This window comes from Haemaphysalis longicornis, unplaced genomic scaffold, assembly GCF_048455015.1.
Source record: "Haemaphysalis longicornis isolate Haplotype H1 unplaced genomic scaffold, Haemaphysalis longicornis Haplotype H1 scaffold_5, whole genome shotgun sequence".
Classification (NCBI taxonomy): domain Eukaryota; kingdom Metazoa; phylum Arthropoda; class Arachnida; order Ixodida; family Ixodidae; genus Haemaphysalis; species Haemaphysalis longicornis.
In genome coordinates, this window is record NW_027526385.1 from 50,062,434 (window position 1) to 50,206,612 (window position 144,179).

A 144,179-nucleotide genomic window follows, 5' to 3' on the forward strand; every position below is an offset into this window, starting at 1 on the left:
ATAAAATCAGAAACTCAAGCATGGATGGATGAAACTGACATACTTGGGGAACTGCAGAATGAATTTAGACAAGACAGGGGATAGAATGACAATTTGTTCGTGATAACGCAATACAGTAAAATTGCAAAAGCACAGAAGAGACCATAATGGATTACGTTCTCGGACATTAAAGGGGCGTATGACAACGTAAACATAGAATGGCTGTAGAGAATGCTGAATCTCCAGGGATTAGATGACTAGTAAAAACAGTTCCTTATAGCAATCTATAAAGACAATAGAGTGCACCTAACATGGGAGCGACAGAAATGCATCCAGCACGTCAACCTCCATCGGGGACTGAAACAGGGTTGCCCTTTGAGCCCAATACTGTTCATGATTTACATGGCATGGTTAGAAAAGAAACTGGGAAAAAGTCAAGTAGGGTTTAGCCTAACCCATATTCTGCAAGGCGAAGTGGTACAACAGCGTATTCCGGGAATGTCATACGCAGACGACATTGTTCTTTTAGCTGATCACCAAGCCGATATGCAACAGCTGATAAACACTAGCGACCAGGAAGCCACCGACCTCGGGTTCAATTTTAGTGCAGAAAAATTAAGAATAATGGTTTTCAATTAAGCTACCATTGACGCAGTGTCTATCCAGCAAAGCGAATTACCCAGAGTGAAGGAATATAAATATTTGGGAGTGCTGATAAGCGAAGGGGATAACTACTTAAGAACTCACGAGGAGCAACTTATGGTTAAGGGAAAGCGAAACGCAGCTATAATGAAGCATAGAGCTCTGTGGGGGTATAACAAATATGAAGTAGGGAGAGGAATGTGGAAAGGAGCAATGGTTCGTGATCTCACGTTTGCGAATGTTGTACTCTGCTTAAAATCAGACGTTCTATCAGGTGTTGAAGTGAACCAGAGAACGGTAGCACGTTTGGCCTTAGGCGCGCATGTAAAACCAACTAACAAAGCAGTATAGGGAGATATGGGCTGGGCGTCGTTTGAAGTTAGAGAAGCACAGAGTAAAATATGTTTTGAGATGAGGTTGAGAGCAATGGATCAACGAAGATGGGCAGCTCAGGTTTTTAGGTACCTATACTTGAAAAGCGTGGACACGCAGTGGTTAAGAAATACTAGAAGGCTAGCGATAAAATACGGAAAGACTGGTGGAGAATCCAAAACAGCCAAGGTAACCAAAGAAGAGGCAAAGCAGATTGAAACGAATAAATGGAGAGAAAAAATGTAAGCTAGAAAACGTCGTTAGAGATGTATAGGGCTGAGAAATTGAAGAAAGGAAAATTTCTACGATAATTACGAAGGAAGTGGTTTGCTTTTTGATGCTAGAGCAAGTTTCTTGCAAACTAAGAGATTTGTGGGGAAGTATTCACAAAACGATGGGGTATGCGGGGTCTGCGGAAAAAAACAGAAACTATGCGGCACATAGTGTTAGAATGGGAGGGTATCCACCCAACTCTACATGAGGGAAATATTCAGCTTCCAGAAGCCCTATGATTTAAGGGTAGCAGCGAGAAAGTTAAATTCAAGGCTGTCGAGGGGACGAAAAGAAGATTAGAATGCTGGGAGACGAAAAGCAGAGAGGGGAATATTGCCTAGGACAGTTACCACCTGTAACCGAAAAAAAAGTACTTTATGCCTAATAAGGTTTTTGTGCCAGCCCTAAGCAGTGCTAGTATTAAATCAAGAGTATAAAACATAGGTATATTGGTCCTTTTGGTAAGATGACATCTCATCACCCCGCTACAAAGGAGAAACCAATAGCAATTATCATCATCTTCTTCAGGTGGCTTTGGCGGCTGTGGCCGCAATGGCAGTGCGTTGGGTCGTGATGTTGTGTGGTGTTTGTCGCGAGATATATCTTTATTCACTCATCGCAAAGGGAAAACCTTGTAAACTACGATGCCTCAGATGGGCTGCGCGCCTGGTTGTCGCTCTGGCTATCGAAGGACAGAGGAAAAAATCCCGGCCACCGTCCGTACTAAGCCTGGCCAGGCATAAAACGTGTCTCTCTCTCTCTCTCTCTCTCTCTCTCTCTCTCTCTCTCTCTCTCTCTCTCTCTCTCTCTCTCTCTCTCTCTCTCTCTCCACTAACATGGAAACTGGGAGGGGCGAAGCATGCAGCGTATGCAGCGCTATGGCGTAGTTGCCAACGGAGATGAAACCATTGGGAGGTAGAGGTATACAGCTTCGCCGTACGTCGCTTGTATTTTAAGCACAAAGCTCTCTAGCGCGATGTGTAAACGAGTGTCCCAGTGTTTGTTTTAGTACGCGTTATGAAGGGCCCCAGCGTGAGGCATAAACGAGTGTCCTAGTGTTTTTTAGGTGCGGAGCACTTTAGGACCTCACAATGTCCGTCCGCGTCCGTGCGCATAGCATTTAAAATCGCGAAAAATCGCACAGGCACCGGCAGGATTCGAGCCTGTGTCTGGTAGACCAGACAGAGTTATTGCCAGTCGTCTTACCCATAGGGCTACGACCGTGAGTTAGTACCCGAGAGTCAAACTTCTTACTCCCTCGCCTGTAATTGGACGGAGTACATTAGGACCTCCCAATGTCACTCCGAATGTCACTCGGGGCGCAACTTGGATGTCCTTTTGATTCCCGATATTCCGCACCCTCGCAATCATCCATGGAGTGGTCATGTTGCCATTTTTTTAGTATACATTACGTTCTAGGTCGAGGCGTAAGCTGGTTTCCGGTTGCTTTAGTCCCGCAGCTACATGAGACGAACGACGATTACGACGATGACGATGATGACGACAGGAGACGCCAACAGCCCCAGCCTTTAAGGGGCTTCGCCCTACAACGCTTCGCTGTTTTGCTTCTCTAGCGATCGCGAACAGCATGACAGGTGGAAACGAGATCGACGCTTTCAGTTTCGAGCCGAAGCACGTGCGTGTGTGCGAGAAACCGTTCCACTCCAGTGTTGTTATTCAAGCCGATGGACTCATAATACGCGGCCAATTTGTGTATCTCCAGCGCCAGAAGGCCATGGTCTGCGTCGCCGTCATTCCCCGGATATTCGAAAACCTGCCGGCGTATCTGAAGAAGCCGAAGATACGGTCGCAGTCACAAAGACTAAGCCCACCCGCTCAGCGACATCCGTTGTCGTCGCCCAACAACGAAGAAACAGAAGCTACTGTATGGATAGTGCCTTCTAATGTATTTGTATGATGTCTTGTCTCCACAAACAGCGCTTGTAGAGTACAGCCGGTGTGAGCTTGTGTCGCCTCTTGTGCACGCGCTTGGAAGCTGCCTGCTACGGCCAGCTAGCGGTCAAAACTTCCGGTCATCTGTGTTGCGCGCAAAAAATCTGTTGTGCGCACATTTTGATAATTCAACCAGTTAATAAAGACGATAGTCTTTTTTGCGCTACTTGAACGGGATAACTTTGGTCTGTCTGCCTGTCATTCGATTCAGCCAGCCAATCAAAGCAAAAAAGCTGCTGCGCACTAGTCTTATATACTCGCAGCCAAATCTAAACGTCTAAGTCCGGTGTTAATGTTCCTGCCTGTCAACATTGTTGAACAAGAACAAGACGTTAGGCAAATATAAGGCAGAAAATCAATACCTGAGTAATATTTGCAGGGTTCCTTTATTTAAAAAAAAATGATGGATGCCTGCTTTTTGCAATACAAAATAAAATACTACATCAACTGAAAGAAAGCTTCCCCTGCCATTGCCCGCGCTACCTGGCGGAATTAAAAAAATGACATGGCAACAGCGACGAAAGGTTCCACTAGCTAGGTTTCGCGTTCCGCTTGGAACGTTGTAGTCGCGTACCCATGGCCTCCGCGATCACCCCGCGCGCGTTTTGCTCCGGCCGTCCCAATTGGCCGGAGAGAGCGTAAGTTGACAAGGGGGCGTGGCCGCGTCTTTCGCCGCACCGCGGCGCTCGCCACCTATGCATCAACTATTCGGCGACAGCTTGGCGCAAGCGAGGAAACGCGCGTTTTCGCCGCTCGCGGTGAAACTGAGTCGAGCAACCAGCTTTACAATGACAGGTACAAAACAATAACCAACAAATTTATTCTGGTTAAGTTAATAATATGAGGCGCGCAAGCACAAAGATTAAGCAGCAATAACCCGAATGAAGCACAGTCGGTTATGGCGCTCTATTCTGGGGTTTCGCGTCCTTATTTTTATTTTTTTAGATTTGTCGATGTTTAGTTACACGAGGGGCCCTTGAAAAACCCATCACGTTCTTACCCAACATTATTTACAAGAGTGGCGACTGGCATGAGCATCTGTTGCATAAATGCAATATTTTCTTATTCGTATGCATGTCACAATAGATTTGTTGCCGCGACCTTTTAAGGCAGGCTTAAAAAATCGTAAGCATGCTAGTCCGACACAAACCAACCGTGATACATTCAGACACCACCGTCCACTGCAACTGATCAGTGCCAGTGAGTATTTGAGAGGTTTTAGTAAGCGCTGTGAACTAATATAGCGCATTTGCTGTCTGTAAAAACTACACGATACACCGTAGCATACAAAAATGCATAATTATCGCGGTATGTGCGGCTTATAATTTGTCTGTGTTTGCAATTGAGTGTTTTTTGCTGTATAACTGTGCGCACAGACGGCTCAGCTAGATTGGTGGTTCCACATAAATTCAACGATTAAATGTGCTAACTTCGCTATTTTTTATTTTGCAAGATCACTTTTGACATTTTTAGGGGCGAAGCTCCTTAGGGCATGGGTCTGTCCATCCTCGACGTATGTATGTAGCCACCTCTAGTTTAGTTCTTGGATTGTTTACTAGATGGCGGTACTTGTATATGATGAAAAGATGCGCTTGGATTGTTTACTAGATGTCGTGGCTACCTCTAGTTTAGTTCTTGGATTGTTTACTAGATGGCGGGGAGCGTTGTAATAAAATCCGTTCGCTGTTGGCGCGCGCTCGGAGTCGCCCGATGGATAAGGCTGCAGATGTGCGAGCCCGCGAGGCAGAAGCGCTCCGTGAAGCTGCGCGACGCCGCCGCCAAGATCCTGCCGTACGAGAGCGGGAGGCCGAAGCGTGTCGTCTGGCTGCGCGACGACGCCGCCAAGATCCCAGCGTTCGAGAAGGAGAGGCCCAAGCGTCACGGCAACGGCGCGAGGACCCTGCCGTACGCGAAGCGGCACGGCTGCGGCGCGAAGAGGATCTCCAAAACGTCAGAGAACGGGAAGCGGCGAGAAAGCGCGCGTATCGGCAGGCAGACCCCGATTCAGTGAGAGCTCGTGAGGCGTCTGCAAAACGCATCAGGCGAGCTCAGCCCCAAGGTGCCGACGCGCGGTTTAAGCGAGACTTTCTAGACGTTACGTTCGGGCACAGATGTAGTGGGCGAACTTTCAGTGAAGAGTCACGGTTTTACCGATGATTTCCCCTCAGGAGCTTCGCCCACTCATCATCATTCACCCCGTGGATATGCTGTGAATTTTTTTTTATTTTTGTTGTCTTTTCTGTTTTCAAGTTCCATTGAATTATTTGAAACTTCGCCATTTTTTATTTTGCAAAATAACTTTTGAAATTTCTTTGTTTATTTTTGTTTTATTTTCTGTTTTGAAGTTCCATTCGATTAATTAACGCCATTTAAGCTATTTTGAAGACATTAAACATCCTATCGTGCCAATTATGCACTTCTATGCAAAGGAAGGGGTCGACATGGTTGGTCGTTTTCACGATATTTTTGTACGTTTTTGCGTAGTTCTTTTCAGCAGCAGACCCGCCGCGGTGGCTCAGTGGCTAAGGCGTTGCGCTGCTGAGTACGAGGTCGCGGGTTCGATTCCCGGCCGCGGCGGCCGCTTTTCTGATGGAGGCGAAAAGCAAAAACGCCCGTGTGCACGAGATTTCGGCGCACGTTAAAGATCCCCAGGTGGTCAAAATTAATCCGGAGCCCTCCACTACGGCGCGCCTCATCGCCTGCGTTGCGTCGGCGCGTTAAACCCTACAATCAATCAATCAATCGTTCTTTTCAGCACCTTTTTTTGTCTTCCTTTTTTAGAGGAGGCGTATGAATGCGCATTTTTGTATTTTGTAAGCTAGTTTTTATGATTTATTTTCTGCTTTTGGTTCTTTTAAGATTACATACGACCAATCGTCTCCGTTCACAATATTATAACAATACAATACACATTTTAACTTTGCCAATTATACATTTTTCCGCAAATGCAGGGCGTTACCCTTTGGTTTGTTTTCATGATTTTTTTTATTCCTGTTTCCGTCATTAATTTTGGTCAGAGCGTTTTATTATTTTCTTCGCTTTGCGCGGAAGATGTATAGAACTCATATTTTTTAATTCGTAAGTTCACTCTTATATTTTTCTTTCTAGGTTTTCTTTTTTTGTGTTTAAGATTCCGTTCCATCAATTATCTCTTTTTGGGCTATTATGCATTTCTGTGCAAATACAGGGCGTTACAAGGTTTGTGCGTTCGCGCGATTTTTTTATTCATGTTTTTGTCATTAGTTTCCCTACTCTTTTATTTTTGTCTGGTTCGTAGTATATGATTTACAATTTTGAATTTATTGTTACCATATTTTTATTTTCCTTTCTGTATTTTTTTTTGTTTTTTCTAAACTACGTTCGACTAATTATCTTTATCCGTGCCTTCTAGCGATCAATTATATTAAATCCGCCAATTTTCATTTCTGTGGAAACGCAGGGCTGCACATTTGGTGCCCTACGTGCGGTACTCGACCGTTGAGTATACGTTCGCCCTAAAATTAGCAAAATACGATAGGCTGCTCTTTTTCTAAATAGGATTGTATGCCTCAAGGCATAAAACGTATATTATAGTTATATGTTGGCTTTCGCTTCGCGGAAGGGCGCGAGGGAGCAGAGGTGGGGTCCCTTTATAAATAAATGAAGATCGGGGGGCTCGACCTGCAAGGGCGGAGGCCCGTGCTTCGAAGGTGTCGAGTTCTCGCCTGTTCCAAGGAAGGACATATTCATTACAGGTATTCTGTGTCATAATGTTCGGCAGGAGCTGAGCAGAAATGCGGCCAACAAACTCGCAAGTACACTCGTGCCAGGAGGAGAAAAACAGCAGCGTTGACATGCCGCGAAATGCCGCATCAACAGCGGCCCAACGGGCTGAGCGGTGCATTCGATGCATAGGTACGCACTGCCGCCTGGCGGAGCGTGGGGTAACCAGCCCGCTTACAAAATTTGGCTGGGGTGCGCGGTGATTGGGACAGCCGGAGCAAAACGCGCGCGGGGGAATCTCGGAGGCCATAGCGTACCTCGATTCACGCGCGTCTCCGCCGTACGGCAGCGCTGGCATCGAGGCACCCGACTTGGGGCAGTTGAACGCGGTGAATTTGAATTGACTTGAGCAAACCTGTAGCGTGTTATCTCGAAAGGAACGAGACTGGAGGGGAACAGCATGAGAGCTGAGCGGGAAAGAGAAGGGATGCATTTACTTGCCAGAGGCGCCAGTCGACTATCGTCTTGCGTCAACATTTGCGACGGAAAAGGCAGATACGCGGCCAATTGTTTAGAGTTCTGAAAAGCGGGGGTAACTTGCCCTTTGGGTGGGTGGGTGGCGGGTGCTCTGCGAGTGAGCTTTTATCTGTTAGACAGCCTACTCTGTGCTAAGCCTATCAGCCACCCAAGACTCAAATATCTACTCCTCCCCCCACCCCCCACCCCCAACGCGCACCCAGCATGCTGCTTCCATTTCATTAGCGGTTCTTTTTTTGCCTGCTGTTCATGCCCACTCTCCAACTGTACATTTGGGATATTATTACATTTTCTCACTATAGCTCACGCAGACGGAGCGCTAAATGAACATGCTAAGAGCCCGACGGGTTTGTATGTACACCTGTTCGCTCGGTGCATCATATCACCCATGGCTGTATACAGCTTTAATTCTGGGCGATAACAGAAAAGCAAATACGGGTCACACACCAAGCCAATAAAAAAATTAAGTTTTCTTCTTTTTTTAATAAAAAAATTACTTGGTTTTACTCGAGTTCGCGGCTTCAACTGACTGCTCTTACTGTGAACATGGGAGCCGTAGCGCTACCGAAGCGTAATTTTTTTTTATTGACTTGGTCAGTGACCTGTATTTCATTTTCTGTTAAAGGAGCACTGACACCGATTTTCGGCGTTAATATTATTGCACAGTTCGCTTCCTTCACTCAACAGAATACCCTGGCTGAAATATGAGCGGCCTGCGACGCGAAGAACATAGTTCAATTGGATCGCATTTATCGCGCCGACGGAGCAGCGCGCGGAGCGGCACTCAGCAAATGGACATCAGCGTGACATCACTCCAGGAGAGGAAAAAGAAGTGACGCGCAGCGCTCGCCGAAAATCCGTGACGTCACTTCACGCGCGCGGCCCCACGAGCGGCGAGCGGGCGCAACACCCTCTCAAGCGGGCGCTGGTGACGTCCGCACAAAGCGGTGAGGTCAAACCGGGAGGCTGTCATATGCGCCGTTCGGGATGAAAGCGCGGGAATTTGAAACAAACGATTTTCAGGCCGTTCAATGTAGTGAACTATCGCACGCTGAAGTATTTGAAGTGCTGTTTCAGGTTCGCCAGACCATTAAGCATCGATAAAAGCAATAAAAGTGTAACATAAAACTTTCGCGTCAGTGCTCCTTTAAGTACGAAACTTGTGTATGCTGCGGCAGGGATCAAGAAACCGTAGAGCATATTGTTGTAGACAGCACAGAGATACGACCGCGGCGCCACGGTGGGGAGGCGACGTTGACGGAGGCTTTGGGATTTGGTGTGAGGGGGAGCCTCAACTGTTGGGCCATAGAGGGGATGAACAGGCGGCTCGAGTAGTGGTGGAAGAAAAGAAGGGAAGAGGGTGGGACGTAGCAAGAGAAATTTACCGAATTAGGCTTTAGAACAGAAAGGGGGGGGGGGAGGTAGACAGGTGTGAAAGGGAAGAAAGGGGTGGAAGCGATGGGACTTTAAAACCAGGGGGGGGGAGGGGGGGGCTAACTTGCTAGGTTAGTTAAAGGTAGGGCAAACAGGTAGAATAACACAGGCAAGTCGCTTGGGGACAACCGCGGTCTCGATACAAAGGGAGGGCTCTAATCCTCATCGTCATCTCCTTCTTCTTCTTCTTCTTCTTTTCATACATGGCGCCAACTTGAGCTGATGATGATAATTCGCCGCGCCCGGTTTCAAATTTCCCGTGCACGTCCCAGCATGCATCGCAAAAAAAATTATAAGCGCGTACGAGGGATACAGGACAAGGCATAAGAAATGCGTGGCGTGCGAAATAAACTTTTAAAGAAGGGCGATGACCCCGCGCCGGCGCCGGTGCCCGCGGAGGCCGCAGACGCGGCCGCGGAGACGCCAGCGCCATCTCTCGCCCCCGCCGCGGATCCTCCCGCGGCGAAATACGAGGAGGTGGCGCTGCTCGTCGGCACCCCAGCAAAGAAAGAACTGAAACTAAAGCGTGGCAAACTGTTCGCATGGCGACGCAGTGAAACATCCCCCTCGCGAGGGGCACGATCAAATGCAGAGCATTTCCGGGGGCGCACGACATTAAGTAGTTTGCGTTACGTTAATGTTGTTGCACTTGTGGCAACTGCTGACGAGAGAGCGCTCGTCAGCAGTAATTTGAATGAGTCAACGATATAAGGCGCGTTCGTAGCGTCCCATTCTGTGTCGGCTTTGTGGCGCAGTGGGTAGAGCACCATGTACACTGCGTTCCGCCCGCAGGGTCGGGGGATCGAAACCTGGCGCCGGATAGTATTTTCTTTTATATAGTGTAGGGGGAGGGGTGCGGACAACGACGGTGCGGACTACGAGGGGACAACGCGGGTGACATCGTGAGTTACTGACATGCTCTGCATTTAAAAGGTCAATGTGAGGACTGCTGTTACGTAGAAGGTAACGCGTGGCTTCCCTTCACCACTACTGCAGAAGCATCTTAAAATCGCTCCACTCGCAAACCACCGCCCGGAGCGTCCTATTCGCCCCCGTCCCCACCTTCCCCACCCAAGGCGGCTCGTAATGCACGTGCTGCAGCGGCCTGCCCTCTTTCGGCGCCGCTGTTTCCCTTTCCTGGTGCGTGATCTCCGCCCGACGCTCCCAGCTCACGCAACAGCAACTTTTTTGGACGATTCTGTGAAACTCCCAACCATTATTAAAGACGATATCGTCTTTCTTGGGCTACTTAAACCCAAAACTTTTGGTATGTCTGTCTGTCTGTCTGTAACTCGATTCAGCCACCCGGCCAAAGTAAAATGCTTACTGCGCAATAGTTCTATACACTCACAGCCAAATGTAAACGTCTAAGCCCGGTTTTTATGTTCGTAGTTGTCAACTTTGTTGAACAAGAACAAGACATTACGCAAATATAAGACAGGAAATCAGTACACAAGGGGCATTTACAGTGTTCCTTTATTAAAAAATTCATGAATGCTTGGTTTTTCGATATCAAATGATATTCTACATCTACTGCAGAAAAACACCGCCTCCTGGCGGCATATAAAAAATCACGCGGCAACAGCAACGAAAGGTTCCACTAGCTAGGTTTCACGTTCTGCTTGGAACGCACGTAGAGCACGGCCAAGCGGCTCAATAAACCTTCAAGTCCGCCGCCCCGATTCACGCGCGTCTCCGCCGTACTGCAGCGCTGGCATCGAGGAACCCCGCCTGTAGCAGTGAAACGCGGTATATTCAAATCACCTTGAGCAAACCTTTAGTCTGTTTACCTTGGGATGAGCGCGACGGAAGAGGGACAGCATGAGAGGTGAGCGGGAAAGCAAAGGGGGGCATTTCGTTGGTAAATGTCTACAAAGACTATTGCCTTTTCACGACATTTGCAACGAAAGGAGCAGATACGCGGCCACATGTTTTGTACCTCATGCGATCAATGAAACTTACTGATCTAAGGATTTTGCCTTCATCAGGTGTCTCAGTTTCCACTCTAACAACATCGGCCGTGGTTGGCCAATAGGGGTTTGTCACTACAACTGAACAACCGACACATGTTCACCCAGAAAGACGCGCACACACCGCGCCAACTTCCGAATAAATTTTTTTCACCACACCAGGAGAATATATTAAAATAAAGTAGAGCGCAGGAGGATGGGGACAGAGAGAGCATAACACACCGATCAGACAAACGCTTGTTTCGTCGTTGTGTTTTTTTTTTCTATTCCTGCTCTAGTGCGCTTTATTTTATTTTAGATCATAAGCCGACTCGCTCAGCGATGCACTTTATTAAGGCAAATATATTCTTGCGTATTCTAACATCCACGTAAATAATAAAAACAACCTGAAAGATGATCTCGTAGCACATGTGCGATGTGTCAGCAAGACTTCAATTCCCCCGCATGACAAAGACATTGATTTTCTCGGCTTGACACGTTGTTTGAGTGTCAAGCATGCTGCATACGGTGGAGATTTTTATGTGCTATTTTTTATCGTTCATTTTTTTGTTCATCACGCAAGTAGAAATATACCTGTTGCGAGGAGCAAATTTTCCTCCAAGCCATCGCTGTGAGTGTGTGTTCTCAATGTCTGGCCTCTCCATGGTTACGCTGCTTTGAAGTTTTCAAGTATGTACCCACTCGTCCAAACTACTTAAAAGCTTAAAGAAAAATTCCGGGTCATCTCCACAAACGTGACACCTGGGGAGGGAAGAAGCATGCAGTGTACAAGTGTATTCTTGGTGCCTTGGGTCTTTTGCCAACGGAAGTCAAAGCGTTGGGGGTAGAGGTATACAGCTTTGCTGTAAAAGTGTCTTTGAAGGAGGAAGCTCTCTAACGCGAGGCGTAAACAAGTGTCCCGGTGTTTTTTTAGTACCCGTTACGAAGCGCTCCAGAAAGAGGCGTAAATGAGTGTCCCGGTGTTCTTTAGTACGCGTTATGTTCTAGCGCGAGGCGTAAACGATTTTCCTCGTGTTTTAGTACCGTGACTACATCACACGACGATTACGACGACGATAGATTTGATTGATTGTAGGGTTTAACGCACTGACGCAACGCAGGCGATGAGGCGTGCCGCAGTGGAGGGCTCCGGATTAATTTTGACCACCTGGGGATCTTAAAAGTGCGCCAAAATCTCGTACACACGAGCGTTTCTGCTTTTCGCCTCCATTAGAAAAGCGGCCGCCGCGGCCGGGAATCGAGCCCGCGACCTCGTGCTCAGCAGCACAACGCCTTAGCCACTGAGCCACCGCAGCGGAAGCGACGATGATGAACGAAGACAGGAGACGCCTACAGCCCCAGCCACTAAGGAGCTTCGCTCCTATCACTTCTGAATGAATAATAAGGAGCTACGTTGGTAGCAAACTAAGTATTTCCTGATTATAACCGAACGTGTGCCGCTAATGAGTATTTTGGCTGTAACCAAGCATTATTTATTTGCTGACGACCTAGATATAGGAAAACTTGTTTTCACGGGAGCCGTAAACAACATAGTTACAGATTTTTGATGGCCGATTTTGCGTGCCGTAGCGAAAGCCAGCAGCAGGTACACCATTGCATTTTTTAAAGAGATATTGAGCGGATCTCAGTCGTACCAATACTAAGCGCTTTCAAAGAAAACTGTCTCCAAGCCGATGCCCACAGCTGTCTTTGAGCTAACAATTAAACAGACACGAACTCCGTTAGGCGAGTGCGAAAAGTAAGATGGCAAGTTGGGCTAGTTGGTGCAGATTCAGATTCATGGTGAAAACCAGCGCAAGAAACACAGGGACAAAAAGGAGAGGGTACGACGCTGTTTTTCACCATCAATCTGAGTGCGGAAAATTGTTTTTTGTGCAGCCGCCATTTTGCGAACATTCTTAGGTTCCTGTATAGGGTCCCGATTGTTGCCGCAGTTTATGAAGCCGAAATCCTTAATTCTCTACCTTTCATGATCGCGTTGTGAGGAACAGACCATGAGTATGCGCAACGGAGTCCACGACACCCTCCCCAACACCAACGAGTTCGCTCACGCTCGCGCGCGAGAAACAGTCCGCAGCAGCGATCGAACAGGCCGAGCTCCCTAGGCCCCCAGAGAATTACGAGACGCGTTACTCACTTTCAACGAGGTAGTCACTCACTGCTAACTTACGCGAAGAACACTCCCGCCGGCCCACCCTGCTTCCAGACACCCACAGTCAGCAGTCTTTAGAATGCTTCAGACCGGTTCCTTCCCAACCAGGAACCGGTTTAGCTTATTTCACCCGGACATTGACCCTCACTGTCTCCTCTGTGACGCAGCTTACTGTAACTTAGACCATTAGCTATAGCAGTGCTCGGTATTACAAGAGGACGCCGAACTCATCACAAAGGACGAATGTACCATGGCGCTCCACAGCGAAGACTACTACACTCAACTCTGGGCTGTCCAGAAAGCCTGCGTTAGGGCGGAGGTCCTGAACCTCCCGCCACCCGCGCAGGTGCGGCCCGCGTCTACTCAGGACCGTCTTCTGGGCCGCTAGGTTAGAACTTCCGGACTTAATAAAGTTCAATGTCTCTCTGTCTGTCTGTTACAAAACGCAGAAGCGAAGCTGGGGCGCGCGCTCCGGGAAAGGGAAACAGCAGCTCTGTAGGACGGTAGGCCGCTGCCGCTCGTGCAATACCAACCACCTTGAGTAGTGAAAGTCGCGAGGGGGGTGAACAGAGGTCTCCTGGTGATGGTGAGCGAGCGGAACGAGCTCCGGAGGGTGCTGTCGAGGTATACCTGTTCAAGTGGTGACGGGCATGGCATAAAGTTCAACAGAAAGTTCAACAGGAGCTCTAACTAGCCTTTCGCATTCACATTCTTAGAAGGTACTAAGCATACCCCGATTTCTTTTCTTGTGTGTTCAAGTCGATTAAGCCAAAACCGACACTTTCGAAATATCAGAGTTTCGAAATATATATATATATATATATATATATATATATTTGGGTGGTGAACCGGAACTGAACCCGAAGTTTGGCCGCAGGAGCTGCTCAGTGGCTAAGCCGTTTGCTGCTGACCAAATGTGGCCTCTATCTCCCTTCCCCACTACCGTTTTTCTGCAGTAGATGGAAATCGAGAACGTCCGTGTATCGAGATTTTGATCCACGTTTTATATCACCAGCGGGTTAAAATAAGTCTGCCGGCCTGCAACATAAGCCGCGCCTCGGAGCAAAGATATAGCACGGGGCATCAAATGCGCCAGTTTTTTTTTAATTTGCTTACACGGCAAACAATAAAAAGAAAAGGCGAATCACGTTGTTTTAAAATGTTACGAAAAAAGTAAGTAAAACCGAATAAGTAAAAAAAGCTTCAATACGTGGATACTTTTCTTTGCCCTGCCTTTCACAACCAAACGTGTCATCAATTCGAAGGAAATGTGTTCCGTGATCAGTTTTTGAGAACAGTACAGTCGACAAGTTCCGTTTTTTTACATATACAAACAACAACAGATACGTCAGGGAAAACTGTTAAGGTGCGCACTTAATCCCTTAGCAAAAAACTGCAGCCCTCGATCTTGTCTTGTAAGCAGAAACAGTAATAAAGCAGGTGACACTTGCCGAAAGGCAGGCTGGTACCTCACTCACACTGTCCATTCAACCAGCGATCATCTTTTCTGGTTGTTCTGCAGTTTAGTCTCTTTCTGATCTGCTTTTTTTCGAAGGTGCACTTGTACTGAATGCCCAACTCGCTACATTACTTCTACTGTTCGTCAGTTCGGGAGGGGAATGCTGCTGTGGACGAATTGAAGAGCGTCTACCCAAAAATGCATGCTCCGCGCGTCAAATTTCCCTTTCATTTTGTAACAGCATAATCTGTTATAAGATTCCGCAATGTAGCACAGGGAACGATGGCAGGGGGTCATGCGGTACGATGATATGCTGATTGTAATGGACACGTCCGGTATAGCTATCCCAAAAGGAATTGCAGTGGTCAGAGTAAGAATGCAGTAAGTGAGAGTTAACTAAAGCTTACTTTTAACAAAAGTGTGGCTAACACATTCGATAAGGTGACAGCTAAAAAATTATTCAGGCTGACCAAATAATCTAGTCCATTGGTAATATTTATGTACCTGTGTTGGGATTTTTCTGTTTTGTTACAAATATAAAAAATGTGCGCCATTGGTATTAAGCGCTGGTATTTGAACGCGCCAGTACGCAAGCCTAAATTTAAGGCTGCAAGGTTAGCGTGATGGGCGATTCCATAGGGACGATTGCGATTTCAATAAAAAGGAAAGGGCAGAAAATACATCCCACCGTCATATTGCTTGGCGGTGGCTTTATGAATAGTCGCTAGGACAACATAAAGTGTGGGCGAGAACGTAGGTGGTAAATCGTCGCCATTTCATCTGTTTTTCTAATATATTATAATTGTTTGAAGTTTGCTTTGCAATGGCGCCACTACCCTTGGGAAACAGCAGCAGTTTGAATTTTTTGTTTGTATTGTGATTTGACTGTCGTTTTAAACTACTAAATGCTTTTTTTCCTAATTTCACTAATATATATATATATATATATATATATATATATAATAATAATAACCGGAAACTAAAGTCTGCAGCTGTGTTTACTGCCCGCTTAAGAGTTTCCTCCAGGTTACTGCTTTCACCCATACCGAATTTTTCCCAATACCGTCCCCAACCCTATCCGGCTTAAACATGGCCACTTCACATACTTGATGCAAACTAATTTTTCCGCGAAAAATTATTGACCAGAAAAGTTAGACTAAATACACCTATAAAGCTTGCCATTATGGTATTCAATTGCATTTTGTTTTGCGAAATCAAAAAAGTTCGTCTAAAAACATTGAATACATTAAAAAGAAGCAAACAAATACAGATACTGCCAACTGCATATCTCCCGCTTAATGGTATTTTGTTGGCAAGCGCCCTTACTTTCTATTTTATATGGCAAACACGTCCCTTTTGGTGACGTCGCACACATTCTCCCGAATATGTTTGAAGGAAAACGTACTACATCTGCATCAATTACTTAAAAGGAGTTACAAGAAACTCTGCACAGTCGAGGTAGATATTTTTGTACTTGCGTTTAGTATTTGTTTTGAAGCAGTAGAATGTATCTTGCGCTAGAATTTAAAACTCACTTCAGACAATCCCGTGAATTGCTGAGGTGAGTCTGAATCGAGTAATTAAAATCATGCGTAAAATAAAAAAGATTTTAAAACAGTCGTATTTGGTACGAGATCTCGTCATGTTTCTTACGAGGTAATTTACGAAGTACTATCCTTACAAACGTCTTTCTCGTGCAGCGATAGTCTCCGCTTTCGAAATTCCTGTTTGGTGATACAGTTTTTCCAAATGTTATCACCTTGCACGTGAAGCTAGCTCGATCGTACACGATGCTGCATTGTTACAATTTTTCAACGGTTACTAATATTGCGGGGATGCAAAGACAGACCGCCCTCACGGTTGCAATTGTATCCTGCCCCTCACTCCCAGGTCGTTCGAATAGAAGTAACTGTGTATGCCCTGGTATCTTTCATACCCTTTCAGAAGTTTAGAGGCATCCCCACAGATTGTAACTACCCCTGGGCCCTTGCGGAAGTGAAGAAACTCTGCGTGACCGCATGTGCCCGGCCGGTTTCCCAGGTGATTCGAAACAAAACCAAGAATAAAGAAACAATCACTAACCCAAGGGAGCTCCCCGAGATCAGCTGCAGTGGCTCCCCAAGACCACTGATAGCTGTCATTTTTCTAGCGCCACTGTACTGAAGCACCTGAACCATGCAACGCCAGTTCGTCACCCTGTTCGTCGCCGCCTCTGTGTCAATATGTGAGTTCGTTAATCCTTACGCATCTCCTTTTTTTGCATAAAATTTTATTGCTCTGAAAGGGACCCTGTAGCAGGACCCTGTAGCAGGTGAGCTTCTTTCAGCTGCTTTGCCTAACGAATCCAGGTGAGCGGCAGTTAAGTTTCTGAAAGAAGCTCACCTGGATTCGTTAGGCAAAGCAGCTGAAAAAGCTGAGCTAGGAGTTTTAGAAATCTTTTTTAAGGCGAAAACTCACAAACCAGAATGCCCCCTACGGGCCGTCGTAAGTGAACAGGGAAGCTGGCAGCGTGTAGTGGGGTGGTTTCTACAGATGCACCTGAAGAAGGTAAAGCCAGGTGACCCTTTCGTGGTTCGCAGTTCTAATGAGGTAACTAAAGTATTGCATCAAAGCATTCCGGAATCTACTACTGCAGCCTTTTCAATTGATATTGAAGATCTTTACTACAACTTACCGCAAGAAGGAATTTTTGAAGCTGTTCGAGAACTTATTGAAGAACGTGGCGAAGTTAACTTTCAAAAGCAGACTGGAATCAATACCGAACAGTTTATCGGGCTTCTTCAGTTTTACCTGCAGTCTACAGTTCTCATGCATCAGGATCATTTTTATGTTCAAAAATCAGGCGTCTGCATAGGGTCATCAATAGCTCCTGCTCTTTCTGATATTTACTTAGCATCATTTGATAAACGTCTCGAAGGACAGCTTAAAGATTTGGGGGTGGTGAAGGTTCTGAGATATGTAGATGATTATCTCGTGCTTGTAACAACTGCTGACACTGACCTTCCAAAACGGGCCAGCGAAATTGTCAAGCATTTTATTTCAGCCTCTGATGGACTTAATCTTACCTCTGAAATTCCCCAACACTACCGTCTACAATTTTTAGATTTAAACCCCAGCATTTCAAGTAATCACATCTGCTGGCAATATGAGCGCAGGTCAAAAGAAGGCCTTCTGCGATTCGACAGCGCACATTCAAAGCTTGTGAAAAGGGGCATTGTTATGAATTGTTGTCGTGCTGCGGTTACTAAGTCATGCCAGCACACACAGTTCGAAAGCTTCGAAGTTCAAGCGTCACGCCTTCAGTTAGCAGGTTACCCTTCATTCTTCATCAGTAGCGTCTGTGAATCAGTTTTTCAAAAAACCAACGGAGCATCTAACATAAACGAAACGCAAAAAGATAGAAGTAACAATCTGCATGTCATGCCTTACATCCACAGAGTGTCGCACAACATTAAAAAAGTAGCCAGCCGGTACAATGTAAAAATGTTTTTTTTCAGCCCCGTGTAAATTAGAAAAACTGTGTTCCTTAATGTCTAAAAGGAAAACTAGAGGGTGTGAAAAAAGACACGAGAAACGCTACACGAAATGCGTTTCAAACGTAATCTACAAAATTCCATCGGGGGGGAATCTGGCTATGCATTGTAAAACCTGCGGGTGCGTTCCCAAGCTTGAAGATACCGAATTTCTTGCACGAGCTAAGGACAAAACAGAAAGAGAAATAATAGAAGCCTACAAAATTAGAGAATTTGGGAAAGATTCCGTTAGCACGCCCTCGGTAAGCCTCCAACCCACTGAGTTAGCTTTCTTAGAAGGTCATGTTTGAAAGATTTCTATATTTCTAGTCACTTTTAGGCTTTGTTAAATGTTGCTACGCGCACTCTGTGTCGGTCACCACTTCCTTTTCTTATCCCACCCATGTTGTTATTCTATTTTTAGCGTTTTTATGCCTTTTGGGTGCGATTTTGTGCTTTTATTCGGTCATGCTTGATTTAGGGTGGATACGTTGTTAATACTAAAAAGCGTGTGTAAGCTCGAAGTTTGATTTGTTTTAACTGCTCATAAGTCTCGCAAACGCGAGCTGTGTTTCTTCTTAACTTCCATTCTTATACCCGTGTTATCATGTCGTCTTATTCTTAGCGGTTTTATGCCCTTTTGGCTCTGATTTTATTAGTTCATCTTTGTTTTAAAGTGCGTCACGGGTTTTTTTTTTTTTTTTTGAAGACGTACACAGTCTAATTCGTATTTGTTATCTGGTACTGTTATGATACGCCCTTTAGAGAATTGTTTTGTTTTGTTTGTTGTATTTGATTTGTGATTTCGTTACGCCTTATCGGGTGGTGCAAATGGTGATGGGAAAGAGGGGGACACTGGTGGGGCTATAAATGTGTCTTGTTATTTCATGTAAAATAAAGTTGGAAGTTGCGCTCGTTCTGTCCTCTCGTCCCTTCGTCCTCGTCTTCTGCGCAAACTTATTATTTCGTACTCTCATTGGCCTCTGACTAGTCTACCGTGCGTGTGTTACAAGTCTTGGCGCGAAACTAAATGCGGACAACAAACGGAAAGCCGTAAATGAACAGTGCTTCCAGCTAGGGTTCCTACATTCCTTTGTGGCTTCTGCACTGTTTATTCTTTCGGGGTGATATAAATGAATGTAAACACAGGAAACGCGTGGCCTACGCTCTGCTGCCCTTTGTAGTAGTAACGCCTAAGTGCACACAAAATTATAGCGATGGCTCGCAAATTATGTTTGAGGAGCGAACGGATATAAATACTAGTGATTCCTTTCATTCACTTCTGACCTCCCCTATAGCGGTTGTCCTAAGGTGAACCGTCGTGCCCACTGATGTCGCCTGTAGCAATTCACGCGTAGTGCATTTCAAAATGTTGACATCTTTTCCTATTCGAAACCCTCGCAGAGTTCTTTAACTAAAGCTAACTCCTTAACAATCGACATGACTGGCAGCCCTGCTTGTGACGTATGCGCCACGGACGAGACAATAGAACAGCTCTTGTGTCACTGTGCCCGGTTTGCAACGCAGAGACTGCACCTGTCAACCGCACTCCGGAAACCTGACAACCAGCCATTAACTGCGGTGACTGTTTTGTGTCACAGGCGTTCCCCATCACAGTCCCAAAAGGCCACAAAAGCATTACTTCGTTTTTCAAAGCACACACGCTTGTCTGAACGATTGTAGGGACACTGTGTACCATTGTGCATTCGTCATTTGGTTGGTTTACCTGTTCAGTTTAGGCTTTATTATCGCCCATTGTTTTGTTTTTGTATATTCCCCGTCTCTTCAATACACTTTCTTTCTCTTTAAATCCTTCCTTCCCCACTTCCCATGTGTAGGGTAGCCAACCGGACTGTAACCGGGTTAGCCTCCCTTCCTTTCATGCACTGTATTATCCTTCCTTCCGTATACTGCAATTCAGAATCTATTTACCATCAGGGAATTCTTTGTGAGTGGAAGATGTCCCATTTCGGTTGCGAAAGGGACAACAGTTGTTTCTACATGTGTTTCTGCGTTTTCGTGTATTTGAGCCCCCCACAGGAGCTAACCTCGTAAACTTATCCTGATTTTAGAGGTTTTTCTGCGTCCCAAAAGCGCTGACAATGAGAGAATTCGTATACGTTTTCTAGGTTCTGGAGTGACCGCCAACAATTTATTTCAACAACGAGAGCCCTCTCGCCATTTCAAATCTACTGACACTCCCTATGGCGTTGGAATACAGCACAAAGAAGGAAGGCGAGCTGTGCACACCTCAGCCAATGACGCAACTTTCTTCAGGAATACCTCTCGTGTAGAGGGCCCTCCTGACAGTGGCCTTCTGGGCAGCATTGTCAGTTCGTATCTCCTATCGACGGACTTAGCTTTAATGACGCTGGAGGACATCAAGCGAGTGGCAAAGGTCAAGTTGGAGCCGCAGGCCCGGAGATACTTCTTTACCGGAGCGGAGAAGGAGCAGACACTCAAAGAAAACACTGCCGCGTTCCAAAGGTGAGTCTGGATACCCGAAAGGCGTCATCCCCAGTCCGCTGCACCTTACTATTTCAAACGGTAGCGAACAGGTTACAACAATACACAAATAAAATGCCCACGTGAATTTTGAGCGCCTTGATACAGCTGAAGTCACAAAATGACCCCCTTTTCGCAGGCCATGAACGGTCAGCCCCCCTTTGTCTATACAATGATCCTCTTCCGCAATGGGCTCCAATATTGCTCCTCCCTCCTCTGGTGCCCTTTTCTTTCTCTCCCGCTCTACGTCTTTTCCCTGCATATTTCACTTTCATTGTCTTGCTATCTTCCTCTCCCTTTTTCAACCCTCTCTTCCCGTACTATCATCCTCTTACACTTGCCTTCCCCTCTCCCTCATATTCTCGTACTCCTCCTTGATTCCTCGTTCATTAGGCAGTTTTAGAATAGGGGAAGCCGGCGTTGGGGGCCCCCAAGAAGTTAGGGGAACCGAAACGCAAGGCGCTCGCGCGCGGAGAGTTTTAGAAGAGTGGCGCCCCCGACAGCCCGCAACCGGCCTGCTTTGCTCAGGTCGGCTCGGGTGATGGGAACTTTAGGCTTAGCGTCGTGACGGCAATTTGATCGCCGCTATCTGTGCAACTGCGAATGACAATCCGTAACACAACTTTTCACCAAACTATCATCCCCTTTCTCGCATGTGGAAGTGTATTTAAGCAATAACTGCCGTTTGAGCGATCGGTGACCAAGACATCTGCATTGCCTGTTTCGATGCTTCCGCGCAGGTAGCGCCATCTCTCGGCCGCTCCGCGCCCCGCGCGCCGCGGCGATCGGTCGGATCGCCGAATGTCCGCGGCCGGTCAGCGTAGGCTTAGCATCGCGGCAGGTATCTGATCGCCGCTTTTAAAATAAGCCCTGACAACAAGCCCTAGCACAATTTTTTATCACACTAACACCTACTTTCTCGCATGTGGAACTTCTTTTTAGCGATCAGATTGATTCGGCAGAGCAGCGACAAGCGGCTGCTACCGTGGTCGGCGCCGGTTCGAGCCGCTGAGCGTGCCGAGCTGACAGGCGCGGCCGGCGTGTGCGTGGACTGTTTCCGAAGGTAGAAAACGCTTCACGACTATCTGCTTTATCCATTTCTAGCGAACGACGCGCGGAATCAACAAATTCAGCTCAGCGATCGTCGTAGTTGATCGGGTGAGTCGAGGAACGAGCCGCAGGTTTCGCTTCAGCCATGGTCACGCGCAGTCTCGCTGGCTGCGAGAGCGACGCAAGAACGCAAACTCCAGATTTGGGGCGCCCGCTATTTCAGCAAAATAGCGCGCGCGCTAAACGCAAACCCGAAACCCCAAGGGCGGCTTGGGTTCTGCGCATGCGCAGTAAGACGCCCCAAGACGCTTGGGGCCCCCAGAGCGTTGGGGCCCCCTATTCTAAAACTCCATATTCTCTTTTCTACTTCCTCTCACCCTATTTCTCTCTCTCTCTCGTCATCATCATCAGAAGCAGCAGCAGCAGCCTATCTACGCCCACTGCAGGGCAAAGACTTCTCCCATTAATCTCCAATTATCCCGCGGTCCTGTGCTACCTGCGACCAATTTATCCCCGCAAACTTCTTCATCTCATCTGCCCATCTAACTTTCTGCCGCCCCCTGCCACGCTTGCCTTCCCTAAAGATCCACTCAGTTACCCTTAATGACCAATGGTTATTTTGCCCTCATATTACATGCCCTGCCCACGTCCATTTCTTCTTCTTAATTTCTACTAATATGTCCTGAACATGCGTTTGTTCCCCGACCCACTCCACTCTATTCTTGTCCCTCAATGTTACACCTATCATCTCCCGTTAGATTCCTCGCTGAGTCGTCCTCAATTTAAGTTGAACCCTCTTAGTGAGCCTCCAAGTTTCTGCCCCGTAGGTGAGTACCGGTAAGATGCAGCTCTCATACACTTTCTCTTCAAGGACAATGGTAGGTAGGTGCAGCGTTAGGGTAGAGGTAGAGCATCCGTCTCGCGTGCAGAAGGACCGTAGTTTGAATCCCAGTGCCGGACAATTCCCACCATATTAAAGAAATCCGCGTGTTGATGGAATTGCAGAATGAGGCTTGGGGCGCGGCCTGACCCCGGCGACCACGGCCCGTAACGCACTCCCTCACCAGGGCAGGATTGGCCACCATGGTGAAGTAATGGCCACAACCTCCCATGAATACACCAGTTAACTCTCTCTCTTTCAACGCTTTATAAATCCGGTAAGGCTTGTTATCGCAACAAGTTACTGATAACATTCTGAAGAAAAATGGCGCACGGATGGCTACAAAAAAGTACTTGCAACAATTCAAGCTTTGTGTAGCAGCTGAAGACCTTTATTGTACCGGGCTGTATCAACTTTAAAAAAAAACGGGATTACGTAACTCGCAAAAAATTGCCCGCGTATCTGCTCATTTGGCTGCAAATGTTGTCGGGAGACGATGACCTTTTGCCGCTCCTGCCACGTAAGTGCCCCTCTTCTTTTTCGCGGCCACCTCTCACACTCTTCCCCTCCCGTTTCCATCCTCGCACGATAAATTCAGTGGAGGTTCGCTCAAGTCGATTCAATTTTGCAGCGTTCCACGGCCCGCACGTAATTTATTCTACTGTTTACTTACTGTTGGTCTTGGAATGCTGCTACGAAAAGCAGGCTTTGGCGCGAGCTCTTTTTGTATTATTAGGTCAAGATATTGTTTTCTATCAAAAATATCAAGCTCGCATCTATTTTCAAATAAAAGAAAAGCGCCTAGCGCCAGTTCTATATTGATGTTTTTCCTTGAATATTTTTGTTTTGGTGTTCTATTTCTGCTCATTAATGTTCACACGCGCGAAGTGTGGCCCCACATCTAGTGGTTTGTTAAAGTTTTGCCTCTATCTTGTTTTCGTGTCAAAATTACTTTATGTCTTGGCCGGGAGAGTAAATCGATGGTCAGACCAACAGACATACAAACAGCCCAAAAGGTTTGTGTTATATAGGCCGAGAAATACGACACTCTTTAAAAACAACGGAAACTAAGCAGGGGCTGATAAGGCGACGGGGAGCAGCATCAGTTCCAGGACCTGCTGCACCCCTGCTCCGAAATAACTGTTTCCCCGTATTTCAACACAGGCTCCGCTTTCGCCCCCGTTATCTGGTCGACGTTTCTAAGGTGACCATGTCTACAACTATCTTGGGCCACCGTATTTCCTTCCCTGTCGGCTTCTCGCCATTCGCATTGCACAAGATGGCTCACCCAGATGGAGAAGGAGGAACTGCCAGAGGTAAGATTTATTTGGTTATGTTGGTTCCACACTGATTAAAATAATGTTGACAAGTATGAATGCTGCCAATGATTTAGCACTTTGGAAATGTTTTATCTATATAAACGCCTCGTTCAAGAATTATTTTAACTTTTGGCCAGGCGGATGAATAGACAGACAGACAGACAGACAGACAGACAGACAGACAGACAGACAGACAGACAGACAGACAGACAGACAGACAGACAGACAGACAGACAGACAGACAGACAGACAGACAGACCAAATTTTCGCCCATAAGTATCCCCAGCAAGACTACCGTCTTTAAAAATGCTCTCCGCGGTCGGAAACGAACGTGGGATTCTCGCGGCATTAAGCTGACGTCTATCCGATTATGCCATTCAGTCATAGATTGATTTCGGCGGCGTGGGGGTTGAGTTGGGGTTGATTGAGCATGGTATTGGGTTGACTGGGGATGGCTTTGGGCTTGATTAATTTTTTTAGTTTGGGGTTTTGAGTTTTTGTTTTGTTTATACCGACATGGTGACAAGTGTCGTGCCACCCCTGCATTCTTTAAAGGATCCAGGGGCTAGTTTTGACTGTGGTGGTCCTCTGAACGTACCCCGCCCTCGGCATTCAGACGAACGCTTAAAGTTTCCTTATCGGCGAGAAAGAAACAGCCGTAATCGTCGCCATTATTTTCGTCTTCCTCCGACAAAATTTGCCTGCAATTCAATCTGTGAAGGTGGTTGAAAAGCAAAGCTTTAAGCGAGGCCCACAACAATTGTCCATGCAACGTCACTTGAATTCACACATGTGGCTCTACAAAGAGTGAAACCAGAGATTCTGCCAGCCGTTGCCTGGAATTAGCGGGGGCAGCGTCCCGAACGCCGCAGCAGCGTCGGCCAGGCCGGGCTAGAGCAGCGGCCGACGCCGCTGTAGCCCGCCGTGAGTCGGGAGAAAGCAAAGAGAGAGGAGCATCTTTCGGAGGGTGAGACAGCGAAACCTAACCATCCTTATGTGCTAGCTTGGGGCTACACCACCACGCGACACAAGCGCAGATTTCAAAACGATTCGGCATGCGAGCTTAGTGATTCTCATTTATACTTGTTTAAACTAGTTAGTTTAGTAAGTTTGAGAATTGAGAGAACGCTTGAGGGAACGTTTATAATCGCTGTTCATCAGAAAAAGTTGCTGCTTTCGCATTTTATAATACCTCTTAAAACACAACAGAATTGGTATCCCCAATTTAGAAAACTGAGTCCCATTCGTGGCAAGCAGTGCGCAATAGGTACCGTTTCTCTAGCGGCCAGATGTCTGTATGTGGTTTTTACCTTTTGTTTTCCCGCCCTGCAAACGAATCCTTAAAGTGTGTTTGCCGTACGACCACTTAATTCTGTCAGGGGTGGGTTACCCTGGAGGTGCTGTGGAAAAAGTTAATCAAGCCGTGCAAAAGAAGCGTGCACTGGACGTGAATCTGCACTAAAACAGGCCCAAAACAACCGTCGCTAAAGCAGACGACAAAGCCGTACCGCCGACTCCGCCGCCGGAGAGCAGGCACTTCCGCGCGGGGAATGAGTGGTAAATGCGCTGCGCCGTCCTCAGTGGGTTGCATGAGTGAAACCCTCCGTTCCCCCCCCCCCCCCAATCCTCCTCTCCGCCGCCGCCTCTGCCGCGTTGGGAGTTTGTTGTCCCGCTCACCAATAAAGAACCGTTGTCTGGCAGAGCTAGAAAGCTTTGATTTAAAAATGGCTGGCACTGTAATAAATAAATAAATAAATAAATAAATAAATAAATAAATAAATAAATAAATAAATAAATAAATAAATAAATAAATAAATAAAAATGCGCGATTCTGCAGAGTTTCAATATGAGTCTAGAGTAGCAACCCGACGCGATGCCACGGCACTCTCTCCGCACTTTTTTGATTAAATGGAAGCAAATACCAATCGAATGACCCCAGAAAAAAGGGAGGTGAAGTACAGTCGCATATTAAAATCGCCAAGCAACCAAGCAAGCATATTACAACAAAACCCCAGCTGCAACAACCGTCATAACACAACAACACGACACGTTAAAAGTTAGGCATTGGCAAGCAGCGATCGAAATACTGAAAACAATCAAGATCATTGCTTAAATGTTCATCAACACTGGGCACTTGGGAACTCTCCTATAAAATAGGCTTTTTCATAGTGCGCGCTGGCTCACTACTCACGATGACGGTCTGTCATCCAAGCTTGGCATACACTGAAGGCCAGTTAACAGGAACATATCATTGGGAACACTGGTGCCACTTGCCGCTGTGAGAAATCGAATGGTAGCAGGGTGAAGGTCCCAATCTTTTCCTTAAATACGCTGCAACGCATCCCAGAAAAACACAGCTCCCAGCAGTCAATAAAACAATGCTCTATTATTCAATGCTTCTTGTATATCCTGGAGTTTATGTCCCAAAGTACAAAGACGGCACTTTTAACACGAAAGTGTTGTAGTCCCGGGTGTACCAAGATTTCGATGACGTCATATCCGTCACGGAAATGACGCCAGCAAACGAACACAGAAGCAACTCCAGAAAAAGTTTAAATGATGCGGATGGTGCTGCCGTCTAGGAGAGGTGAAGCGAAGTAGTGCATGATGATGCTAACAAGCGCCGCCAGTTGGCGTAAGCTGCGACGTAGCGATGCCGATGGGCGAATGGCGCGAACGCCGACAGATTTGATGCGAAGAGAAACGCCAGCGGGCAGCGCAACGCATTCGCATGTGCACGGTTCAAGCTACAAATTCTACCTCTCGCGTTCCACAAGCTCAGCTCCTCGCAACGCAAACGTCTACCATATACGCCATTGGGCAGGACCGAAGTGGCCGCGCGTTTCCTGAAGCGACCCGCTAGCAAGACATCGCTGCAGATTTCGCTACACATTTCGCTGAACATTTCACTTTCGTGCTTTACCGATTCCCATGACAAAAAAATCAACCATAGTTTTTTTTTTCATGTTTTCAATTAAAGAGGTGAAGTATATAGTTGTGAAAATGTTTTTGTGACCGGGAACACACACATGCGCTTCACGCGCCTGAAAACATCAGAAGACTCTGCTTTGTTGAACACTGAGCGATAAACTGGAATAGGGAAGCAGACATCGCTTATATCCTTCATTAGACTTCTTCGGGCGACGTTAAATAAATGCTCAATAGAACGACGTGCTCGCAGGAATAATGTAGCATCCGAGAGCCCCGCTGTTTGGAACAAATGATGAGAAATTACAGGCGACCGGATATGGGACGCTGTACCATTGCGCGAAAAAACGCGTCAGTAATATCCCGCAAGTAGTCGAAACCAGAGACAATCTGTGAAATAAACAAATGGATGAGTCCATCCCCACCCCTAATCAGTGGCAAAAATAGATTGTCTCGTCGAATGGGCTCCCGTTTTTAACGCCAAAGGAGCCGCGCGAAAATCCCACGAAATTGCTGATGCTCGTACATGCACAAATAAGAACGTACAATGTACAACAATTTCGCCGCTAAAAAATACCTAACAAATTGTAGACCCAGCAAAAATTAAAGGCTTCCGTCCTCCCAAACTGCCAGCCTTGCGACGAACACTATGTGCTGACTCTGGCCAGAATTGGTCAATAGTAAGCAATTCTAGACAACTATGTTATCAATATCTAAAAATTGGCGCATCTTTCACTAGTGGTGCAAGGCTTGAGAAACGGCGGAGCTGGGGGTCGACGTAGCTTCTCCCCACACTGACAGCGTATACCCCAGCAGTGCAAAAGTCGTTTTAGACGGCACTGTAAAACAAAGACCATTAAAGTATGCACACTGTTTTATACAGTAGTGATCGTCATAATCTCTTTCGTCGTCGCCTTCCGATGGCATAGCCGTGAAGGGCAAATCCTCTTGTAGCGAGTCCTCGCCTCCACAGACCTCCACTTCTTCGTCAGCTGGTCCGGTGGCCGTGTCCACGTGTGGATTGTGTAAAGATGGCTTGACAGATTTGTGGTTAGCGTCTTCGGCGTGGCGGATCCGTGCCGCGCCGGTCGCTAAACGGTGGCGACGACGAATGCGGGAGCTCCTCAAGTGGAGTAAGCCAAGGAGCAAGCCTGGACGACCCCGGGCAGCCGCCGCGAGGCACGAGCTTGCGTGCGCTCGGGGTTTTCTGTCTACGCCGGACCGATTTGTTTCCGCCTAATATCTCTGCTGTCCATAACAGTAACTATGGAGCGAGCCCCCCGCCCCAGGGAGCGCACGTTAACAGTAACTCGGCGGATACCTACGAACTGTCACTGAACCAGATTTAAGGGAAATTCCCGAGGGGGAGCAAGTATCTGCGAACTGTGATGAAGTAGTTCTGCACTGCCCAAACCAAAAACGACAGGAATTTTCAAAAAATAGTTTATACTCCGGTCACTAAGCAAAGACTGCGTAAGTTCCGTGACATTATTTGCACTTGACTTGTCAGCGCATCAGTAAGCAACATTATCCGCGTATTCTTGCTCCTTGACACAAGCATTTTCAGAACTTATTCTTCGAACATTAGGGCTGCGGAGTACGCTTCGGCACAGAGCTTCAAAATGAACTGAGAAAACCCAGGGAGAGAGAATGCACCCTTGCCGAACCGACGATCTCATTTACGACCAGCCGGTTTGTACTTCTGGCATAGCACATATATGTTTGAAATGTGACATGAAGGCAATGTCGACGATGTTCTATCTTTGCGAGTTGGCAGCGGTAGAACAAAATTTTTGATCGTTCCTCCTTTCTTTTTTTTTTGCACGTACCCACTCCGGGGATTGGCCAGCAATCGGGATATTTAAGGGGTTAATGCGCCCGCTTCACAAAAGAGAGAGAGGAATGTTATTGAAATAAAAAAAAAACACCGAAAAGTCGGCCTAATGGTAGTAGATGTGGCCAGCTATTGCGTTTGTGGATAGGGGAAGAGGAAGAAATAGCGTGGATAGAGGATGAGAGAGATGACGATGGCGGAGATATGAATTAATTGGTTTATACGAAAGATACCTATACTCATACAGTGCACGTGTTAAAGTTCAGACGGACGGCCCTCAACTAGCCAGATCATTGGCACGTTTGGACTGTCGTGTGGTGTTGGACGAAGTACTGTTGGGCCCTTGGCCAGACGCGCAGCGTTCCCACAATCCATTCAAAGCAGCTCTGACATTTCTGCGCAGCTGCGGCCGGGTTCAGAAAATTCACAGAACTATGAATAAGAATCATAAATGCTGTTGAACAGCGCCCGCCGCGTGAAACCTGAACGTGACGCCACATGAGTAGATGAGGATAAGCTGGTCGAAGTAACTTGTGCCAAAACACAGAATTAAACTCAGGGAAAATGACACAAACACGATGTGGCAGTAAAGTAGTTCATAATAAGCATCGTTAGGCTTTCGCCTTCAGTTCACGAACCCGCCGCGGTGGCTCAGTGGCTAAGGCGTTGCGCTGCTGAGCACGAAGTCGCGGCTTCGATTCCCGGCCGCGGCGGCCGCTTTTTTGATGGAGGCGAAAAGCAAAAACGCCCGTGTGTACGAAATTTCGGCGCACGTTAAAGATCCCCAGGTGGTCAAAATTAATCCGGAGCCCTCCACTACGGCGCGCCTCATCGCCTGCGTTGCGTCGGCGCGTTAAACCCCATAATCAATCAAATCAATCAGTTCACGTAACCAGACCTAAGTGCCCCGAGCGGTTTTGTTACCACTTGGCTTAACAACTCTCCCCTGTTCTTTGCAGCCGTCCGGGACGCCGGCACAGTGATGATCCTGAGTTCGTTCAGCTCGACGGCCATGGAAGAAGTCCGGCGGCAGGCTCCTGATGCACTCCTCTTCTTCCAGACGTACATGTTTCGAAAACGGTCGGTGACGAAGTGGCTGGTTCAGAGAGCCGCCAAGGCTGGATACTCTGCAATAGTGCTCACAGCGGACTCGCCCGTGGTGGGGCATAAAATAAGCCCAGCCAGGAACCGCTTCACCCTGCCGCGAAACGTCACGTAAGCCGAGCGCCGCACCTCTACCTTGTGAAACTCGCCTCCAAAGGTTTAAAAAAACTCCCCGAAGTTTTTCTGAAACCCTACAAAAAAATGCTCCCTTTGAACCTCCTGAAAATGCCTTAAAAATAACATAAATACTCCCAGAGAGGCCAAAATAGACTCCGACTCAACCACGTGAAACCTCCATGAACATTTTCCAAAAACATGCTGGAGGGAATAAAAAAATACACTATTTTAACCACCTTAAATTCCCCACAATAGTATACCTTCATAAATACTCCATTCTATTTCCATTATAACTCCGAAAATACTTTATTTCCATTTCCTAGAAACACCCCATTTTGAGGGAGTAAACAAACCCTCCTTACTCTCCCCATGGAGTAAGAAACTCATAGAAGGGACACCGCTAGAGGACAGGCACTTTACGCAATTTAGAGTGTATTTTTTAGTGTAAGCTAACGGGTTAAAGCCCACACTTGTAGCAGCAGAAGCTCCTGAACTTTCGATAACGCACCTGCATTTATTGGACCTGGCACACTTTTTCAACTTTTTTATTCATCGGAATTGCTCTCAGAGCGTAGCCAACAAGCGCATTCATCACTTAATATAGGGGGTCACAAAGTATTTTAGACGAAATTCTTTAGACAAATTGCTGTTCTCTTCCCTGTAGATTTTTCTGTCTTTCTCAGTCTCGGCATTGTTTGTTTGCTCGAGGGACGTCGCTCTGGCTATATCGCAGCTATTGGCCGGATTCCTTTTTGTTGAACAATAAACGCACTCGACAGTCACTTTAAAAACCTGCAACAGAAGCAAACCAGAAACTGAAAGGCATATCGGCTGCGGCGTGCAAATCACGCAGTGCAGCTATGTGGTAGGCATGACTGCAGCGACCCGCCGCGGTGGCTCAGTGGCTAAGGCGTTGCGCTGCTGAGCACGAGGTCGCGGGTTCGATTCCCGGCCGCGGCGGCCGCTTTTCTGATGGAGGCGAAAAGCAAAAACGCCCGTGTGTACGAGATTTCGGCGCACGATAAAGATCCCCAGGTGGTCAAAGTTAATCCGGAGCCCTCCACTACGGCGCGCCTCATCGCCTGCGTTGCGTCGGCGCGTTAAACCCCACAATCAATCAATCATGACTGCAGCGTTCACAGCGCTTCCACGCACCAAGTAAAGAAAAAACGTTCATCGGTTGTGTAGCTTTCATTAACTGGTGTGGCACGCATGCGGGCGACCATGGGTGTCACCCTGACAACGGGGACGCGCACGCTCCAGCATGGCGGCGGCATATGAGGCTCAAAAGCATTACCTCAACTTTAACTACTGTTTCTCGCAGCGTCCTACAGCCTACCTGTCGCACAGCGAGAGTGACGTCATCGACCCAGATCAGCTAATTACCAGCTGCCGTGTTTTGGTATCAGCAACAGATTGCTCACCAGCCGGTAGCGCCTTTCCTTTCGACCGCTTGCCGAAAGATGTCGCTATTCTCCCAGCTGACAACGCGCGCACTTCTACCGCTGCCATTGCATCTCAATCGGCGTGCGCGTGAACGTTCAAAATTTCTTCGGAAACATTATGATGTGGCTTTTCTACTCAACGACGCTGCTGTGTGCAAGGTGCGGGCGCACATGTCTTGCGCCCCATTCGCAGGCAACTGCGATGCAGCCTCGGCACTTCGAGCGTCGTGCCACTTCCTTTTGCAACCACGACTCCATTCTCCAGTGGGTGTTGCGGAGATCTCTAGGGCAAGTAGAGCATCACCGTGCAACTTCACTGCTATTATTCACATTAGTTGACGCCACGGCCTTGTATCCGGTGGTAACGGCGCAGACGATGGACGCCGGGGCCTGTTTTTTTTTTTTTTGTCGTCTGCGAGATGCGGATGCAGACGCAGACACGGTGAGCACTGTCATGGCGGTTTTTAGTATTTCCAAGAGAAGAAATAGCCCGCCAAACGTTTATGTGAATACCACATAAGCAAGGTCTCTTTAAACTGATTACACAAGACCCTAACTGCGTGACAAAACTAGTTGGCTACGAAAAATATTGTCGGCTGAGCACGTGTATATTCAGCCGTTAAAGGGACTCTGCAACACTTCCGGTAAGCTCTTTCACTCCTTCCTTCGCGTCTAAAAGTACTGTTAAAGGTATAGTCATTCCAGACACTCAGGAGCCTCCTTGATTTGCTCGTAGCAGAAGGTCTACCTTCGGTTTCTGCTTTGCTATTCGTTTTCCTCTTTTTTTTTTTGAAAAATGGCTCTCGAATGGAGTGTTTGCTGTAACTGAAAAAAGCCAGCCAATAGCCGCTACACTGCTGTAGTGAAATAATTTGGGTGCTCGAAGAATGCCAAGACCGGGATAGAGGGAAAACTATTTAAGCGATTTCTTAAGTTATGTGATGGACATTGAGCGAAACTTTGTGGCTGAGGTTATTTATGACCCCCTACACTAAGAGCAGCTTATGTTTCTTGACTGCGCTTTCTAAAAGCATTAAGGATTTAGAAAAAAGTTGAAAAAAGCGTTGCATGGTCCCTTCAACCTGCAAGGTGCAAGATAACCGAACAAGATGTATTGGAACAAATCTCGAACAGTTTTTTTAAGAGGGCTTTATACAACAAGGGAACAGAGCAAAAATGATCATCCAACCTATACTAGCCGTAGCGGATCCAAATTATTATGCACTTGGAATTTCTGGGCAGCATTCTTCCACACCGGCGGACAACTTTTTTTAATGAAAGCAAGCTGTTTTATGGCGGTTTTCCTTAAATACTCTGGAAAAACCTAGATATTAACTCAAAATTACAAACAATATATTCAATAAAAATTCAGCCGTTGCACTTTTAACGTATTGACCTCTGGGCCAAGCTTTCAAGAAACTCAAAGGCCTGGGAAACACTTTTTCTACTTTATTGGACAGATGAAACGCCCTCAGAATGGGGTCTATAACCACTTAAGGTTCTTAAATTATATGCATGCAAAGTAAACATGAGTGTGTTAGTACTGCGCTAATCACAACAGATGAATGAATGAATGAATGAATGAATGAATGAATGAATGAATGAATGAAGGAAGGAAGGAAGGAAGGAAGGAAGGAAGGAAGGAAGGAAGGAAGGAAGGAAGGAAGGAAGGAATCAATCAATCAATCAATCAATCAATCAATCAATCAATCAATCAATCAATCAATCAATCAATCAGTTTATTTATTACAACAGATAACTCAAAAGCTTTCATAAATTACTTTTTTTGTGTTCTTCAAAGCCCGGGAATTTCTTGAGGGCTTAACTGATGCAACTCAAGCAATATTGTTGTTACTACCCGGCTTCTTTCTAGATGCACCAAGTAAACCACTACCTAACAGCCTTTATCAACGTGCAACAAAAAGAGAGCATAAACTAAAAAGGGCATCTACTCCGTGTCATTCTGTATTGGCAACTATTATAGCATTCGTAGCACTGCACGTACACAGTAAACAGCCATAGCATTCATAAGCAAAGCCCTTCTAAAGCATTCCTAAATGTAAAGGTAACTCACGCCATATTGGCCAAACCTTAGTTAATCTTTAGAGAAAAGCACTGTCAGACATTACTGTCTTCTACTCAAGTGTAGTTGTTTGATCGCTCGTGCTTTGGAATAGGTGGATGCGTGAGTTCATATACTATAGCGTTTCATACAGGTGTAAGTGCATAGGCTGGGGAGCTACACGCATAATTCGGAACGCGCAGTGCGTACTTTGGCTGCAAATGCGTGCGGAATTAGTTTGAAATTTGTTTTTGTGTGTTCAAAATGTGACAATTTGAAGTTATTTGGTAAATCCCAACAAGGCAATTAAAATGTGCCCAGTGCCATTGAGCGCAACAACAACGCTGCTGCTCCTGTGTATTTAACATAGCAAACCTAATAATTTCGCTATCTGTTCAAGCTTGATTTTCAACACAACTCTTCAAGTGTGTTGCATTGTAGTGCCAACAGTTTATTTCGAACATGGCAACTTTCAATCCGGAGTGTGTGCGTTAACAGATAATGGCACTACCACCAGTGCTGGCCGTGCCTAAGTTGGGATACAATTAGCAAGGTATTTTTTTACGTTCCGTGATTTTCGCTCAACCATTGGAAAGAAGGAAGGAATAGTACAGGAAAGGCAGGGAGGTTAACCAGAATACCGTCCGGTTGGCTACCCTACTCAGGGGGGAGGGGATACGGGAAATGAAAGGGAAAGAAAGGACTGCGGTACATATTAAAGGAGAAAATGAGAGAAAGAAAAGTAGAAAAAACACAAGGCGTGACCAGGCAACTAGAAAGGCGGTACAAACAACGCACAGAACCACAAAATGCACAAAACTAATACGGTCCACCGATAAAATTGGCGAACTAAGGGCGCTGCACTATAGTAATGTCCCTACAATCGTTCAGATAGGCCCGTGTCCTTCAAAAAGAGCAGTAAGGCTTTTATAGCCTTTTCGGCCTGTGACGGACAACGCCTACGACAGAAAATTGTCTGCGCTGTAAAGGGGTGGTCGTCGAGTCGGCGAAGCGTGGTGGAGAGCTGTTGCCTCGTCGTTATGAAGCGGTCACAATGGCACAGAATTTGTCCTGGACGCAAAAAAAAAACTGATTCCTAGCGTGCTAACGCTGGGTCAAGGACACAGTCATTTTTTTCATCCTAGGGGATTAGTATGCCCCCTGTCACTTGCACCTGCACATAAACGTGCACTTGAATTATTGACCTAGCTTTGGAAGCACGCTAACAGTAGAGAAACAATTACAGTTTGTGCACTGCAGTTTGTAACGTGTTTGTTTGCACATCGATGCACAAGACTTATCGACGATGCAAGGACCGGTTCGTTATTCTTAGTGTTACATTATTGAAAAGCATCGTGATTGCTTGATTAGGAGACGCCCAAATTCGTAGGAGATGGCTTCAGCAAACGTTTTGCGATTAATATTGGAAAATGAGATTCCTACACGACAAATAGATAAGAATATCTTCATCGGGAGAAGCTGCTGATCCTAGACGTTAGCTAAGAGCTCTGAGCTTTATATGCGTCCTCGATTAGTTTGATGGCTGACAGTTGTTCCGTTGAAACAAAGTTTTTTTTTTGTGGAAACTGCAGAAGTAAATTGCGGATGAAGGTAAAGGGCAGAATAGAGCTTTACACGCTTTCTGAACGCTTTATTAGGCTACGCTTTCAAGCAACAAACCACATTTGGGTCTTGTGGAGGTGGCCGAAAATGAGGACGGATTTTATTACATTCCCGCACGAACATTCGCACTGAAAGCATGTCCTCTTTGCTTGGCAAGCAAGGGAGCAGCGCGCAAGCAAAAGTGCTTCTGATGGAGGCGAAAAGCAAAAACGCCCGTGTGTACGAGATTTCGGCGCACGGTTAAAGATCCCCAGGTGGTCAAAATTAATCCGGAGCCCTCCACTACGGCGCGCCTCATCGCCTGCGTTGCGTCGGCGCGTTAAACGCCCCAATCAATCAATCAACAAGCAAAAGGGAACGCAAGCTATATGCCTATATATGATTTTACGGGCATGAAGGCGTGCAACCCACCAGCATGTCTAAAACTAAGTGAGCTCGAATTGAAAAAAAAAACATCAAAATGATTATCATAGAAGGGGTGGCGCTCGTATAGACGCAAGCCGCAATGCCTATGAATCTTGAATGCTGTGGACATCCCACGGCCCAACATTTATACAATCATAAAGCTTCTACGAACAAAAACTGCCGAGGGCTTCTGTGCAACGCAGGTGCCACGTAGGTATTTTTAGCTTTCTCGACAATTTGACATATTTACTAAACTTAATACTATTTTCGGAATTCTAACAAGGCTATAGAGGAGAATCTCTGGTAAAACATCATTACTGCTCAATAATGGGATGACGCAGAGAGTTTGAATGAAATTTCGGACCGGCTGCTGCCGAAGAATATTGCGACTCCTGATATCAGCTTGTCAGTACAGACAACAAGTTGCGTATTTTTCGCAGATTGTAGAGGTAGGCTACAGCAGCATTTCTGGGGCACACGTGGCTAACGGCAGTATTAAAAAGTGGCCGCGCATCTACTCGCCTCGCTGCAAATGTCGTCGAAAGACCATAGTCTTCTGCGGCCACTGCCACATCCCACTATTCGCCCACCTTTCATTCTGTTCACCTTGTGTACCGGCCCACCCATTGGAGGCCTGCGGATTCAAATGTTGCCGCGTTCGCACTGCTACGCCATCTCTTGGTATTGTTGGTGCCTGACGCGCGAGCCACGAGCACGAAGCTCGGGCGTCATCCTGGTGTCTACTTTGCGGGTGAAACATTGTTTTTGATGCGTTTTCTATCATTTGCTTAGCGAAATTGAGAATGCATCTATTATTATTTAAAAGAACACCGCGAACGCCAGATATGTATTGATGATGTTTTTTTCTTAAATAGGCCTATTATTATCCTTTAGGTCAACAATGTCTTCAAAGAAGAGCACATTTCTAGATTTACTGGATTAAGAATGTCTTTCCGGTGTAAACGTCTCGCTCAACAATTTTTTAAAGGGACAGACAACCGATTCTTGTGCCGTGCACGCCGCCTAGCTTGTTTGAAAGCCACCGTATTATATACCAGGTTAACCGCAAGGAATTTCTAAATAAACAGACGGAAAATTTTTAAATTTTGTACTAAGATTTCTGAAGTCTGAAAGGTGGCGACACGTAGTGCCTGAACGCGGCACTACGTCGTGTCCAAGCACCTCCGCCGATTTCAACGCGTGATTCAAAAACAGCATGAAGAAATAGGAAATTTTGCACAATATTGTTGTTTTACCCAGGGACAAGTTTTTAAAATTTATCTGTTTACCTCACCTGCAGTTAAAAGTACGTTTCCGCACGGCACGCTCTCACGGTGGCCAGCATTCCTTTTCGCGGGTCACGTGCGGCTGGAAGATTTAAAAATTCCGATTTCAAAAGTTCTAATACTCAATCATGAAAACCGTTTCGGGTTCAGGTGTTTTAAGCGATGCCTTTTCATTTGGGTGAAAAAAAAAAGACACTCGACAAAAATCGGTACTGTGTCCCTTGAAATTGGGCCCGGCGGGTGAATTGATGGACAGACAGGCAAACATGCAAATAGACCACCAGTTTCGCGTTTGAGTAACCCAAGAAAGACTGCCATCTTTAATAATTTGTGTCTGTATTTACACCTAAGGTAGTTGGTTTTCGGGTTTGATATTTTTTAAAACTCGCGGGGGTTAAAACCCTGGTGCTATTTTTGGGTGTTTTCGGGAAACCATTTCGAAATTCGGGTTTTTTCGGGTGAAATCAATACATGTGGTAATTTTATGTTAATACACTCAGTGTACTTTAGAGGGTATCACAACCTTTTTAACTCTAACTCGTTAAAATTGGTGTTTATTTCAAGCTGGCAATCGGGGCGACTTCGGCGTTCTCTTTAAAATGTTATCCAAAATTTTGCACTTGTTTGGAAATGAAAAAATACTGACAGCAAAGAGCATTGATCACTTCCAGCTAATGAAATATTTTATTCACGAAAAGCTGGTCATCAATTGTTCTCTCATCCTTGTTTGCATACATTATTGTGATCTGCTTGCGCAACCTGTCTGTATCATTCGAAGCCTGTCTGATCGCTGAACGTATCTCAACTGGGAGAAGAGTCTCTCGACAACACAACTTTCATTAGCTAGGCACAGCAATGTAAGGGTAGCATTTGCCAGCCCGATGTTAATGGTGGTAGAGTCGATTCCAATAATCAATGAATTCGGAAGGTGTGTTTGTGGGGCTTGCTTCCAGCAAGTGCCGCTTGAGAACGGCGGAACGGCAGAGCACGATTGTGGAGATTGCTACTTTGAAAAAGTCCATTCGGAGAGAAACCGGGTTTAACCCGAACCTCCTGAAACATCTTCAGGGCGTAAAAATAGTGTAAAGTCGGGTTTTACACGAAAACGAACAATCCTATTTATACCTAGTGCAGTGCAGTCACTTACAATGCGGTGTATTGCAGATTCGCCAACCTGATAGGCGCACCAGGTGCCCTCAATCTGACGGCCGCCGAATCGAAAGTGAACGAATTCATTTCGCCGTCTGTGTCCTGGAAAGACGTCGCCTGGCTTCGACAAATCTCCGGACTGCCAGTCGTTGTCAAGGGAATCCTCACGGGTACGTTTCTGTGCACCCGCAGTGCTATTGAAAGAAAGTGGTTTTATCAACAAGGTGTGCTCCATTAAAGGGGCCGTGAGAGAAAACATTAAAGCCGTTCCAACACTCAATGTCGAAGCTATCGGAAGTGCAGAGCAGTGATTCGCCATAATGGGCTGCAGCGCCGTTATCTGCTCACTGCTACCACCCCATGCAATTCAACTTTCCCGCCTTCGCAGTTCTCGCGCGCCACCTGCCTGAGACTGCGCCAGCAACAGTTCTTTTCGTTTTGTGCTTGCTTTAATTTCGTATGCTGGAGCTGTTTTGCGTCATTTCTAACGCGCCATTTTTATCTTGCGCGGCCGCTTTTTTCGCTAACTATTGTACAAACCAACCCAACGAGTTTTCCTAACTAAAGCAACGCGGGGGCTGCCGGTGTTATACACAAAGTTTTGCCTGAAATGCACCAGCAGTTTTGTTTGCGCTAAACAACCGGGAGATGCATGAAAAAGGCCAGCGGTTCACGATGTTCGAACGGTTATGACTATTTATACCGCGTGGTTTTCGAAGCCTCAACGTGGCTCCCTGACCCCGGTACAGAAGGCCCTACTTCGGGCCGTTATCTCGCTGCGCCGCCTGATTCCGGCAGTCGCATCGACCGTTAGCGAGCTATGACAACAAGGCGAGCTCATAAAGTGCTCTGCGCTTAAAAAACTGTGATTGATTTGATTGATTGTGGGGTTTAACGCGCCGACGCAACGCAGGCGATGAGGCGCGCCGTAGTGGAGGGCTCCGGATTAATTTTGACCACCTGGGGATGTTTAACGTGCGCCGAAATCTCGTACACACGGGCGTTTTTGCTTTTTGCCTCCATCAGAAAAGCGGCCGCCGCGGCCGGGAATCGAACCCGCGAACACGCTCAGCAGCGCAACGCCTTAGCCACTGAGCCACCGCGGCGGGTACTTAAAAAAAAAAAAAAAACTGTCCTATTTATAAGAGCTTGCCTTTGGTAACTCACTCAGATCTAATCCTGTCACAAAAAAATCAGCAGAAATTCAGAGAATTGACTACTTATGCGTAGCATTCTTAAGCCGCTTCTCTAGAGTGAGTTCTTTACAGCCACATTTTTTGGCTTTTATAAAGTCTGTCAGACCATGTATCTCTCTATACACTACTATAACGATTACATTTGTTAGTTCCACCCCAAATTTGAATTTTTTTGGAAATAAAAGGCGTTACACGCTTCGCCATTATCGCTATTTTTGTAGTTTTTGTTTTTTAGTTTTCAAAGTTCTGCTCCAGCAATTATGTCCATTTCCGCTGTTATAACAATTAAAGGTTGAACTTCCGTGAAATCTGCATTATTGTGCAAATGCAGGGTGTTACACAGTTCGCTATTTTCGCTATCTTTTTACATTTTTATCATTGTTTGATTTTTGAATATATATCTAACGCTATTATAACGAATACCGTGGAACTTCCGCAGATCTGCAATTTTTGTGGAAATTCAGGGCGGTACACCAATCGCCATTTTCGCTATTTTTATATTTTGCATCAAACGCATTCCGAATCGTCGACAAGGACTGAAAGAAAATGACCTCGTGCACCTAATACAAGCCCTCCTAATTAGCCGCATCACATACGGAAATCCATATTTGGCTATCAAAAATTGTGAAATACAAAAACTCGATATAATCATACGGTAAGCCTATAAATTAGCACTAGGGCTACCGCCAACAACTTCCACTGCCAAATTACTGCAGATGGTACTTCATAACACCTGGGACGAACTTCGAGAGGCCCACCATGTCAACCAGATCGAACGTCTCAAGCTCTCAAGCACTAGCTGTCACCTCCTCCGTCGCCTCGGCTACCAACTACCTGCCGCCCATCACCCCCACCAACGCATCCCTCTGGAACTACGCGATTGCGTCTCCGTCACCCTAATACCCAAGAATATGCATCCCCTTCATAACCAGGGTCGCCGACAAGCACGGATTCGAATGCTTCGCAAGATGCTTAAAGTCAAGCCACGAGACACCCGCTATGTTGACGCCGCCAAATATGCCGATAAACCAGCCTCCGCAATTTCAACAGTAGACCACCGAGGAATTGAATTGACTTCCGCAACAGTAACTGGCAACGACTCCACAACTGCAGAAGAAATCGCAATAGCCCTCACAGCCACTACATCTCAAGACATCATCACCATCGTCACAGATTCGCCCTTTTTTGGTTTGATTTTATTAATGACTAATTTTCAAACTCGCTTCCTCAAACACAAGAAGAAAACAGCTTCCAAATTTTTCTTATTTTGCTCGAGTAATGTACCTAGTCAGTAATCTCTTTCGGTTTAACGACTGATGTTTGGCCGATCCCCTGATTGGGTATGCGTCAGTAATACAAGGAGCAACAACAATTCCGGCCTGCGTTGCCCTCTACTGTAAATACTCATAATACATTGTATTCCTTCTTGTTTTATCCTCGTAAAACTAATGCTTGCGCGATTGGCGGCCGCCGACGTAACCCACCACCAAGAAACTTGACTGGGTGGTTGAGGTGGTATCTGTGGTTCTATGGGATTATACCACCTGAATGCCAACGTGCAGGTGACGCACTGACAAGTATTGTAGTGAGAATAAAGGACACATGAGAGCATCAGGATATGTGCCGTGCGCAGGCATCAGACATATGGAAAAGTTGTCAATCGACCCGGTAGGCTATGCGTTCAGCGGAAGAATCACCGCGGAAGACGCCTTTGCGCGTCATATAGGCCACGGTCTGGACGCTCAAGTCTGCGCTCGCTTCACCTCTCGCCCGTAAATAAACCCCCTAAGCCGTCTACGTGAGCCTCGACTATCTCCCATACACAATTTTTTTATTGCTGACCCATTTTACGTAACTCCTGCCCATGTGACGGAACTGTAGCGTGAGATTTGAGCTTTTAATGCTTCTTGTGGTTTTATATAAAAAAGTTGCAGGAAGCTCACGCTAACGCGTAAGACTTGAAGGTAGCGAAGCTGTACGCAACCTTCACGACCATCGCGAAGGTTTAGGTCCGCGATAGCAGCCGATTTGCTCCTTCTTCGCTACCGTAACGACATATAACCCATCATTATTGCTACAAGTGTAAGCTTCTTTCAATTTTTTGGAAGTGATAAGTATTGTTCATCACCCTGGAGGGGCCAACGCTATGACGGGTCTTTCTCGTTCCGAGCAAGCGTTTCCGCGATTACAGCGAACTCTGGAATTTTTTATGCCAATCTTGCCCAATCTCCCTAAGTTTGCATGCTTGGCTTGACAAACGTGCGCCTGGGACGCGGGGCGGTGGTTGTTGTTAAAACTTTTATTCAAAAAGGGAAGGCCGGAGGCCTTGTAGGGGAGTTGGGAGGGGAGGATTGTTGGTTGAAGGGGGCTCATATGAGTTCGTGGTCTTCGGGAGGCGGCATCAGGTTTTCAGACGACAATTTTACAGCATTGAATGGTTCATTCACTGGTGTAGACCATCGCTATATAACTCGCGCTAGACCGCTCTTAGTGGCGAACCGTATGATAAGGTTAATGGTGTGTTCATCTAATGTGAGGGGATCGGTGTGGGTTGAGGGATCTGGGTAGGGGGAAGTGAAATTCCGGTATCGAGAGAATTTGGGGAATATCCACACCAGGTGGTGCAAATCAGCCTTGACGGCTTGCTGACAGTATGAACATTTTGGGTTGATAGGGGGGTAGTACCATTTGCGAATTGTTTCCGGTGAAAATGATGCATCTGTATAGAATTTGTTAATAAATATTTCTTGGGTTCTTGTAAGGGAAGGTCTGTTGGAAACGTGATCCTTCGGCGTAGGTTGCTTGAGTCGGAGTTTCTTTTCGTGTTTGTACCGGGGTATGCGAATGGCGGGGGGTACGCTGATATTTTCGGTCGTGTCCAAGCATTCAGGAAGGTCTGAAGGCTGGGCGACGGCGGGGCCAGCGGAGGAGAGAAAAGAGCAAGCCTCCTGCGCAGCTTCGTGGGCTGCCTGATTCCCTGCTGCCGCCAAATAATGGCCAGGAGTCCAGTCTATGCGGACTTGAATGCCATACAGTTGAATGGTCATTGTTTGCCGGATAATTTGGTTTACGGAAGGGTGCGTTGAAAATGGTCGTTAAATTTCCTGAAATACTGTGGCAGCGAGGCACGCACACACGTGCGCTAGGCATTTTCTTAGTTTTGTTAGCTGCCGGGTAATCGCCGCGATGCCCGCGCTTACGTGAGCGCGTTCGGCACTTTCTTGGTATTTTTAACTGCGGATACAAAACATTACTATTTGCTAAACATCTTAGCTGTTGAAAACTTTTGTCGTGTGTTAAATAAAGCGGACTCAGATACCAAAGGATAATTTCTTGGAATTGAACAGTGTCCTTCATGTCTCCTAAATGGAATTGAATACGGGAGCTAGTAAGCACTGATAAAGGCAGGTTTCTAAAAAAATCAATGGGTGTCTTTGAAAAGGGAGTTGCAGAAACCCTGAGACTTCGTGGGTTTATTATGTACTGGTTGGAAAGGATGTATTTGAAAAATATATAGCACGAAACAATCATGCACCCCTCCGTCAAACGACGACGATGGTTGAACGCGGAGCTTTCTCGTGGCGGATTCTTTCGTTGTCGTCTACAATTTAGAAACCGCGTCTATCATGTCGAAACGGAGCAGTTGGGTAGACGCCTACTTCAGAACGCCATGGACCAAGGTTCGATTATGGCCACAGGAAGCGCTGTCTCTTTCACTTAGGCGTTTTCGGGTATCGATGATGATGATGATGATGATTGGGTTTTTACGGCGTGAGGGCGACTAAGGGCAAAGAGCCCCAAGGAAAAGCGGTTTTATGAGGACGAAGTGATACCAAATATACAGCTTTTAAATAAAATATACGTGAAAGGGCATAAAACACAATGATGATGACTGGTTTAAAGTGGCAGGATGTCAACATGCATGGTAAGTGATGAGGTGTAAAAACTTGACATCGCTAAGAAACTTTGCAGTACACTTGTGGGTAATTATGTGATTGTCCCCTCTGAAGTACGATGGGTGTAGTGAAGTGTTGTCAGTTGTGCAAAGGGTCTGTGTCGTGTTGTTTCTAGTGACTTGCTTTGTATAAGGATGTGGATCACGGATAGGCCGTCTCCACACCTGCTACACAGAGGTCTTTGAGATACAGTGAGCGGATGGGAGTTGGTTGGATGTGTGTGCCCTATCCGTAACTACTTAGCCAATGCGACTTCAGTGTTGCATATGCCAGTAGTGTATCTTCCCAAGTGTGGTTTTATTACATGTAGCCTGTTGTGTGTTTGTTCACTCCAATGTGTACGCCATATGTTATACAGGTTTTTGTGGTGGCGGCGCGTTACGAACGCCATCATTGAGAACTTTGCAAAGCATGCTGCATCGCAGTTATTTTAGGTGTGCCAGTAATGTTCATTGTTTGTGTTTGCGGGCGCAGCCGAGGCAGCAGTTCAAGCGGCAAACCATGGCGCGGCCGCCGTCCTAGTGTCCAATCACGGAGGCCGTCAGCTTGACGGAACGCCAGCCACGGTACGTGCTTTTCCGAAACCTTTACCGCACACGTCCCTTTCTTTTTAATAAGTCTTGAAGCACGACCCGCACTACCATGTACGTTGGGTCTGAAGTTTTGTTGGGGGAAGTAACCGCGATTTCAGTCGCGTAACCTAAACTGGGCACAACTTAATTTGTCGCTTGTACTCATGTATCACAAATCAAATCTTCTACAACCACACGGATTGTATTTAAACTCAATCTCGGTTAGTACCTTTAAACATTTTGCCTTGCGCGTCCATTGTTTTCCAGATCGAAGTTCTGCCGGAAATCGTGAGCGCAGTAGGTCACCGCTTGGAAGTGTACCTCGACAGCGGAGTTCGCAGTGGATCCGACGTGGCCAAAGCGCTTAGCTTCGGGGCCCGAGCTGTGTTCTGCGGCCGACCCGGGGCGTGGGGACTCTCGTACGACGTAAGTCACACTTGCCTTTCAGTTGTCTAATAAACTGATACACCTTCGCAAAAATCTGGGTAGAATTGTTAACAGAGGAGCTGTTGTTACTGGCCGTAAGTTCGCCGTTGCAGGAAAAAATACGAAGGGAAAGCCGAACAACGTGATCGCGTGTCTCACTGCGACCGCCGAGCGTCGCCAGCACGCGCAGTTGCTTTAGCAAAAAAAAAAAAAAAACTCGCAAAAACCTCCTAAGAGTGAGAAAATGGCCGGCGCTCGTGGGCGCGTTCCTCGCGGCGACCTTCGAGTCCCCGGCTCGCGCAGCGACTTTAACAAAAAAATACTTAAGCGCCGTCTTCAAGCGCTGCCGCGCACGTTAACTCCAGCGCTAATTCTAAAGATGAATAGACACCCTGCTTGGGAGTGGTCACCGCGGCCGCCGCATTCTGTAGAAGTCATCATGGATAATTGGAGAGATGACTACGAGTGTGCCAGTCCTTGCCGAGATGACTTGCAGATCCCGCCACCGCTGCCTCGAGTCGATGACGAAGAGCTGGTGGTAGTCTACAATGCTGAGGATGACTTTGCATCCCCCAATCGCCGCAAAGGAGAGGACGACCTCGTCGGTGTATATGACGACGGTTACTAGAACCACAACTATGCAAATAAACAATGACACTGAAACTTAACTATAAATGTGTCCGGCAATGCTCAGCTACAACAGCTTCGCCATTCGTCTTGTGCGTGAGTTCAAGCTTCCTCAAATTTTTGTTATTGAAGCGACACCCAATTATGCGTCATAAAACGCGAAAAGAGGCCACGCGTTAAGTTCACTGTACGAAAAGTGAGCGCCGACAATGCGTAAACTCGAATGGTACCATAAGTGACGTCATCACAATGGCAAGAACTTCGCACTGGAGGAGCGCGGTGGTGCTTTGGCAGTGCTGCGCTGCTATTACATGTATAAAGGTTGCCGCTCACCCAGGTTACTTAACAATTGATGGGGGGAGTAATAATTTCTAAGGTGGCATCAAGGCGGAATAAGATGAAGAGACGGAATAATAATTGATTCGCGATTGATAGTAACGTTTACTAAAGTGATGTTAAGGTAGACGAAGATGAGTCAATGTGGATTAACATGACATATTGTGACTTAAGGTTGGTATCAAGATGCGCTTATGTAGATCAAAAAGAATGGAAGTGAATTAAGGTTGGATTAAGATAGGTTGCGATAAAATTGGTTTGGTTAAGATGAGCTAAGTTGGATTAAGGTATGATTCAGATAGATTAAGATTAAATACGCTGGATTAAGATAAATGGGTATTAACATGCATAAAAACAGATGGCGGTAGAGTACAATTGATTAAAGTAGAATACGATGAATTAGTATACATTACAGACGGTACAATACCATGGCTTCTGTATCGACGGATGAGCGTGTACATAAAAGGTGCCCGTCACAATTATACGCCATGCTTTTGCGTTCAGGCTGCTTAAGCGGATTTAAATGTCGCGAGCAGTTTCTTCCCTCCCCTAAACAGAGATCAGCAAGAAAAGCTGGGTTCAAGAAATGAACATGCTCGTAATATTGCCGTTTTGTTTATTAGAACAGCATAAAGCATCGGGAAATTGCACGCAATAGATAACTTGAAAATTGTCGCAACTTTAGTAACTACAACAAAACTGGTATTTACTCATATAGTTAGTCTGTACCAGTCATAAAAACGGCGAGAAAAAGAATGCCCTTCTAAACGGGAAACCAGGGGTTTATTTGAACACATGATTATTGTCAATGAACGTATCTAGGTGCAATGTGTTTTTTTTTTACCCGTAGGCGTGACAGATCAATTTTAGACCATCATGTAAATAGCACCCAACTGGATGGCGCTTGCTCTTGCAAATACTTAGGTATTACGCTCAGAGAGCGCCTTTCGTAGAGTTACGATATCTATATCATCTGCACCAAGGCTTCCAGGTCATTAGGTTTTATGCGTCGAAATTTGCGTTACACTCTTTCTAACATTCGTAAACTAGCTTACATAACATACATTCGACGACAGCGTGAATTTGAGTACCCGTCTAGTCCACATACTTGATTAAAAAGATTGAATCGATCGAGAATAGAGGTGCAATGTTTAATTCACGCAGGTACAAGTACCCCCGTTGTACTAGAAATAAGGACAACTAAGGCGGTAAGTTGGGCGAGTTGGTTACTGACTTACAAGTACCCCTCAAGTGTAACAGAAATTGCGCTTAATCTTTCACTTCAACCGTTACATCTCTGATGCAACATTGCTTTTCGCAAATATGTTTACAGTGCGCCACACGCAATACTAAACCTTAAGTTCCGACTACTATGCCACTTAGGGTAAATAATGAACATCGTTTTTTTCCGCCAGCATGGCAAAGTAGCCGCATGTAAATTATCTGCACTTCTTCTGCCCACCAACCAGGACAAACCTTCCTGATAGCGTTGCCGGCTAATCCAAGCGCGACCCATACCGTGACCTTCGTGATGCTTAATTTTTTTTAAATGTTGTAGTACTCTGTTGTCACTGTTTTATGTGAATTGTCTGGAATCGCATTTTTACGTTTGAAGTGTATTTTTGCTATTGCCCGCAATCTATCTTGAATGTGCCGCATGTTGTTCTTTATTTGCTCAAAATGTAGCACTTGTTCTATTTGAATTTTCCTCTTTTCAGATATTTGCGGCCAACTTCTTGGATCGTGTTCGTCCTTGTGTCTTACAAATATTGTTAATTTGCACTTTTTCACGTGTAACCCCCTTACTCAATGCCCTGCGTAAGGTATTTTAAGGTATTTGTAAAGTATGCGTAAGGTATTTTAAATAAACAAATAGAAAGTGAAACTGAATACTACGAGGCTGGAGTCAGTAATGGTTGTAAATTATTACACATGCTGCAAAAAGTACGCTATAATGACCACGGCTTTCTGTCGTTCCACTTAATTTTCGTCTGCAGGGGAAGAAAGGCGTCGACAAAGTCCTGGACATTCTGAGGACTGAGCTCGAGCGCACTCTGAAGCTGTTGGGTAAGTTGGCAATGCCGCGCATTACTCCAACTTCTTCGGTGCCTTACCGTTTCTAAGACTTAAACGTAAATTTTCTGAACACTCTTTTCCCCCACTTTTTCCCATGGTGGTGAAAATGTGTAGCAATTCTTCGTTGCGCTACAAAACGAACTATTGCGTCTTGAACGTAGTAATTCAGTTGATGTCACTTTCAGAGTGCGAAAGGCTCGGTAAAGTTTCCCGGGTGGACTTTGTGCTTCTGAAGATAATCTCAGCTTGACCGAAATTCCCACGAAATGCAATTAACAATGTGTATTTATTGGGACAAGTACGCTGTGATGACAATACGACAGCTTTCGCCACCGGCATATGAGTGTTCGTCGCAACAAGTGATGAGCCAAGGCACTTTTTCTGCAGGGCGCAATAATGACCCTTGTATCATTCGCCAAGAACGTAAACGCAGTTCCACCCAGCGTGAAACCTGCTGAAACAGCGCATCTTTGATTCTTTTCACTCGGCTTGAACGACAATGAACGCTCGCTCCACAACGGCAGAGCCGTCACCGCGCAAATTGTACGGTTCGGGCAAAGGAATCAGCAGAAACTTCAATGGCGGCAGGCTCCCTCCCCTCTCCCTCTCATAGCGGAAGGGAGAGGGACCTGGAGCCTACGAAAACATTGCGCCCTCCATTGGTCGGACTGGTAACCGGTTTCTGCCAGGCCGGTGGCAGATATGCGAACCTGCTTTTACCCCAGCGTGACGCACGACCTTCGGCAGAGTAACGAAAAGGCACGACATACAACACCTCCGCTCATAAAAAAAAACCGAATTGTGATAGCACCCCAAGCGGTATGACCTTCTTTCGAGTCAGCAACCTCATGCCCAGTCGCACCGACAAGTGCAGTAACTCACTGCACGATTATGCGATTTCCACGCTCTCGGGATCGCACGTGCAATTCGTTGACAGCAAGCCCAAAGAGGTCGCACCGGCTACCCCGTAATCGACCTTACTGCCAAACTATCAACTTCGGCTGGATGCCCTTCTCAGAATCCAGTCGGAAAAAATGTGAAAATGAGTGATGTTAGTCTTTTTGAAAGCCTCTTGTCGCTATTTAGCAAACGTTGAAAAGGTGCACACAAAGTGTAATTTGTGACTTACACCGCATCGTTGGCAATTCCTGTCATTTGGTGTTACAAGGTGTGTCAGCGAAAAATGAGGCGTTCTAGCCGGTTAACTTGGAGCTCCGCGCTTGAGTGTGCCTGTACAACTTCCCAGACCACTGGCGAGGGAATTCTGAGCTCTTCTCCTGTAATGGCGGCCTTTATTTGGTTTTTAAGACCCCGTTTAAGCAGTTCATGTCGTCATCGTCGTCACTCCCGTTGCCATTCATATCAGAGCGCCACAATCGTAACCACCTTAGAGGAATTTCAATATATATGTAGAGATACATTTATATTGATCGGATTTGGCACCTCGATGATGTCAAAAACATCGAAGAAAACGTGTGGCATGGCATCTGGATTCTTGAAAGCTGAGGCTGAAAAGAGAAAGCTGAGAAGAGCTCGTATACGCGAGTACTGCATCGCTGGAATAATCTGGAGTAAGTATAGGCAATGAAAAGGGAATCTTCGAAAAGAAACAAATGATGCTTAGTAAAATTCCCAACGATATTTGAGCGTCCTATATACTGGAGTGGATTGCTTAAACTGAGCCCCTATGACTCAATGGGACTTTCATGTCGACCTGCTCACTATGCACCATTAAAGAACAAGCTTGCACTCACAACATTAGAAGCACCTCTCCAATGCATCACGCACACTACTATTTTACTCTACTTTGCAGGATGCCAGAGTGTGCAATCTCTGAACCCCGGGTATGTCGTTCACAAGAGCCATTACGCCAAGCCCTACTGGCACAATTTCGGTCACATGGCCCTGTAAGCCAATATCACAGGTGAACAACTCAAAAATTACCATCCACACACTTTCCAATATTTGAAAGATGTTTTGTGTACGTGTGAGCTTGTGCATCACCTTCATTAGCATTTTGTCGTATACCCCTTCCCTTTTTAGCTTGAAGACAACCAAGATGAGAAGTTGAGACGCAAACTTTGTTATTAAGGGGACATTGAAGTCAAAATACAAGTTGCTCTGTATCGATAGGTTAGCTCACACCGAAAACACGAATATACCAATCCTGCGCATAGCTTTTTAAAATAAGGTAAAAAAATTGAAAACGTGACAGGTGCGCCGCCACTGACTCTACCGCGAAACTTGCACCGGATGTGCTTAAATCACCTCGCGTGCTCAACGTTGGCCTTTCCTGGCTACCGCTCGATGGCGCTACTCGTCCATACTGGGGTCGGTCGTTTGGTGAGGCTGACGTTACTTTTTCGTAGTTTTGATTCGACTATTGCGCTCCTAAGCCTAACGGCCCTAGGAAAACAGTCCGCTTCTCACTTTTTCTCTCTCCGCCTCTCCACAGCACGACTGGCGGCGCGCATGCACGATAACCATCCCCCATGGCGATAAGTCACCACAGTATAGCTTTTCGGGGAGCTACGGACGAGTGGTTGGTTCGACGACAACATTCGCGGGGCCTTACAGGGGCCGTGAAAGGTTTGGTTCAGTCAAAAGATTGCCCCGTTAGAATCACACTGACACCACTATTACCGTAAACGTCGCTCAAATAAGCTGTATAATTAGTTAAAAAGCGAATGGCCATGTGACCCACTAGCTCATTTCCCGCAACAGAACTTATGATGTCATACCAGCCAGCTCTGCGATTGGTGGAGGTCGGCAAAAGCAAACTCAAATTAGTCAGAGCTTATAAGCTTGCCGAACGAGCTATTTGCGCTTAAATTTGGGGCACATTCTTTTTAAAGCAGTAAGAATGGTGGGACAAACAGAAAAAGTTACGAAAGCACACGTAAACATTGAAGTACCGATGCGTACTGCTGTTGGTACTGCGCGCACTATGCTTGGTTTAGCTGGACAGGACTGCGGGTTTTTGTGGTTGTCTCAGATGACACTGAGTGACTGACGCAAGCAACGGTGTCTTACGGGACCATATTTGTCGAGGGAGCACTATGTTTAACGCAACGATTATTTCCTCTCTGAACAAAAACAAGCAGGGTTTAAATACGGTCAAAAACAAACCAAAGGCAGTAAACGGCTTGCCGCTGTATGGTGGCGCCATCAGGATTCACTAACGGTCAGAGCGGTCGGTTCCTGTGATGTCATTGCAGACCACGAAAACACACGTCTTAGCGGGAAAATAAAAAAATTTAACTGAAGTCGATTAATTTCTCATTGACTAAAACATCGTTTGCATTCGGAGAAGCGCTGGGGCCACTGTAAAGCTCGAAATCTTTGGAATAAAACAAACTTGGGTTTTATCTGCACTGCCCTTTAATGGCCCGGAGCTGAAAAGAACGTGAAAGTTCGGGAAAGTGCGGCTTATTCAACCGACACTGACCAACCTTCTCGGTACATGGTAGCGCTGTATTCGGTTGCTTCTTCTATACCGCTATACATCTCCGCTGCCTCACTTGCTTTATCGTGACGCTACCAGCGCTGTTTGTGTCATATTTGAGCAGCGTTTGAGTAGCGATTTGTCAGCAATTAAGGCACCTTTCGGCATCAAACGCACGCTAAAAGGCCTATGGGAAAGTCAGAATTTCGTTTGAAACCAAATTGTTGGCTGCCTTCAGTGTCCCCTTAGGTGTATTGCAAAAACTAGCCACAAAGTTTGGCTTCTACTTACCGAAAGGATTTTGTTGGTGCAGTGTATTTGTTTATACCACGCAACTGGGCACCTTAACGTACTCGAACATGCCCACTCCAGAAAGTTTCGGTTTTTCGCCCCCGTCAAAAAGACGGCGGTGGCAGCTGGGTTCGAACTCTATTCGACATTTTCCGTAGCGGTATGATGAGCTAGGACCATTCTCTTCTAGTATGCCCTTACATGTGCATTGCACGATGTCCGAACTGCGGTGCATGCATTGAGAAACGTTCCTGATTTCGTGCACGTATTTAAACAAATAAACGGTCGGTTGATACTTGAATCCCGCGCAGGTGCTTTACCCGTCTGAGCCTGGTGAGCCAAATATGAAGCACTCGCACAGCAGAGTATTTTAACTGTGTACTTAACTGCGCGTACATAACATGGCAGAGTTCTTGCAGTGATATAGCTTGATATTGAGCATAGGCCACCACGCTTGTTCCGGGCACGTTTGCCACGTGGTCTCCAACTACGGCAGCGCCGCGACGTTCATCCGCGGTTGGACACAATAAGCAGTAGTGTAAAATCCAAGCCGCCTATTTGGAAACGCCCTATGTTTTTTATTACTCTCCGGTTTTTAGTAACACAACTTCTCTTCCGGCACTAAAGTAGACTTGCCAGCCATACAGCCTTATTAAGTTCGTCACGCTTCTTCTGCTAGTATTACGAGCACTCTTTATGCCGTAACTATCGGCTCCTTTGAGCTGTACTGAGAGCGAAACGCTTCTTCCGGTAGTAGAAGCTCATGCCGATGATTCACTCACTCCTGAAGCCCGAACTCAGACACCGCGGTAAATAATCTATCTGCATTGTTCTTCCCTTACACCATCTCATCTGTCACTGCGCAGAGCTCCAGCAGGAAAGGTGCAAACAAAGGGAATATATTGTCACGGGCACACGTCATTGCACACGTTATTGTTATTGCACAAGTGGATCTACCCAGCACGAACGGAAGGCATCCTGATCTGCAAGCGGCATATATATGTAGCTGTGAATACTTTGGCATCCTAAAACCCGAACCTCTCCTACCCCCTTTCGTTTCCATTTTATTCCAGCAGAGTTACAACTCCTCATCTGGGACGGCCAAAGTGTCCAGCAGGAAAGACACACCATGAGCACGTATTTTTCATATCTTCACGTCATTCACGGCATATGTTCACGTCGTTATGGGATTTTGATCACGCAAGCAAAGTCTACCTACGGATGTGAAGACTGCTTAACCTACGAAAACTCCAATCTCCCCTCCCCCCAATCGACCAGGTCTCCGTACTGTACTGGAATAAAAATATTTCTTCATTTATTTTGCTCAGTTTTCGATCGTGCGACCCACACATTCACAGAAGTGCAGGGTGAATGTCCTACGTTAGGTTCGTTGAATAGGACAGGTATGTACTGCCAGTAAGGGTGGAAGTTGACGCCAGTTGGTATGCCATGACTGGAAAATAGCGCGAAAAGAAGAAAACACCAGAGAAAGAAGGACACGAAAACGGCGATATAACTTTAATTCTGAGATGCGCAGTCATGAGCGGCCAACCAAGACCCATACGTGACATGTTCTGAAGTGATATGTCCCTGCAGGGGTTGGTATCATGATGATCACGTTTTGTATTTTCTTGAGGTAGTGTTATATAGCCTTTCTTCTTTCCATTTTTTACAGACATCGTGAGTATTTCAGCTTTATGTGATACAATAAACTTTCAGTTGTGAGTCAGCGCTGTGTTTGTGTCCTTATTCCTCTTTTTTTTCTATTTGCGCTGCTTTCAGGTTATGTACTACCCCCTTCTGATGCTGTTACACCAAACTAGAGAGCTACCTGGGCACTGAGGGCTCCCTCACGGAGATACCTCCCCCCCCGAGTGTCCCGCGCGGATCATGGGAATAAGAACCGCCTTTCGGATAACTGCCTCATTCCGTATTTTGAAATCCCCACACTATTGTCATTCATCAAATGTCGAAACTGCCATGTCGCCAGTATTTGAAAGCCTGCTATTAGGAATAAACCAAACACAACTGCTCGCAATGCGCTTTCTGGTAATTTACAGGCCCCCACCAAAATCACACGGCCCTGACGTCTCAATTGCAGCTTCTAGCTCCCACACATGAAAACGGCAGTGCTCGTTTCTGATTGCGGAAGCCGTCATTCACCACAAAATCAGAAAAACAAAGCGCACACACAGAAACTTCACTGACACCTCATAAAAGAAGAGACGAAATGTAGGCCAAAGCTGTGTGCTATTCATGGATAAGTTTAGCCGTCAATTTCTTCGCTTGGCAACACTGGAAACGGCCACGGACATGGTCGATGAGCCGCGGACAGGGCGCGGCTTGTACCACTGCAGCCGCACGCCGAAGAAAAAAAAAAAAGAGAACGCCGCCGTGCGTCGTCTGCTCCATTTGAACCCGATTCTCTACGGTGGTTTCAACAGAGATGTCATTAATTGCCCTCACACTGGACTCGAGGCATTACTTTGCGTTCCGCGGGGAAGAGTTTGGAACGTCCAACACAAATGTGCTTAGCACGGACAAGTATTGCCATCCCGCGGAGCCCGACGTAACTAGTGACGGCGCACTCACATGGTTGCCTGCATGCGCGTTCCGCCAGTGAATCTAGCTATACGAACTATCTAAATACAAGCTAAACAAACTATCGAAACAGATGCGATAATTCTCACTCTTCTCTGCTAAAACGTCCTTGACCGTGAAAACGATGCACAAATCAGCAGGCGCGTCTCCTCCCCCCCCCTCCCCACCCCCTTTTGGACAATATGGATTCCCAACGCGGGGTTTGGCGTTTATGTCCATTTTTTTTAGATAATGCAAGGCTCATTGGGGCGGAGTTCAAGTTGTCCGCACAAGTGCACCAAAGTTCTTCCCGCTCGCTTCCTTCGGTCCCGGTGCAGCGTGACCTCATCAGGACCTGCGAAACAAGTAAACTATGGAACGTCTGACATTAAGCCTCTCTAGAGGTCAACATTGCGAATGCATGCACACTTGTTTTGTCAGCCGAAAACACGTCAAAACTGGCGGCCTCATCTGGAAACAACTTCGGCCAAGCAGCTGAAGGCACGCAAAATGTGTAAAAAGCAGATATAGCTACAGTTGCGTGTATTTTTCATGACCACGAACGAATACTCCCGAGGGTTTATGTGTCTTTGCATAAAGCTAGATGCGTTCAGTAGCGCATGACATTGTGCTAGCATGCGGTCACCACCAACGTCGCACGCCTTTCAAAACATGATTTTGACCTTACTTGGTAATGCATCTCCAGTAGAGTAGCTAACATTAGGCATCCTTTTCATGATTAAAATAGGACTCAGGCCACAAACTGACACGTCTCATGCTTTGCATATCTATTTTAAAGCGATTAGTTATCAACAGCCACCATCTTCATTAAACGTTTGGTACAAATAAATGTGTGTGCGCCTATGTGCGTGACTTTCTTAGTTATTACCGTCGTCAATACCCAAGAGAAATAAATTTTTCTCGTATCTCTCACACGAATTGTCCCGCGGGCTAAAAAGCTTCATGGGTCATCCACTGCCCTTGAGTAGAATGGCTCATAAGTTTTTAAAGATAAAAGCCAGCCTTCTTTCCATGTGTCATCGCAAGATACAGCGGGTTACGATAGTATACACCAAGCCTGTCGATAAAGTTAGAACGCGTGTTCTTGTACTGAAGATAAAGCAAAAAAAGGTCGAGGGAAGATTTCGCTAGTGGACGTGGAGATCCAAAATTAGGGCGTTTGTCTGATGCTGCTAACACGAGTAAAAGTTGAGACCGTACTGCTTCTTCGAAGCTCCGTGCGTCACAATCAGAGCGGCTCACTTCACCAGAGTTGCTAACCGCTCACTGAGCATACAACCACTACATCTAACTTTCAACCAGACACCATCGTGGGAGTGCTGTTCACGGAAGTGAGTAGTTTTACAAATATATTTCACCTTCAGATGCTATATTGAGCGACCTTTTATTTGAAAGAAAACCGGGTGTTACCCGATCTTGACTTACGCGTCGAATATGCAGAATCTGAGCTAGTTGAAACATATTTGATTCCAAATATGTTCTAAATTTAACTCGGGACGCAAAGACGAAAGACGAAGCACAAGCGCTTGTGCTTCGTCTTTCGTCTTTGTCTGCGCCCTCAGTTAAGTTTAGGCTGACCAGTATTTAATGAATTACTGGTCGATGTTTTAGAAATCATGGTCTACCCGGCATCACCCATGAAATGCGCCACTAAAAACACTTGAGGGGCAGCAACTTCAATACTTCTCTGGATTAGTAAAAGTGCTCTGACTAAATAGTTTTTAAGCAGAACCGAATGTGTCCCAGTAGTGGGCCATTTCTCTAGAACAAGTTTGTTTTCTTCAAAAATAGTCATAAAAAACTTCTTTCAACGCCGTTTGTCGGGGCAAGCTCGAAGAATCCTGTACGAACACAACCAGAGGTCTCAGTAGCAAATATTGGATGGCCTCTGGAAGGTACCCACCAGATGCGTCATTGTCGTTCGTTTTCTTTCTTTTTTTTTGAGAGGCGTTTGAAATGCCTCACCATTTTACTATAGCTAAAGGTAGTGCAAAATGTCTCCAAGCAGACGCAGACTGATATGTTTTATGTAGCAGCAAACAGGCGCCTAAACTGCGTGAGGCGAGTTCGAAGACGCAGTTTTCGCTTTGTTGCCACTTTTTTTTTCAATGAACATTACTTCGGTTTCCTTTTGGGGCATCGACTAAGACCTCCGTTTACTAATTTCAGGTTGATTAAACTAAAAACTGCATTTCCGCAAAAAACTGCAAACTCGATTTTTCTTTCACGCTCAGCTTTTAGCAAAGCACCCCAGTTTTGTAGCTAAATTCAATAAAATAAATAAGAACAGGAAGTGAAAATGTGTAGTTTTATTTCATGTTTGCTGAAGACTCTGTTATCGCCCGTTGTTTTCAAACGTACTAAACTATGTCGGATACCGTCTCCCACAGTAGCCTGTTTCCGCCTGTATTTTAAACGACCAGTATTTTGAGCAGATTAAAAAAGGCGAGAAAATCAGGATTGAATACATGCATGCCACTTTCTGCTCCGGAACACTCAAGTGAAGTTGATTTGGACTGTAGAACCTGCTGTATACTGTACATAGTTACGTAGTTTCAGTTTCGGTTTCAGTGTTCGGATTTGCAACACTGTGTCCTTGTCTGTGTATAAATTTGTGCAACGTCTATTAAAGAGCAGTATTCCACACGTGCGGCTGGCTGCAGGTCACGTCACTCCTTCATTACAATTCATTAAAATTATCGATGAGTTGAAAGAGAAGGCAACACGCAGATGTACTACATCTGCGACGTTTACTGGCACCGCCTTGATGAGTGCTCCTCCCAAATTTTTTTAATTGGCATGGTTGATGTGATTGAAGTTCCAGCCGAATTGTAAAAATAGGGTTGCTGTAGTGTGGGCGTGCCTCAATTAGTCTGAAGCAGGCACTTGAAAGCTGTTGCAAGATGCAGGCCATTTTCCGCAGTAATTTGTATATCTGTTGGACAACTCCTTGAAGTCGTTGATCTAAGGGGAGCCCTTCAAAGAGGGGGGGGTCATATAGCACACCTCCTTTTCACTAACCGCCCGTAGTGCCTAAAGTAGCTTGCATTCAGTAAATAATTATGCACTAAAACAGAAAGGACACGAAACAGTGTGATTTTTACGCGTGATGTCTTTGGGTTTGTCGCTAACCAGTTTAGAAGCCCTCACTTCAGCAATGAATTTTTTTCCCGCTCTCGTTTTTGAAAATCCCTTTCGCGAAATTATACTGGCGTTAATGCTACCTGGTTGCACGTGGGACTTGCTCTACCATGATGCCGCGTCGCACCGTTCTTGTAGGTTATGGATTTGTGAAAAATACACCCTCCACTTGGTTGGAGATCAACGCTACACGCGCTACGTATATGTCTAACTGTGTCCTTCCGCATCCGTAACGTCCTTTAGTAACTGTGAAGTCGTCCACACTGATTGGAGCTCACCTTAGGCCATCGAAGGGGTCGTAAATGTTCCGTGACCGCCGGCCGTGGCCGGTCGGTTGCCCGGCCGATTAAAAATATACAGAAACAAAAAAACTTGCTTGCCCAGGGGAGTTTCCCAAGGCCGGCTGAGCCTTCGCTGCTATCGCTTTCCTGCCACCGGTGAACGACATCACGTCCGGTAGCGCCCGTCTCCACAAGTGCCGGAGCCATGCAACTCCAGTTCATAGCCCTGGCCATTGCAACCTGTCTGTCGATACGTGAGTGCGCTATTTCCCCCTACCCCCTTTCCTGCAATAGGTTTATTTTGCTCTTAACCAGTGCAGCGGGAGTTGGGCTGGTTAAGAAGTATTACGCATGCAAGTGATGATTCCGCGGTTTTAAGGGTATTTATGCTTTCTTTTCCGAAACTCTAAACATACGACATCTTTAACACCGAAGGTGCCTTGCTCTAAGGTCTGATCAAATTGCGCGCGTCTATACCGGGTCGCGCTTGCAAAGAATCGCACGTGCTCGTTCCAGAGATAGTCTCAGATGCTATGTAGCCCTCAATGGAATGTAGGTACCTTGGAAAAGATCTCATTGAAATTGGCCGCCAGGACGACTCTATCATAATTTCTTTACTTGACATGATTAGTTCTGAGTGAAGTTTTAAACGTACCATATTTTCGTACTGCTGTCATCACATGACAGTCATCACTGCTGTCATCACATGACATGACACATGACAAAAAACGGCTGTGGTTCTTGTTTAATCGAAACCTTTTCGAAGCAAAGTATATGACAATAACTCTGGAGTTAATTCTAAATAAGCTATGTGTATGTATGTCTATTTGATCAATGCAGTAAGTCACCATACATAACTAAATATAGTTATTCACCAATACAGTTTCACTTGTCTTCCATCTGCATAGTAGTGGAAGGGCTGTAATTATTTTTGCACTGTTCAGAAACATTTTACACATTTAATCATGCTGCAAACGCCCCGTAATCTCTCTAATAAGACTGTGGGTTGCAACCACGGTTAAAGTTTACGAGAATAGTAAGCCTGCAAACAAGAACTCGCACAAATGTCGTAGCATTACCGGGCATGGCGGTAAGTTGAAATAAATAGAAGCTGCTTGGAAAAGTTCAAATTTGGCCAGATTGGTACACCCCGAAAATAAAATAATGCGAGGGAGAGCTCAAAAAGAATTGGCGAACTAATGGAAATTCATATATATTCCGCGAAAGTTGAGAGAAGCACAAAATTTTAGCTTAGCACGGTCCGTATGGCTAGGCTACCTCAGAATGTCTGACTGGAAATACTTCTTTGCAGAACTCCCCCTTAATTTTCTTACTGCGAAACCTTCATATTACGTAACTCTTCATTAGGTGCACTTTGTTTAACATGTAACCAGGCTCCACCTTCATTCTCGAGAATCAAACTGTTTAAAATGGTTCTTGAACAACACGAACAGAAAGAAACCTACAATGTACCGGCCAGTGTAGGGGCCGAGAAGCGTACTTGCTCCGGAAACTTAACTTATTTCTTAATCCTAACAAAATTCTAAAACACATGCCGATTCCGATTCAAGTAGCGGTGATAGATGTTTGGTATTATTTTGCCTTTCGTATGAGTTCCCACATTTTAAGCAAAAACAGACGCCTATGATAATGTCATGTATACGTTAAATTTTAGGCATATATTTCTGTCCACTTCGCATATATGCAGAGAGCGTCTCAGTCAGAGTACACACAGCGGAGTAATTTTCTCTTGATATACCACGCTACTAATCTCGTGGATGCCATGATTTGAAGCGCAACAAAAACACACGGACGAAGAACAGTGTAGACGAGACAGACGAGACAGGCGCCTGTCTCGTCTACACTGTTCTTCATCCGTGTGTTTTTGTTGCGCTTCAAATCATGGCATCTATTCAAGAAGTTCTTATCTCGTGGAATACCCACGAATACAAAACAAAGTGAAAGGCACAAATGAACAAGATTTTCGGCTTGTGTCAGTAGCTTCATTTGCCCTTTCTTCACTTTGTTCTTTGGGTTGATACAGATGAAGTGCGGTGCTGTTTAAAGTTGAATACTGGAATTCGGGGCCTACGCGCTGATAGTAGTTAAATCTCAAGTTCACAGGAGGCAGATGTGATGCTACAAAGTTTTCTTTGAGGAACCAGCGTAGATAATTACTCCGCCTGAACATTTGCTTCTTAGCGCCAGTATCGGAGGCATGTTAAAGTGCGCAGCCATGCAGTGTGCGATTTGTTTAGCAATGAACCACAAAAGACATATCAATATGTATCCAACTGTTTTTCGTTTTAGGCATCCTTGTGGATCACGTGACGGGTGATAGATCCCCAGTCCCGAACAACTGAGGTTCTTTTATTTTAGCTCGCCCAGCTGTCACGTTTTGAACGGGCAACAAGTAAAATTCGCGAACTAACCCACCCTAATAAGGGTACACATGCGTTTATTCAGGTTATTTATCGGCATTCAGCTAAATCTTCTGATTAGATGTTGATTTCATGTATTTCTCTCCTTCATTAAAGCGCGCTGATTGGAAGCGATTCTACACATGTCCCAGGTTGTGGCGTGAACGCTGACCATCTAGCCCAACCACAAGCGGCTACTCGTCACTTCGAATCTGCTAACGCTCTCGACCACCTCGGAAGAGAAGTTACCCGAGAAAAGCGGAATGTGCAAGGTTCATCCGAGTACCTGCCTTCCTTCAGGAACAACCCGGATCAAGAGAACAGTTTTAGCAGCGGCCTCGTGGGCCGCATCGCCACCTCTTTTCTCGAGGCGAATGACCTCTCTGCGCTCACCGTGGCAGACATCGAGCGGGTGGCTAAGGTTAAGTTGGAGCCGCAGGCACGGAGATACTACTTTTCGGGAGCCGATAAAGAGCAGACGCTCAAAGAAAACACCGCAGCGTTCGACAGGTGAGATTTTAGGTGGGTAAACACATGCCCCTTTTTTAAAGGGACCCCGCAACACGTTTTCAACTTTTTTGAAATCTTAAATGCTTGCAGAACGTTGCCACCCAACACACCCAGTACTTAGATTATGGGGTCGTCAAGGACCTCAGCCAGAAATTACTGCTCTATGCCCATCATATAACTTGGAAACTCGCTCAAAATTTTTTTCTCTCTTTCCCAGTCTGGACGTTTCTCGACGGCCCGAATTACGTCACTGAGGCCACGTAGTGACTGTTGGGCGGTTTTCATGCATTTGCAGCAATGAAAGCTTTTCGATAGCAACTTTAAAAATAAAGCCACAAAAACAAAGCAGAAACAGAAGGCGTATCTGGTACGACGAGCAAATCACGCAGTGCCGCTCCGTGCTGGCGATAACTGTAGCTTTCGCAGTGCTTCCAGGCGCGAAGGGAAGAGTGAAAGCGTTTGATAAAAGTGTTGCAGGGTCCCTTTACGCCTGGGCACAAATGCGACAATGACCCATTATGTGTTCTGCAAACGGGTCGACCTTGTTCTGTTGTCGCTCGGGTTAGTCGACCAGATTTAGCGTAAACCTCCAAGGTGAAGTGCGCTTCTGCGAAGAAAAAGTTGGCATTCACCTGAGATGAAGCCCTACGGCTACAAACCCAGCAAACCACGTTACGTCGTGCAGATATCCCGGATACCTCAGCAATCGACATTGCAGATGTCCAGGAGACGTACCGTTGGGATCAAATATACATATATTCAACGTTGCTACAACTGCAAAAACCCGTCTAAATCACACGAAGGATAACGTACAATAGACGTCTCATAGTACTTTTATACGCTGTTTACGAGGCGTTACTTTAGTGGTACGTCTTCTGGATATTGTCGTGGTACGCATGCAAGCGTATATAGATGTCTATTCTACATTGGTTTTCTGTGTTTGGCACAAGCATTAGTTTTTTTATATTCATGGCATGCGTACGTTAGTATGATATTGTTGAGATGAACCTGTATGCCTGAAATTCACATTCTTTATACATTATTTGGAAGTTTGGCCAGCCCCCTTTCCAAGGTTGCCTACGTGTTGTGGGCATTTATACCTCAAATATGTCTTACTAGCTATTGAGCAGTGTTTGCTGTTACTTGTCACCTGGTTTCTAGATTAATGTGTTTCCACTTTTGAAGTGCTGCATACTGCATGAAGTCTTATATGTGAAGTGCCAAGCTGACCACACACTCTAACAGAAGCACACGAAGCACAGCTCTAAACAAGAAATGTCGCATCGAAAACAAGAGGCAGTAAGTAACAGCAAGCCAGTCCTGATCAGCACAAGCGTCCTGGACACTAAGGCAACCACAGTAGCGTCATCGAATTGTACCGTACAGCACGGCTGTACAGGCCTTCTGCAAATAAACTATCACAGAAACAATTCAAAAATTAAACTAATTAAAATGATAGCCTCCCATCCTATCTGTAAGTACCTGCAGCTGGGTAGTAAGAACGCTTTCAAAGTACACATAAAACACAGAAGAGTTCGGGTAAAACAGTTTATATTGACTTCCAAATTATGTAATATGCTTTCGCAACACAACTACTTTAATTTTCATGCCTATCTGCCCTGGCCCACAGGGTACACATTGTACAGTTACAAGAATAGTACGGATATTCATGACCATAAAAAGTCACACACAGCAGAAAGGTTGACGAAAAATAGGAAGAAAAGCAAACATCTAAACCCAGGGTACAAGCACAAGATAGTTATGCAACTTGAAATATCGCACATTAAAATAATTGGGTGAAAAACAACGCAAGAAAAGTGTGAAAACAAAGAAATGATTGAATGGTGGTTATAAAAATGCAGCAAATTTACGGAAATAAATAAGTTCACACGTTGTGAAAAGTTTGTGGAACAAAGGAAGATTCCGAGTAGACTGTAGGACTTTCCTTGGTAGCTGCACAGCGGCATTTCAAGTGGATGTAAAATTTTCGTTCGCATTCTCCTGTCGCTATGTTCTTCGCTCTCTAATGTAACAATATAGCAATTTTCACAGCTTTACGCACCAACTTGACCAACAATGTGCTTTGCTTTGAAGTTCCCAAGAGTTATGCTTAGAAACTTGACACTGAACGGGGGTCTGCAATGCACGCCTCCGCAGAACAAACCTTGCAGTGCGAACGTTGGTATACCCAGGGGATACTACCAGGTGCTCTCGTAGGAAGCATCATGTTTCACCGATCTAACGCAGGCTTCGATTTCGTCCCCGGTATCTGGTGGATGTGTCCGTTGTCAACATGACGACGACTGTCCTGGGCCGTCGTATCTCGCTCCCCGTCGGCTTTTCTCCGGCCGCAATGCACATGTTGGCTCACCCGGATGGAGAAGCAGGAACGGCTAGAGGTACGAAAACTTTCCTCCGTTAAGTATATGCCATACACATTGAATAACTACTAAGACCATTCTCACTAAAAGCGTTCAACTTAAATTGAGGAAGGACGACTCAGCGAGCAATGGAACGGAAGATGATAGGTGTAACATTAAGGGATAAGCAGAGAGCGGAGTGGGTCAGGAAACAAACGCGTGTTAAGGACATATTTGTAGAAATTAAGAAGAAGAAATGGGCGTGGGCGGGGCATGTAATGCGAGGGCAAGACAACCGTTGGTCATTAAGGGTAACAGAGGGGATCCCTAGAGAAGGCAAGCGTAGTAGGGCGCGGCAGAAAGTTAGATGGGCGGATGAGATCAAGAAGTTTGCAGGGATAAATTGGTCACAGTTGGCACAGGACCGGGGGAATTGGAGAATAATGGGAGAGGCCTTCGCCCTGCAGTGGGCATAGATAGGCTGGTGATGGTGATGAAGGCTATTCTATACTATATCTAACCGACAGTAAGAACAATGCACGAGAGTATGGCAAAGGATGCATGTGAGGAAGTATTGAAAAGACTGTCCTGTGACAAATCCTTGTCAAGCGGAGTGTTGTCTTAGCGTTAATGACAGCTTTTACCACATACAGGGTGTTTCACCAAAGGGTAAGTAATTTTATAAAATAGGATATCTGAGGTAAAATTCCTTTTCTTGCGCGAAGTTATCAGGGGACATCGCGGACGCAGTAAAACGAGTTCTAATTCCTTTTTAGTGCATAAATTACCTACATAGTACTTGTTAATTTCTTTCAACTATTACAGTTAGGGGTGTAATTGTAATTTGGAAATTGTAGAAGATCATCAGTCAACCTGTTATCCAGACTCAGATTTGCGAAAATGTAATTGCCCGCAGACTTATGGGCTTAGTACTTTAGTCCTCCGGACGCGCGCTTCTGGAGCTTGGCGGCCGCAAAGCGCCGCAAAGTCATGCCCACGTGTTGACGTCGTTCAGAACTCCACATGTCACACGTACGCCATGCTTTTTCACGGGCGGGCTAGAGGGGGCGAGCGCCTCCGCTCTAGCCCGGCCGTGGCTTTATCTTGCGTCGAATGAAAAGTAGGGCGGCGTACTCTGTGTGACGTCAGCACGTGGGCATGGGTTTGTGGTACTTTCTGGCCCTCGAGCTCCAGACGCGCGCGTCTCGAGGACTGGAGTACTGAACCCATAATTCTGCGGGCAATTACATTTTCGCAAATCTAACGCTGGATATGAGGTTGACGGATGATCTTCTACAATTTCTACATTACAATCACATGCCTAACTGCCATAATTAACAGATCAATTAACAACTGCTAGTTAATTCTTGCCCTAACCAGCAAATGAAACTTGTGCCCTTGCGTCCGCCATGGCCCCTGGTCATTTCGAGCAACAAAAACAATTTTATTCCGGAAAAGCCTAGTTTATAAAATTACTTAAATTATGTCCTGAAAACCCTGTATATGCTCCAATGTAGAATCGGTTGCAACTCGATTTGTAAATCGCGGCGGGCTAGGCTCACAGCACAATTCAGATCAAGGTTCGCCGCCAAGTTTTCTAGCATGAAGTGCCGTAATTATGTTGTGAAAACATGACGTCAGACAAGGTGCGGACAGGTCACTAATTGTTTCGACAGGCAAGGAGTTTGTTTAATCTCGGTCCTGCCCATGTTTGCACATTATCAGTGCAAATAATTATAAATAAAACTCGACAATTCTCTAAAGGCCGTGTTTTCAACCTGTAATTTGTATACGGGATTACATAGCAAGATTACTCAAGCACAATTGCGCAATGTTTCTTTTTCTACAACACCTTAAATATAACCCAACATCCGCATTGAATAATGTTCAAGTCAATTTCCGAAAATAAATGAAAAGCGGTGTTTATAACGTATTCTGATGACAAGCCTTAAGCTCCGGCGCAGCAAATCAGTGAGTGCAAAACTGCCGTAAATCAAGTAATGAGCGTCAACCATGAAAACAATAATAATATCTGCCGTGAGTACCTCGAAAGGGCCAAGTTGGCGCGCTGAAAGCATTGCCAAAAATAGAAAAAAAAACAGCTGGCATTTTACTTCGTAACATACAAATGTTACATACAGCCTGTTACAGCCCATGACGAGACTCAAACTGGAGTTTTACTTTTGTGTGTGTGTGTGTGTGAGAGAGAGAGAGAGAGAGAGACAGAGAGAGAGAGAGAGAGAGAGAGAGAGAGAGAGAGACAGAGAGAGAACGTTTATTGAAACAACAGGGACGGGGTAGGGGAGAAAAAGAGGAGCTGTGGGCGGCCATCCTATTCCGGTAGGCCGTGTGCCGCGGCTGCCATCCTTGCCCGAGAGATCAGGACCTCCTGGTCAGGGTGTCGAACCGGAATTTTTTTGGGTTCGGTTCGGGTTCAGGTTCAAGCCTTTCGGGTTCGGTTCGGGTTCAGTTCCAAAGCACCATTCCGTTCCGGTTCGAACCGGTTCGAACCGGTTCAAACGGGTTCAAACGGGTTCGAAGAAAAAAAGCAGACGTGTTTTTTTTCTGTTAATTTTCTGTGCTCGTTTTTTGTTTTCTTATCAAGCAGGCATAAAAACGAAGTCATAATGAATGTTTCTTTGTGCAAATATTTTGTCTTGGCCAAACTAACTCGATCCTGGAACATTTTTTTTTCAACTTTTTTCTAAATCTTGAGTGCTTGCAGAAAGTAGTCAACCAACACATCCTTTACTTAGATTAGGGAGTCGCAAAGCGCCTCAGCCAAAAATTACGACTCTCTCCTCATCAGATAACTTAGAAATTCGCTTTAAATATTCTTCCCTTCTTCCCAGTCTTGGCGTTCTTCGACCGCTGAATGACGTCATTACAGCGGTGTAGCGGCTATTTGCCGCCTTTCCTTAAGTTGCAGAATAGAACGCATTTGATAGCCACTTAAAAAAAAAGCCACAAAAGCGAACCAGAAACGGAAGCTGCATCCGCAGCGACGAGCAAATCACGCACTGTTGCTGCGTGCTGGAAATAGCTATAGTTTTCGCAGTGCTTCCAGATGCGCAGAAGAGTGAAAGCGTTTATAGAAAGTGTTGATTGATTTTTATTTATTTATTTATTTATTTATTTATTTATTTATTTATTTATTTATTCATTTATTTATTTATTCATTTATTTATTTATTTATTTATTTATTTATTTATTTATTGTTGGGTTTAACGCCCCGACCCACCGCAGGCAATGAGGCGCGCCATAGTGGAGGGCTCCAGATTAATTTTGACCACCTGGGGATCTTCAACGTGCGCCGAAATCTCGTACACACGGACGTTTTCGCTTTTCCCGTCCATCAGGAAAGCGGCCGCCGCGGCCGAGAGTGGAACATGCGTCCTTGGGCTAAGCAGCGCAACGCTTTAGCCACTGCGCCACCGTGGCGAGTTTATCTAAAGTGTTCAATAGCTCCTTTAACTGTACAAGCTACTGCAAAACGTTTTCTATGGTAGTGTGACGAGTATGTGGCGCCCCCCCCCCCCCCCTCCCCAATTTTCGTTGCCGCTAAGTTCGGTGGCCCTGCCAGGCTCGGTGGGAAACATTGTGCACGGCTGGCGAATCAACACCGACGAGCACAGCCGCTCGCGATCAGTCACCGTCACCACCAGCACGCTGCGGGTCGTCACTCGGGTGGAGGGTTCTACGACCTTCCCACGTTCACGAATGCGGGCCAAATCGTGACAAGTAGGTCAACGATTACAACAATAATTGAAGCGAAACAAAAGGTTCGTTGGGACACTTAAGGCTGCCTATCTGTATAAATGTGAAAGCATTACTCTTTATGGCCGCAAGTTTAGCTTAATTAATTTAAGTTCGTTCATTTTCATGATTTAATTTTATTTTATTCTGGGCTCATACCACTGCAATTTTATGCACCACAGTTGTTTTCTTGAGGAAACAAAAAATATGGCAGTCGATTATGGTAGTCACTAATGCGAAATTTTAGCACAGCGCGAACTGTAATCTTGTCGGCGACGGCGCATAGCTGCTGTGTCTTAGGAAGTGATCCTGTCCTCAATAAATGCACGACGGCATGCGATATACTATGTCGTTATCTCGCAAGGCGTTGCTGGCGTGGAGCATGTCTCGCGCGGTCTGGAAATTTCGCCCTCCCCTCCCACTTTCGCCGTATTTTCGTCCTCCGCTTTCCTGCTCACTCTATCTTCGGTCGCGTCTTCGTTCTCTCAGTTACAACGAGGCCGCCGCTGAGAAACTACGCAAAACCACAAGAACGGGCGCTTAAGGGCTGCGCTCTAACGCATGGCTCTTCAGAGCCACCGCTGTGCCGCCCTGTGATCCACTCTCTTCGCCGACCAGTGACCGGCCGCACATCGTCTCCAAATAATGCGTCCTCGCCACAGTCTTCCCGAAGGCGAACATGTACCCTCCTGGCCAGCTGGCAGCGCCCCGGTGCCTCCAGCGCCTCCCCCATCTGTGCATCCTAACCAGAATATTCTGCAATGGGCAACCTCCCTGCGCGCTGTCTTTTGCCTCGACCTATTATAAGCAGACGACCCGCCTGTCCACAATCGTTTTTTGGTACCTTTGAGTGTCGCCGTGGTGGGGCATTTTGCGTCTCCCCCCCTTCCGGCGGCTCGTGACGGGCCGCCCCTCATCCCCAAATCATGCATCGACCAGCTCGGACCTGCAGGACCAGCAAAGCCTGATCCACCCGAGCAGCGACAGCACGCGGCTACCTGGACTAAGGCGGCCGCCCATCTGCTCTAAATATGTAAAATAAACGTTTGTTCCTCCTCCTCACCAGAATGTTCTGCCTGGCAGGCAGGCAGACAAGCAGGCGGGCAGGTAGTTTACTGGCAAGCAGGCGGTCTTTTTGGCGGGCAGGAGAGCCTACGCGCCCGCCATCTTTTTTTGGATCCATCAAATGTTACGCACGCACGCACGCACGTTCGCACGCACGTTCGCACGCACGCACCCCTATTTTCGCACAATGAGGCAAAAAAATTCGCATTGTAAATAAATCGGTTGGTCTGCTACGCTTTTCATCTACCCCAAGTTTCAACGGCGCTTCAGCTTTAACACTAAATCATTAGCAGTGCTAGAAGTAGAAAACAGTCCGGCGTCGGCGTTAATTTCCTACTGCTAAGCGTGGAAGGTGGCAATTAAAGCAATTTCCTTCTGCCATCTTTTATCTGCTAACAAAGCTGTTAGAAAGAAAGAACGGCTATAAAGGTTCATTGGACGGCGTGTATAGGACGGCATTGGATAGGGAACCACCAGAGATAGAAACTTGCTAGTGGCCCTTCAGCGACCGATGAGAGTGATTGGGCTCTAGTAAAGATGATACTCAAGTGAAGTCACAAGCAGCAGTAATGATCACTTGTAGAGACAGAGAGAGAGAGAAAATTAAGTTGAATTAAATCGAGGCAAAGGTGCAGCGAAGTGTCCTCATTCGAGGGGGCCAAATCGACAGTCGTTTCCATCAAGAGCAACTGATCTTCCAGGCTGGAGCTGGCCGTGGCTGTCTCCCAAATCTCTATGGAAACGTGGCGGTTGGGTGGATCTACGGTACACTTGTCGCAGCCGCCTACTATGTGTATGAGGTTCCCAGGCTCTCCACAGAAGCGACGAAATAGAGAGAGTTGTGTCCCGTCAAAGAGGTGGAGTCTGGTGGAAGGTGTATGCCCGCAGGGCGCGGAGTAATCTTTCCTGGTTAATCGGTAGCGATTTGTGCGGGGAGGAATACGTTCTACGGAAGAGGCTACAGTGCAGAGTAACTTCCTTGTCTGTGACAGCAGGATGCATGCACTTGGGCCCGGCTTCATCAGCGCTGGCTAAGCGGGTCAAATCTCGAGCAACGAGGTTGGTGATCTTGTTTGCCGGGGATGCCAGTATGAGCTGGTCTACAATCGTGACTGTCTCATTGGTGGTCTCCCAGTGATCATTGGAAGTGTTGTAACATGCAATCGATCGTTGTCAAAGTTGGGCCACGCCTGCTAAGAGACTGTTGTGAGAGTTTTGGCGCCGCTTCCTCAGCTTCAAGGGGGCTGTGTTCGGGGGTTGAGATGCTACACCTGTGAGAGGCTGCAGAACGGTAGCACGAAGAAAGAGAAGGTATTGAAGAATGCTGTCGGGCATCTCTTCCATCACACCAGTTGATCGTTCCTCCCTTTTTCCTTTCAGTTTATAGTTTCTTTCCAACCGTCTCCCCTCATATATATATACACGTTTTGAAAACGCTTTGATGAATGTAAAATATGCATTAGGCAATTAGTTATTAACTTTAGTGCGATATGTCAATTTTGGTATAGAAACAACATAACAGCGCAATACGGGCATAAAGAAAGACCTTTTATAGCATTCAGGTGGTCGTCACATAAATTTGCGGCTACTTTGTGCCTGACAAAATTTCCTGATTGGTCCAGAAGGAGAACGCTGCAAAAGTTCCAAATACCAAGGACCCCAAAGATATCATGTGTTGTCCGACCGTCTAATCCGCCTTAACTGACCCGCTAATTCCTGTAATCCAAATTAATCAACACACCAGTCCAACTAATTCACATTAGCTCATTCACTCGCCAAACTAATCCACCCCAGTCTACCCGCTAACCCGCATTAATCGACTTTAATCCATTCGCCTGTTAAGTTTAAGGTTGAGCAGATTCAAGATAACATGAAAATGCTATCAAATATACTTTAAAAGTGGAAATTAGGATCCCCTATTTTTTTATATCTCATGTTCTCTTAGAGCAGTACCCAAAGGACACAACGGCACTGTATACAAGAAAATGTGACGTTAACTTTGAGAACTACGAGTGTTTGTGTCTCAGTGCTGTTAGTATATAACTGTCCATTCAAACTAAAATAAGTGGAAGATATGGATTTGTTGTTGATGGTGTCCCTGAAGGCCTTCACAAGCGGACAGGGATGCATGCGAATTAACAGCACATTGAAAACTTTACACGATTTTAAACACCATGCGGATAGAAACCATGAAGAATATTCCATGATATGTTGCCTCGGATCATGCGTTCTAACTTAGGTTATACTAAATGTAAAAGATAATTGGGAGAGATGGGCAGTACCTAACGCAAACTGATAGTATATACGGACAACTTTACATTAAATTGAGGGCATTAGTTAGTAGAGAACATGATGGGCCGTGGGAACTGCAGACTATGCAAAATATTTCATGGTGCTGTCTGGCGAGTGGCAAAATATCTTCAGACGCAAGGTAGGGTACCGAAATGGGAAACTAGAAATCATATTTTTGAGGCCCCGGAACCGGTTCGGAACGGTTCCTTCGATTCGTTCCGGTTCGGGTTCAGTTCCAAAATGGCGTAAAAAATACGGCTCCGGTTCAGTTCCGGTTCCAGGCAAAAATTCGGGTTCGGTTCCGGTTTTCGGTTCGGTTCCGGTTCCGGTTCGACACCCTGCTCCTGGTCTTCGAGCTGGCAGCTCTGCCACGCGCACATCCACTGCTCAAGGGTAGGGGATCTGGGTGGTGGAGGGTTGGTGGGGCACGTCCAGACGAGATGACCTGAAAGGTAACTTTTATGAATTCACAAGGCCACTGACTTTTTTGGTTTTAAACTTCGGTATAAGCCACATTGCTATCGCGTAGCTTGCTCGAGTCAAGCAATTATTCATGCATCACAATTCCTGGTTATAAACCAGAAGCCTAGTTCTAGAACTGGAGCCTATAATTCTTAAGAATAAAAATACCAGCATTCGGCAAACAATGGGGTGCTTAATGCAAAGAACAGGCGGACTACATCTCTTATATACGGGGTAAACAATCGATATGCTAGTAGAAGTTTATAAACGGATGTCTCATCCGAACTTTATATGAGGCCACAAGGCGATAACGTTATTTATAAGTTCTTTCTCAAGAATTTATCTCTGTTGGCACAAAAAAGGCTGGAATGACCAAGTAATACGGCGCCTCAGTGTAGGACCGCATATGTGCTGCTGGAACCTTTCATGTCACTGTTAAGTCTGCTGCGACTAGCCAGTCACCGAGTGCCGCTCAGCGCTGGCGATAGTTTTAGTTTTCGCCGTGCTTCCAGACGCAAAGGAAAGAGTGAAAGCATTTACCAGAAGTGTTGCAGAGTCTCTTAAAAATTACTTTCTCAGCATAACTTGCTGTAAATTGCCAGCAGTTTTCTTCAGCAACCTTTACTGGTCTTCGCAGCTGCCCAAGACGCTGATACGGTGATGATCCTGAGTTCGTTCAGCACCAAGACCATGGAAGAAGTGCGCAGGCAGGCTCCTCGCGCGCTGCTCTGGTTCCAGACATACCTGTTCCGAGACCGGTCGCTCACGGAGTATCTGGTCAAGCGAGCCGTCAAGGCCGGATATTCCGCCATAGTGCTTACGGCGGACTCGCCCGTGGTTGGACATAAACTAGGCCCAACCAAGAACCGTTTTGTTCTGCCGCCAAACATCACGTGAGTCAAACGCAGCACCTTCACGAAGGAGGAACTCAGTTTAATTGCGAGGCTAAAGAAATGAATTACACAATATTTATGAAGGCGCGTCATGAGTGTGATCGCATAAATATGAACCCGCATAATAGAGTTCCCACGTAAAGGTCTGTTTACAAGGGCATGGCCACTTAGTAGCGGAGCAGCGTGTTAAACAGCAAGCAACCTTGCATCTTGTCTGGTATGCAAGCGTGGTGGAGGCTTGTAGTGGCTTCCAGATATTCTTACACTAAAGTATGCTGGAAAAGAATTTGCGATGAAACATTTTTGCGCAACTCGGCGTGTTCCAAGGTAATTCTTCTGAGGCAACTGACTGCAGACGTAAACGCGATCGGGTTACTAACGGGTCTTCCCAAATTATCGCAAAAGCTCTATTGCCAAAGGTGGCAAGACAGCTATCGCTAGGCTTTAAATACCGCAACATGGTGTTGTAATGTTTCATAACTTTTTTTTTATTTTGCACAGCTATAAAACATTTGCAGCCAGAAATATTCGTCTGGAAGTGCCTGTTCTCTTTGCCGTCCCATTCATAGGACTCGGAGAAGTTGCTTCACGGAAGACATTTTCCATGGGCTGCAATTAACATATGTCCAGCGAGATGCCTGCCTGTAATACCGGTGCCCTCATGCGAACAACAACAAAAATTTACGTGAGAACAATAAATATCAACATGGGTATGCTGGGATAGAGCCCAACAACAATGCTAGCAAAAAGGCTGTCACTACATCCAATTAAAAGTGTCACGCCCCAGCCATTGGTACATCAGTAAAAATCGGAAAAGAAAACAAACCGATCGGTTTAAGCGCTTCTGGTAAGATCACTGCTTACACGCAATATCTGCAGGCCGACAAACTGATGAAGGGAACATGAATAATTTAAAGTTAAATGTTTGGTAACATTTCCCGTCTATATATTAATTTAGCACTACAGATGACCAGTTTTGTGTTGGTGCACTTCACGTCTTTTGGTCACAGCGGCACATTTAGGCCCCACACGGCTGGCATAGTTCATATTGCTTCGTTTTCTCTCTATGAATAATATGTATAGTACCAGTACTTACAACTCTCTCAATTGTAGTTTCGCCAACCTGGCCGGTGCCCCAGGTGGCGTGTCTTCCGACGTGATGACTGGTGCCGAAGACGTGGTGGACGAATTCATTTCGCCGTCAGTGTCGTGGAAAGACGTCGCCTGGCTTCGACAGACGTCCGGCCTGCCGGTCGTTGTCAAGGGAGTCCTTACCGGTGAGTTCACGCCTACCAGCCGCAATATTGAAAGGCAGTGGTTCCATGGATGCACTGTGCTGCTTTAAATTTTGTGCACAACCAATATACTTTCTGTCTCAATATTGTTACATTCGCCAAATGTACGCACAGAGGAAAATGTTTGCGGCCGTGGGTGATGGGCAGCGCCAGAGTGCTGGATATCGGCACTATACGTTAGGCAATACTCGCGAGAATGTTTTTACGGCGAAGCTGTATCTCGCTACCCACCGGTGGTCGTCAATGTCCGTCCATCTATGCATCAAGTCGACGAGAAAGAAATTCTAGTCACCAGCTTCTCGCGAATGTCATGTAGCGCGTGAACTCATGTAGGTATCTTCGAGAAAACCATACTGAAATCAGCCGCTAAGACGACTCTACCAGCAAGCGGAGTGGTGGTTAGTTCGTCGTGAAGCTGTAAACGTTACAGAATTCCCATCTGCTGTCAATACAGGGCCCTCTAAGGAGGGAGTGCGATTTCAAAATACAGCTGTAATTTTTTTCTTTTATCTCAACTATCGCGAAACAAACTATATGACAAATAATTAAAAATTAATCCAGAGGGAATTATGTGTTTGTGACTTTATTCAATCATAAAAAGTCGCCGTGCGTACAGTCATAAGCAAATGTTTACGGACCCCGAAAATAGCAATTTCAGGTCATTTCTCTCCCGGTGGCAGCCCACAGACTCTGGTGGGCGTGCGAGATTTCGTATAATTACTGAAGCATTGCAAAAACGCAGCAAATATTACTTCGGGCTGCCATGCACGGTCAAATAACCCAGAAATTGCTTTTTAAGTGGTCCGTAAATTTTTGCTTTTGACGGTACATTTATTTGGTTATCCACCCCTACAGCTCCGCTGGTATCGCCAGAGTAGTTTGAACTGCTCTAATTTTTTTGTACGCTTGTGGCGTAGCTGAGGCCGCAGTTCAAGCAGCGAACAACGGCGCGGCTGCCATTTTGGTGTCGAATCACGGAGGACGCCAGCTTGATGGAACACCAGCCACGGTACGTATTCCTTTAATAGTCGCGCCGGCGGGGTACCATCTCCACATTTATTCGCTCTTAAAGCACTACTCACCCCATTGTGTTCACTATGCTTGCAGGGTTGTCGGTGGCAGTAACTGCAGCTGCAGTAACGTTACATAACACAACCAGAACTAAATCGCACGATTATGTTTTATTCATTCACTATGTTCTCTGTATTTCAAAAAGACCAGTGCGACTTTATTAAACCCAAATAGAGTGTAGATAACTTTGAAGCATGTATTGGCGAACATAGGGCCGCAATGTAAACTTCTGCCGGCCTACTGGATTTATAGGTTGGTAAATGTGCTCAATCGGCATCTTCCAACTTTTACTCTTGGGCAGGAACGTGTACGTGCACAACGAGAGTATTTTATCAGTTCTTATCTGGTTCTAGAACTCAGTGACTTGTTTATCTTGTAAAAGGGGAGCTGCTTCTTCTGCACCTGTTGAATGCGAAGTGCTAAATATCTCTAGTGGTGTAGTTGCCTATTTGCTGCTTATTAACGTTACAAAGAACATCTGAAAACCGCAGTGCATTATGTTTTGAACCTCTTTGGATGTTCCATTACACGCTAGCTGGGACCCGGAAACCCCGAGCGATGGTACATTACTGAACGGATTGTCCATCTGTTGTCTCTAATCTTCATTACGTAGCCCACTTACCCCACTTTCGCTTAGTTTGTACTCGAATGCCTTCAGCGAATAAAAAAAATTGGGGTAGCATCGCACTCGCGGTGCGACGAGGACGAGGCAAACAGCGAAGCTATCAACCCCACCTAGCTTATCCTTGGTTCGGCTAAGTTTGTGCGTGGTTATGCTTGGAGACTGAGCTAACTTTTCTGCCTGTTGTCGTCTTTAGCGCCCCCAAGAACAATGAACACTCCGTCAATAAATTATGTACAATGCCTTCCTGCTTTGCTCTGAAGCTCCACCTGCAACAGAGGGCGCAGCGGGACGAGCGTTTGCTCAATATTGGACTCGTTCGGTGGCCACTGTTCCGCTTGTGTCGTCTGTCGTGTGGGACGCTAATTAAGAATTTAATTACCGTTACCACTTCTCGGCCTTTTGGCTTCTATCATTTTGGCATTAATTCTTCTCTTTGCACCGTCAAAACTGCGCCACTCGTCGCAACAAGTGATAGAGAGAGCTATCCCGCGACGCTTTTACAAAGCCCTGCTTGTACCAGTTGTAACAAGCCTCCGGCAGCTGGCGGCACGAGTCCTGCCAAAGAACGGTGAGGAAAATCTTCGGTGGGGCCGGCGAGCGACGATGTCATCGCTGGGCGAGGTATTGCTGCACACGTTCGCCGGTAGAACCACCTGCTTAAACAGCATCGCTTTTAAAATCGGTTGTAAGTAACTGCTGCGTGAGCCCATGAGGTTTCTCTAGTTTGCACCTGAGTGATTTTTCTGCACTTACCGCACCAGAAAGTTTTCGTCGGGTGGTATCTCAAATTTGCTTGCAACTGGCACCCACTATGTCCAAACATAGTGTCGGATTGCACCAATCAGGACCTTATGTAGAGCTTGCACTGCGTTTCAGATCGAAGTTCTGCCGGAAATTGTGAGCGCGGTAGGTCGCCGCTTGGAAATCTACCTCGACGGTGGGGTGCGCAGCGGAGCCGACGTGGCGAAGGCGCTCAGCCTGGGTGCCCGAGCTGTGTTCGTCGGCCGACCGGCCGTTTGGGGACTCTCGTACGACGTAAGCCACACTTGCCTTTCGGATTCCTCCTCAATCGAACAGGAAAGTTCTGCACAAAAATCTTCACGTGCAAAATTTTTTTTTCAGGATTATCTTGTCCGTATACCGTTAACGCAGACAGCGTAGGGTGTCTCAAACAATGACGGATTTTCCGCAGTACCGTGACTGAAAGCTCAGAACAATAACACTAAAAACTTACATAAAACTTTGACAACTACACATTATTGCTGAATGTAACGAAATTTACTGAGATATTTCAACGATAGTAATCACCAGCTCTGCGAGAAAATATATAGCCGGAGACGTGAGTATTGGTTAGTTTTGGGTGGTGGGGTGGCTTTTTAAGAAATGTTCTTAGGCACGCAACGCAAGAAGTGTGGTAAAGAGGAGTTGGTTGTTGTTTTTCTTTGAATAAAACTGCATCCTGTTAATTAATGAGCATTTCACAGTTTCTTTAGTAGTGCTCTGCGCCAACACGCACGAAGAGTGGGACATCAACTGAGCCTTCCTTCTTAAGCGCTGTTACACAGAAGACAAGTTGTGCACATGGACAACTCCAGTCTATCGAATTTAAGCTACGCACAGTAGTCATTTTTTTCCTCCGCGTAAGCATTCGTTCTCACTATTTGCAGTCTCTCGCGTGCACCCACCACTAGGCTCGCATATTCTGCAGTGATGTGGCATTATACACTGCCTGAAACAAGCAAAACCTCGGAGCCACCTTTTTAAAAGAAATGTGGTTAAAACGCGAAGCTTCCTCCACTGCAACCTCAGTCAAAGTCAAAGTCCAAAATTTAAACTGCTTAGACTGTGTCGAAATTGTGCAAACGGATAGGCGTCTCCTTCATAACACCAGGAGCCAAGGTTTGAATCCTACCACCATGAACGTTTTTTTTCTTGAGGCGCCTAATGTTCCTCTGTAAATCCAGTTGTGTAAGTTGGCTTCTCTGCAGGCCGTTTTCGCCGTAACAATTGGGATTTTGTGATTTGAGTTTGGCCTTTCATATCATTGGCTTTCGACCACAGCAAGCTTCGCGTTTCATTCATCTTCCACTTCACACATGATCATCATCGTCAAGAGAATGTTGGCTTTTCCTCAGTGCGTTTTGGATCAACGTACCCATCAGTGAGTGGTACAAAGCTTCGTTTTAATAAAAATCATGCCAACAACGCTAACCAATTCCGTTATCCCTGAGCCTAACCTTAACCAGTGATCACCTATGAATGAATTGAGTTCTGTGGTAAGATACCGCGCTGTTTTCGCGCTATTTTTGGGGAATAAAACAAGTCAGTACTACAATTTAGGCGGCTCTGCAAAACAGAACCTCTAAGCACAAAAGCCAGAAGATCACGTTTATTGGTGGGAGCTTTCGTCACCGACAGCGCCGATAATTCAATGTCATCCCAGCCACGTGACAGCGGAGGCACAAAAAGCGGCTCGTGGATTCGCATATTTTCAGTATCTTTCCGTTACACCTCTTTTAATTTTTTTGTGCTAAAATATGCAGAATTGATATTCCGACGTGGCAACCTTACGTAACATCAAAACATTTATTTTTCTTGATCAAACTTTTACGCCGAGTATAATCATCTCTGAACATGCCCAGGCTGAGGAGTTAGTCTGTGATATCGTCAGCGGACCTTGCACGCCTATGAACACATTTTCAAATACTTTTAAAATTGCTGCAAACGTGTTCAGAGTTTCTATTGTTACTGAACGTGATCTGAGTAGCAGCGCAATCGGTCGTCCTGAACCTTAAGTTTTATAGCAGTTCCTCTACCATGGACAAGAATGTTACTTGCTTTTACTAAAGGTACCAAGCAACGCAGTTTGACTATTGGTTGTATATGTGCCTCAGCTATGGCGGATAGTGTAAAAGTTCTGTAGCCATAAATACATGGCTTTGCGGCGGTTCTTAGCTCTTTCCGAATTGCGGATGACAAGAGAAAGAGACTAAACACTTACCCATAGTTCATATTATTTATTGTGTATAGCTTCTGTACGGAAGATACGTTATAGATACCATGGTTTCCACATATTACGCGAATAACTTTTCTGCAGGGGAAAAACGGCGTCGACAAAGTACTGAAGATTTTTAGGACAGAGCTCGACCGAACTTTAAAGCTACTGGGTAAGTTGGCATGACGGGGTCTCTTTCATTTTATTTTCTTTGTGTCGTTTTGATAGCTGTCCCCGGTATCTATTTGTAAAATCTGTGAGTATTCGGTTCCCCAAAATTTGACTAAAGGCCTGGGGAAAATACCTGAGGGTGGCATAAAGATGCAGCGCGACTAAAGTATGCACCAAGCACAATACTCTGCTTTTGATGAAGGCCCTATATGAGGCATCATGCTATGAAATGAAAAAAAATCCCGGGCCATCTCCACTAATCTGAAACCTGGTGAGGGGTGAAGCATGCAGTGTATGAGTGTATTCTTATCGCCTTGGCGTTTTTTTCCAAAGCAGACGAAATCGTTGGGGGGTACAGGTATACAGCTTTGCTGTAAATGCCTGTCTTTGAAGAACGAAGTTCTCTAGCGCGAGGCGTAAACGAGTGTGCCGGTGTTTTTTTAGTACGCGTTACGTTCTATCGCGAAGCGTGAACGAGTTTCCCGGTGTTTTAGTACAGTGACTACATAAGACAAACGACGATTATCATGATGACGACGACGACAGCAATCGCCAACAGCCCTAGCCCCTAAGGGGCTTCGCCCCTAAAAGCTTCGGAAAGGCGCCAGTAAGCACGTTACCCTTCTCGAGCTGATCTTACCTGATCCATAATTGCTACCAAACACAAACAATGCGTATTTCATAAAGTGAATATGTCATAGTCCCAATGCGGCACTTTTTCGCAGCTAGAGTTACGCTTCTTGTCGTCCGTTGTACGTAACAGTTCCCACTTTCCGCGTTTATACTCAAACACTGGCACGCAAGTATATAAATAAAAATTTTCTCGTTGAAACCACCGGTGCACTGAAAATAGAACTTGAATCATTTCGGTATTGCTATCGCTTTCGAAGCTTGTACAGGAGTAAATTTTGTGCGATACTTCGTTCAGATGGCGCCGATAACAAGAACTCTCTTACGAAAGGAGCGTTCGCGCCTAGGCCGATGGCGGTTCATGCTTCCAATTAACAGCGTAGAAATACTCTTGGCATGGCTTAATAACTGTTCTTGCGTACGATTCGATGAACCGTGAAGTGCATCTTGCTCCAAGCTGGTCGTGTGGGAAATACAATGGGGCAAAAAACGACGGGGACAAAGCATATGTATACTTCATTTAGGTGATAGCCCACCTGGCGGTTGGTCAGTCAGCCAGCACACATCCATCAGGCGGGCCGTTGTAAACTGTATGCAACTTTTTAGACCCAAGGTCTCTCTTTAGATCTCTCACTCGCGGGTAAATCTTATTAACACGTGTTGTTTTCAGCATTTAAACTCAATGAGAAGCTTTTCAGACATTTGAATCAAAACGTTTCAATCAGAAATTTTAACTCTGGCTTGACGTTGAATCAAATTGAAGCAGTACGACACGTAGAATCGTAAACACTATTGCCATAGTTGGGAAGAAGCTACTGGCCTGAACACTTCATGGCTGACATCCCACAAGGCGAAAAGATATGCAAAGCAATCTTGATAGTTGAACCAGAAAAGCGAAATATAGAATATTTTCTGTTGAAATCGAAAGCTACATGAAGCGTTTACCAAGCCAACAATCTCATCTGCCAGCCAGCATCGTAGCTCCTGTGAACTTACCTTCAATGTCACATTTTCGTTCTAGGTGAAACAGCCCAATACATGTTTAACGAACGGGCTCAGACTCAACAACGTCCGCTTCCTGAAAACAGAACGCATACTAACAATTTAATTCAATTTGTAGGGTGCCCAAGTGCCCAAAGCCTAAGCCGCAGGTATGTGGTTCACAAGGATCATTACTCCAAGACTCTCTGGAACAACTTTCCTCGTGTGGAACTGTAAGCCGATATAACAAGTAAGAAGCCAAAGAAACGACGCTCTTCTTGTTTCTTGGGAAAATATGTTGTGTTTGTGTATTCTTTAATACCATCTGTGTCAGAGATTTGTACGTCAACGTTATAACTTCGTAGCTAGTGGGCGCACAAAGGCAGTGTGCACGCTCGTTGCCGGCATGCACGTTGTCGGAAACGGTGGCGGTCGCTAGGGGAGTCGCTGATAGGGACCGCCATCGTCCCCGACAACGCGCGTGCGCACTGCGTTTGTGCGCCCACACGTTTCACAGCGACGGAGATGAGAGGGTGACCCCGGAAGTGTCTTTCGATGCGCGATTGGCGAGGGCCATACGCATGCGCACACATATGAGAAGTACATGGATACGTACGCCTGCATATATTGGCGGTATAGTGCACATACACTAGGCGCACATATATTCAAACAGCGACGCGTGCTGCGAGGTGTGTAGCTTCTCAGTCTCACAGCGCATAAACAGGTATGGTCTGCTCAAGCCGCCCAGAGGTTTGTTAAGGTGTTGCATGTAACACTGAATAAAATCTGGGGCAAGGGCTGTTGCTGCAACCTAAGCCCATATCGAACAAAATCCGACTAGCTACCACTCGCTCGACCTATGTATTACTAACATCACCACACTAGCTCCCGACACGTTCACAATGTGATCGCCATTTTTTGAGACTGAGATCTTCTAAGCAATTGGACTAAGATCTTCAGCTAACTTTAAACTCCTAGTACTAGTTCTATACCCAAGCCAAAGTGAATAATATTTGCTAAAGCATGCTTTCTTCTGCTACAAAACATATAATAACTTCGCTGTGAGGCGAAAGAAATGAGACCAAGCGAGAGAATTTGCTGCTGTTTCTAACGTCTATACATTCTTTGTTGTTTTCCTTCCGCACAGATTAGCAACCAAAGAGCTATCTGGCAACTCTCTGGAGTACGAGACATCATCACAACGCGAGACAAGCCAGGAACGATTCCGATGGAGAATTGCTACATACGGTCACCAAAACTTAAATGAGATACGATTGGTGAAGAATACTTGCGGCACACGACCTCGTTTAACGCTTACGGCACAGATAATGATAAATTGTGACCATTTTTCAATTTCGCCATGTAAATATTTTTAAAGCAAATGTGCTTCTGAAACTTATTTTATTTATTTATTTTATTTAAAACATACTGCAAGCCCATTGAAGGGCCCAAGCAGGAGGGGCATCACAAGAAAAAAGAAACATTTAGGCGCAATACACATGGCACACTGATCAAAATAGTTTTAACAAATACAGGAATGCACCAAAGTTACAAAAATACCAATACACGTGGCACACTGTTGGAAATAGATTGTACACATACACAAGAATGCATCAAAATTGAAAAACAATGCCATTCACAATTCCAGTTGTTTAAGGACTTCAACTTCTTCTTAATCTGCCTACAAATGTTCTGTAAACGTAACCCACACCTTAGAAAAAATTCTAACACTAGTACAGAAAATTGTGCTATGGTTTTGGCCCTTGAGTTGAGGTGTGAATCACGTTTGGAAGCTGCTATATGCTTCATAGTATTTTTGTAATACATGTGCATTACAAATGAATGAAGCCTCGTGAGCTAGCTTTTCTTGTTTAAGAATAGCACACAGTCGAACTTGTGCAAGTCCATTTTTTACTAGAAAATGGCAGTACGCTGAAGCAACGGTACGGTAGGCTTTTAGAGTCGGTAAGATACAATCCGCAAAGCATTTTTCTGTAACAATGATTTCTCCTTCAACTTATATCTCAGACGTGCTGATGCATACACTGTTTAAACATGCCATTGGGACCTAAATAGCCGGCCAAGGCTTGAGAATTTCGCGATGCTTCTCTCTTCAGGTCAAGGCCGCAGAAGACCGGAAGTAGAAACAGCTGCGCTTTACACAAATTTCTTGCCCTCCGTACAATAGTTAGTGGTTCATTCAGTAAAATTATCTAGGGAGCAAACAACGAAACCCGGAAGTGCCAGGTAGATATTGATCTGTTTTGGTGACATTTTCTTTGGCGCGAAAATAAAGTGAAAAGAACAAAAACTAAACTGCTTTGGGTTGTAATATTGCTCAATGTTTATCGGGATAACCCGCAATTCTCACTCTTCCCAACAGAAAAAGAAGTGCTAGGGTTTTGGCATCATGGTGATGTTATTGTTGCATTGCTTATTTTGCACTACTTTTCGTATAGGGACAATGACACGTGCCACCTCTCCCTAAGTTCTGGTACAGCTAAATCCCTCCTGCACTTTTATTTTAGCTCTGATAGTAATGCAAGCTTGAAGCACTGAGAACGAAGCCAAAGCATGAAGCCAAAGAAGACGCAGTTGTCTTGAAAAAAACAAATTTATTGGAGCGAACTTGTGCTCCCCTCACAACTCAAAGAATACAGAGGCGGTGAAGCAGCAGTCAACAAAGTGACGTGCGCAGGCGAGTGTCGACGAATCGAATGCCACGGCGTCTGCTCTGCGGGCGTGCGGCATAAAAAATAACGAATGGAACACGTGCTTCGCTTGGCACGCAGATAACACAGCCCTGTGCAGCCGGGCACTAAAGACAAAACTTAAAGAAACAAACCTAATGCAAGTTTCGCGGCAGTACACAAAATCGCGTTCAGAACAGGTGATACCTATTTAGTTGCTGTTCATCAGACTTTTCCCTCAAACTACCACTGTAATCCTGTGTTTCTTTCCACCATGGTATTGCAGCTTACTCTTCAAAAATTTTATGTGAATCTACGGTTTCCGAAACGTGGACGTATCTGTAACATAAAATGAGATGTCCACAATCAAACTTCAGCAAACTGTGCCGCCTCTTTTTGTTTTCCTTGCCGATCGCCATTGACTCACCGTTCGGGCTATAAATCCCTCCAAAGCTGTTTGCTATCAAAACAACAAAACGATGACTACCTGCAGAGCTCTGAAATAAATTGTGTAACCATATCTTGCACTATCCTACCCCATAGGGGCGTGATGCAACAATAGGATTGGTTTTTTTCTTTTATTTAAACATGTTACTCAGCTTTTTCTCTTTTTTACGGTGTTTTACATGTGCGATGAGTCAACTAAAGAACTTTTGCATAATCAGGCACTCGTAGAACTATTTAAACTATCGAGAGGACTTTTGCAAACTGTCCTACTAGAGGTAAGACCAACAGCACAAGAGGCGACGCGTGACGAAGTTCTTGCGTAACTCTTATTTCATTTTTGCATGATGTGCTTTCGATTCGCGCGGATACGCTGTCCGAACTGGTTTTGTCTAGGTTATATAGAAGACGTGCAGTCAATGTTTATCCAAACGCAGCGAGAAAGGTTAAGACCTGTGTAGATTCGCACGGGCTGCTGCCTGGAGCAGAGATGTAAATCATCGGCGAGGGCAGAACACTGGTTTTTATCCTGTTGAGTTTCAGAAACTGCGAAAAATTGAAAAAACCTAATTGCGCACGCGGCCGTGACAACCCCGACACCATAATTTTGTCAGCAGTTTTTTTTAAAGAAAATTGTCACGGAGCCAACGACGACGCAGTTGTCTTGACGAAAAACACAAGTTTATTGGAGCAAACTTGTGTTCCCCTAACAACTCAAACGTATACAGGCGGCGAAGCAGCAGTCAACAAAGTGACGTGCGCAGGCGAGTGTCGGCGAATCGAATACAGCAGCGCCTGCGAGTGTGTCTCGAACCGTCGAATTACAGTACACTGTTGATCAAGGATTTTTCTCTTCGTTTGACCTCAGTTGGACACGTTCTCCTTATCAAAAGAGATAACACGTGCGGCGTAACAATAAAGAATGGAAAACGCGCTTCACTTAGCACACTGATAACACAGACAGGAGCAGCCGGACTGTAAAAAAGAAAACATAAATAAACAAACCCAATGCATGGTTCACTGCAATAAAAGTGTTACAAAAATGCGTCCCGAAAGTTCCAGCAGAGCTTTTCTTCCAAAATCTAGGCATGATTTTACGTCAATGCAATGACTTTACGGTAATGAATAAGACTGCCATTTATATTATTCTATCATCGATTCTTTCGCTTGACTCGACAATGCTTTGCTCTGCAGCGGGCAGCCTTTCTCCATCGAGTTTGGATTGAACGTGCACACGTTTCTGTACGCGATCCCCTGCGAGCCTATTCCGTACCTTCGTACGCGCATTTCAAAACTGGGACAAGTTTTTCGGACATTCCACAAAAAAGGGGAATGGGCTGAATGAGATAACGAGCAAGCGCGAGGTTTGGGTCGTATCAAAGTCATTGCCGATACGTGGACGAATGTAGACACTTCGAAAGCTCCCAAACACCTTCTTCCAACCAAACTCATTTTCAGGCTCTGTATTCTGTGACGTTGAAAGTTCCCCGCCCCGCGAGGGTCACATCGCCACAAACGTTCGTGGTCGAGTTGTGTTCGTTTTTTTTAAATGTTATCGTGCTTGAAAAAAAACAAGAAAAGAGTGTTTTTTCTGACACTTTATCTTGCTGATTTTTCCAACCGCTTACGCCTCTAGGCTGCTTCTGACAACATTCATTTGTTTGTTTGTTTTTGTTCGTTTTGTTTGTTATTTGCAACACAAGAACAAAGCGCATCGTGTAAAACAACCTCTTCCTACAGAAACGCTACCATCTCAGCGGTGTTCACGCACTATTTTCAGGTGATAAGAGAAATACAAAGCACTGGGGGAGCCCTTATAATAACAGAGATCTTCAAATCATCTTTGAAATTTCCATTGACACCCTGAAAATCCACAGCAAAGTAGCCATAAAAGAGCGTAGCTACGATGAGTGTAGACAAGGCTTTGAAATGAATTCGTCCCCGGTGGAATCTAACAACGTAACGTTGATACCATCAAGAAACACCAGCGCACGCAGCCGACAAACTGGAAAGAAGTTTTTTCACGTGATCATTGTTGCGGCTTAAATATTCCCCAGACATTGTCAGGGACATAACTCGGTGTAAAGCCTTTTTTATTACCTCCAATAAAGTTGCACCACGGGCTATCGAACTAAATTACGCCTCCAGATACCTTTTCTGCATATAAGAGGAAATGTATAGTTAACCTTAAAGCAAGCTCATTATGGAAAAGCATAGGTTCTTTCTCGTGCGTTACAAGCAGATACACTCCGCTGAGTGGAAATGCGCTTTGTCATATGCGGATCTTTTATAAAACACGCTATAAAGTACTCTGTTGAACCATCAGTGCAGATAAGATGTAAGATTATTAAGCCATGGCCCAAAGCTGAGCTGGAACAAAGAAGCAATGGGAGGTTTTAGTGATTTCTAATAATGAATGCGGCTTAGAATGAAGTGTTTTTTTGCCACAATTCGAGTCACAGTCGTACACTGGATGGAGAAGATAATATTCTCCGCCAAGTTTAACACTGCAAAATAGCCCACATAGGCTACAGACAAAAACGAAGATGTTTGACGTACGCCGCCCTAACTTGAACCAATAGTCAACAACCGTTAAACGCAAAAAAAACTATTAAGGGAACGGCTATGTGGATGCTCAACCATCGTCTGCGTGGACATGTTGATAAGGTTGAAAAAGGCACAAACATTCCTATTAATTGTCACGAGAGCTAGTGCAAGCCACCAATACATGAACGCACTGTTTTCTTCAGGGCGCCTGTAAGTGCACAAAAAAGATTTTTGAAGCTGCTGGTATACAGCATGATGGGTGTAATTGCATCAGAAGGACCTCTCTGACTAACAATGTGTGGTTGATGCCTCTTTCAAAGGAATCGGTAAAATACGAAACTGAAATGTGTCTTCACTGAAACATTTATACGTTTATTGTGCATCCATATGAACTTTCACATCGCTATTTATATTACGTCGGCATGGCACCGTTAGACACATGAACGTTAGACACCGAATTGCACGCGCGTAATATTACGTAAATCCGACTGAAATCACAGCCGCTTGAAAACCGTGCGAAAGAAACCGTACCGAAACCGAAACCGCAAGCATTGAGGACTCACCCGCCTCCCGCGTACACGAAGACGCTGGCATCGAGGCGCCAAGTGTCAGCGGTCATTACCGTCATGATGAACTGCTTCGCTTCGCCTCCCCTAGACGACAGCAGCATCTCATCTCAATGAATAAGGTAGTGGGAAAGATATAAGGCACGTTCGCAGGCCTACTTGCCCTTGAATTCATAGCACAATGGGCATAGCGCTACGTACCTCCTCTTTCGGCGAGAGAGTTCGTGGCTCGAATCCAGGCAGAGGCGCGTCAATGGAACTTTTTCTGGTGATTTCAGTTCCGTGACGGATATGACACCGGTGAGGTCTTGGTGTACCCGGGTATACAATTATCACTTTCGTGTTGAAAGCGCTGTCTTTCTAAGGGACGTGGCAGATCTAGGTGGCTGCTTCAGGGGTGCGTGTCTACGCACTGTGGAGTAGCAGCGTTAACACATCTCAAGATACACATGTTTTTTTCTTGGGAAAAAAACTTTCAATTGGGAGATAGCGCATAGTATTCACTCCCAAATCCTTGTCTCTTATTGCCATTACCATTGTGCATGGAGTGACTTGCTTGAACCCGTACGCAGTGTGCATACAGCGAGACCGCTGTACAATTAAACAAACAATGAATCAACTGGCATCACATACGTACCAAAAAAGAGCATTGGCAAGAAAAAGAACAAGACAAGCCGCCAAGCAGGCCTAACTACGTATGCGAAAATTCTGTGGTGTTGCAAAGCCCACATGGCAAAAGACAGATACAAGCCTAATCATTTTGACATATGGGAGGACGGGCGACCGAGAAACAACAATAAATAACACTCCTTACCAAAGAAAGTACCGTAATTACCGAACAAGGCAACCTGTGATTAGCAAACTGACTACAGGTGGCGGCGCTAATGGCCTTCGGCCCTCGCATGGTGCCGACAATAGAAACTAATAGAATCCTGGATTGCCGGTGTGCGAGACGGAAGAGAACCTCACTTAAAGCGGTCTGTGTACGGGACAGGAACGCACCAACACGGAGGCAGAAAACCTATAGAACAAATTGCCGCGTATCCGCGCTTTTCGTTGCAAATGTCGCCGAAAAACGATACTCGACTGGCGCCTCTGCTGAGTAAGGGCCTCCCTTCTCTTTCCCGCTCACCTCTCAACCTGTTCCTTTCCCGTCTCGCTCCTCCCAAAGTAACACACTAGAGGTTTGGTCAAGTCAATTTAAATTTACCGTGTTCTTCTGCTCCAAGTAGCGTGTCTCAATGCCAGCGCTGCCGTACGCCCGAGACGCGCGTGAACTGAGCCACCCCACTACAACATTTATAACACCACGACGCGAAACGTGGAACCCATCTAGTGGAACCTTTTTATTGCTATTGCCGTTTGATTTCTTAAATGCCACCAAGAGGTACCCCTGGCAACAGCAGAAGACAGTTTTCTGCCGTTGAGTAGAATTTCATTTGCTGCCGCAAAAATCAAGCGTCCATGAATTTTTAAATAAAGAAACACTGCAAATGTAGGTTGAGTTCCAATTAACCTACTGAGCGTATAGGCGCGTGCTAGTTTTATAGCAGGTATATAACCAGTACGGAGGCTTATCCAGAAAAGCGAGTCATGTCTGCGGTAAAAATGCAGTAGCACTATGCTTGTTCCCACCTGGAGGCATATTTCGGTACATCCCGCAGCCATATCTTCACAATATTCAGATATGCGTTACTGTAAAGCTAGACGCAAGCGGGGGTGCTAGAGGAGGAGGAGAAAATTTTATTTAACAGCGAAATTGAGCTGGTTAGTGGGACGCGGTCTTCATTCTAGGACAAGAGAGTAAACGTAATTTTCTTTAATTTATAGAACGTCATCCCGAGTCGGCCAGGATCTGTTCTTTACACCCGAAAGGCCTGGAAAACAATAAAGAGCTGCTTGTACATATTTATCGGTTTTGATTCTTCTTGTACTGAAAATCGGCGCGTATACTATTTATTGCGTTCGTTAGCGAGTATATCATGCCTTCAACACCGTAATCATGCCATAATTGTTCGGGTTGAGAGTCAACAGGTTATGATAACCATGGTTACGATAGAAATACGGTGCACAAAAGCCCCCTTCGAGTACTCTGGATAACGCTGTCTGTGCCATTTCGCAGTGGCGTAGCAGAAACCTTTTCCTTGCATTTGCATGTGGATAAACAACGCACGCTGCGGATATGCACCTTCTCGCACGCAGCCATAACGAAAGCCAATTTGCGAAGGAGGTACTGTATGCCTTACAGCCTGGAGAAAATATCCACACGAAAGTATCCACACGAAAGTTTTGAGCCTCCCTAACACCCCCAAACTTTCTAATAAGACGTGTGTGACAATGCAGAAAAATTATTGCGTTGGGCACAGAAAAAACATTCATCTGGTGCAAATCAGCAACAACAAAAGAAATAGAAGACAGCCGTTTCATTTCCCGCTGTGCACGAGCTGTGCTGCCGATGTCACCGATATGTTGCTGCGTGACGTCATCCTGCGTCATGGTGCTCCTCTCCGCCGGTGCCTCTGGTGCCTCTGACATCGCCTGGGCACTCAGCACCTCACGTCGTGCACATGAGCCACCTAAGCCGTGGCACACACGCGAACCACCTTCTGCTGCTCCTACTTCAAAACAGGCACCGGGACAATGCTTCTGCAGCCGGGGAGTTGAGTCACAGACTCGGGCCAGCTTTCCTAGAAACTGACACGAAGCATAGCCGCGCATCCAGGCGTGCAATCTCATCCTATCTGGGTATGTGCTGCTGTTTAAGGTTGCTGACTGGTGACCAACGAAAACAAGGTAAGGGAAACTAAGTCCCAGTTTTGACTGAACGGGCCGCACGGCATCAACCTGCCGTTGTGCCGGAGACTAAAGTGTCTGCTCTGTAAAAACACCTTCGTTCTGACATGCTGCCTCTGCGGTGTCACGGGAAAATATGAACCAGAAACTTTTTCTTCGCGGCCGTGGTTCTGGAGATGCATGCTTGAGGTGCCTTCTTCTGTCAGAATTTTTTGGGTCTTTTTTCTACTGACTATTAATTAACGGTGTCGTGCAAACCACTCTACAGATATTTAGTAGCAACGCAATATACTGCCCCCCCCCCCCCCGGCTACAGATCTCATTACGATGGTTTACCCGGCCATCATGTCCTTAAGCGAAGTGGTAAAATTCCACTTTCACTATGTTGAAAATCTTTCTTTTTCTAACTACATACGGAAATCTTGCCCGCTAAAACATGGCTGTGCAGTAGGAACATTTTTATGTATTCTGTTAACTGCAGACTTTGTGATGCTCCAGAAACGATTGAGCAATGTTTCATTGACTGCAAAGACGCTATATTGTTCTGCGTTCTGCTCTAATGTGCACTCCAAAAATATTTTGAATTAACAGCCCACTGTGTGCGGTACCTTGCAGCTCCCTGCGATGATGGGCCTTATGACATGCTTTTTCTGATGGTTCTACCAAATTTATTCAAAACGTGCATGTGAGACAGAAACACTTAGCCGATGCTATCGCCCAAATTTCCCTTTAGTCAATTGATAATTAAGCAGGAAGGCTACTATAGTTAAAATGATTTGAGTCGTGGCTCACACCCTGTCTTGCATCACTGTATATCACTGCCCCCTTACTTGAGGAGGTTGTCGGTGTTTTGTTCGCCGAATTCCAGATTACCCGTTTCACCCTGTATATTAAGCGTCAAGATTTGTGAAGAGTTTTTGTGTATATGCCCCTCTATGTTTGAAATAAATACCATTGAATGAAAAGAAAAGAGACACAATTTTTCCCCAACAGTGAAATCGTCTCGCGGTTTTGTCACAGTAACAAATATTCAAAATCTGTCTTTACAAATATACTACTAGCTGGCTGGTATTTTATCTCCAATATCCATATTCTTTGGATTCGAGTGTTTTAGTTCGTATTTCCGTGTTCTCGTTTTATTGTTCCGCGACTGTACATGTTTTGTATTTTCTTTCGTCAATTTGAATTTTCGAATTTTTATATTTTTTGTAATGGAATTTCCCTCACATTAACGGTCTCTAGACCATTGTAACTTCGTAGGCCACATATTTTCGTTCAAATTTAGGGCGTTCCACGGAAGGAATTGTGGGTTATTGTATTCTAAAAAATAAATAACGCATACGCATTTTGAAGAATTAAACATTGCAATGGTGCACAATTTCGCATTACCCGTACAGCACTCCTTCCTACCACGCCTCATCCACGCTAGATTATTCCTTCGTTTCAAGTGGTTCTTTCTTGTTTCTTCGCATTTCCGCAGATATTCTTGATGCTAAGCTAAAAGCTAATTCAACACGACAATAAGCAGTATAGGGGAAATACCAGGTATCCAAAACAGTTCTTTTTTCTTCACTTTTCTAAATTGGGACCCTTGATTACATTCGGTACCCTGGAATTTATTTATTTTATTTTATTTAAAATTACTGCAGCCCAAATAGGGCTATAGCAATACAATAGCAATACAAATACAATAGCGGACAAGTTCAAGTTTGCTCATCAAATAGGAGAACAGAGAACAAAGAACAAACACCAGGCCCAGAGTAGGATGGGAGCAACAGCGGAAAAGGTTAAATAACACAAATCGGTAAGTAAATTACATATTCATTTGTAGGATTAAGGTACAGACTATTATAACTATAACAAACCTAACAAAAAAGAATTCGAAGCCACAACAGTTTTCCTTTTCATTTTTTCCGAATTGGGACCCGTGATTCAATTAAACCTCTTGAATGCGGAACTTTTTGCTGACGTCGTGAGTTGGCGTCAAAAAGACCCAGTCGCGGTTTCCATGAAACAAATGCACCAAGTTTGCAGCATCTGGCGTGTGCATTGTGCCGGGCGACAGCCGTCGTAACTTAGACAGCAGGTTCAGCGAAATCCAGACTGTTCGCCAAAAGAACTGTCCGTTAATACAGCTGTCTGCGGGCTTGGTTGCACCTTCTGTTCCCTTTCTCAAGACTGTTGGCTTCATTTGCATTCTTTGGGGCCTCCTCCAGGCGCGAGCCAAACAGGGGGCAGGCGGGAAAAACAGTTTTTGGGTCTTCTTTCTCAGAAGTTTCTTCGGGATGCCAGGTGAGTGATTGGGCGTTTGCGTAGTCTCGGAAGCCGACCTTCCTTGTCTTAGCAACCTGATGTGCAAGATTGATTGGTTGGGGGTTTTCAGACTCCGAACTGGGCAAACTGGCGCGCCGTAGTGAAGGGCCCCGGATTTATTTTCACCACCTAGGGATCTTAACCGCGCGCTCAGATCTCCCCACATACGTGCTTACACCTTTCGCCTCCATCAGAAAAGCAGCCACCACTGCAGGGATATTACCCGCGTCCTTGGGCTCAGCAGCACAATTCCTTAGCCACTGAGCCACCGCGTCGGCTTCATGTGCAAGGTATTCACGTAACGCTGGTTTTGGTAAACCTCCAGTCGTAAAGCGAGAACAAAGCACGGCGGCACCATTAAGCCAGCTCAGTTATTTCCGCTCCTGTAAAGAAATGTCTAAAAATACCTCAACAGGAGAATTGCCTGCAGAGGTAGCGTCACTCACAACCATTCAGATCTGCAGTTCAGAGAATTCAATAAAAAATAATTGCTACCCTCCCAAATAAGAACTACTAGTCACGCGTAAGAAAACAATGTGCACAGCTTCGGAGAATTCTCTACTAATCGGTAAACATCCTTACGCCGCCTCTGCTCATTGTGATTGGTTGATTGTAGGGTTTCATGCGCCGACGCAACGCAGGCGATGACGCACGCCGTAGTGCAGGGCTCCGGATTAATTTTGATCACCTGGGGATCTTTACCGTGCGCCGAAATCTCCCACACACGGGCGTTTTTGCTTTTCGCCTCCAACGAAAAGCGGCCGCCACGGCCGGGTATCGAACCCGCGTCCTCATGCTCAGCAACGCAACGCCTTAGCCACTGAGCCGCCGCGGCGGGTTCTGCTCATTGTGACATGTTCACAGCCGGATTTAGCTTTCAGTAGCCAACTCTGGCTATTATGTTTTCATTGTATTCCTCATTTTCATTTTTTTTACTTTCTCAATAGTTTGCGTTCGTTTCCCTTTGCCCGTGATGTACATTTACACTACCATAGCCATTAAATGACTTAATTTTCGCCAATTATGTATTTTCGTGCAGATCCGAGGTTTTAGTACTTAGGAATTGGCAATAAAAGTAAAAGCGTGCCCAAGAAAAACAAGTTGTAGTACTACCAAAAAAAATGCCACCATATGGATTTCCGGGTAATTGTCTGTACATGCGCTACATTTTTTGGCTTAGGACTACTATATTACAAGTAGTGCGAGAGTTTGTGCGCGTGTGCGTGCTAATGTATGTGTGTGCGTGTGTTCGTGCGTGTGTGTGTATGTTGGAAGCTAATGGCAGTGGTTATGACGCGTTCTCGAGAGCATTCTTGTGTCTGCAGGCTTCACAAGCCGTGAGTAATTGCCAAACATTACGCAGGATTATGATCATATGACCTGACCATGCTGACAAAAACACGGAACTGTTAACATACAACGTGTTAATTCACACTAACAACTCAAGACAATATTACTCACAGCAGCACGGTTTGTGGCGGTAGCGTTGTGGGCCACTTCACCGCAACACGAGCTGCTAGTGTCCGCCGCATCCCGGGAAATCGTCCTTTTCTATTTTTGTTTTTTGGTGTTGCTGAACACATCATCAGAGCAGGAGCGCCGCGTGACACAGCCGTCTTTTCGTTTGTCCAGTTACCTGACCTTTTTTCAACGCAGTTCTTTAACCTAGATGTGTGGACTTCAATTCGCTTTCGTAAGAGCAGTCTAGGTGCTTTTTTTTTGTTCAAAAGATAAGCGTTAGCATAGGTTTTGTAAAAAATTTCTGCCCTGAATCTGCTCAATCTGCCCTTTGAGCTGATAATTTCGATTAATATCAAAAACCTGGTCTTTTTCTTGGGAAATGTGTTTACCTATATACAATTGTGATTTCTTAACTCGACAGCAATGATTGGGACGCCCCCATTTATATGCCTAAAAGTTGAGCAGTTGTGGTGTTCAGAAGGAGCGTTGGATTAGTGAGGCTGCCGGCATCAAAACCTCGGCTTTAGGTTTCGCTGTTGGAAGAAAAGAGTTCTGTTTTCCAACCGCTGTGCCGTATAACGCGGAAGGGAAGAGAGAGTCAAGACATCTTTAGCAGGTAAGCATGACACTTAAGCATATATTGTGCAGTTTGTGTTTCTTAGGAAAAGAAAAGAATATACATAACTATAAACCGTAGCACCTATAAGATAATATCAACTGCTAAAATACCCTTTGTCTGTGCCCCTAAAGGGTGAGAAAAGTCTAGGGGTTGGAGGCTTTCCAGAACGGTTTTCTACCTCACGAACCGTACCGTAAAACTTTTATCAACAAGGGGACTTATACAAAAGCAGGTGCGAAAAATCAAGCAAGGTGACATGCAAGCCGAATTGAACTGTTTTTTTTTTCAGGAAACCGAACGATGCTGCATTTCATGTGTTAACGGGGGCGTTAACAATTTTTTCAAAATAAAGAATACGGTGAGGTGCAGCCATTCTTAATAGGATTTTGAAAGCAATATGCAGTTTTAAATTTATGTAAGATTTAGCTCGTCATACCTGACCAGAGTATTACTTGGCACAGAACGTTTCTGGTAAGCTGGGCTTGGAAAAGCTCCAAAAAAACACTTATTCCAACCTGATACCCTGTCTAAGTCGAAGTTTATTTTTCGGAGACAAACCGTACGTTCCTCACAAGGCAAGGCAAAAACAGACGTCTTAGTCTCCCGACGTGGCCATCCCTACTTGCTTGGACATTTAACAAATGACGTAGTGGGGGAGTGACAAAATATTACGCAGTCGATTATTTTATGACGAAGAAGACAATTCTGAATCTCTGATAAAACTCAGAGGGATGATACACAGCATGAAGTTGAACAGCGCAGGGACGAGACTAAGAGCAGAGGCGACAAACACAGCGCCCGTGTTAGTTGCCTCTGCTCTTAGTCTCGTCCCTGCGCTGTTCAACTTCATGCAATGAACCAACTATCCCAGTTACAAACCCTCCTACAGATGATACACAGTTCGATCATACTATTCTTTGTAACGGCGAAGCCATAGCCTGTTCCCGCTTTTTGAGTGGTAGGACTGACTCGGAACTTATGGCATCACACTTCGATTAAACATCTGGCCTGAATAACTCGAGACAGCTTTCAACATTTGCTGTGCCCTGAAGAAGGTACGTGGGTGATTTGTTTGGAAATATGTCAACAAGGAAGGCTGCTGTTACCAAAGTTGCGGGTAGGGGCTCAGCGTCCAAGGCAATCGAATTATTTGTGCCTGACTCTTTTTTGGCTTCACCACAGTTTGGCACTGTAGCCTTTCGCTAAACGCCGTGTCACAAATCGTAAAGCGTTGTTTTCGGGCCTTCTTGATAATATTCCTGCTATTAACAACATTGAAGAGCGTACGTATAGAGAGAACCGCGCCAGAACCTTCTGGGATCTCTTTAAAGTCAGCGTAATCATGAGAAGCTGGGAGTCACAATCAGCCTGCAATCAGCGTGCTTGCAAGGTGGCGCAGTTCATTCGGCACATAATATGCCTACGTTATCGGACGGGAAGTTGGCACCGTTGTGTGCGGTTTTCGTTTATTGTTAGGTCGTGATTGTTATGAGAAGGGAGAAGTGGTGTTATCTGTCATCAATCTTGCGGCAATGCTCCAGGATACACGAGCCGAGCCTCGTACGGCCACCGGAAATAAACGCTAGGCTTTTTGTTCGTGTACTTCTCAGGCTGCTTTCGTTGAGATCAAAATGCATCACGCCAACTTGACATTCATAGTCTGAGGCCAACTCTAGCCTCGTCAAGTCCACGAGGAGTTAGTAAAGCGTACGTTGGCAGGCGGGACATCTTTAGGCTATCCCGTTCCGCACCCACACCCCGAACAATATAACCTTTCCATAAACTGTGGGAGATCATGCGGGCTTTCTTGAGGAATCACGCCGCATGCATAAGCCATTTAAGTTTTTATCTCTATTCAAAGTGTCAACGCTATCTTTCACTCCCCTTGACTTAGGATGCAGCGAGACCATGGTCGAAAGTATGGTGTCATGGCTGCTTTTGCTGCAATGTTTGTTGCAGCCGCCAGCTTTGAAAGTAAGTGAAACGACGTCAACCGAATGTAAAGTTCATGCGTCGGAGATTTTCCATTTCCTTGCGTATGACTTTCTTTTTGTATGTGTTTTTTAAAATAAATTTGATGTCGTGTAAGAAATTATTCTCCGCGGAAAACCCATATCGTGACAACATGCTTGCAACGTTCCTGTACGTATTTATACGTTGGCATCAATAAATCCCGAGTGACAACATCTAGCGAGCGAACAATGTGAAAAAAAACTGTTTTGGGCAAATTTATACAAATTGTGATGGGTGTACAGCAGCATTTTCCGTCTGATGCTCTTTCAAACCCCTTATTTTGGGTACTGAATGCCCTAGATGACTACGTTACAAAACGTTTTCTGATTAAAAATAGGCTGAAAAATTGTTGCGGGCTCCCTTTAAATCCACGCAATAAAAAGAAATATAGGCATCCCGCGAGCGCACCACCACATGTAAATCAATGCACTGCGTATCTTCACCGTCGATGCATATCATTTTCTTAGAGAACTGTAAGCAGCCGTCTTAATAACTTCTTTGACCACAGTAAGTTACATTGACATTGTTCTCTCATTTAAGATAGTTCAGAACGTAAACTCCCTGGGACAAATGGCACCTTCGAGAGCCCATCCCTTCCGTGTAAAGGAAAGTATTGCCTACCTTCATCGTTGAGCCACATTGGTTTCTTGGAGACTCTGAAGCATTCATCTTCATAAATTACGTTTGACCACAGGCAGTTATATTATTATTGTTCTGTAGTTTTAGATGATAGAGAACGTGAACCTCTTGTGACAAACGGGACCTTCAAACAAGCCGAAGTCGTTGTGCTCGCTCCAGACCCTTCAGCCCTATCCCAGAAGATCTCATGGTCTGCCATCATTAGGCGACGTCCTGGTGAGGAGGTCAAAAACAAAGGTAAGCTGTACACTCATCAAGCTTTGCGGTCCTACACGGTGTTCAGCAAGCACAGCGTGACCATACTTCCCAAGAACGGCGGGTGAATGCGCCACCCGCGAAAGGCGTGTGCCTTTCGCGGGTGACGCATTCGGCATAGGTAGCCCGAGGCCGCCGAGAGGGAGAAAACTTTATTGTTTAGGCAACCCTAGCCCGGACATCGTGCCACGGTCTCTTCGTTAGGACACGGCTGGTCTCCAAGAGTCCCTCACTATGACGCGACAGCAGTGGGCGACAAGAGTACTTGCGCCAACTAGACTGCTACGCCATGACTTCGGTTCAGCCGGTGCTCCCAGGAAGCGATGCAAGAGCTGAGGTGTAGCGGTAGGTCTGGTGGATGGCACTCCCAGTAAAGGTGTCATACTGGTGGGTAGGAAGGGCGGTCGGGTGTAGGGCAAGTAGGGCGGGAGAGGATCCGGTATTTAAAGTTTTTATGCGCATGGGCTGGGGTGCGCGCACTAAAATTATCGCTGTTTATGTTACGAAAATTGCAAACCGTTTGGCTGGAAAAACAGAGAAATATTTGTTTCAAAATAACACATATTCCTGCTTATGAAGGGCTGTCCAAAAGACCACCGCTGGTAGGTTTCGCTTGTAAGGCTGGCAAGCAGCCTCACCTGTAATCATGCCTCATATTTACCCCGTGAGCGAATATGAGCTGACGATTACTAGGTGACAAAAGTGCTGGGACATACAAGAAATATGTTTCCTTGTGGTACAGTCTATACCAACTGTATTCAATTCGCTAAAGCTGCCTTAGAATAGCTAGCTATTTTTACATTAGGATAGGGCACTTGAAGTACGTAAGCAGTAGTTAAATAGCCCCAACTTAAGTTCAGTGTGGTAATGGTTGTCTCGGTCAGAGCGCACTGCTCTCGCCAATCGCCAAAGTGGACTCGAAGCTTAGTAAACTTCTGCCAGCATCTCGATTATTTTAGAACTAGCTGCCGGTTTATCGATTTGTTTTTAGCAAGTTCTTAAACAGTTGTCGCCCAAAACGCAAACGTGCTTTTTTTCACATCATTCCTTTTTGGTAATAGCTCTATCCCTTCGAAGGTTTGTGTACATCCCAAACTATATCTCCGTTGTAGTTCATCGTAAAAACTGAGGACGGAAGTACATCTAAGCAAACCTCATTAGTGGTAACCATAAATCCTAAGTACCGTTTTTTTTTTCAGTCCTCAGACACACTGCTGCTGAATATACAGACCTGACCACACCGTTGCCATTCTTCAGGTATGCTAAGTCGTGTTTCTAAGAGGTAAATCACAAACATTGTTGTAACAAAAATCTACCCCATCGAAAAATAGTGTATTCCTGCAGCACGTGTGCCACAGTAAGAAGCAATTAATTTGACACTCGAATACACCGGGCTTCAGTCGCCCTCTTTGCTACTATTCCCATCTAAAACGAGAGCCGGACCCTCTCGGGTAGCGCCCCCCGTAGAAAATGCTTTATGATGCACGTCTAATACCATAATCTTCCATGCTGATGGATGCCATTATGGCTTATTTACTCTACAGTAGATATTTCCCAGGCGATGCATACACATTCTGCCGTATTTGGCCTCCTTACGTGGTCTGCAGACGGGTTCGTTCAACTCCGAAATAAAACACGCAGGGACGAGGGTGTGCTAACCATAGCAGACTTGGAGCGCCTAGGAAATTGCGCGCTTCATCCACCAGCGAGGGCATTCTTTGCTGCAGGAGCAGGCCAGGAGTTCACTCTAAAAGAGAACACCGAAGCCTTTAAGAGGTACGTGTTTCGCTTCGAACCTGTGCGCGTGCACTTTGAAAAATTCAAAAATCCTGTCCTTCTACTGCCTTCTACCCGCATGCGAAGATTGCGCATACATTCGCGGGACGATGTTGCTGCACCTGTGACAAAGTTGTTGGAAAGGACAAAAATACCTTTTAGCACCCACGAAACTCTTCGCCGTGTATGAAAAACGCACCTATAATACCTTCTTTGCAGCCTTGTCTCGTGGGATAAAATAAATGCAAAACCTGCTGCCAGTACACAGCTGGTGTATCACACACCACAGCCGACCTCAGAAGGCAACAGACGCAGGTGACAAAGTGTAGTGACAAAGTGATACATGGTGCAACAGGAGGAGTTGTCTTTGCGCAGCTCAAGAGCGGTTGAAATCGCTGTAAGAAGCTCTTGTTCTGCAGCTTATCACAACTGCCTGGCTGGATGTAGAAAGTACATGATTAGAACAGGCCATACCTTCACGTTTTGTGAATATGACCCAGTTTTGCCTTCTAGTTTGCCAGGCTGCACACTCTTTTTATTTTACTTTCTTTCCCAGACGTCTGTCCAAAAGAGTTTGGTGGATCCAGTGAAGCAGCCCTCGCATCATTTGGAGAAAAAATGTGCTGATGGCCGGTGTCAATGGGACGGTCCCTTCATGCCGTCGCTTTGCATTGTTGATATGACTCGATTGTCATGACCCTCCCCTGAGCGTAGTAAACAAGGCTATCTTCATTATTCCAATACATAGGAATAGAAGGGGGCTTGTTATAACCAGTTATTTAAGGGGCGAAGCACCTTAAGGCCGAGGATCGTCCGGCGTCCGGTGTCCGTGATCACGGTTCAGCACCGTGAAAATCAAAACATCTGTGAACAAAAGTTTCACAAAAGGTTAACAAGAACAAACTAAATGGTTCCCAGCAGGTTACAGAGATAGAGAGGGAGAGAGAGAGCGAGAGAGAGAGAGAGAGAGACGCACAGCACCGTTGAAATCGAAACATCTGTAAACAAAGGGTTCACAAACGGTTAACAAGAACAAAATAAAAGGTTCACAAACGATTAGGGAGAGAGGGGGAGAGAGAGTGCTCCGCGAGAGCCGTGCTCCGCATGCGCGAGGAGCATTGAATTGGATTGAATTTTATTGAATTGCATTTGGATTTGGATTGGATTGGATTAAAGTGAATTGGATTGGATTGGATTGGATTGGATTGCATTCTAAATGGTTTTAGCACCAGTAAGCACTCTCACGGGTGATTTACGGTAAGAACGATCCCCAGTGCTTCACCCGCTCGTCATGATTCACTTCTTGGGGAAGCGGGAATTTTCGTGGTTGCTCTTCCTCCCGCGCGTGCCAGTGTTGCACTGCCACTTTTTTTGCATGGGTGTGATCATTATGATGGCTACAGTGGTGGTCATCATCATAATAGCAGTGGATCTGTTCATTTCGAATCAAAGGCCTGCCAGCGCCAATTTTTATTATTACAGCGCCCGATACACTTTTGACTAGATGCTTCAAACCCCTGTTGTGACTCTTATCGCAGGCTCCGGTTTCGTCCGCCGTTGCTTGTGGATGTGTCACATGTCAGCATGACAACCACTCTCCTAGGCCAGCGAGTGTCCATGCCGGTGGGCTTTTCGCCTTCTTCCTTGCACAAACTTGCGAACCCTATCGGGGAAGTGGGCGTAGCTCAAGGTTAGAGCGAATTTGTACATGGTCGGTACTGCTTAAACTTAAGGTACAAATTGGTTTAGCATTAACCCCCTTGTTTGCTTCTCCAATGCTCACCGCATTTCATTTAATATTGAAACGGAAAAAATGATTTTCAAGAAAACAGGGAAAGCGAATGAAATTTTTGGCGTAATCTAAACTTTATAAATACAAATTTCCAACGAATTGGAAGCGAAAACAAACATTGCCAACATAAGGACATACGCAGCATTGACATGTGACGTGTACGGTGTTTAGTTTGACAATGGGGTGGAGGCATAGGCAAAAGTGATAACTGGCACTCTTTCAGCCTTGGCTGGCGTTATCGCAATCTTCAGTACTGGGAACCGCTATCGAAACACAGAACAAAGGGGAGGAGCTTTGCGCCGGTCTTCACGGTGTTGCGACCGGGCGGGGGCACCCGATCCGAGCTCCGTGGCCTCCGACATACGAGTGGTAGCGTGTATGATGCGAGCGGCCAGCCACTGTTGCAGCCGTGAAGAAGTCCAGAAGCCGTAGGCTAACGTAACTGTTTACTTCATAGCGAGAGGTGAGCCGAAGCCAAAGAACAATGCCCCGACGGGCGAGGTTACAATACAGGACTCGAGCAGAGCGACAACATCGATTCGCTGCTCTAACAGGAATGAGTTACAACGCTTGGGCAGCTCTATTTATACCCAAAAGCGATAACGGTCAAACGCAACAAGCGGCAACACGCCACGAATGTCACAGACACACACAACACTATTTCCAGAGTTCGTAAGCCGTTCATAGCCTCGGGCACGTTGAGTCCGAGAGAGGGGAGAGAGGAGCACTCCGTTGCGATCGACGGTGCCTCTGTGTCCTTGAAGAGCGTGGAGACGAGCCTCGCCGCCAACCGCCGAAGTTTTGAAATGCGCCGAGAGCGAAGCGTCTGACGCGGCTTGTCGCAACTTGTTACTGACATGGTTGCGCCTTTTTTCGAATGCGCACGCAGGGGCTTCGCCGCACAGCCGAGGAGTGATGCGGGACAGTACGGCGGCGCTGGCCGATTCGAAACAACGGTTGAGCATGTGTAATCATACGACTGGTCGTTAAACTACTCAGTTCGATATCTCGGAGTAGGAATGCCCTAGAAGAATTTTGCCAAATGAAACTGCGTAGAAACATGATTGCGTTTAACTTTTGAATATAAACATGACTGCTTACTGCAGCCACTTAAAAGTTAATTACGAACTTTTAGTTAATTATGCCACCGACATCCATAATAACCACCTAATTCTGTGTCCCCCTGGGCGTGTAACCTCACTGTAGAGGTGGTGGGGTCTTCCCGTAGACCTAAGCGTCTAATTTGTTTAAAAACCTGCCGACTTAATTTTGATCACCCTGTATTATACGCACTAGTTCAAGAAGAACCAGTTCTACTCGCCTCCTGCATCCAGAAATTGTTTCAGTGTTCGCTAATGAACCCGCAAATATTTAGTGAAACGGATAGTTTATTGTGTTTGCTAATAGTCACACGTAATAACGGGTCCTACTGCGAGAGACCACTCAAAATCAATGGTCCGTTAAGCGAACTGAAAGCATGCGCTAAAAAAGCGTTTGTTCGACGAAAAACAGGGCGCCTTGAGACATTTATTGGTCTATCGGGACTGATCTGGTAGTAACAGTGCTTTGATATAAATTGCTTAGTAAGGCTGACGTCTGGGCTAGTTGGTTCAACATGTTAAATTTACTGCGCAATAAAGACCCACACACAAGGACAAGTAAGGGACATACGCAGCGCTGACTTCCAACTGATACTTGATTGACACTGGAAAACATGTATACATGCAAGATATAGTGACACTACAGCATAAAATCAGTTAAGAAGATAAACAAGATATTAAATGCACTACACTTTATCTTCCCGCCGTTGCCATTCAGTGCCAGCACGTTCTTCGTTTAAGTAATCTAGTAAACTGCAAAGTAAATGGCTTACTTACACGAAGCACGTGTTGGCACTGGACGGCAATGGCGGGCAGATAAAATGTAGTGAATTTAATATCTTGTTTATCTTGTTTATCTGCTTTTATGCTGTAGTGTCACTATATCTTGCATGTATAAATGTTTTCCCGTGTCAATGAAGGATCAGTTGGAAACTAAGGAATTCGTCGTTCTAGCGAACATTAAGACAGGGACACAGTTTAAGAGAAGACGAAACACACGCTAGAAGTTCAATTCAGTTTATGCCACATAAACAGAAAACACCAATAAGTACATGAAAAAGGCATCGATTATCGTAAAAAAACGTAAGGAAACACTATCACTCATATCACAGGCCACATTACAGCACCGGTCCATATCACATGGCGGAAATTTAACCGACACGTGCAAACAGCCTTCATCCTTCGCCCGCGCTCAACCACCTTCCCCTCTCCAAAAAATTAATTTCCTTTGCGGATAGTGCCAAAGACGGTGCGCTGACGCATACATCCCCCTCTCTTCCTATCAAAAAGGCTTCCACAATTTCTCGGTCGGTTTGGGTATGTAGACGATTATCTCGGTAGTATGTAGACGATTATCTTGTGATGTTGAATGAAGCTGTGCCCGGTGATAGAAATAGCATCGTTGCCCATGTGCTAGGCGTTTTCACTGAGTGTGCAGGTGGTTTCAAGTTTAAGTACGAGTTGCCGGAGATGGGTGTCTTGCAGTTTCTGGATGTGCGCCTGCACCTTGGGGGTGATCAGCCTTGTTGGCAGTATGCTCCACGTAGTAAAAAGGGCATCCTACCCTATCAATCAGCCCATTCAAAGCTTGTGAAGCGAGGCATTGCAAAGAACATTCGGAGGGCGGGCTTACCAGGTCTTGCCAGCATAGAATGCAGGCTAGCTTGCTGGAGCAAGCGGAAAGACTGAAAGCTGCAGCTTTTCCACCTGCGGCCTCTGTGGCAGAGAGCCTAGTAAAGGATCTCAAAACAGACCACGTGCCCGGTTCTGAATGCCAAAGGCAGATAGTTCGTGTGGTAGCCCAAGTGTCCCACCGCCTGAAAAAGGTTGGTGGGAAGTGTGGTGTACAGGGGGTTTTTTTGGCCCCTGAAAGGCTGTCAAAAATGGTGCGTAGGGTGAATAACCCCGGCACCAAGCCACGCTGTGCCGTACGGCATACAAGCAGGTTTGTGAATTGCGCGACGGGGGTGGTCTACAGGATCCCCCTGTCGTGAAAAAAGTGCTACGTTGTCCAAACAGGCAGGTGTCTCAATGTGAGGCTCAGAGAGCACCAGGCGGCCGTCAATGCGCGGATGGGGGCTGGCCACATGGCTGATCATTGCCGTAGGTGTAAGGGGTGCACACAAGATTTCTGCGGGACGCGCATCATGTACAGGCCATCCTCCCAAACCGACCGAGAAATTGTGGAAGCCTTTTTGACAGGCAGAGAGGGGGAAGTATGCGTCAGCGCACCGTCTTTGGCCCTATCCGCAAAGGAAATTAATTTTTTTGGAGAGGGGAAGCTGGTTGAGCGCGGGCGAAGGATGAGGCTGTTTGCACGTGTCGGTTAAATTTCCTCCATGTGATATGGACCGGCGCTGTAATGTGGCCTGTGATATGAGTGGTAGTGTTTCATTATGTTTTTTTACGATAACCCATTCCTTTTTCATGTACTTATTTGTGTTTTCCTGTTTATGTGGCATAAACTGAGTTAAAGTTCTAGCGTGTGTTTCGTCTTCTCTTAAGCCGTGTCCCTGTCCTAATGTTCGCTAGTACGATGAATTCCTTAGTATACAGTAACCAACCTGCCCAACTTAGCGCTTTAGTAATCAGTTGGAAGACAGCGCTGCGTATGTCCCTTACTTGTTTGTGTGTGTGTCTTTATTGCACGGTAAATTTAACAAATACAAATTGCATTCGTGTAGAAACGACTTCTGTCGTCTTTTCAAGGTAATCATGCACGAAATGAATTCGCAGCCGCCGAAGCCGCCGGCACCGTGATGATACTCAGCGCTCTGAGCAGCGTGTCACTGGAGGATGTCCGCAAAAGCGCCCCGAACTGCAAGCTCTGGATGCACCCCTACGTGTTTCGAGACAGGCGGCTCACTGAAAAAATAGTAAAACGCGCCGTCAAGGCAGGCTTCAGCGCCGTCGTCCTCACAGCTGACTCGCCCGTCAAAGGCGGTGTGAAAGTAGAGGACAAAGGGATCAGCGTACCACCACCAGCCAACCTCAGGTATGGCGTGTTGCGAGAAGAAAATTATCGTGCGCACCATTCATGGTTGCGCTGATTCAAAAACAGATGGATTAGATTCATTGCGTTGTATATTGTAATACGAATATTTTATTAGTATAGGAAAGCAATCAGCCTTCAGTTTAAATATACAGTAAAACCCTAGTTATAACAGATCTGTCTGCTTGAATTCTAGCTTCATTCGTAGTTTTAGGTGCGGAGCACCTTAGGACCGCACAATGTCCTTCCGCGTCCGTGCGCATTGCACTTACAATCGCAAAAAATCACGTGCACAGACACCGGCAGGATTCGAGTCTGTGTCTGGTAGACCAGACAGAGATGTGTCAGTCGTCTTACCCATTGGGCCACGACCGTGAGTTAGTACCCGAGAGTCAAACGTCTTACTCCCTCTCCTGTAAAGGCCGATCCACACGACGGACCGAGTCCGCGGTCCGATCGGTCCCGTGATGCCAACGGCCCGCCGCGGTCCGATGCAGCGCAGAGAGCATCCACACGGCGGACCGCCGTAGCAGACGACAGAGCGATCCAACCAGCTACACTCTCCACCACAGTGCTCCCAAGCAGACGAACTCGCGAACCCATACGAACGGCTCGCGCCCGTGCCGCGCATGTTTTATGTATACTTTGCGCTTGGTTTTGCGGTTCTGCGCGCATTTTGGAGCAGTCGAAATGGAAACTGAGCGCAAGCGTCGTTTGGCCGCTATGGCGTTAGCTTTGTGCGTTGATGAAGAAGACTACCCTGCGCCCAAAAGGTCGTGCTGGGTCAAGGAGTGGATGTGTCGAAAAGAGCTAGGACTGCAGAACCAAGTTGTGGCGTGCGGAACTCTCGCGACCGTCTGCTAGCGCTTATGGTCAAAAGATCCAAAGAGTCAAAAGGTCCAAAGAGTCAAAAGATCCAATAATCACGTGACAGCCGAGTCAATACATCCAACGGGTCAAAAGGTCCAATGTGGGTCAAAAAGTCCAAAGCGAGTCAAAATATCCAATGAGTCAGGAGATAAAAAGGGTCAAAAGGTCCAATAATTCGGAAACCACGTCAGAAGGTCCAACGAATTATGGGAACCTTCGGAGCCATGGCTGGGCTATGCAAGGTATAGACTGCGTCATTTTATTGTAGTTTTAGTGTTGTTTTGGCTCCAATATCTGAACTTTCACTTCTAAATGTTGAAGCTATGCACTTGGTGCTCCTGATTAAGCCGTGGCTAATTTGGACGTTATGAACAACACCATTCAGCAAGCTTGCTTTTATTTCTCATTATTTTCTCAGGTTGTTCTCTTTCCTCGTTCCTCTGTCGTAGGATACTATTACATTAGAATAATTTGGTAGTTCTTGCTTGTGTAGAATGTGAGCTTCAGTGACGTCAACGAGCCACGACCCCACGTCACTCATATTCGCCTACACCGCGCTGACTTGTATGATTGCTGCTGAAAAGATTCCGGACATATTAAATGCTCTTGCATCTTGTTAATCAAAGTCAACATCCATCAAATAAATGACCATTATATGGTTCATGATTATACCCACAAAACAAATCAGGACTTCAAATATCAGTGCTACTATGCTACACCTTGGGAAGCTCGCTACTAGATTTCCAGGCGATCTGAGTTTAAACACGTCATGATAACCTGAAGCTGCTAGTTGCTGTCCGCGTACCTTTTTTTGACACTCTCGATAACGCATTGTTAACCCCTGCTTGTGCGCCTTCGCTTCCATAGGGGATTTCTCCCTTTTGTACAGCTAAAGGGGTATAGGCGGTGGGGAACTGATGATGACATTGGTCTCGGATAAGAACAAAGCCACAGCCAAATTATGACCAGTATTCTTTGAGGAAGAATGCCGAAAATGACGAATGAGCTCTCCTTTCAGAAAATTAAATCTATGTATGTTCCAGAGAGCATTAAAATGTCTTTGGGTATTTCAAATCACAAACACACTACACACACCGATTTCCTGGAAACGGGGGTGGCGTCGGGACGGTAACGTCCGGTGGGGTATAGAAAGTGCCCTTGGTAACGCATTGCTAATAAGGCATTATGTCCGTTGCGTTAGCAGTAAAAAGAAGGCACATGGAATCAGAATGCCAAAAAATTAACGAGCTCTTTGTCGTTGAGTTAGAAAGCGACTAGTTGCTTTCCTCAGCGAAGGCGATCAATTACGCAGCTATTATCACTGGTGCTTGAAAATGAGAAAAAATGTAAACTTCATTGATACTTAAACAAAGATATGGTGTTAATAAGTCACTAGAAAGAAAACGATATACGCAATAATAATATCTCAGATCTACGGGAATTCCGGCAATTATTCCACAGATTAATAGGGCTTCATTTGGTAAGGCCGCATAACATTTTCACTGCATCAAAATAACGCAGAATTACGAGCAAGAACACGTGTAATAAATAAGTACGATTTTTGTGCCTGCAACTGCCAAGACGCACACATGTTGCTGCCTAAAATGCACGCTTGAATTGGTTTTTTGTACCGAAAGCTCCATGTACCGAAAGGCCCTGAAACCGAAATGCCCTATACTGAAAAGAGCGGAGCCGGTTAATGGCATTGTTAATGTGCGCTTAACCACTGCGATAATTTCCAATGCACGGGACGCAAACGTATTTTTGTAAGAGAAAAACATGCATATACTTGAAAGAAAAACTACCATATGGCTCAGAAATTGGTGCTTAGAACGAATGAATACGCTCCTGGTAGGGAAAACGAATAGGTAACGGAACTATAGACTTGACCCATAGAAAACAATAGTGAACCCAGTTAAGGCCCGTACAGAGACTAGATCACTTGACTGGCCTTTGCCGCATCGAAAGATACAAGTCTAACGTCTGATATTGGACTTCTTGACCCGTTGGACCTTTTGACTCGCCTCAGCCGCGTCAAAAGGTCCAATGCGAGCCAAAAGATCCAACGAGTCAAAAGATCCAACGGGTCAAAAGGTCCACAGTGAGTCAAAAGATCCAACGGGTCAAAGGATCCAACGAGTCAAAAGATCCAATATTGGACCTTTTGAATCGTTGGATCTTCTGACTCTTTGGATCTCTTGACTCAGAATCGTCTGCTTGTGTCCCTGGGTCGCCTCCTGAACCCCTCGAAAAAAGAGAAAGTATGCTTTATTTTATTTTCGGGGAACACAGAGCTAGGGTGCCTGAGACAATGGGTCGGGAGCCAAGTCCGACAAAGGGGAGGTGGGGGGGGTATTTCGACCGCCCGCTGTGCGTATGGTCATAAAAGCAGGGACATGTGCGCCCGCCGCAGTTTCTCAGAACTGCGCTGCACTGGCGGCCGAGGGGCGGAAAGGCCGACGACAGAACGACTGGCTTTTTTTGAGCCAAAAATTGGATTGGATTTAGCTAAAAGCACTGTGTTGCCAGACAACATTCGCTGTCCAGACCGATTTCTTTGGTGCGGCTCCTTCGAGCGCTCCGAATCAACCGTGCTGCCCGCAACGTTCTCTTTGGGCGCAACTGGACCCGGCTCCGCCAACGCGGCGCGGGGGCTTTCAGACCACGCTGATTGATGTCGCGGTCCGCCGTCGAGACCAGACCGAAAAGCCTCGGCGAATATTTGGGCCGCGAAGGTCGCAGTCCTGCGCGGTCCAACGGCGGTCCGCACGAACTGGTGACGTCCTATCCCGTGATGGGCGGACCGCGGTCCAAATAATCGTTTTGGTCCGCCGCGTGGATCGGCCTTTAAAGGGGTCCTGAAATACCTTCCGCCGATGCGTGGATGTACATGTGACCAAATAAAGCAATGTATTAGCAATCTTTTCCCGCAAGAATTTTGTTAAAGCGATGAGTATTAGCTGAGAAATCGTAAATCAAAAACCGCGAATTATCGTCGCGCCGCGTTTCCTACACCTTTCAACTTACTCTCCGCTGTTGACGGCGAGCGAGCCTTCCCTCCCATGATGTTGCGTTCCTCAGCGGTGACGTACTTCCGCTGTTGCGCTGCTCACACTGCCGTCTGCTACGGGCAAGCTTTGTTGATACTATGAATCCCGCACTCCGCTCAAGGCTGGAAAAGCGAACGAAAATTCTGGCCGCATGTGTGCGGCTGCCTGGCCTTGCCCTTTCGCGGTCTACGTTGCTGCAGTTGCTATCGGCGGCACGTGACTTTTTATCGGCGGCGAACTCGCAGCCGCACGGGGAGGATCGTGCACTCGCTATCTTGGATGCACATCGCACTGTTTATCCAAAAAGCGCCGTATCAGATGTGGCCCCGCTGGTGCCGGGTCTTATTTTGTGGCGGTGGTAATTCCTGCCGGCGGCATGTCAAAAAGACATTTTAAACCGATACAGAACCCGTGCTCAAAACGCCAGTTCAGCTTGGGGCGACGCGTGGTGGAGAGCGGCAAAGTTGGCAAAACATGCTCCGCCGCGGCTCTGAGCTTTCTAGCGCTGGAGCGAGCGCCATTTCTTTGAGAATATCAAACATCGGTTGCCCTGTCAACAATTCACAAACCGCTCTATAAGGCAGTTACGGTTGCGTGATCCCGGTTCAGCTTGGGGCCCCACCTCGCGGCATATGGGCACTGCAGGCATACTACTCACTCCCATTTGGAAATGGGAGATGCGTTTGGCATTACAGGAGGCGATGGTGTGTGTGTTGTGGACGCCTTTGTTTCGCGATGAAATGCGACGTTGTGCTTTTGCGGGTGGAAAGTGCTTCCCATGGTCTGTATTATCTTTCTCGAGCGGCGTATGACTCAACCTTGCATGGGGTATGTGCAGTGTGCGTGGCTAAAAGCCATCTCGGCTTGTGCGCCAGAGTTTAGTGACTTGCTGTTCGTCGCGGCAAACCGCACGCGAGGTGAGTGCCAAATTTACGAGGGGCAGGAGGAGGCAACCCATCGTCTGTCAATCGCGGTTCGGACTTGCAACGCATGTTGTGACGTTGTGTTCGTTCGAAACACATCTCTGGATTGTTTGGAAGTTGAATAAAATGTATGCGTCGAACCCGGGCATTCAGCTCAGGGCGTTCTCGGCGATTGCAAGAAAGAAGTGCCACGGGGCTTCTACGCTTTCTTTATTGAACGTACTCAGGTAAGAGAATATCCATGTCGTGTTATGGCCCTGTTGCATTCAATACAAATGGTTAAGCGTTTGTTTACACTTGTTTCGTTTGTCGTAAAATGTCCAAGCACTCCGGCACTCCACTGGCAGATCAGCCGGTAAGCCGGCGCTGAGCAGACGACTCATCTCTGCCGGAAGTGCGTGAAAAAGCCGCCCAATAGCAGGATGTCTAGCTCATGACGAACATCTGGGAATCGATGACGTAGACATGTGAAGATGGCGGCGTCCAAAAACACGAAGGGAAGGGTGGTGAGAAAAAAGCGACAAACTTTGCAACAAAAGTGTGAGCTTTCCGCTGCGCGTAAAAGAGTAATACTTGGCACAGATGATGTTGACGACCCAATCTAACGATTGCGCTAGTCAATTTAGTGTGCTCAAAACGCCTTTCAGGGCCCCTTTAAGGACGATCCACGCGGCGCGGTCTCGACGGCGGTCCACGACATCAATCAGCGTGGTCTGGCAGCTCCCGCGTCGCGTGGGCGGAGCCGGGTCCAGTTGCGCCAATAGAGAACAGCGCGGGCAGCGCGACTGTTTCGAAGCGCTCGAAGGAGCCAGTCTATCACCCCCGGTGGGATAGGCGGCGGGCTAGGCTTACAATCGCGACGAATACTTCATCCGCGCTTTTATTAGCGAGTCCTATGACTCTTACTAGAGCGATGCTAGCCATCATTATGACTTTGTTTCCCACATGTGAAGCTCAATTTACGGGAAGAGTTCGGTTCTAGCGAGCGGTGACGAGCCTTCGTGCGAACGACGCCGGCGGCTGCGTGAGCGCGCCCGCCCGGCTTGCATGCGGGTGCCTGTTATTGTTGGGATGAAACGTTTAGTGCAGGCTTGTGCGTTACAACATGTTGTCGCGGCCAAACGGCGCCTGTGTTCAACCTTCTAGCTTCTGAGTTCAGACGGCCGGCCCGCCGAGTGGATGCGCTCTGCTTTGGATCCGACCGCGGCGGACCGTGACGTCTCATCACGTGACCGATTGGACCGCGGACTCGGTCCGTCGTGTGGATTGGCCTTACGGTGCGGAGTACCTTAAGACCTCCAAATGTTCGTCCGCATCCATCTGTGCGCAAACCACTATCAAGCGAAATTTGATTTGAGCCATGAGTTGCAGTTTCATTTAGGGACTAATCAATGCGCAACTCACTGCTCAAATCGAATGACGGTCGGGGCGCAAATCGGATGTCACTCGGGGCGCAACTTTGATGTAATTTTGAGTCCCATTACTCCGCACCCTCGCCGTCGTCCACGGAGTGGAGATGCGGCCATTTTTTCACAGTCCAAACTGCACCGAGGAGAAAATTGTTCCCATTTTTAACAAAGTAATGCTTGCAACGAAGGAAGTCCTGAGGAATTTCTTCTGAAGAAGGAAGTCCTGAGGAATTTATTTTAGCAAATGCTTAGTGTGTAAACATTCTGAGCGGAAGCATGGCAGACTCAAATTGTAAAAACCTGTATAACTCGTGAGCACAGATCTCGCGAAGTGATTGCTGTGCGTGGAAGAACGAATGATAGCACACCGGAGCAGAAAGACAACGTCTGGTTTCACCACGCGCCGCGAGTGCTAAGTGGGGATGCGCGGCAGAGCTTTGATGCTTAGCTCGGCGTGCCAGTGTTTGTGTATGTGCACGGTCTCCGCGATCAGTGAGGGTGCAGTCAATGAGCTGATCACGGTGGCCGTGAAATATGCATTTATGTGCGCGGGGAAATAACCAACGCGTACCACCGGCAAGCAGAGACTTGCCCTCCTACTGAGAATTGGGAAATAAACATTATTCAGTCAAACGAGCCACGGAAAAAAGCGCGATACGAGTTTCGCTTAGGGATAAGAAACGTGCATGTGGAGTTAATGAACAAACTCCTGTACAAAACGACATACCACTAAATCACTTACTCCTAAGAAGAGGGAGCTTGGATGGACCATCCGGTAACAGCCTGGCTGCCTATAATAGGATCTAGAACTAGAAAGTGACAATTACTGAATAGTGGGACGAAGTAGAATAATTTGAGCTCAATGAATAGATTCCGGCATCGTACAGTAACAGTGATTGGAAATGTATGAAAGAGGCCTTCGTTCTTCCTTGGGCATGAGCTGAAAATGACCCTGATGTCGATTATGATGATAAGGAAGAAGAAAAATGCAGGGAGCAGCAAATCATTAACTTGTTCACTGAGTGAGTGAGTGAGTGAGTGAGTGAGTGAGTGAGTGAGTGAGTGAGTGAGTGAGTGAGTGAGTGAGTGAGTGAGTGAGTGAGTGAGTGAGTGAGTGAGTGAGTGAGTGAGTGAGTGAATGAGTGAGTGAGTGAGTGAGTGAGCGAGCGAGCGAGTGAGGTGGCTAGCTAGCTAGCTAGATATCTAGCTAGCGAGCAAGCGAGCATCAAAAAATAAAACTGCTAGCAGGTATGTTGACCTATGTTGAACCCTTGCTCTTGTAAAACAAGCATGCGCTGTTTTAATGACAATGACAAATTTTGCTGTACAGCTTAGGGACCTTGGCTAGTTACCTTCTGGAGAAATCTACCGTCCCAGATTACACCAACTTCGACCAGTTTTTGGAACGTCTCATATCTCCGTCTGTTGTTTGGAAGGACATCGCCTGGCTGCGTAATCTCTCTGGATTACCGATCGTCGTGAAGGGTGTGCTCACGCGTAAGTGGAATATTATTTTACTGCTGTGGGGTGCCGTTCTTTATACTATGCTGAAATTCCACGTGAAGTTTTTAGGCGTCAGAACAACCTCGTCAAAGACTACCTCAGAATGCATTAGCCGACATAAACTACGTGAATCTATTTGGTAAATTGAATTTGTACCAGGAATTCGAAGAATTGGGGAAGTTCAGACAACAGTTAATTAGGAATAACAAGAAATAAGATATAGCTCCGAAAACCCCGTGCCGAAGAAGATAGAATCGTTTGCAGAGGCTTTCTGTACATGTTTAATCCACTTTTGTTTCTTTCCCGTTCAAAGTCTGCCCGGTTTGCTTTCAGCTGAAGCCGCAATGAGTGCTACGAGAATGGAGCAAAGGCCATTTTAGTCTCCAACCATGGCAGGCGGAAGTTGGATGGAACTCCGGCCACGGTGCGTGTTTTGTTTTTTTTTTGCCACAGGGCGTCAGTAGCTTTTCTGACATTTGCAACAATGCACTAATTAACAAGCAAAGCAAGCAGGTCTTGGGTTTTTACAGCTGCATTTGTCATGTGCCACATACTCGCGAACATCAAGTTTTTCGTTCAGACCAAGCGCAGGCGAAGCAGCCGTTCTACCCTCGCCTAGTAGCGTGGCAACACAGCGGCGATGTTCCGAGCGAGCGAAGCAATTAATGCTGAAGGCGCGGCTTGCACGCCGGGACCTAAAGGTCGCGCGCGACCTGATTAATGGACTTGAAAGATGTGTCGTAGTTGAGCGTTCACTTTCAATGTGTTGTAGGGTACTTTTAAGGCACAGTACTGGGTTACTTGGTACGTAATATAGCCTAATTAAAAACCACCTGAAACCTTGGCAGAAATATCTACGCGGTATATTTGAAGGATGCTAGGCTATACAACAAAGCTGCTTCTTTCATGACTTGCGTCCGCATCAACAATTAGGCATCACTATTTTTCAGATCGAGGTCCTCCCGGAGGTCGTGGCTGCGGTGCAGGGGCGCATGGAAGTCTACCTGGATGGTGGCGTTCGATCTGGCGCCGACGTGGCGAAAGCTCTCAGTTTGGGAGCACGGGCTGTTTTCGTAGGGATACCCGTTGTGTGGGGTCTCGCTGACAACGTGAGTAAACGAAGAAAAATGCGCCCATGCACTCCGTACAGATGGTTACCCAGCGTGCGGCCTGTGTTTTACGTATCACGCGTGGCCTACCCATTTCGAAGTAACATGCGGCTGGTTATTGCCATTGCCACGTTGACGTTGCCTCGCCCGCACTGGCCAGTTCCTGCCTACCGCTGTCACTTTGTACTTCGTGCCGTAGCTCCAAGCGCGCGCTATTGTTTTGCCGAAACGTGATGTGCTGTGCATGGTGGACACGAAACGCTCCGACAAGTCTTGCATTCCCTGATTCGCTACAAAAAATTTACATAGAGTGCATCTTGCTGGTAGAGGAAGAGCTGCGCTCAAGCTGCCCGACAAATTTAAAATATTTGGTCTCTCTCTCCTTCCGCTAATGCTTGCCTGCATCCACTCTTGCTTTGCGCTTTCAGACTTCAATTTTTCAGTAGTGATGCTGCCCAGACAAGCGCACTAAACAAGGTTCAGATTGACAACTGTGGCAAAGTTTTGTATATCCTTATTGTCACAACCCCTTGAACGAAACATCATCACGAACCAACATACACAAGCTAGGTGTACTGCAGAAAAGAGCAATCCGAAATATAGCTAACGTACCATATGATGCGCATACCTACGAAATTTTTTGCAGCCTTAATGTAGTACCGATTCAGCATTTATATGAAACTAACCTCATGCTCAAATGCAAACAATTTTTCCAATATAACAACAAAGCCTTTACAGACCTGTGTAACCTAAATAAGCCAACTCTAGTACCGTATAGCTTTATTGAGAGAAACGTGTGGTCACAACCTTTCTCGCGTACGAACTACGGATTTTCAAGATTGCAGTATCGTGTACCGTGTTTATTAAACAAATTACACAGAATTGGTGTAGATTTAAGTAGTATTTCGAGGAAACGATTGAAATCGCATATGATTAAAATGGAGGCCTTGCCTAAAATCTTTTGTGTGTTTGTCATTGGCTTGTATTTCGGCGTTTCAAGCCTATATACCTGTGACTCGGGCTGCGGCCTATGTATCTTTGTATAATTTCAAACACCCAATTTTCTCTGGTTGATATTTCGTTAAGTATTGCTGTGCATTATATGTAATGTATGTGCTTTTCAATTCTGCCCTTAGTGTGCAAAGCCTAGCATCGATGACGTATCTGTATCTGTAGTATCTGTCACACGTTTGTTGTAGTTTTACTGTATTTCTTGTATCTATGAAGGAGAGTCCATACGTTGTACCTGTACACGTTTGTTGTAGTTTTAGTGTATTTTTTGTATCTATGACGAATCCATACGCTGTACCCGTTGCCAAGACAACGGGGCAAGGACCTCGTCAAGCTGCTGTACTGCGGCTTTTTGTTCTTGTCCCAGCACTCTTTTATAAAAAGATGGCTAAATAAAAGGTTGATTGATTGATTGATTGATTGATGGAACGTTGGAGCAACCATGAGGCCTGACAACAGTTATTTATATCCCGCAAGGTCGGTCGGCCAGTGCGTGTGCACGTGTGTTGAAGTTGTGGGAGCCAGGGAGAGTTCACGCGGACTCCAACTTCTGATGAAAAACAAGCGCTTTATTGATGGGCCTCAGACACAGGCAGAGCAGGTAGCACTTGCAGTAAGGCTTACCATAACATAAGCGCTCGTCCACGCAGACTCTAAGCATAGGGCGCGCAGCAAAAAAGCAGCCCGTGTGCGCGAGGCCGATACTGCGCGCGCGCACACACACACATGCACACACACACATGCACACACACACACACACACACACACACACACACACACACACACACACACACACACACACACACACACACACACACACACACACACACACACACACACACACACACACACACACACGCACACACACACACACACACGCACACACACACACACACACACACACACACACACACACACACACACACACACACACACACACACACACACACACACACACACACGCACACACGCGCGCGCGCGCAAGGGGGTCTACTAGAATGCTTTACGCAGAGCATCTATGCCCCAACAATATGGCTGACTGCCTCCCGAGAACAGCCTGCATGAACAGGTGCATAATATCGATCCCTCCGAACGCTAATACAAGGCAAGTCTTGTACACTACAAAATACACATCCTGAATCACTCCCGGGAGGATTTTTGCCCGGCCGTCACTTATTCACGCCACCAATTGAGCGACTCAAACACTGGAAAACATTTACAGGTACTCCCTCGGTGCTCTAACCAAACGCAGGCTAGTGGCTATTTGTAAACGAAAAGGCCGCGTTTTCCTTGAAGACAACTGCGTCGTCTTTGGCTTCGTGACACTATAAACTTTCTCACTTACGTACCCCCCGCCTCAAAGAAGCCCCCTCTCAGTTGCAGTTCACGTCACGCTACCTCGACGAAGACGCGTCTGCTTCGCCGAGCAGCTCGGTCCAGATGCTGGTCTTGATGACCTTGTATCTCGCGACAACGATCGAGAAGACTTCGGATCTATGAAGCTGGTTGGGCCGCTGTGAACCTACCGATCAGGCTACCGCTAAAGAATTTTCGTCACCGGTGACCCCAGCGACTTGCCCATGGTGCGAATTTCAGAGACTGCCCCCCTGCCAGCCAGCGTGCTTCAGACGAATGGACCGCGGGAAACACCGGCGGTTTCTAGAAATACAGCCGATGAAAGTTCGTGTCAACATTGGAGTCCGATCCTCCCACCTTTTAATTTCAAAATACCAAACATACAAAGAGTGTCGTGGACTCACAGTGCCTCGGCACGTTCAGAAGTCAACGGAGCTAAGTCTCAATACACCCCGCCGGACAGTACTCATTAGAATAATCTTTTCTTTCGTAGGTTTCGTGAGGCCCTGCACTGTTTTTCAAACAAGGCAAAGCTGTAATAAAGCTTACCACCACCTTATAACCTAAAAATTTCGCGTGTGTCCTGAGCAGGTTTTTAAAAGGATGCCTCGAAGCAAGTTGAGGATCCTGAAGGTAAGGGTCATATCATACAAACATATTTTAGAAAACAAGACTCTTACAATCACGTGCGTGGAGTGCATTTAGGCGGTTGAATAAACATATTGCTCAGATAGGACTTCCGATACATCTCGACTATGCACCAGAGCATTTGGGCCATGCATTACCGACGCATGATGAAGAGAGGAATGCCTAACATGTAGGGCCACTCCATAGCGAACAAAAAAGAAGAGGAAGCTCAGGGCCTGGTTGATGATGGCGACCATCTTACTGCCAATTTTAACGAGATTCGTGTGAAATACACCAGTGTTGACGGAACCATGAAGACAAAATGCAAGTTTGGTTCATTCAAAAGGTTGCCTCGTTAGAATCATGCTGACACCACTTTTAACGCACACTTCGCTCAGAAAAGGCAATGGCCATGCGACCCACTAGCTCATTTCCCGAAATAGAACCTAAGATGTCATAGCAGCCAGCTCTGTTATTGACGGAGGCCAGAAAAAGCAAGCGCAAATTATGCAGAATTTCTAAGCGCGCCGAACGAGCTATTTGCGCTTAAATTTATGGCACATTATTTATATCAGTAAAAACGGCGGGACAAACAGTAGAAGTTACGAAAGCACACGTAAACAAGAAGTACCGATGCGTACAGCTGCTGGTTCTGCACGCACTATGCTTTGTTTCGATGCACAGCACTACGGTGCTCTGGGGTTGTCTCAGACGACACTGGCCGATTGACGCCAGCGACGGTGTCTTACGTGACCATATTTGTCGAGCGAGCACCACATCTCACAAAACGATTCTTTTCTCCATGAACAAAAACAAGCCAGGTTTAAGTACGGCCATAAACAAACCAAAGGCAGAAAACGGCTTGGCACTGTGTAAAGGCGCCATCTAAGTTTACTGACAGTAAGCAAGTATCCGCTCCACACCAGGCTTAGCTGAAAGATCTGTTCTTATGATGTCATTGAAAACGTCGTTCAAACACACGTTTTGGCTCAAGAATTAAAAATTTTCGCTTAAATTGATTAATTTCGCAGTGAATAAAGCACCGTCTGCTTCCGGACAAGCGCTGGGGGCTGTATAGAACACGAAATCTTTCGAATAAAACAAACTTGTGTTTTGTCTTCAGGACCTCTTTAAGCTTTCTTCACGGCAACAATATGCCTGGCATGACTGAGCAATTTTAAGACGAATCGGTTATGCTCTGTTAGCTTATACACATTCCGCTAGAATTGTCCACGTTCGCATGCTCGATAGCCCCTATGAACATTACAGATCAAAACTATATTCGGCACCACTAAAGATGTTTGGTGTGTAATACCTGTGCTACACGGACGCTTTAAGGGACATTTGAGACAAATCACGCTCTAAATTTTAAATTATATTCGAACTGGAAGGAGTTCTGTTAATCTGCACTACAATTCTCAAAGGGAGTTGAAAGTTTCCGCGTTCAGCCGCCACGTATTGGTGTCACCACTGCTGTCCAGTTTCGCTGTCGTAACGTGACAACAAAATGTGGCTTTAGAGTTGAACTGGCCCAAAAACCACACCTTTTAGTGAACAAATTGATAATAGCCTAGAAACACGCACAAAAAGTGCGCAAAAGAGGCAGAGTCATTTTTCTTTTTTTCGCACCGCCGTTGTCTAGGGTATCAAGTTACTTTGTAAGCGTAGTGCGAGTGCTAGAAGAGAAAAAGAAGTGAAATTAGTAAGAACGTGAACTTTAAAACGAAAGCTGTACTCGTAAATTATTATTTTTTGTAAATACGGCATGCGGCAACTGCACCTGAGAGTACGACCATTCATGTTTCAAGGGCCTTTGGGAGCCTCAAAGGCCGTTGGTGGTGCTCCTTTGACTCAAATGGCATTTCAACTGAATTCTTTTAAAAAACCTCGTGTAGCAGCTCAAAGTTGACATTTGAGTCATACTACCTTCGGTTCAAAGGCCTTCGAAATGCCCGCGTAGCAGGGGTATAACAAACAGTAATTGCAAGAAGATCGACAAATTTTTCGTGCATGTTTTTTGCCAGCAGGGCAAGGATGGCGTAACCCAGGTGCTGGATATATTCAGGTCAGAGCTGAAGCGGACACTTCAGCTGCTGGGTAAGTGCCCTTGGTTCGCACTAAAGTGCCCCATGTACGAGTTATTCATGGCAAACTGCTTTTTACCTCATCTTCCTGCAAATTATGCCAGCTTCCCTAACCTTCCACACTTATCAAAATAAAAAATAGTGCTCTGTCTGTGCGAAATTTCAAATATAACTTTAGAAAACACCCACGAAAAATTGCGCGTGCAGTTTAAAACCACAGGGTGTGGGTGACAACTGTAGTCATGACAATTATTTTTTGCAAAGCTGACTGTCATCAACATAATGCAAATATTTCAGGGCACTGGGACATAATGACTACACATATAAATCCCGCTGCTATGGTTGATTTACATCTGCGATTGTTAAGATGCCACGTCACATGGAAATTTCACGGTGCTCTTCAATACAGTGCCGCAACAACGGATAATAAAACTACAAGGGTGAATTGTAAATTAATATTGGCTTTCTCTTTATCTTTGCGTTCACCGCATCAATGTTTCACGGCACACTCACCAACGAAACACAAAAAGCAATCGACGCAAAGTTAGGTGAGAGGATGTAGGTTGAAGATTCAGTTGAATGGGAAGCGTTCCGACAACCACAATAAAGCACAAAATGTGCATGACCTTATCTTGCTTTACCACTTTCGTTTAGCTCGCAGCACCTCTACGATGTTATAAAAGGTCAACCTTCTCTGTCTGGTGCGCAGGGTTCCGGCGTGTTCAAAGTCTCAATGCCAAGTTTGTGGCCCGTCAAGACCACTACTGGCGCCCGTGTGGGACGGCAAACTAAACCGGTCTTTTTGCAGCGTAGATAGCATGGCCGTCGAAGAACACAAGAAGGCGGGTGTTGAACTCTTTCTGGAAACAAATTGTTCCACGAACAATTAAAAATAAATTAAATTAAACAATCAAATGGTTACGGACAATTAAAAATAAAATATTTCGTAAATACTGGGCAATATTAGGGCATGTTTTCAATACGGTCGTATTAAAACTTCACTTCGTAATTTTCGCCCTGAGACCGTGTGTATAGTTAGGACTTTCCACGATCAGTACTCTTATTATGCGACATAGATTTTCAGCACAATAAAATTTACCCTGGTATACGTGGCACTGCCACGTGTTGTGACTGGATTGTCTTGATTCGGGATGAGTGAACGATGCTTGCAAAAACATGAACGACGAGCCGGTAAGGGAAGAAACATCGTTTTCTCGTATTTTCCACAGCTCTAACATGAACAAACGCGCTCGCCACTTTGTTTCCCCCACCTTTGTGACGTAGTGTTCTTGATGGTCGGTACGAGCTGAGTTTAATGTTTTAGTACAAAACCACAGGGAAAAAAATTGACATCTCGAATAAAATAAGGTGTACGTGAAAAAAATTGGTCGTCGCGAATATGGCCTATTTATAAAGATTCCATCTACGTTATCAGATAAAGTTTATCAGTTTATCAGATTACAGGAACGACTTTGAGATACGTTAAAAGCTACAACTTAGGCAAGTTGGATGCTGTTGTGCTGCGAGTTCTGATTACAGCCAAAACGCACACGAAAACCAGCGTTGTCGTCTTCTAAGGAACTATTCTGGGTATTGCTTTAATTTGTCACTGTCGTTTTGTGTGCGCCACTAACGTCAGTGTGCTGATTGAGTGGCAATGCTGTTGGAAAGATGTGAATCACGCTTAAGTTTCCAGGCAATGATCAATCCGCTCAGCCAACCGGTAACCTGCTCATTCATTTTGTTCAGCTCTTTGCTTTTAGTTTCACTACTGTTGGTAACTTTAGGCATACAAGTGTGGATATAACTTTTAAAACCGCTTTTGGCGTCATGCGGGCTCATGGATGATACGGGTTACTATTAAGCAGAAGGTCATGGGTTCTATCTCGAACATTCCCAACTGTTAGTTTTTATGGCGGCCAGAAAAAAAAATCTCCAATGCCCAGGTTTTGGTGAACGTTAAAGATCTCCAGGTGGTTCAATGTAATCCACAGCTTTCGACTTCGAAGCACACCGACCCAAACTAAAATCCACAGCTGTTCACTCATTCACCACATTCCGAAATGTTACTGAGTCAGTGTGAACTGCCGCCGATAAGTGGAACAACCATTGGACACAGATTTGAACCAAGGGAAAACAATTCTGCTGCGCCTAAATGCAGCGTTGGGTTAAAAACAGCTGAACCCGCAAATTATGGCTTATTCTAAATTTATCAGTGCCCATATTACCCATCCGCGCCTTGGAAGAGCATTGAAGCACTTGCCTAGTAGTGACTGCTACATTTTCGTCTACAAAGTAATTTTAATATTTCTTTTATTCCAGCTTCCAAATTAATATTATTTTAGCAATGGAAGTTGGAAGCATATCATCGTATAATAGCACATCAGTACTCATAGACCTGTAATGAATCTGTCACAGCTAGTCATCGATTTCTTAATTTTATTGCTGAAATGTACAGTTTAAAAGACTGCGTTAGTCACAGAACTTGGACAACAAATTCATGCAGTACAATTTATTTTAGTTTAGTCACTAAAATGGGATATTAAGTATCAAAATTTAAGCCTTTTTTATTGCCCCAACATGGCATCCAGAGACACTTTACCCGCACAGCCTTATTTAGGATGCATCCAGTGGTAATTTCCAGCCGATAGCTTCCAACATCAAAGTGCAGAAAAAACTACCACTCCCATCACCGTAATACCTGTGACGGTGAGAGAACCGCCAGTTGAGGCCACGATGGCACGTAACTTGCTATCACCACTGGTGACAACGACGGGCGGAGAAGATGTCTTTGGCTGTTTGCCGGGTGCCAGCCAGTTCACCAATGTCTGCGGATAGCCTTGGAAGCCATAACGGCCCGGAGGAGAGAAGCTGTCTATCTGGTTGTTGAGGAGTTTGCCCGTGGAAGGAGAAAGCCATAGCGAGCCGAAGCTGTTGAGGGCAGCGCATTCCTTTTAATCTCTTGCGATATAAGTAGACGAAATTGGGCTTTCCTATTCGAGCATGTTTTATGTTGTCTGCGCTGACAGCCCGTATGTTGCAAAATTTGAAACCCCATTTAAGTTATCATGCGCCAAACACCTGCTGTTCTGTGACAACACAGTTCCGTAATGGTGGAAAGCAATAAGTTGTTCCGTAGGGTATACAAATATGTTCAACCCAAGCTTTATAATTATTGCACACCTTCCACGTAAACAATCTGACGTAAATACGTTGCTAATGCATCAGGAGTTCGATTATAGATAATTCAATAAAAGATAATGGCTCACCACTAAAGAGGTGCGCAACGAACGCGCAATCGAGTTGCCATTTTATGTGATCAGTGGAGAACCGACTATAGCTCCTTCAAACATGCCTTGCAGCAAAGCTGTTACTGTAAAAATATAGAACGTGGAGTTGCGCGGAATGAATTCCATTTTGAGACGCACGCAAGTGTTAGCTGGTTATGGGGTCGAGTGTGGCGTTTAGCAGCGCATGTAAAGTCATAACAAGGCGTGCAGTAAGTAGCCCGGATACTGACTGCATCCGTGACGTCTAAACAGGGGTGACATCACCGGGGTTTGTGAGATCTGTCCCTGAGCCGTCACCGCAAGCGACATTTTTCAAGTTTAAGTTTGGCAGCGAAAGACATTGAACCAGCTCGTGCAGTGGCCAAAACGAGAATATGACTACCCTGTAGTGCTGCACCCATGTTCAGAAATTTCTGAATCGAAGACCCAGTTATCGGAAGCCCCATCAGCCAAATCGCCGCCTTCGGGCGCTGCATTTAACAAAACTCGCTATCTCGAAGAAACCATGTGAGCAGCATGCATAAACCTAAATCTATATAAGGACGACGGATAGTGCCATTATTACTTACAAAGCTAATCGCATTTAAAGCACTTTCTTTCCACGTGGTTACTATACTTTCTTGAAGCTTTTGCTTCCCGTTACAATTATGATCACGCCCTATGAAAGCGTTTCTCGGTGTTAAAGAGCCACATGTCCTTTCGCAGCAATGTTCGCAACTTAAGCCCAGTTCAGAGACGCGACAATGACGACGGCTTCCCCGTTTGGTGTCAGAACAGCTACGAAGCTGGAACCATGGTCTTTGGCCGGCAGTGATTGGAAGCCGTAGTCCCGTAAGCGCTCGCGATGCTGGCCGCCGATCTCTGCCGCCATTCTTGCAGCCTTGTCGGGACTCAGATGATCGGTCACAACCTGCAGTTTCATCGAGGTTCGAAAACGGCGCGTCATTCACTTTATATTTCAAGATAATGTTTGCATGTTACCTGTTAGCTTGAAGTGTCCAATGCCCCTCTGACAAAATTTTAACCATGGTAATTCGAACGAACATGTATGTTGTGCCTAGTTGGAGCTGCAGAAATCTTACAAATCAAATGCAGGCATAACGCAGGGAATATATCAGCAGTGTAGTATATTTTAGTGTTGCCGAGGTAACTATACCGCTTATTAGTCATGTTAGTCTCCGTTACGACTTCATGATTGTCTACATTTACGTATATCAAGTGATGGTATAACACGTTTACACATTATTTCTTGATGAAATAAGAGCCAGGGAGAAAGTAATAAAAATGGTGGATCTAAGAGGACCAGTGTAAAGTACAGTAATTTCTCCACCTCGCTGAGGCCCGAGAAGAGATGGTCTTCGAGCTCAGTTCTGCTGGCGAAGGCGTATTTGAAAGCCTCGACTGTACGATGCGCCATATCGCCGTCGCCTGGAAGAGGTCCTTGCAAGTCAGCAAATCAACACGTGATGCAGTTTTAACAACTTGTTAGTTTTTCATCCACATTCTAGAAAGAGCCTAGACTAAGGCGAAAAAATAGACATTATTTTAAAGGCAAATGAGAATACGGTAAACTCGTCACTTTTAAAATCATAAAATAAAATAATTACGTGGGGCAAAAACCCTTAACCATTTTATTCTTCCAAAAGTTATGCATTGTAATTTTTTAACCCTCAGTACATTACGATTACGTAAACATAAGCAAGAGAACTTACAAGCTAACGTATGAAAAGTAGGCACAATGTAGTTCGCACTCTGAACATCGGAAAAGAATTTTTTTTGCCCGTACAATGTGTCTTCTCTGCAAGCAACGGAGGAGTATTCGACATTAAAATACCTCTTTCCCTAAGAACTTCCTTAAATTCGTTTATCTCTCTTACGGCGGTGCATCTCACCCAAATGGCGTTGTTCGCTTAATTAAATTTAGGGTCAGAGGCCTTAAAGGTGGGCCACTGAATTTCGCCCTCATTCGAAGTTCATGCCCGACATAGATAAAACAGAATATATGAATGCACACTTGTCAGAGCTTCCTGTTTCGGTGCTGAAAGTGATTTCTCATTGCGTAAAGGTCGCAACGGGAGTCGCTCGCAGCATTTGAAATAAAGAATCATTTAACCCTATTCATATCACCCATATGAATTACGCTGTGAGCCCATCCGAACAACGCATTTACAGCATCTGTTTTTTTTTTTTCAAGTTGCATTTCTAGACGAACCCTACTTTCAAGTAATCAACTTGGTTATCCGCACATTAGGGCCTGCATCTGAAGCCGCGGACATTTGTTCAAATGCCTACATATAATTATGCAAGCTCCGACACAACAGGAGTCCCCTGCACCAATTTAGATGCAAAAGCTCTCTACAAACCAAGAAATTGGCTCGTTCCTCCTAGCATCTGGCTGGCCTTCAATCGCAGCTAAAGTCAAGCGAGTGCCTCGTGCGGTTTCTCAGTGAAAGCGTCTAACCACTAATTCGTTAAATTGGGCAGGGCGAAAAGGGAGATGGCGGGAAAGAGTAAAAAGACGTAACAACCTAACATGACACAGTGGAGCGCTGGCTGCATCGAGGTTCACTGCGCGTTCGCTCCTGCAGCGCCGACTGCGCCAAGCAGCATCTGTGTTTATTTATTTATTTATTTATTTATTTATTTATTTATTATACCTGACAGGCCCATTGAACAGCGTTGAGTAAGGGGGGTTACATATATGAAAGAGCATTAAAAGTCTTAGGGAAAAAGGAGAAAAAACAAGTACACAATAGAAATGAAACACATTATACACGTTTCTAATCAACAATTGTTACAAACGCACAGGGTTTTCGTGGAGTCTAAAGCATCAGAAAACACTCAAATACAAGGGGAAAACACCCATAAACATTAACAATATTATTCTGGCAATTCATCATTACACAATTACAAAGAAAATTGTCGGTGGAGATTTTCGGTAACGCTATCTTGACTAAGTATGGATGCAATTCGGTCAGAAAGATCATTCCAGTACATGATTGCTCGAGGCAACGCTGATGAATTGAAAGCAAGCGTCTTACCAAAAAAATGGCAGCATCTGCACTCCGTGGATGATGGCGAGGGTGCGGAGTGCGGGGGCTCCGAATGACATCCAAGTGTCGCCCCGAGTGACATCCGATTTGCGCCCCGACAGCGATTCGATTTGAGCCGTGAGTTGCACATTGATGAATCCCTAAATGAACTCACGGCTCAAATCGAATTTCGCTTGATTTTCGCTTGATGGTGGTGTGCGCACGGATGGAAGCGGACGGACATTGGGAGGTCCTAAGGTACTCCGCAACATTACAGGCGAGGGAGTAAGCTGTTTGACTCTCGGGTACTAACTCACGGTCGTAGCCCGTATCGAGGAAAACATTAACGAAAAACTTGAATGAAGTGCTCTTTCCAGTACCTGTGTATCGTTCATTGTATGGGGCAGGCGGTGGCCAAGATGTTTTGTCGCGGGTGAAAAAAATGGTAGTCCCAGCCTCGGTAAGAACATTTTTCTTTAAACTGCACACCGGCACACTTTCCGTTGGCACACGGATTGAGGAAAAAAGGCTTTTCCTTGACTGGTCCCCAACGTGCACTTTGTGCAAAAAACCCGAAAGCATTGGACACGTTTTTATAGAGTGCTGGGACGCCATCTTTTTCTGGGATGTTTTACAGAGAACGATAAAGAAAGATCTTCCTGTAACGCCGCATGGGATACGTTTTTTGGCAGTGGAAAATGATGAAGTGCCGTACGACATGATAATGATCCTAGCGTTGCACGCAATTTGGCGCTCCCGTATGGTCGTGCGCCACAGTGATGTGAATGCTATGACGGTGAGCAAGTATTTCTCACTAAGTGTAGCCAGCCTACTTGAAGTGTATCGTTTGCTGGAACCTGAACTGGAATGATTATGTGTATTGGAAGAGCTGTCAACATTTGATGTTTATTATAAATCTTTCAGCCAACCAAAGCATGGGTGGCGGTTTTTAATCCGGCGTTGACGCACGTTCCTTTGTAACAAAAAAGGTAATAAAGAAAAAAAAACGGTCGTAGCCAAATGGGTAAGACGAGTGACATTCACTCCGTCTGGTCTACCAGGCACAGGGTTGAATCCTGCCGGTGCCAGTGGAATTTTTTTGCAATTGCAAATGCTATGCGCACGGACGCGGACGGACATTGTACGGTCCTAAGGTGCTCCGCTCCTGAAATGCGCGTAAAACTATGACTATTATGTAGCCTTCGTGACGTACGTACTGGAGCGTTAAGAGGCAGCGAGTTTGGTCTGAAGCTAACTATGGATTTATGGAAAAGGCATAATAGCGCCTTTCGTCTCGAGGTGCAGTTGTGCGCACATGCACTGTGCGCTCTCGGTGCGAAAATCGAGCTTTCCATAGACAGCGTTCAACCACAGCAAAATTTTCCATTGCTTGCCCAGCGATGCCTCTCAAATTCGGAAGTGTAAATACAAATAACCTCTCAGCGTGGCTAGGATGAATCAAGAGATAATGCCTGACGAAGGGGGTGGCGGTGCAAAGACCAATGCCTTGATGTTAAGGCGCATGGGGCTCGCTTTGCTGACTTGTGGCTGATACTCGATCAAGTCCTGCGCTGTAATCAGGCGCCCTGCGCCACGAAAGTTACCAGAGAAAATATTGGCAGGCTGTGGCAGCATTCACTAAGCGTTTAGAATGCAGAACAGAAAAATAGCCCATGATTTGGGGATCCAGAAACTGGAATCCTTTCCCAATCCTGCAATACCTCTACAGGTACTATCGTGATAAATTGAAATACGAACCACGGAGCGCGTGGCTTTCAGTACATGCCGCGCCTCCTGGCGACGGGACGCGCATGCGCAGTGCGAACAAGTTACGAGAGTTTGTGACCAACCTTAATACATGTATATGGAAAGACACCGTATTTCCATCGTCCGTTGGGCGCTCAGCACAAAATAAAAAATAAAGGAATGTAGCTGTGTGCGCCATTTTCACTCATCGCAGCAACAAAGTTAGATAAAGATTGCGTGCGCGGGCGCCGAACGCGGTGGGAAGACAAACCAAAACACTCGCACACCGAACGACGGTGTTTTTATGCCAACGTTGGACACAAACTGTCGTAACTTGTTCGCTCTCCCTTGTTCGTATTTTGATTTATCGCAATAGTACGTTCCGGTGGCTTCGCCTACAAAACAGAGGTCATTTGCTCAGATCCACCAATCAAGTGCGCCGAGCCTGCCCTTTGAATTTCCGAGACAAGGGTGGCACCTAGCTCGCCTACGCAGAAGGCACCACTTCCATGATCGGCCGGTTTCTCCAGTGTGCCAGCCAGAGCCTCGTTAACCGCGCGATCACCAGTCTTCGCTAGAGTTTCTGAACCGTTCTGCGTGAACAGCGAGCTGCAAAAAAATAATATCGTCCAGCAATAGCTGCTTACTGTTCATGTAAAATATAAGTATCGGCGGCGGACAACCTTCGCTGTGAATTGTACCCTGCACCATACGCCGTTTAGAGGTGTCTTTCTCTGGCGTGTTAAGGCGTTAATACAAAAAACCGTTCGGGTGAGAAGATCCCCAGACAGCGGGGTTTTTTTACCACTGTATTTCGGAACCGCACTTTTTGCCCCGCTTTTTGTCCCACGTTTTGTCACTGTTTTTCCCCGCCACACCACTGCTGTGTAAAACTGCAGAACACCTGCAAACAATGCTCGAGGAACTACAATCAGGAAGGATGCCCATGGGGCTAACATAAATATGAATAAATCTAAAGTAATAAGAAATAAGCCTGCCGGAAGCGCCCTATTCGGCTTAAGAAACGAAGCGCTGGAAGAAGTACAAAAATGTAACTAACTTTGACTGATTGTTAGTGCTGACCCCAACCACGAGAGAGAAATTCGGCGCAGGATAGGTATGGGCTGGGGAGCACTCGGCAAGCACTCCAAAATAATAAAAAGTGAGCTGCCTCTGCAACTCAGCAGAAAAATCTACAACCAGTGCACACTGCCGGTGATGACATACGGCGCTGAAACTTGGCCCCTTACTAAAAAACTAGAAAGCAAACTCAAGTCAGGTTAACGGGCAATGGAATGAATAAGGTTAGACATGACACTCAAGGACAGGAAGCGAGCTTCCTGGGTCTGTGAACAAACTAGAGTAGTAGATATCAGAAAAATAAACGGACATGGGCTGACCATGCAGCCAGACGAAACGACAACCGGTGGACAATTAGGGTAACAGAATGGGTATCAAGAGGTGGGTCTAGAAAAGGGGAGGGAAGGACACGATGGAGGGAAGAAATACGAGACTTCGGCGGTAAACTGTGGACTCGAGTGGCGCAGGAGAGAAGCGGTTGGAGGTCAATGGGAGAGGCTTCGGTCCTGCAGTGTACCTGAGTAGGATGGTGATTACGATGCTGATGATGACGACAACGACAACGACGACGACGACGACGACGACGACGACGAAGAAAAAGAAGAAGAAGAAGAAGAAGAAGAAGAGTGTTTCTAGCGCTGGCCTCTACTATGTCAGTCCTGACTATAATACGTCACGGTAGCGCGGAATGCGAAAGTTTTTCGATACTTATTGCGTTTTCTTTTGGGTTAGAGAAACGTCTTTTAAGGCTGAAATGGGGCTAAGTGAGTTGCCAAAAATGAGTTTTTTTTCCATATTCAGCATAGTTGTAGTTAGTCCGCATGGCCCTTTTTAACAATAGTGAGCAGGGAAATCGAAAGTGGTACTAAAATAACTTACAATCGGAGCCTTCGTTGTGGTGCCGACGGGGAAAAGGGAGATGTGATTTCTAAAATTGGTGAACACTGAAGCAAAAGTCTCGTAACGATGAAACAATATACTTACCGCATAAAGGTTCAGCCGATCAATTCAGCAACGCATCGATGTCACTGATACTTCCAGTTCCTCGAGTGGCAAAACAAGTGCACCACAAAACGAATGCCCGACGCATGGTGGGCCCAATTTCGTGGGAAACAAAGTGGCTACGAGGAGCGCCGTCTCGACGCGAAGCACGGCAACAGCATTATGCTGGTAGGCTGACTGTCTTGCAAAATGCCACAAGCAGGCCGGTGGAACTCCTGCGCTTTCTTTATGGCCAAGGGACGGGAACGTACCGTGCGTAAAGGCTTAAATATAATGAGGCGTACCATGATGTCTGTGAGCCGGATGGTCATAAAGAGACACTGCAGTGAGTTGAAAATGTCTCGCCATCCTACTAAATTGAAGTCAAGAGCACCTGTGCCAGGGCCGTAGTTTGATCGGCTGATTTATTCCCATTTTTAACGAGAAAGGCATTTTCGAAGGGCCATTTCCCTCTCACCATCTTCCCCGGCTGGTTTGCTCACGAGGGCAAAGGTAACACACTGGGTACTCCGCAGAGCCAAACTTTAGGTGATACCTCATAATTGCTTTCCCTAAAACTTGTGCGCGAAGGGACAAACCAGTAACAATCTCAAACAGGAGCAAAAATTGAAAATTCTGCAGAATTTTGCGTAAAACACGTCACAAACCTGCAATAGTTGGTTCGGGTGGCCGCTAACCCGACATGATGTTCTCTTGTTTGCCGTGCATGGCAAATGAAGTAAGGTTCTAAATTTGCATTAGATCGTAAATATTGAATTACGTTTGCAGATACGCACAATTCAGAACTTTAAAACATGATTATACAAGGAGAAGACTCCAGGCGTTTTTTGTTTCTTTATTTGATAAGTTATGCTACGGCCGCCTTGATTCCTTCCCATGTCTCGACAACGGTGGGGTAGATGTCTTCGGCGGGGAGAAGGAATCCACCGGTCAGGTCAAAAGAGCGCGCTGATGGCTGAAGCTCAAGGGCAAACGACTTCGTGACACCCTCTCGTTCGTAAGCCCAGTCAACACTGCTTCCCCCGGTTGGATCTGAAAAAAGCAAAGCAGTGCATTCACTTGCGAGGTTATGTTTGAGACACGGCGTCGGGTACTCTTCGTTTCAGAACACAAATCTGACTGTCCTTGCGCCTATCACTCATAATTGGTGAATTGTGAGGCCAGAATAAGGTTAAATTATGAAAATGCGCTCGGCGTTGGAGCAACATTTAACCCTACTATGAGTAATGACATGTTGCATGGCCCATTGCATCAAAGCACGGATCCTGTTCTGACTAGAATCGTGTGTGTAAACCCGTCATTTTGGTATTCACTTGCAATCACCTCAGAATGCCCGATCATATGTTCACATGAGTGACTACGCACGTGCCTGAAAAAGTGTGTAACAGTGTACACAAGAACAAAGTAATCTTAATATCACTATACACTGAATTTATTAAATTAATATCGGCCGCAATAAAACAAATGCAGTTCATTACCAACTCGCGGTTTAGCGTTCTGGTTGCACTAGCTGTCATATATTAGGTAGCACTGTGCTCCCTAAGTAGGTAAGACCACTTGGCAACCAAAATGCTGCTTGGCGCTTGGCCGCTTGGCGTGCCTTGGAGGCAAGTTCACAAGGCCCCAAGATTTCAAACCCCAATGAGGCTTCAATAGATCCTTACAACCATACAAACAATCCACACATTTACTATGCGGCACTTGGACAAGTTCGTGAAGTGGTTGGACTCCTTCTCCTAAAGAGCCGTCAAAACAATCCCCAACGTCCAGGCCAGATCAGCTCAAGAGCGGACAGCTATGGCGTCAGTCAAACATGCTAAAGCGTTAAAAGGTTTGGTTTCTTCTTTCTGCTACCTTATTTCTTAAACGAAATCAATGTTGAGTAAAATAGTTAGAAGCTCAAAACTATACAAATGCACAACATTTTGTAAGTCGAAACAAATCGCTGCTTTAAACACGTCAGTGAGGGAGCAAAACACTTTATTAAAACTGGAGGTCGTTAAGCTCTCGTGAAAATGTACGGGGGCGGAGAAGTAGAAGGTCATGTTTCACACAATGTACAGGGCCACCAAATTCTGCATTTACCCTCACTGCGCAGGGTTAAATGCAGGATGAAGGCAAGTTTCAGTCACTCTGAAGAGCGAAGTTATTTGTTAGGCTGAGGGAAAAAATTGAATGAGATACGTTTAGAGCGGGAGAAAAAGTATGTGGCTAGTTGACATGTTCCCATCAAAGGCATAATCATAGTAATAACCATTGTTATCAGCCCATTCGTGCCAACTCGAGAACGAAGGCCTGTAAATAAATTTTACCTACTCATATTTGGCGAGAAAATTTTCTATTTTCATCTGTCCACTGTTCCTAGTCCCGTCTTTCGGTAGGCATTCTCCGGTACGTTCAGCATTAGCAATTCCGTTGAGGTGATATTTCCCCTAAATTCGTCTTTTCTGTTTTATTATTTTTATCTGGCTACTATTCGGTATAATTATAACATCCAGAGAAGAGGTTATAGCGGTGAATTTCTTACATATTGTGGTAGAAATCGGTCCGACTTTATAGACAGTTCCTTTCACCCGTTTGATGGCTTCTGCCGCTCTCATTGAGATGTTGAGCTGAAAACGAGAAAAAGCGAACATTGAATACGCTCGTGAACGTAACTTTTGGTCCTTTGTAGTCAGTTTTCTCTGTAGTTTGATGGTTTAGCTATTTACAAATGATGGAGCACGTTTACTGGAGAAAAAAAGTAATGAAAGCCTCAGGAACGGTCCCATTAGCGTAGCATCATGGCCGCCATGGGTGCAGCCATAGTTGATTTCACCGTACAGGCCAAAGCGCTTACAGAGTCACTGGCCAGAAACTGGCCAGAGTCACTGTTAATTATTGATAGTGACTCTCGCTAGTCAGTGAGCGAAAGCGGTTTGGCCGGTTGGCTAAAAATCAAGACAGACTGCTCTCATCCGGTACGACAATCCTTGATGGTGTTGTTCCGCATGTGGAAGTGATCAGCCTGGCTTGATTTTACACAACCGGCAAAACCGCATCCGCTCACTGAGTAGGCAGAGTCACTATCAATAATTAACAGCGACTCGAGCTAGTCAGTGAGCAGAAGCGGTTTGACCGGTTCGGTTAAAACAACTACGACTGGTCCGATGGTTGCAATGGCGCAACACTCTTTAGACCGTTGTTTGTGTTGATTTTACCCAACCGGCCGAACCGCTTCCGCTCACTGACAAGCTACAGTCACTGTTAATTATTGATAGTGACACTGGCTAGTCAGTGAGCGGAAACGGTTTGGGCTGTTGGGTAAAAATCAAGACATACTGCTTTCATCTAGCACGGCAAACCTTGCTGGTGTCCTTCCGCATCTTCAATGATCACAATGTCTTGATTTTACCCAATAGGCCAAACAGCTTCCGTTCACTGATTAGCTAGAGTGACTCTCAATAAATAACAGTGACTCTGGCCCATCAGTAAACAGAAGCACTTTGGCTGGTTGGGTGAAATCAACTATGGCTGCACCCATGGCAGCCATGATACAACACTAATGAGATTGTTGCCCAAGCCTCTTAGGGGGGAGAAGATAGTTGTGCAAGAAAAGGCGTTGGGTTGAAGCATTTAAAAAGTATTGGTAGAAGCAGGAAAAGCACCATGCGTGAAAAGGCTGCTCAGGGGTCACGGGAGCAGTGATAATTTTTACTGGTACGAATATCGAACAACGCTGAAACATGCATGGCTTAGTTCGCAACAGGCGTCCAAATCTATATATCTTGCTAATATAGAAGATGTAAATAAAGAAACACCCAACTAAAGGTAACCGTAGTCACTCAGTACAATTAAGGAAAGATCACATTGAATATGAACAAGACGCACGACAAGACCGGGTGCACATGCGGTGCGTGCGATCGAAATCTAGTTGTGGATCGACACAAAATAACGCAACGGCGTACGCGGGATGTCATTTTGTTAGATGCCGAACCTCAAAAGAACAGAAGTAAAATATGGAAAGACAAAAAAAAGAAAGCATAAAACGGAAACAATGCTTTAGTAAACCATAATTCAATAATCCTATTTTGTTCTTAACAGCGGAGCTGTATAAGCTTGAGCTCCATCCGTGCCGGACGTCACTCAATACTCAGCGCAGCAAAGTGGAGAGGACAAAAACACTAGGCCAAAAAGTGCGAGGGATAGTGGCGACGAGGCAACGAGCCGACGAGCAGGTGTAGGGAGTGCGTGCCTCAAGAAAATAAAACACTTTTTGTGGTCGGAATTGAACCTGGGTCTCTCGTGTTATGAAATCGGCGTCTATTCGATTGCGCATTCCGGTCGATCAGGTTTTCCTTTGGTTCGTAGCTTAGGCGTTGGCTTTGGAGTAAGCCTGAGCTGAAGTGGACAGATGTTCTGGTGGGGAGACGCGCGTCGGGGATCGGCTGTGCCTTGAGATGACGTAAGCTCTGACGTGCAGCTGTTCTCTTAGTTGATAAAGACCGCGTTCTCTCAGCGGCATCAGTGTCCGATCTACCTAAAAGATTGGCACACCTAAGAAAAGCCAAGCTAGAGCTAGTGCAGACCATCGGCTCATGTTTTTTCTCATATTTCGCACCGCAATTGCGGAGGTGGTCGCATTTTGTTTATTCGCAGTATTGAAAGGGGGTGATCGTCGTATTGAGAGCCGACATCGAAGTCAAGCGGAAGCTCGATGCATGGCCTGCGACCGAAGAAAGTCCTCAAGAGCCGCTCTTCCGACAATGATGGAAGTGGCCCCGCCCCACCCTCTTCGTATGCCATAGAACCGACCACGCCTACACACGTAAACTTCATCGTTTAAAAATTGAGTACACACCACCGTTAGGAAGGTGTGGCTGAATAGTTTTGAACCCTGCACACGGTATAAAGGTCATGATCCCAGTTCACGATTTGTCCTTTTCGTCGCCGAATTTGCTGTGCTACTTATTAGCATTGCACCTCAAATATGTCAGCGTTCACACACCACAACTACAGGAATTTTCCCCGATAAATGCTTAGTGCATGACGCTCTGAGAAGTTTTGGGTGGTTTAGGACACGACGCTGTCAATTATTCCTCTCACACCTTTTCCTCACGGTGTAACTTATACCACATCTTACAAATAATCTCCCTAGTTGGAGCTTGAATGATTATTAGAGAATTTTGTTTTGATCACACAGAGTGTACATAACCCTATAGAAGCCTCTTGCAGTTCAAAATTGAAAGCATGACACCAAGCTTCCACAAAATGTCTTTAATTTTCAGCATTAGATGTTGAGTAGACAGCGTCCAATCTGTCGGTGTGACTGTAGGTTCTACGTAACTTAAAGGCAGCCCCTGATAACGCTTTTTCAGTATCAAATTTTTTAACCGTCTCTATAACTTGATTCTGTCGAATTGCAGTATCGCTTGAGTTGGATGGTGGAGACACAAAAACGAAATTACAGATGTCTTTTGTGCCCCAATAAAACATTTCAATTGGTGCTTGTGGCCCCGCAGTGCCCGTAGCCAACCAGGTTTTAGTAGTGCAGAGCTCACGACTAATTTAACCACTTTTTGATCTGCACAACCGCCCCCCCCCCCCCCCGATTTCGATGCATGGGTGTTTCTGTTTTAAAAAACCATCATTATAAGGGACTGCAACATTGAGTTGCACTCGCGACACCATACCCACTACATCAACTCCTTAGCCAATGAACCACAACTGAGAGGAATCCTCGGCGGGATATGCAGACCCTGCTGAAGATAGCATGGGCTCTTGCCGCACTGACGGTCACAAGTTCCCTTAAATAATGCCAAACTTACCCCCCAGAATATAGGTCTACAACTCACCAGTTCTTTGTACTCGGGCACAGGGTCGTAACTGTAGCCGTACGGAAACATCCAGAGCTGGCCGTAGCTGTGTAGGGAGAAGTAAAACTTTGTACGACCCTTGGTTTCCTTCACCGCGTCTCGAATGGCACGTGTCTCGGGCTCCGAGAAGGGGCTGTCTCCGCAGTATTTTTCTGAACAGGGATTGGTGCTGGCTTGCACTCCTAGAAGGTAAAGGTGATGTAATGCACGACCAAATGTAGTAAAGCCCATAGCAACGGTTCACTTTTTTTCGAATGAGCCTAACTGATTTCTACAGGTATTGTATAGTCTGGTGTGTAGTACCCGTTTTGTGCAACCGCAAAAACATTTCGTGTAATACTGGTTCTGCGAAACGTGTGATTTCAAGTATGCTTACCGCTTCTCAGCAGAGGCTATATGGCGTAGAGGGACATGTGCCAGAACCCTCACCAACATATTGTAAATTACGGAAATCAGCTCATGCTGGGTTTATTGAACAAGAAAAGTCATTACCCATGTTCATGAAATACCTGGGTGAAATAAATGATGGCAATTTGTTGCCTAAATCACCGTAAAAGGAATTAATTTGACGCGGAACCTATGAGCGTAAGGGAAAATAAAGTCTGCAAGAGGGAGGTGAGAACCAACAACAAAAGCAGACTGGCCTTTGTTACTTCTTCAGCTGTCTCCTCCCTTCTTGATATCCCGTATGGGTACGTGTCTGCTCTGGCATGGGCGGCACTGCCGGAACTAGCGCTCTTGCCCGATACATCTCTCTGTCGTCCCATGCTCCTCTAGCGCAAGCAGGACCGTCTACCTGCTCCCAGTCCGACTAGCTTCTCCTCCCACAAAGCACGGATGGTCAAGTACGAGTTACCCACTACCCACCAAAGTCGTTTTTGTGACTCTACCTACTCTGCAAGACCCAATGTTCTGCAACCTTCACCGTGCTTTACGGCTGCCCGATGCCCCGCCTATCCTTGTGACCTCGGGCTCCCGAGCTCTCAAACTTTTATGGGGCTCCAACTCTCACTCTCCATAGTCTTTTCATTATTTCACCACGTTCACGTGATCAGACTAATTCTTACTATCGTGGACATCCAGGTCGCACTAAACACTGTGATCCGGCCCACCAACCCTGAAGGTCACCTAGGCGGCAGATCCACTTTCAGGGTATCGAACCATCGGGATGTTTACGGAATGCAACTAAGTCTATTTCGGCTCTTGAAAAAATTGCCCGCGTATCTCCTCCTTTCTTCGCAAATGTCGACAGAAGATGATAGCCTTTGTAGGCATTTGCCAAAGAAATGCCCCACTTCGCTTTCCCGCTCACTTCTCACGTTGTTCCTCTAGCGTCTCGCTCCTCCCAAAGTAAACGCGCTAAAGGTTTTCTCAAGTCCATTTAAATTTACCGCGTTCCACTGATCCAGGTCGGGTGCCTCGATGCCAGCGCTGCCGTAAGGCAGAGACGCGCGTGAATCAAGGCGCCGTACTTCAACGTTTATAGAGCCGTGTTGCCTCAGTCCACGTGCGTTCCAAGCAGAGCGTGGAACCTATCTAGTGGAACATTTCGCAACTGTTGCCGCTTGAATTATTAAATGCCGTCATAAGCTATAGAGGTGCGGGCGACAGCAGGCGACATTGTGATTTTTTTCTGTGGTACATGTAGTATATCATTTCGTAAAAATCCGGCATCTATGAATTGTTTTTATAAAGAAACAGTGTAGATATTACTTATGTAATAATTGTATGCCTTATATTTGTGTAATGTCTTGTTCTTGGTCAACAATGCTGACGAGTATGTACATTAAAACCAGACTTAGACGTCTAGATTTGGCATTGAGTATATATAACTATTGTGCATATTTTGTTTCACTTTGGCCGGATGGCTGAATCGAGACACAGAAAGACAGACGGACAGACGGACAGACAGACGGACAGACAGGCAGACAGACAGACAGACAGACAGACAGACAGACAGACAGACAGACCAAAGTTTCTGGGCTTCAGTAGCCCAAGAAAGATTTAAAAAGTGAATGCCACTGTTCCTTACTGCAAAATCCTCCGACGTCGAAGTTTCTGTTGGCATCAGTGCCTCGGCACCGGTTGCTGCGGCGGCTCTTCGAACGGGTTTTCCTCCACAGCCGGTCCTGTGAGAATGTCGTAGCATGTTTGGTCTCCGTGTGTTCAGTAAGTGTTAGAAAACCTCCGTACAGGCAAGCGCATTTTCAACAGAGCCTTTTGCAGTGCTATTATGAATTTTGTCGGCATTTTTTCTCTGGCAAGTTGGTAATGCCTATTACTGAAATTCAGAGAGCTAAAACTAAAGATCAGCCGAAGGACGTAAACACACAAGCGCTGACTTTTAAACAGTCGCGGAACGTTTTGTTCTATTTAAATTGTTGCGCAGTCTCTTAGTTTGAGGCTCCGCTTTTGACGGGTTGACATTATTTTGACGGCACAAATTAAAGTCTGTTGCTACTGCAGTTGTGATTTGTACACCCCTTTTTTAAGCACTGAGAATCCCGCCTTCCTTGTATCTAGGTATTGCGGCTAAAAAGTTATGCATCACGCATAAAACCGCACTTTCTACAGGCAGTTGTCGACATTGTGACTTCCGTTGCGCTGGCATACCGGTGCCCTCTGAGGCGCACCTATCCTATTCATCTTTCGAAGGTTGTCCGGACGGTTGCCTTACAAGACACAGAACTTCTGATACTCTTTTAAATGCAGAGCATTTCAGTAACTCACGATGTCACCCTCGTTGACGTCCGTAGTCCGCACCGCACCCCTCCCTACTATATAAAAAAAATACTATCCGGCGCCCGGTTTCGATCCCTCGACCCTGCGGGCGGAACGCAATGTACATGGTGCTCTACCCACTGCGCCACAAAGCCGACACAGAATGGGACGCTACGAACGCGCCTCATATCGTTGACTCATTCAAATTACTGCTGACGAGCGCTCTCTCGTCAGCAGTTGCCACAAGTGCAACAACATTAACGTAACGCAAACTACTTAACGTCGTGCGCCCCCGGAAATGCTATGCATTTGATCGTGCCCCTCGCGAGGGGGATGTTTCACTGCGTCTTCTCTCGGTCGCGGGACCCGTGGCGCCATCTGGCGGAGGCGCGGCACAACTCGTAGCACTTTCTTTGAAAAAGCGCCTCGAAAGCGCGGCAAATATGAAATAGGGATGACGCGCTTTCGAGGCAATCCGCCGACGCGGCTTTTGTTTTCTAGCACACAGCGCCTCCTGAACAGCTTGTGCAGTGGACGCTTCAGGCTTCGATCTTAGAGATAAGTCTCAACTACCACGGCAACCCGTGTCTTATGCTTGGTTTGGGGACACAAGTCAAGGTTCTGAACGTAATCAAAAGGGGATACATGTTTAAGGCGCTTGGTATGTGGCTGCCTCGCCACGCTTGCAAACCAGCGCAGTCGCTACGACAAACGTTTTCAGATTAGGCCAGTTTGAAAACTCCGCCATCGGAGGCGGCCTTAACTCGTACCAGAGTCCCAGGCCGCAGCGGCACTTACGTCGCGTCGAGATCGGTGGAGCGAGCCGCTGCCGCCGCCGGCGACCTGCCGTGATAATCCCCTTCGCTCAACGATGGCGAGAGCCACAGTTCGTTCTTTGCTCACTTTGTGTTTCTTCGTTGTGAAGTGAAGTGAATTTTATCGCTGGTGTGATGTAGCACGCAAAGACCGCAGTGCTGTATGACCCCAAACAATGCTCCCGTCGTCTGCGTTCGCCACCCCGCGAGCCTGTTCTGTGATGCACCGCAAACGTGTGCCCATGCTTGAGAACACGGTGAAAGTAATTTGGCAGGTTCGCTTCACCGATGTTGTGGACTTATTAAAGGAGCCATGAAGACAAAATACAGGTTTGTGGTATTCGAAAGATTTCGTGTTTTATAGTGCCCCCACCGCTTTTCCGAATGCAAGCGATGCTTTATTCACTGAGAAATTAATTCGTTTAAGTTTGAATTCCGATTTTCCCGCTAAATCGTGCGTTTTCGTGGTCTGCAATTACATCACAGGATCTGACCGCTCTGCAGCCGATTAGGAAGCCTTTTTTACCGTTAGTGAACCTAGATGGCGCAACCATACCGTGGAAAGCCGTTTTCTGCCTTTGGTTTGTTTTTGACCATATTTAAACCTGGCTTGTTTTTGTTCAGGGAGAAAATAATCGTTTCGTGAAACATATTGCTCACTCGACAAATATGGTCGCGTAAGACACCGTTGCTTGCGTCAATCGGCCCGTGTCGTCTGAGACAACCCCAAAGCCCCGTAGTCCTGTGCAGCTAAACCAATCATAGTGGGCGCAGTACCAACAGCTGCACGCATCGGTACTTCTATGTTTACGTGCGCTTTCGTAACTTCAACTGTTTGTCCCACCATTCTTACGGCTTTAAAAAGAATGGGCTCTAAATTTAAGCGCAAATAGCTCGTTCGGCGAGCTTATAAGCTCTGCCTAATTTGCGTTTGCTTTTGCCGCCCTCCGCCAATAGCAGAGCTGGCTGGTGTGAGATCATAGGTTCTGTTCCGGCAAAAGAGCTAGTGGGTCACATGGCCATTGCCTTTTTGTGTAAATTATTTGCGCGAAGTTTACGTTAAAAGTGGTGTCAGTATGAACCTAACGAGGCCATATTTTGAATGAACGAAACTTGTGTTTCCTTTAGGGTGTTAGGTCTGGCTTGCATACTTCCTCGAAAGATGCGTAGGGGGCCGTTGCCAAAAAACCTCTACAAGGGTAGAATATTAACTTTAGGTCCTTTTTCTATTGGTTGCTGTTGGTCTTGCGGAGCCTATGGTACAGACCGCTCCGAAGAAGACGAACATGCCGCTAAAATTCCAAATGAACAATCTTGCAGACGCGTAAGGAATGCGTACGAATAAAATGAATGTGCCGCAAAGTGCCAACGTGAGCGAAGAGCTTGTTCCGGATACACGGCGACGTGCGCGTGTCATACAAATGCCGGTGCCAATGGACTTAACGAAAAGGCAGTGGTCCACAGGAGAACAGCCAAATGTACCAGAAACGCAACTTGTCAACGTTGATGAATGGGCCAGGAGAGAAAGTTAAAGTTCACACGGCAAGAAACAAATACGAGTGGCAGGACACAGCATACATGCGCTGACATTTCAACAGCTGCAGCAGCAAAGACAACGTTTCGCCGTCATGATAAACCTATCAAGAAAGGCTACTCAAGACTCAAGCAAATACTGTGCAAGAAGTTTAGTTGAGCAGAGCTTTCCGGAGCTGTTAATAAATTGAAATGCAGTTGCTATTTGCAACATTCGCCTTCGCTTCTCAAAACGGCGGCGTTCTTACTCTCTGAGAGCCCTAAGCCAGCATTATGAACCTGCAAGGCGTTACCTACAACTTATGTTTTCAACGCCGAGGCCATTTCTATTACATAAATCAACAAACAGCCGAACTATAGTCACTGCTTACCGACGTGCGGGAGAACTCGTAACCATCGGGGTTCACCACCGGGTGGATCCGCCATTCGTAAGTTGAGACCAGGCGCCGGATGTTCTCGTCCTTGTCGTACTGCGTCGCCAACTATTTTCCGCAAAAACAGGCGCAGATTTTTTAGAAATTAGCGAGAAGTGCCATAGAGACAAACTGAATACTTTTTTATGTCACTCAAATTCTAAAATATTGATAGTCTTTTTTTGAAAAACCATCACCGTCGCTGTACAAACGAGGCTTCACTTAGTGTTAGGCTTTTCAAATTGGGCACATACCGCTCCTCAACATCCGTAATAAACCGATAAAAAATTTTCTACGAATAGGTTAAACGCATAGATCGACAAAAGCGTTTGTAAGCAGGCGAACTTGAACCATGGTGTAGTTTGAAGAGGCCTTAAGGCGCGCTTTGAGCACTGCAAATAAACCTGTGCGACGTTCAGGTTGCTATAATTAAGGCTTGGGCGAGTTGGTGCATAATTACAGAGGGGAACAGCGCAACACCAGGTCGGAATGCACTGCCACGAGTACCTGAGCGAAATATTACACGTGCACGTGGAGCGGTACGCTTGCAAACCTCTTGGAAAGATGCGGACAAACCAACCGCTCTGTCTTGAAATTACAACGGTGTCTGTGCTATTGGCTTTTGTTGTGAACGTCGCGGTTTCTTTCTCGCATTTCCGGTGACAATATGCCGTCGGCGGTGCTGTGCACCAACCTCTTCTATGTCTGAACCTGTACCTACAGTTTCGTTGTGTTTTTTAGTGTGCATCACTTTGGTGGCCGGTACTGTGCTGTGACGTCGTCGTCATTGATATTCGTCTCACTGAGCAAGTGAACGTGGCACTGAAAGCAGAAAGGAAACAACGGAGGAGCCGCTGGCGGAAGTGTGAGAGGGAGGGCGGCACACGCTGTACGGCGTCACCACTCTCACTGCCTGCCCTCCCACTTTCGCCATGCGTCGCCGCCGAGGAGCACCCTCTCTTTCACACTTTCGCCAGCCCTCCTCCTCCTTTCCTGACTAATCCGAAGCACGAGACATTAGCGCGCGAAGTTCAAACCTGATTAGCCACAACATACTCGGCGTGGTGATGCGCTGCGAGATAAACGGAGAGTAGCGCGCACCACCGTGCGTTCACTCCTCACGCGATCACTGCAGACGAAGCGGATATGCGCCGTGACCGAGAAGACTGCAATTCGGGCTGCGCACGTATTTCGCATTAGGGGGTATAGTAATCGTCAGTGATTTGTGTGTGTTTTGTGTGCACGCAGGGATGGGGTGACAATCCCAATACTACTCTTTCCACCAGACCATTAGGCAACACGCGTTTATTCCTCAAAACCACCCCAACCAGCCTGAGCCCGCGCTTTCGAGCAGGCACCAATGCCGGCTTTAACCTGCACAACCAGAGAATTCAGTTCAGTAAAAGTTTATTGAGGTTGGGAGAATATTCCACGCTGCGGAGGAAAAGAGAAAATTCCCAGGCCTGTGATATATCGAAGGCCGCCGAAGAGAACGTAACGAACTGGCCCCCTCTCAGGGAGAGAGCGCGCAGCCTTCGTCGCGTAATACAAGGTCGAGTTGTGGGGGAACGATAATCTGCGATTTTAATGCGTAGCATTCGCCCCCCCCCCCCCAGCCAGGACCGTAACCCCCTCCATTTCTACAAAAATGCAGATAATGCGGAAATTCCGCCTGTAATCGCTATAACGGAGTAAATGGGGACAACTGGTGGCACGAAATTTTAAAAAACCTACAAACAAAAAAATACGAAAAATTACTGGAAATGGCGAAACGTGTAAAGCCCTGCATTTCCACAATAATGCAGAATTCGCTGAAGTTCCAAATGCAATCGTTATAATCCTGTAAATGGAGATAATTGGTCTGACGAGATTTTCAAAAACTAAAAAAAAACACCAATAAAAAATTACGGAAAAAGGGAAAACGTAAGGAATGGCATTTCCACATTAATGCAGATTTCGTCAAAGTCGCGCCTTTAATCGCTATACTAGCGTAAAGGAAGATAATTGGTGGAACCAAATTTTGAAAAAAAAATAAGAAATAAGCAAATATAAAATAATTACGGAAAATAGCGAACCGTGTAACGTCCTCCATCTCCACAATAATGCATATATCGCGGGTCGGACGAAATTTTGAAAAATTAAAAAGTAAAATATATTACAAATTAAGAAAAATGTCAAACCGTATACGCATGGAATTTCCACAAAACGGCAGATTTCGCGAAAGTTCGACCTGTAATCGCTGTAATACGTAAATGGAGATAACAGGTCGAACGAATTTTTTTTTTGAAAAACTGAAAAACTAAAAAATTAAAATAATTACGGAAATTGGCAAACCGTAGAACGTCCTGCATTTCACCAATAATGCAGACTTTGCGAATGTTCCGCTTCGAATCGTTATAACAGACTAAATGAAGATAATTGGTCGGGCAGGATTTAGAAAAACAAAGGAAATTGTCTGTTGAAACTCACACTCAAGACAAGCGGCCTAGAATGCTACGCATTAGAAAAAAATTCTCTGAATTTCTGCAGAATTTTTTTACTTTGCCTACATCTGGTTAGACTGACGAGATTTTAGAGCTCTTGCTGGAGGATACTGCTTGTAAAATAGACTGTGACCCCAAATGCATCCCCAATAGTAGGCGGTAAGTGCTGCAGGGTCCTTTTAAGCGTGCTTACTGGTGGGTGAGCTGGTCCATGGGGAATCTTGAGGGTTGCAGCGCAAAGAGACTAGAATGACCGGAAGAAAGAACTGGTAGAAGAACTAGTTTTGTTAATTCCCTGGTGATCATTGAACACTGCCTTCACAGCCATCGTTGAAAGCATGTGCGCACCTATTGGTGCGCTGCAAGAGCATCTATTTTAAGGTCGGTTGGCTGGAGGTAGTCCATCGTGCTCATCCTAGGTGGTTTCAACAGCAAAATACGTTGCGGGATCCAGTTATCCTAACGGCTTCCCTCTAAACATACGATTATGATGGTTGTGTTTAATGGCGAAAGGGCTACAATGCTCAACAGCATCCAACAAAATCCCTCTATATACTGGTCTTCGCACTCATCCCGCGAAGTCGTACTGCGTGTAGTGTTGGCTTCTGCTGGCAATTCTGTTAAGTAAAATGCCAGAAAGCGAACAATGCTAGAGTGTGGCCACGTTGGCTCAAAGTGAATGCTTGTATAATACCAACGACACGCATTGACATTCCCCAAGTTATTGCGTAAACAGGATGTGAAAGAAAACACAATTGTGTGCGGGACATTCCGTGACGTCTTGAGACAGTTCAAAGACTACGTATTTATCAGGGGGCCTTTTTTGTCATGTTTTTTCATCTAAACTGCTCATCTGAATAAGCTCCTACTTCCCCGTCGCATGCACTGCTCTCTACCGCGTATAGGCGTTTCCTAGTCAGCACAGCCAAGTGACGCATGGCGCCATGTAGAGGCATGTTTGAAGCTATGTCCACGTGCTTGTGGCCCTCAATTTAATCACTCAGAACCGCTTGGGAGAAAGAAACTTTACAAGGATGTGATCGATGTGGCATTACTGTGGCATTACTCGATGTGATCGATGTGGCATTACTCTTTATACTGTGTAGGGTGGGGGGAAATTGTGTTAAGGAGAGATAAACAAAATCCTGTGAAATCAACAGTCAAAAGCTTCTCCTTTCAATTACATGCCGGAAGGCTACCGGTCAATCCTTGGCCTCGGGAGAAAGGAATATTTGTAGCGGGGTCAGTGAATTGTCGACATTGCGGGAAGTTGGAGACCATAGAGCACATTTTCTTGAACAGTTCTGGCGCAGTGTTCCACTGGGACATTCTCCAGCGGACACTAAAGAAAGAACTGCCGGTATCTCCGTACGGAATACGTTTCCTTCCAACTCGTAATGATGGAGGCATGCCACTTGACATGTTTATGGCCTTGAGCCTGCACACTCTCTGGAAACCTCGTATGGCCATGCGACATGCTGACTAGGATGCACGACTGGCGAGGGAATAATTTACTGAAAGCATTGCTTATATCAGAGATGTAATGAAAATGCAAGACGAGCAACCTGACTGGGCTAATCTCTTTGATAAACTACTTAATATGAAACGCTTTTAACACGCGCCACCCGTAGCAGCGGGAGGTTTTTTTTATCGTTATGTTATTTTGAGGCATGTGTCATTGTTTGGAGGGGATTTTTACTATTAGGTTGTGTTGAAGCATGTGTCATTGTTTTGTATTTTGTTCACTGTACCAAGCCGGTAATAAAGAAAATATAGCTCGCGTAGTGTAGTAGTTCCGCTCCTGCGAAGCAAACATCCTAACCCGGGTTCAAATTCCGTTACCGCTCTTTTTTCATTTGCAAGGGTTTGCCATATTTGAATATCAACATGTCTTAGCTCGCATATATTCTATTTATGACATCTTTATGCATTGTGAACGGGATTTCGAGTATTTTCGTTCCCTTTTGGTCAGTTTCAACTACTGCTTCTTGTACGTTTTTGCGGGTTTTCAACTTTTAAGTCGGTTTTGGCTATTTCTGTCGAATATTTTTCTACACCGTGGTCTTCAACCATAGCAGGTCCGTTTTGGCTGTTATTTATTTCAGTTCGGGTGGTTCTAGATGCTTTAGGTACGTTTATGCTGGGATATAACCCCCATAAGCAAGCTCAGGTGACGGCTGGCTGTACTGACTAGGAAACGCATATGCACCTCCCGGCAATCTTACGCCTTTTCAAAAATAAAGGCCGACTTTTGTTAAAATCCGCCATCGAGAGAACAACCAATTACTACCGATTTCTCGGCGCTTCTGAATGCGTCGTAAAGGATTAGTAGTGTGTTCCTAGCATTGTGTAGCACTTGCGACGCAGTTTGAAGGAAGCACTGGCGTGACACTGCACTCATCATCATCATCGTCGTCGTCGTCGTCATCATCACCAGCCTATCTACGCCCACTGCAGGGCAAAGACTTCTCCCTTTAATCTCCAATTATCCCGGTCCTGTGCTAACTGCGACCAATTTATCCCCGTAAAATTCTTGATCTCATCTGCTTCTCTACCTTTCTGCAGCCCGCTGCCCCACTTGCCTTCTCTAGGGATCCACTCTGTTACCCTTAATGACCAAACATTTGCCTGCACTGCACTCACCTGATCAATAATGTACAAACAGGTTGAATGCGAGATCCATTCTCTTGCGTGTATTCCGCACTCAACAAAGACAACGGGCAAATTGTCCTTGGCCTTTATCTGGAAAATTGAACATAAATACAATAATTGAATTCGGGCGAAGCGGACATCGGCCGCAGCTTCTAAGGCTGCTGCGTTTACGCTGCCTTGCACATGAAACGTAATTCGATGCATAGGAAAGTTTCATTAAACTTGTAGTTACATCAAACCTCTTTATAACGAAGTACTATCGGGGCAGTACACTAGTTCGTTATATCTGATATTCGTTATGACCATAGAGGTAAAAATCGGCTCTAATAAATCGGAAATCTGGCTAGCGCAACAATCCTAGATAAAAAAACGCATTGTTCTGGGTTTCGAACCCACTATAACCAATGTAGTCCTTGTCTACCTCCTTGTGGCATTTCAAACAAAACAGACCGGAACGTGGGAACGTGAAATTACAACAGAACAAAGTTAGTTCGGCAAAACAGGCCGGCCTTCTTATTTACTTGAAGGAGGAGGCCTTCGCCTTGTAGCTTTTCCCAGTCTGAGCGGAATGGAGTTTTTCACGGTGTCTACGCAATAATGGGTCTTAAGCTACTAAAAACCGGCTTTTTGTATCACTTTTTTTTAAATTTTGATTTTAGTATGCTAGCTGTCGAGTTTTGAACCTCGCGGGAAACAAATATCTCTTTGTTATAGCCGATATCGCACGGCTCTCGAAGATTTGGTTTCGTTATAAAAAGAATATGTGTCATTCAAATGAAGCGTGACCAAACGAACTTCGTATTTATTTCGCTATATATCCGGTAATTCCCGATATCAGTGTTCGCTATAACGAGGTTCGGCTGTACCACGAAAAGTCGAAAAGGAGATTAAATATAGCAAAACACATCAGACTATTCCCAAATCACCTACACCGAATTAAAACTTTAAATATTTGCCATGTTTACTATAATTATGAATATTACGCCTAATATTCCACATTTTTTGCGCCATCGAAAATCGGGAGTTTCAACCACGAGCGGCCGTATATATATTAACGAAGGGGGCTTGCCTAAGCAAAAATGTAAAGTTCAAATTATTCATCGATCAGACTCGGTCGATTGCACTATCTCTCAGCTTCGATCCTTCTTCAACGGGCTTGCCACCCATTCCTGGGTAGTCTTTTTTCTACTTACAGGCATAGGGTCACATATATTTATTTTATTACTGGCAGTTGTTGCATTCCAAAGATATTACACCTTCTGTATGCGGGTGTGACCATCGTTTCACAGTATGGCAAAAGTAAGCTGTAAAATTTCCATCCTAAGTAAGAACTTTATGCACTTACGTGAGCGGCGATGAGACTCCTTCCCTCAGATGACCGACCGATAGATGCGTACTGTACGTGGTCGTGTTTCGTGGCGTACTGCTGCAGCGCATTTTTTAGCTGTC

General features: G+C 45.9%; 3 protein-coding genes and 1 pseudogene across 4 annotated transcripts in view; 3 read left to right on the top strand and 1 right to left on the bottom strand.

Annotated features, from left to right (window-relative positions):
- Positions 1–11,450: 11,450 nt before the first annotated feature.
- On the top strand, positions 11,451–51,899 carry LOC144139220 (uncharacterized). 2 transcript variants are annotated; one of them, XM_077671640.1, is made up of 11 exons: positions 11,451–11,531; positions 16,418–16,697; positions 20,115–20,472; positions 23,585–23,736; positions 29,461–29,716; positions 37,708–37,862; positions 43,319–43,410; positions 43,684–43,842; positions 46,803–46,872; positions 48,695–48,805; positions 51,694–51,899. In XM_077671640.1, exons 2-10 carry the CDS (start codon positions 16,649–16,651, stop codon positions 48,790–48,792), a joined length of 1,389 nt encoding a protein of 462 aa, XP_077527766.1. In that variant the 5' UTR covers positions 11,451–11,531; positions 16,418–16,648; the 3' UTR covers positions 48,793–48,805; positions 51,694–51,899. The 2 variants fall into 2 exon arrangements, with proteins under 2 accessions (XP_077527766.1, XP_077527767.1); XM_077671641.1 differs by having other exon boundaries at positions 11,456–11,531; positions 16,421–16,697.
- Positions 51,900–56,845: 4,946 nt separating this feature from the next.
- Positions 56,846–78,410, top strand: LOC144139681 (uncharacterized). The gene is made up of 9 exons (XM_077671971.1): positions 56,846–56,894; positions 59,213–59,570; positions 61,818–61,969; positions 70,143–70,398; positions 71,512–71,675; positions 72,611–72,702; positions 74,266–74,424; positions 76,487–76,556; positions 78,306–78,410. The coding sequence occupies exons 1-9, from the start codon at positions 56,846–56,848 to the stop codon at positions 78,401–78,403; spliced, it is 1,398 nt and encodes a 465-aa protein (XP_077528097.1). The 3' UTR covers positions 78,404–78,410.
- Positions 78,411–93,527: 15,117 nt separating this feature from the next.
- Positions 93,528–116,900, top strand: LOC144139682 (uncharacterized; annotated as a pseudogene).
- Positions 116,901–127,078: 10,178 nt separating this feature from the next.
- LOC144138209 (zinc carboxypeptidase-like) overlaps positions 127,079–144,179 on the bottom strand; it is a 24,430-nt gene continuing 7,329 nt past the window's right edge. The window contains exons 5-11 of the mRNA XM_077670392.1: positions 144,076–144,174; positions 142,722–142,820; positions 137,554–137,664; positions 134,146–134,242; positions 132,093–132,295; positions 128,786–128,870; positions 127,079–127,290 (exon numbers count right to left, since the gene is read on the bottom strand). Coding sequence (XP_077526518.1) covers positions 127,106–127,290; positions 128,786–128,870; positions 132,093–132,295; positions 134,146–134,242; positions 137,554–137,664; positions 142,722–142,820; positions 144,076–144,174 — 879 coding nt within the window. The 3' untranslated portion in view covers positions 127,079–127,105. The remainder of the gene's footprint in view (positions 127,291–128,785; positions 128,871–132,092; positions 132,296–134,145; positions 134,243–137,553; positions 137,665–142,721; positions 142,821–144,075; positions 144,175–144,179) is intronic.

Bases quoted from the DNA above. Each gene is read 5' to 3' on its own strand.
- LOC144139220 (XM_077671640.1), top strand. From the start codon at position 16,649: ATGCAACGCCAGTTCGTCACCCTGTTCGTCGCCGCCTCTGTGTCAATA. The intron at 16,698-20,114 runs GTGAGTTCGTTA...TACGTTTTCTAG, and splicing joins CGCCGCCTCTGTGTCAATAT to GTTCTGGAGTGACCGCCAAC. The intron at 23,737-29,460 runs GTAAGATTTATT...TGTTCTTTGCAG, and splicing joins AGAAGGAGGAACTGCCAGAG to CCGTCCGGGACGCCGGCACA.
- LOC144139681 (XM_077671971.1), top strand. From the start codon at position 56,846: ATGCAACTCCAGTTCATAGCCCTGGCCATTGCAACCTGTCTGTCGATA. The intron at 56,895-59,212 runs GTGAGTGCGCTA...CACATGTCCCAG, and splicing joins TGCAACCTGTCTGTCGATAC to GTTGTGGCGTGAACGCTGAC. The intron at 59,571-61,817 runs GTGAGATTTTAG...GATCTAACGCAG, and splicing joins AACACCGCAGCGTTCGACAG to GCTTCGATTTCGTCCCCGGT.